Source organism: Colius striatus, chromosome 5 (genome assembly GCF_028858725.1).
Source record: "Colius striatus isolate bColStr4 chromosome 5, bColStr4.1.hap1, whole genome shotgun sequence".
Lineage (NCBI taxonomy): Eukaryota > Metazoa > Chordata > Aves > Coliiformes > Coliidae > Colius > Colius striatus.
This window is the reverse complement of record NC_084763.1, coordinates 1435404-1557299: the sequence shown is the minus strand read 5'-3', so window position 1 is coordinate 1557299 and position 121896 is coordinate 1435404. Positions and strand designations below refer to the sequence as shown.

At 47.3% G+C, this 121896-nt stretch overlaps 2 protein-coding genes across 6 annotated transcripts; one reads left to right on the top strand and one right to left on the bottom strand.

The window, feature by feature from the left end:
• Nucleotides 1-396: 396 nt before the first annotated feature.
• CUL1 (cullin 1) lies at nt 397-51539 on the top strand. 3 transcript variants are annotated; one of them, XM_061996816.1, is made up of 22 exons: nt 398-481; nt 15315-15608; nt 25913-26087; nt 27288-27455; nt 28486-28536; nt 29532-29622; nt 30294-30457; nt 34324-34486; nt 38136-38266; nt 41670-41777; nt 41867-41973; nt 43089-43137; nt 43714-43845; nt 44332-44449; nt 45312-45388; nt 46438-46569; nt 48039-48131; nt 49211-49258; nt 49351-49433; nt 49968-50073; nt 50680-50793; nt 50973-51539. In XM_061996816.1, the coding sequence occupies exons 2-22, from the start codon at nt 15469-15471 to the stop codon at nt 51051-51053; spliced, it is 2331 nt and encodes a 776-aa protein (XP_061852800.1). In that variant the 5' UTR covers nt 398-481; nt 15315-15468; the 3' UTR covers nt 51054-51539. The 3 variants fall into 3 exon arrangements, with proteins under 3 accessions (XP_061852802.1, XP_061852800.1, XP_061852801.1); XM_061996817.1 differs by lacking the exon at nt 398-481 and adding an exon at nt 708-789; XM_061996818.1 differs by lacking the exons at nt 48039-48131; nt 49211-49258; nt 49351-49433; ... (1 more) ...; nt 50680-50793; nt 50973-51539 and adding an exon at nt 47630-47878 and having other exon boundaries at nt 397-481.
• An 840-nt stretch (nt 51540-52379) lies between these two features.
• EZH2 (enhancer of zeste 2 polycomb repressive complex 2 subunit) lies at nt 52380-99199 on the bottom strand. Of its 3 annotated transcripts, none has more exons than XM_061996380.1 (20): nt 99125-99199; nt 78769-78892; nt 78177-78305; nt 75358-75474; nt 74026-74146; nt 71765-71908; nt 71136-71238; nt 70456-70619; nt 64181-64272; nt 63177-63417; nt 61960-62129; nt 61498-61592; nt 56592-56632; nt 55424-55549; nt 54976-55154; nt 54360-54455; nt 53840-53921; nt 53172-53252; nt 53010-53094; nt 52380-52657 (listed from the first exon to the last, which is right to left on the bottom strand). In XM_061996380.1, exons 2-20 carry the CDS (start codon nt 78883-78885, stop codon nt 52597-52599), a joined length of 2244 nt encoding a protein of 747 aa, XP_061852364.1. In that variant the 5' UTR covers nt 78886-78892; nt 99125-99199; the 3' UTR covers nt 52380-52596. The 3 variants fall into 3 exon arrangements, with proteins under 3 accessions (XP_061852364.1, XP_061852365.1, XP_061852366.1); XM_061996381.1 differs by having other exon boundaries at nt 78204-78305; XM_061996382.1 differs by lacking the exons at nt 70456-70619; nt 71136-71238; nt 71765-71908.
• Between the last annotated feature and the right edge of the window lie 22697 nt (nt 99200-121896).

Genomic DNA, 121896 nt, shown 5'->3' with positions numbered 1-121896 from the left:
CCGTCCCTTCACATCGATACAGAAGCAGCTGAGTTAGGGACGGAGGAAAGTTGTATCGCGTCTGATGCTGTCACCCTGAAATGCGCCTGCACTGGCTTTCGGAGCAGTTTGCGGGGCTGATCCGGGGCCTGGCGGTCGGGCGGCCACGGGGCTCACGCAGCGGGGAGAACCAAACGGACGGGGCGGCCGAGCTCAGGTCACCCCGCGCTCCCCCGGCCGTGCGGGCTGACGGAGGCCTCGCGGCGCTGCCGCTCCTCATCCGCTTTCAGGCCGGGCGGGACGGAGCGGGCGCTGCCGTGAGCGCCGGCGGCCGCAGGCCCGGGCCCGCCTGGCCCAGCGCGCCGGGGCGGGGCGGTGCCGGGGGCGGCGCCTCGGCGCGCTCTAGGCCGCGGCGGGGGGAGGCGGCGGCGGCAGATCCGGGCCTGGCGGAGGCGGAAGGGGCGGGCGGACGCGGCCTGACTCTGCGGGACGCGCGATGCTGGTGAGTGCGGGGAGGCCGCGGCGTTGTGTCGCAGCGAGGCCCGGCCCGGCCGGGGGACAGCCGGCGGCTCCGGCGGGCCGAGGCCGCGCGGGCTCGGCGGAGCGGGGCCCGGCACCGAGTCACGCCGCGGGGAGCGGGAGCGGAGCAAGGGGAGGCCGGGCCCGGCCCGCCCGCCTTTCTTCTCGCTGGCGCGCACCTGGCTGCGGAGCGAGGCGGGCGGCGGCGGGAGCCGTGCCCCGGCCCGCCCCGGAGCTCTGGCCTCGGCGGGCGCGGGCCGGAGCGGGGAGGCCGCGGACTGCGCAGGCGAGGTGCGTCGCCCCCGTTGTAGCGAGGGAGCCCGCCCCGGCCAAGCCGGCTGCCCGCTGCCTCCTTGCCTCCCTCCTTCCCCTCCGCTCGCCCTCCCCGTGCCGCCGGCCCTCCCTTCCGCCCGCCGTGACCGCAGCCGCCGCGGGCCCGGGGCCGCCTCGGGGGCTGCTCCAGCTCTTCGCGCCGCCCCTCGGGCCTGTCCCCCCGCGCTGCCCGCCGCGGCCGTGCAGGGCCCTGCTCGTCCCAGGTCGCTGCTTGCTTCTCCGCGGAAGCTGTTGGCTGTAACCTCACCTCTCGCCCGCCTTCTGCTCCCCTTGTCCTGTTCTGTGCCGCCTCCTTTCACCTTCTTGTATCTCAGCCATTCCCAGAGCCCTGGCGACACCTGGGTCTGCCTAGGAGCTACCTGCTTGCGTCTAGGGATGTTACCCTGTGTCCCCGATGCCGTGCTGGCTGCTGGGGGATATTTCCCGGCGCTATTGCTTATCACCGTCTCCAGGCTTCTCTCCCTCTCAAGAACTGTGCACCACTACAGTTGCCACCTACTGTTTTGGCCTCACCAGAGAAGGTGCCCCCTGTAACCTTTGTCTGTGCATTTAATGCCTCCATCCACATGACCAGTCCTGCAGTTTTCCATCGTTGCACATCATCACCTCATCTGTTTCCCAGTAACTTTGCTGTTGAAAGCTAACCGTGTCCCTACTGGGATCCTTTTCCTATCCTTCTTGTTTCCTCTTCAGGTTATATTCCATAACCATTATTATCCCCTTGTTACCTCACCTCTTTCAGTTTTCTTCCAATAACTATTTCCCTCACCTTTTTACCCTTCTGATCTTATATTCCTGTCATTAAAACCTTACTTCTCATCCTACATAATACTTTTCCCTTTCCACTTACTCCTTTCCTTTGTAGACTCACATGCTGTCTCCTGCACTTTGTATTTAAATGCCCCAGCTGTGCCTCTGAGGAGAAAGGAATTTAACCCTAGGTTATCTGTGTACTTGTCAGTCAGCCCTGGGAGGACACAGATTACCTGTTTGGTTTACCTTAGTTTATTTCTCATTTGTTTTGTTTATTGACTTCCTCAACAACCCTTCCCCAGTGTATATGTTCACGTGTAATTGTGTATCTCCCCACTAATACACACATATACCCTGATGCTAGCCTGGGAAAAGGAAAAGTCTGTCTTGCAAATCCTTTCTTCAGAGATGCTCCCAGTGAACTGCTGTAATGTTGATTAGGTGTCTGCCTTGCACTGGCACTGTGTGTGACTCTGCTGGAAACAAGTCTTTTCCCTCTGCTCTGGCACTTGATGTTTCTCAGTACTTGCTGCCCAATGTGAAATATGTCTGTCTCAGTTGCCTTGCCTGCTAAGTTTGGTCCCATTTCAGCATGCATTTGAGGTGCAGTCAGCGTGCTGGCCGTGTCCTGTGGAGGCGTGGGGAACGCATTTGATCTCAGCAGTGCTGCGTACACGTGACTCTTGAATCCAGGTTCAGTGCCTGGTGTTAGCAGCTTCTGACTTTCTCAGCTGAGTACATGCAGATCCTAGCAACCCCACAACAGCTCAGAGCAATTGAACTGGGATTCCCTTCTGAATTACTTCTCTGGAGGAAACTTTCCATTGCCTATCCAGGATTCAGGCAGAGAACAATTTCTTAGTTTAGGCACCTAAGTCAGGCATGTGTTCTCCGCTCCTTGGCTAACAAAAGAGTTGTGCTGGTTTAACTAAAACGATTCTTCTGCTACCTCAGTCCTTTTTACACTGGTTTGAACTTGCCTTGTAACTTGGACCTGTTACTTGGGCTGTCAGCAGGAGAAAATCGCGTGGCTTGAATTTAAATAATGGAAATTTAGCTCAGTTTGATGTGAATCCTTATTTGGATACTGATTTTTGGGAGTGGCTTTTTGAATGTAGCTTGTTTTCAGTCTTGGTGCATGGTCTTAAATCTTTGTTGTATTGTTATGAAAACAGTACTGAGCCCTTTGAGAAAGCTATCTCGGCTTAAGATGTGCTTCCTTACCACTTACGTGTGGAGCTCTGCGAGCGCTGCTTTGCAGCTGTTGCACTTCTCTAGTGCCCAGTCTTGTGTAGTCACAAATGTTTCAGTGGGGTCCAGCTGAACGGCAAGTCGCGTTCTGGATGCCAGTGGTTGCATGAATTGGGTATACACCTGGAGCCTTATCCCTTGGCACTGAAGTTTGGGTTGGGTTTGGTGTGTTTGTTTTAAATTCCCAACGGCTGAAACAGCTTTGAGGATGTCCCACTTGCACTTCAGATTTGCGATGGTGAGAGCGGCCTATCATGAATGTGGAGTGAGGGGCTTGTCAGGGTGTCACAGGTGGATACCAATGGCACGTGTACTACACTTTTTCAGCCAGAATTCTCTGCCTTGCAGAGGGCAGAATCAGATGCTGCTGTTGAGCTGCATGGCTATGCTGCTGCGCTTCATGTTCTGGCCAGCGAGGTCTGTCAGTCTGTGTGCATCAGGAATAAACCAGGAGAGGTGTCCCACGTGGATGGACATGCAGGAGGATGTGCACAGACAGTCCCAGCAGCCTGCACATTGACACAATTTTCTTGCCTTGGAGCTGTAAGAAGGAAGAGTGTGGAAAACTTGGCCTGGCAAGTTCTGCGTGTGCTTTAGGAATGCATGCTTTAAATGGACAGCTTGGGTGCTAGCATTGGTTTGGTGGGTTTTTTTGGCAAGGGTAAACTCATAAATACTTTCTATTTGCTGTATTTTTCAAGGTAATCTGCATGCAAAGAGGTGATTGTTGGAACCAACGTTTAGAGGCCTATGTAGAAGCTGTGACTTACTCATTGTGCAAAGTACTTTAACTTGTCATGGACACCATTGAGTTTTCCTTGTTCACTAAAGGGGACTCTTTAGTAAGGAAAATGTGAGAAAATGTAATGATTGGAAATGGGGCCAAGAAGGCCAATGGTATCCTGGGGTGTATTAGCAGGGCTGTGGGCAGTAGGTGGAGGGAGGTTCTGCTCCCCCTCTTCTCTGCCCTCATGAGAATGCATCTGGAATATTGTGTCCAGTTCTGGGCCTCTCAGTTTTTCCAGAAGGACAGGGAGCTGCTGGAGAGACTTCAACATAGGGCCACAAAGATGATGGAGTGGAGCATCCCCCTTGTGATCAAAGGCTGAGGGAGCTAGGGCTCTGTAGCTTGGAGAAGAGGAGCCTGAGGGGTGACCTCATTCATGTTACAAATCCATAAAGGGTGGGTGTCAGGAGGATGGAGCCAGGCTGTGCTCATTGGTAGCCAATGACAGGACAAGGGGCAATGGGGACAAGCTGGAACAGAAGAGGTTCCAAAGAAACACAAGGAAAAACTTATTCAGGGTGAGGGAGCACTGGCAGGGGCTGCCCAGATGGGCTGTGGAGTCTCCTTCTCTGGAGACATTCCAACCCAGCTGGATGGGCTCCTGTGTGCCCTACTCTAGGTGGTGCTGCTCTGGCAGGGGGTTGCACTGGATGAGCTTTCCAGGTCCCTTCCAAGCCTTAAGAGTCTGTGAAAATCCGAGAAATCTGTTGAGCTTGTCTACACAAGGAAGTTCTTGTTTGTAGGTTTTTCATTGGAAGAATGACTACAGATTGACTGTTGGAGTTTTTACAGTGGTGCAGTTCAGATCTGTTACAGAGATGACCTGGTAATGAAATTCTCCAGAGCTGATGTGCCCTGCTGTAGTGCTCTGTGTAGCCTTTAACATAACTGCAGAGACAATTGCACTGGATGAGCTCTTGAGGTCCCTTCCAGCCCTTGAGATTGTGTGAAACTTGCCATCACTGTGAAGGAGAAATGGCAACTCTTTTTATTTGTGCATAGGATGGTGAGGATCATGATGATCAAAAGTCTTTGCAGCGTGGGCAGCTTCTCTCTGCTCTGGTAACATACTGATCTTTTGAAGGCATGCATCTGCTTCTCTTCTCTCATGGAGATACCACTGGTTTTGCTGTTGAGACCCAGATATATTCAATTCATTAACATACAGTTGCAGTTCAGAAGTAAGGCTGCTGGTGTGACCTTGGTTCACCCTGTTTTGCTCTGTGATTTAAACTTCATTCCATATGTAAATTTGCAAGCTGCTCTGGTCTCATGGCAGTGGAAACTGTCATCTGGAAGTTCTATCTAAAGGTTGGAGGGCTGACTTGAGGTGGGGTAAAAAGAAGATAATAGGAAATAGTTCTTGTTTTGTTAGCTGCTAGTCTTTCCATCTTGCTTTTCATGGTAGTAGTGTCATGGGCAAATGTTCTGCTTGCTTCTGGGCAGCCAAAGGAGAAACTTCACCGATTGAAAATGCTTTTCAAAAGCTTCTGCATTTTCTGATGAAAACAGAGTGCTCTCTGCTGCACTGTTCTCAGGGAGGGCTTTGGAAGAGCTTTCTTTATCTCTGAGAGTGTGCCTTTGCTAGGATGCACTTACTAGTAGGACTAGTGTAAAACCAAAATATATATGCTTAAGTACTGAAATTGGTTTTGTTAGGCTGTAGTGCAGGCTTAGCTTTAAAACTAACTGGTGCAAACCAAACAACAAGAAGCCAGAGTTAAGCGTGGCTCGTGGGGATGTGTGTCAGTTTTAACTTCTACAAAGTGAAGTTAAACTGTTTCACTTCTGTACCAGACGTGCCTGTTGCAGTCATTGGAGGTCAAAACTGATGAAAAATGTGATGAAAATGATACTGAATTTATGCAGAACTCACTTCTCGTGAGACAGAAACCCTTTGCTCTAAGATAGAGCTGTTACAGTTCATATTTCAGAGATGAGCCAGAAAATCCTGTATGAATCCCCTCTGGCCTTTAATGAGAAAATCCTCACTCTTTTTCCTACTGTCTGTGCAAGTGTGTGTGTCTTGTCTATGTTTAGGGATCTGGAATTAAACACATAGGAGCTGTACTGTTGGTTGCTGACAGTGTTTGCAGCATTATACCACAATGGGCATCCAGATTGTGAGCAGATAAGTTTGTGTAGACCTGATTTTAAGAAAGAACTAGAGAGAGGGGGCAGCTTTCACAGGGTACTGATTTTGTCACACACGGGAGATGAATGTGACTAACTGCAAGAGTCCTTGATTTGTAGACTGTTTTTACTATGTGGTAGTTGCAGTCCTCGTAGCTTTTGAATGAAACATTAACATGAAGGTGAATATAGGAAGAAGCTCTTCAGTATTTAAGCTGTGCTCTTGGAGTATATTTGAACATCTGAAATGTCAGGCAGTTTGCAAGACGGATCGGTGTGACTGCAATCTTTATTTATAAATTGAAGTGGCAAACTCTGTTGCCTTGATCAGTTGAGCTCTTGCAAAAATAGCAAGATGGGAGATGCTGTAAAATTAGTGAGCTGTTGGGAAGACATTCCAGTCAAGACTTGTTTTATGCTCACTAACTCGAGTACTTTTTAAAGTCACTGATAAGTCCAAGAGCATGGGAAAACTTTGTATGGAAACATTACAAGTGCAGTTCCTGTTTGTCTAAGAGGTCAGTGTGACAGTCTGTTGGGGGCCATCAAGTGCTGTTATGTGTTGGGGTTCAGAGACTTGCCCTGTGGGTTCTGGCAGAGGTGGTGCTGTGTCTGTAGTGGAATGTAAGATCATACCATGATTGTCTTGATGGTCATCAGTAGGATCACGATGTTTTAGCTTATAAAGTTGGATTTAAGTGAAGTTTTGGTTGCTGGTAAAAGCTTGTAGGGAAGCAGTTACGTGTAAGAATTGTCCTTGCAGGATCATTAAGGTCTCTAAACTGGCCTAAGGAATCTCATGGTTTTGAGGGTCTTCTGTGTTTGTTCTTGCTAATTGTATTTTATACAATTCCCCACTCTTTTCTAAGTAAACAAGATGCATTGTTCTGTCTTCTGCTCGGCATGTTGGGTATCTAGCATTGTGTTTTCATGGCATGTTCTGCCTCATTTTCCTTCTCTGTCAGGAATGCATCTTCACGTGTGTTGTCCTTCAGAGCTTATGTGTATTTGATTTTTGTTAGTTTGGGGTTTTTGTTTTGTCTTCCTTTTAATGCAGGTTATATCTGTGTATGATTTAAGCCAGAGAGAGAGAGAGTGGGAATATTCAAGGCTCATTATCTTTTGTAAGCCTTTCTTCCTTTGATTTGGTGCTCTCAGATCCTGAGTTGATTCCATTTGCATGCAGTGTTACTCTTTTCCTGGTCTGCAGCCTTCCTTTCTCCAGGTGGAGGAGCTGAGCATAACCAGTATTTTAAGAAGCTATGAAGTTTATTGCTGCAGTTAAAAAGCACTGGGGTCTGCATTCTGTTTGTAGCACAGGGAAACCTGAGACCTCAGGTTAAAAAGGACATTTCAGTTTAGGAGTGGTCTGTAAACTTTGTATGTAGTGATTACTTGGACAGCATAAACATGAATTCTCTTAAAGGTGACCAAACCAAACCTGAAAAGTTTTAACTGCACAGTAATGTAAAGGATGTGATCCTTTAGATGATTTGTGACGTCAGTGTGGATACAGGAAGCCTACCATGAAACTTTTCTTGTTGTCAGAATTGTTAACACTGCCCAAAGTTTGCCTCAGCTGCAAGTGCAGAAGGGAGAGTTTGCTTTCAAAAGTCCATCAGCAAACCTTGTCTAGGCAGCACCTGTATGGTTTGGGTTTTTTTGGTTTGTGTTAGGTATTGCATTCCTGTAGTGGGAGCTCTGTCAAAAGCTGCAGGAGCTGTTGGTTGGAGGAGAAACGGGTAAAGCTGATGAAGTCAAGACGTAAAGGAAGAATGTTAAAGAACTAAGAATAGGCAGAGAAGCAGAAAAGCCACACACTCAAGCTCACTTGGTTCTCTTCTGAGTAATAGTTGTGTGTGTTTTGGAAAAATCCTTGCAGTCAGACATCCACATTAAAACCGTGTCGGTTAGAAAGGCTTTCAGTGAACACAGTCGTGCATAAATTCATAAGAAGGGTGTAAAAACTGCAGTTCCAGGTTCCTTCCATAGATTCTGTTTAAACTTGAAAAAGGTGAAGGGGAGTGTCTTTTTAGCACTGAGGAACATATCCAGGCTCTTAATGTTTTGCATCTGGCAGTTCTATGGTTGGCACATGAAGTTGTGTAGGGGTATTCTCCTTGAAGTAGTTTAGGTACCATTGGCCAGAGCCTGTAGCACCTCAAGGAGGGAGTGTGGGGAGAACACTGAAGCCCAAAGGCAGGCATGCTCACTGTAGTGACTGCTCCAGCTTTGCACCAACTTGACATTACACCTCTGACAAATGAAGCATTCTTGCTTCTGCTCTAAATTACTTCTTAAAAATCAAAATGCTGCACAGAGTGCTTTTACTACCCAAAGACAAGTTTTGGAAGGGAGGAGTGTATGCATGTATGCATCTGCTACCTCTCGGAGTGGCATGAATGGAACTCGGTATTTTATAACAACACAGAAGAACTGAACATTGTAATTTGCATAATTTGTCTCTTAAATATCTTAGCTATTGAAAAGGGATAAAAGCTTCTAATGTTTCTCTTCTGGTACTGATATGATTTGTGCAACAACTGCTTTTTTTGACAGAGGCTGTGGCTTGGTTTTGCTTGGGCAGGGTGGAAGTGGCTGCTGTAGACAGGGCTGTCCGGCTGTTGATTAATGACATGTTTGTAGCATGTGAAGCGCTAAGGATGTGGCGCCTGCTCTTAGTCTTGCTTTAAGGATTGGGTCACTTTACATGCATCAACTGTCTGCCTGGTATATAATCTGTATATTTAGTGACCTAAACCACTTCTGGACAGAAATATCAGTGCTATAAAATGTTGTATGCAGGACTGTGGCTCAACTAAGCTGTGTTACATTATAGCTTTGAGCTCAGAATGAAGTCAAGTAAACCCAAAATAATCACTTTGCAGGTACATGGATTAAAAAAAGTGTCTTTGAAATCATGAATTATCAGTGCAAATGCTTACAGGGACAAAGCAGAGTTATTTCTGTTGGCTCTTTCCACTCCCTCAAACATCAGTGTGTGCTAGAAGGAAGCTTGATGTCCTTTAGGATTCAAGAGACATTGCTTAACCTGGAAAAACCTTTCCAAGAGCTAGCTTGTAAAGGCTGGAAGTAAAAAGGGAAAGCAAAGAGTGTTTAAATGTCTTCCCACCCCGATGCTTATATCTGATTAGTCATGTAGATTGTATCTCACAGGCTAGAGAGCAGAGGTATATTGTTCTCAGCTTTGTCCTTTGCATTTACATGCCTTTTTAGAAGGGATATGTTTGCATGACTTCAGGAGGGATCTTCAGCCTGGTTTGTAGGATGGCTCATTCACAGTGTTCTAGCTGTGAAACTGACTATGTTTTGTCAGAGAGGATATGTGAGTAACAAATGGACTGTTTTGTTTAGGAGATGGTTTTGTTTGGTTTTCCTATGTTTGTTACCAAGCCTAACACTGAAAACAATAGGATGTGCCTTAGGATGTTTATTGGAAGGCAAAAACTGATCTGGGGTAGTACTTGGGGGTCACTTCAACTATATCAGCTTTGAATTTTATGTCAGCTGGAGTATAAACCAGTGTCCAATATCTAAAGCTGGTTTTAAAATAGCATAAGAACAATCAAAGAGCTTGTGTTAGAACACAGGTAGTGCCTGTGTCTTGTGATGTTGATTGAATCTGTCTTGCAGATCTTGGGTACACGACCTTAATAGTTCCCTTGGCTTGATGTGGAGGTAGCAGAGAGTAAAACTTGCTGGGAACCTTGTTAAGTGGTGCTATTAAGTGAATACAAAAGCATCTATAGAACTTCTGGGTCAGACTTGCTTAAATACAGCAACAGGAGAGCAGGACAAAGGAAGTTAGAGAAGCCCATCTGGAAAAGTGGGGAGGGAAGGGTTTGGCCAAAGGAGTTTCATCTTGCATTTTTAAGTACGTAGCTGTATTAAACGTCTTGTCTTTTGAAGCCAAAGTTTAGACATTTATTACGCTTTGTCCTTTCAGCACAGAGGGCTGGTGTTGTGCTTGCTGTGGCCTTTTCAGTAAACATGGTCACTGCACCAGTTCTTACAAAAGATGTCAAACTGCAGCCAATGTCCAAATGAATTCATACTGTATCTTTGTCACTGGGAAACTTGTGTTCCATTTTAGAGAATGGATTTGAGGCAGTGTGCAGAGGTGAATTCTGACTTCTAATGCACACCTGTAAACTCTGGAAACCTCATAACGCCGAAAGTCTTTGAACTTAATTTTGATGACATTCGTTCCACCACAGCTTATTAGTGAAACTTGCTTCTCTTCCCTAATGCCTTTGCTTTTAGTGTGATTAAATCTGGTCACCTTAGATGACACTGCTAGGTGTGACAAGAATGTTCTCCTCATGTTTGAAATGAGACGAGGGACAAAATGCTTGGAAATGACCAAGTCCTGGTGCTGTGCCTCTCTACTCCACCTTTTAAAAGGTGCTCTCTGAGCTCTTGGGTCAGCAGAAACCTTACTCTGGACTTGTAAGTTCTTACTGGGCCAAGAAGCTGACAATTTCAGATCCCGTCTGTAATTACTGAAGTAAGTTGCCTTGAAATCTGTAGCTTAGAAATCTGTGGTGATAGAACACCAGGTGATGCATGGGCCTGGGAGCTGTGGAGCTGAAAGCCAAGTTGTATTAGGATGTAAAAAAGAGGTAGTCACTCAAGCAAATGGCTTAAGTTACTGTAAATCCAATGGGGTTTATTGTGGTTTTGGGGTAAAAGTAGGGTTTACTTTCAGATTTTCTGATGAGTCTTACTTGAGAGACATGTAATTTTTCTCAGATGGGATATCTAAAAGAAATAGTTTGTTGTTAGACAATCAGTAACACCAAAACCACTGTTTTCCAGTGCAATGCATTTCCTTTCACGTGATGTGTGTCATGTTGTGTCCCCCATGGCATTGGAAACAGCACTTCCCTCTGTCTTGCAAGGCTGTTCTGAAGTTTAGGCACAAATGTTCTGTCCCTTTGACAGTGGGCTCGAGCAGAAATGAATTTTGACAGTGCTTTAATGGCAGTGTTTGGATGCATGGTTGAAAGATAGGATGTACATTGTGTATCAATGCTGCATCATGTAAGTGTAGCTGGCACCGAAGATGCAGCAAAGTCTGGGTTCTCTGGTCCAGAGCAACAGAGCCAATGTCCCGGCTCAGGCAGGCAGTCGTGTCCACAAGGGAGGTCAGCAGCAAGTTTGATCTGTTTGGGCAGGAAAGCGTGCTGATGGCACTTGGGAAGGTGAGATCTATCTCACTGATGTAAAGGTTTTGACTGAGTGGTGAGGTTTTAATTCACCTCTAGCACTTCGTGGTTCTTGAGGGAGGAGCACCTTGCTCTTGGCAGTTGTGGACTGAGAAACAGACTCGTAAGCTCTCTTCTTCCTCTTTAGAAGTTTAGTTGCTTTATAAAGAGAGACAAAGTAAACTTAAAGTTGAGAAAAGAGTTGAAGTAGAACTGCTGTGAACCAGGTGTAACCTTCCACAATTGTTTGTCTGGGAGAGGTTTTTTGTGTGTAAATCTCAAGAAAGTTTGCAAGCTATGCTTACACTTCTCCCCTGAAATAGCATTTTGTGTTTTTACTGGATGGTTATGTACATCACAACTGTGCTGAGTAACAAAGCCTTGTTTTACTCTTCTGTCTGTATGTGTAACACCCTAGTTTAGTTTAGCCACTACGTACAGCTGATTGCTGTCATAAACATCGTTTTGTAGTTAAGGTATTCTTATCTAACGAAACTTTACACCTATTAAGGTAACATTAACAATTACCTGTCTATTTTTCTGCACGTGAACAAATCTACAAAAAAGTATTAGTAGGTTGTAGCATTATCCATCTGTTGCTTTATTTCCCATCTGAGTTAACTGGTAACTAACTGGAAGAAGTAAATTATTTGAGACTGGGAAATTAGTGACATGATGCCATCATTCTGTATTTTTGTCTTTAATTGCAGAATTCAATCGGAAGCCAGCCAAGGGACAGTGAGTTGATGTGTTGTGCAGTGAAATTTGTTACTTGGAGTATTTCTATGCAGTGAACCACATGAGAAAATGAAAATCAAGTTCTCTTGTCATGGCATTGTTTGTAATGGTTCTGTGCTGACTTAGAGGGTTACTTTAGGGCAGGGGAGGTAAAATTTGTGCAGTGTGAATAAGGAACACCTTGAATTTGAAATACTTGGGGGAAAGGTGGTATTTGTAAATGCACCAGGGTATGTAAAAACTACATACCCTGAATTAGAGAAGGTTAAATATTTCCATTGTCATAGAGAGAGAAACCAGGTGCACTGGGCAGGCAGTGACCGCAGGCTTTGCCACTGCAGAGTGGCTGCATCCTACTGGTGCCTGGAGAGGTGGCTGAGGTAGGGCCTGGCTGCCCTCTTGTCAGCTGTTGTAATGGTTATGCTTTGTGCTAACTAGCAAGGGCTTGGCCTTCTGTTAGGAACTTTTGTATGGCAGTGAAGTATTTCGTATTGGTTCTGCCAGCAGTGAGTAACCAATGAGTAAAACAGTGAGGAGTGGCTGAGGGACCTGCAGATGTTCAGCCTGAAGAAGAGAAAGCTGAGAGGAGACGTAGAATCATAGAATGGTAGGGGTCAGAAGGGACCTTTAGAGGTCATCTAGTCCAACCCCTCTACCAAAGCAGCTCCACTGCTCTTCACAGCTCCCTGACAGGAGGTTGTAGTGAGGTGGTGGTCATTATCTGTTCCTGAGTAACAAGTGACAAGAGGAAATGGCCTCAAGTTGCTCCAGAGGAGGTTGAGGTTGGAACTGAGGCAGAGCTTTTTCCCTGAGAAGGTTGTCAGCCCCTGTGCCAGGCTGCCCAGGGAGCTAGGGGAGTGCCCAGCCCCAGAGAGATCCCAAAGCCACGGAGCTGAGGTGCTTTGGACCATGGAGTAGTGGTGGGTTGGGCAGGGTGAGGGGAGAGCTGGGACTGCAGCAGCTCAGAGGGCTTTTCCAACCAAAGTGATTCTGATTCTGTGGCTCTTATTTATTTATTTATTTTACTACAAGGCACTGGTTGTAGGCTGCTGCCTTTCTGTGGATTGATAAGAGATGAATGGTCAGTTACTTTTTACACATGCTGCTGTCGTAGTGGACTTGTAGATTTTTTTCCTGTGTGTTCTCTTGCGTCTGTGGAGAGTTCCGTAGCACCTGATTTAAAGAAGCAACGAGTTTCTTCTCTCCTGAGTTGTAGATATCAGACTAAATTTCTTGCTCTGTATTGCAATGCTGACTTAAGATCATGGTCCAGGATCATGGGTGTGTAAGGTGCTCAGACTGTTTCCTGCAGCAGAGGCTACCAGCAGCCTGTGGACCTTTGTTCTTTCTGTCTTTCTTTGCTCAGCCGTGACAATCCATCATTAGTGCTGCAGCAGGTCACATTTCTAGGCATTAAAGAAATTGAATACAACAAGGTATGACCTGTGTTACACTTCAGCATGGTGATGCTTTATTCCCATGTGTATTGAACAACTGCCTTGCTGTCATTAGAGAAACACAATGGCAAGGTTGGATTCCAAGTGTATTTTTTCTAAGCTGTATCTTGATGGCATTCTTGTTTTTCCACCTAATCTATTAAGTAATTGCTCATGTAAAAAGGAGAAATTAGCAGAAGCAGTTTATGTCTTGATTGAGATGTGGCAGAACTTGTTGCTCAGATAGTGAAATTACTTCTCTATGCCTTTTTACTTAGAGCTTGAGATATAAGGACTTGTGGGTGATGGATAGTGAAGGACTCTGAGCAGTGTTACTGTTCTGTGTTACTGCAGTAAGACAGTCATTGGCTCAAAAAACTGAAGGAAGGTCTCAGTCTGAGCTGGTCTTCTTAGGGTCAAGGAGAAAAGGTTATATAGGAGAAAAGGAATAATTGAACAGAGGTCAGGGAGGATATAACAGAATACTTCATCTTCAAAACAGTTTGAAACCTGGAGCAGAACATACAAGAGCCCAGAAGTGGCCGTGACAAAGCACCTATGAGATGCTGTGGATCCTGAAAGTGCTCAAAGCTCAGAACCAAGTAACGGGATTTACCAGGTCTTGGCCAATGCTATCCTTGACATGATGGAGGGGTTCATACGAGCCTTGGTCAGCCACCTCTGTTACAGGGCAGGCTGATAAAGCTGTATTCTGCTCTATAATAAAGTACACCCAAAAGTCATTCTGTTTCACTGTGTCCTGCATATTTCAGTGAATGGGCTCTAGGGTACAGACTCACAGAATGGTTTGGGGTGGAAGAGACCTTTACAGGTCATCTGGTCCAGCCCCTCGGACCTAGGCAGGGACATCTTCCACGACAGCAGCTTACTCCAAGTCCCATCCAGCCTGACTTGGAACACTTCCAGGGATGGGGCAGCCACAGCTGTGCCAGGGCTTCACCACCCTCATTGTAAAAAATTTCCTCTTATATCCAGTCTAAATCTACCCTCTCTCAATGTAAAACCGTTGCTCCTTATCCTGTCACTACAGGCCCTGGTCAAAAGTCTTTCCTCATCTTTCTCAGAAGCCGCCTTTATGTAATGAAAGGCTACAGTAAGAGTACCTTGGTCTTGACTTACTACCACTCTGTTATTTGTGGGTTAGTTTTAAATAAAGTGTTATCTCCTTTGTCATTTTTGAGTAGCTTCTTAATTTTGTTGCTGTGGTGGATGAGACATGTTACACTTACACAATGTTTTCAATGACTTGTGTAAAAATGGATCTCCTCTGCTTGGTATTCTCAGAAATCCTTCCTAGGAGACTGTTTCCCTACTCTGTCATTTCCTAAGACAGATGAGTTGATAACTGTTCTTTCACTACCTCCCAAACTCTATCCACTTAGGCACTCATGGGAGTAGTGCGTTTTCTTAGTGGTGTATTTTATTCTTTCATTCCCAGCTCATGCACTCTTGAGTTTGCTGCACTCCATTGTTTGCTCTTTCTTCCCACCATTATTGGCTGTATATTCTCTTGCTGGTAAGATGACATTGACAGAGGTGATGTTTGTTTACTTAGCAAAGAAATCAATGCAAGCATCTGTTTACTGGATAGAAGATAATCTGTGTTCCTCAGATCCATTGAACTTGCAGGTTACCTGTAATAGACTCTGAAGTCTGGAAGAGTTACTGACAACTCAAGAAGAAAAATAGTGAGTTTTTTCATATCTTCCAGTTAAGCATGCTGATGGATATCCAAAGTTACTAAACAGTGAGTTACCACAGAGCCCTGCATTGTTTGGAAACACTGGAGCTGTATAGATGTATCTGGAGGAAAGACCTCCTGGTAGCATAGTGCCTTCTGCTTGGAAAGATTTTTACAGTTACATTCTGTTATTAACATAAGGGTTTTGTTGTCAGCAGCATGGATCTGAGTACCTACAGGCTTTGGACAGGTCTGGGCACTAACAGTCACATTTTGTAGTGGGTTGTTGAATTGCAGAATTGCATTCCTTGGTTCCAGCGTTTCAGACCTCATCATGGGTCTCCCATCTGTGTAAATGAGTACGCTTCACTGAAACCATGACCTTTGTATCTCTTTCTCTTAGTGTGAACGGATTGGGACTGTCATGTAACGTGTGTTTTCTTTTCCTTGCACAGATTATCTTCTTGGGAAACGTCACTCTTCGTAGGTAAAGAAGATCTCAGTGAGCTGCAGCAACTTGAGTGTAGAATGTTACTTGACTTGTGATTCTGATGGAGGAATAACCAGATCTCAGGCTGCTGCGCTGGAAGACTTTACAGGAAATACAAGATGTCATCGAATAGGAGTCAGAACCCACATGGACTTAAACAGATTGGTCTTGACCAGATATGGGATGACCTAAGAGCTGGCATTCAACAGGTTTACACCAGACAAAGTATGGCAAAATCCAGATACATGGAACTCTACACGTATCCTATTGCCTGAGCCAGTTAGTGCTTTCACTGCTAGTAGGTTACATGTAGCTTTTTACTTTTCTAAACTCAAAATTGCTCCGTAACAATTTGACTTAGTGGCTTTTAAGAATGTGGGTTTATTGTGAAGATTAGCCTTTTTTGTTTAATCTTACTGGCAAGTAAGCAAGAACATTCTGTTTTCCAAACTCTCCTCATAATTATGGCTAGCTCTGAATTTCAGGTTAGATTACTGTTATCTTTGACAGGGCAGATATTGGAAGTGATTTTTATTGATAGGTCTAATTTTGAGCCCACGGTACTCCAAGAGAAATTCTTTTCCCTTTTTCTGTTAGTCTCTGGCATTAGGTTGCAGGTCTGATTGGTAATAAAGTCTGTTTACCTGGAAAATGCCTAGTCAGCCTCACAACGGTACTTTACTCTGGAGGTGGTTTTAGAACTTGATGTTCTACCTGTAAAGTGAATTTTGGTGAGGAATCCCTTCTTCTGCACATGCTGTTCTGTGTTTACTCTGGTAACCTTATATTGCTTAAGAAGATAGTGGTACAACTAAGTGTGTCTACATGACAGAAGTGATGCCTGATGACATTTTCTATCTTACTTGAACTAATTCTGCTATTTTTCGTTACCAAGTTTTAGTCAGTTTTTTAGTGAAGGTTGTTGTTCTGATACATAAATTAATGTCTGAAGCTGTTGTTGGCACTGACTTAGAAGTGCAGCTCGGATTTTGGTCTGTGGAAATATTTTTGGAAAGACAGAGCTTTTATTAGAAGAAAGAGGAGTTTGAAGACTCTAAAGTGAGTAATTCTGTAGTTCTCTGGGCTTTCTGCTGAAATGGAAATGTTTGGCTTCTATACATGTCATCTCAGAGACAATGTGTAGTCTTATCTGTGCTTCTGGTAGGGCTGAGAAAAACTCTGAGCAGTCTTGGTAGGAGACTTCTTTAATAACAATGAGAAAGTGAAATAACTTTTGGGTTAGGGTCAGAACTTCTCCTGAGGCTTTAAATGACGGATTTCTTGCAGTGTACAGTTCAGTGTTGCTCTTGACTGAATGAAACGAGTCTGCAGATGATAACTGTGCAATAGAAATCTGACATGTAGTAGAACTTCTGATAGAGTGTTGTCTTCTGAGTGGCTCAAATATATTCCTGTTGGTGAAGTTAGTCAAGCCAGGGCAGCTGAAGGCTAAGCACTTATTGTAATGATAGTGTTAAAACACTTGGGTTTTTTGTCATCCCCTAATGTTCTCACATATTCTTTTATAGCTTCATTCTGAGGAATGTGTTGTATATCAACCACACATTTGTTGTTGCTGCTTCAAGGAGTTGTTGGGTCAGAAACTAAGGATGGTTTTTGTTACTTCCATAAGTGAATTAATTTAGTGGATAATTTTGGTGGTTGACTTTCAAGTGTGGATTAATTGAACAGTCTGATAACTCAGAATATTTGACACTGGTTAGGATCAGAGTTTTTAGCCTACTATGAAGATAAGAATGAACTTTGCATCCAATATCAACTGCACATGTTCCAAAGTTGTGCTTATAAGACCTCTCCCCTTTCAGATGCAGTATCTATAACACGTTTTTGCTCAGTCTTTGCATACAGCAAGTCTAGCAGATTGATGGACTTGGATTTTGGGCAGCTCAGCCTATCAAACACCATTTATCCCTCTCATTTGTAAGAGGAGAACCATGCATGTGAGCAAACCTGCCCCTAGTCATCTATCTGGCATTGAACTTCCAGTCAAAATTGATTGGAAGATTGTGGAAGTCTTTCTTGTGCGTTGGTCAGGTGAATGAGGGAAAGAGTTGGAAGAGTTTTTCAATTCTTACTGTTCAGACCTCCACCCTGCCTCCACTTGTTTTCTTTCTTCAGAAGAGCTCTTTTTATGAGACAGTAGATTAGGTCTCTGAGTATGTGCCCGAGCTTGTGCTTAAGATGGGGGAGATTTTCCTTCATTCCAGTGGGGGTTTTGAGAACGATGTTAAATATTGCAGAGCTTTTCTAGATCCAAGTTATTAAGATCCTCATTCCTGCTTTTGCCTAATTTAGCTGAATTTGGGCTTCTGATTGCAGGGTGTGGTTTTTTTGTCCAGATCAGATGATCACCAAATGTTTTTCAGTACTGCTCATATTTTGATTCCTCTTGCCCTACCAGCTGTGCCAAAGCACCAGAAAAGCAGTCCTTTATGGTAGCTGTGGTATTTTACTGATCTATCCTTACATGACAGTTGACGTGCTGATTCCATTGCTTTGAGCTGTGTTCTTTGCATTTCCTATTGAGGAGTTACAGATTGGGTAAGCACAGATCCTTTGGATTGGTGCTTCATGTTGAAGGTTATTTTTGTTGAGGGGCTTTTTCTGCTGTGTGATTTCTTGTTTGTGTTTTGGTTGTGGTTTTTTCCCCCATGTGTGACATTCTTGAAAAATGCTGGCCGCTTGTCTGTCCCTTACCCAGATATTGAGTAATGTCTATTACTGAAGAGCCTAGGAACTCCTGCAATAGTAACTAACATCTTGTGACAGGCTGTACTGCATGCTAGTGTAGAATTACATCCCAAGCACTGACTTCATGCTGAAAAGAGAAATAGTCAACTCGATTTCTAGGAACTTGAAGACCAAACAGCATTACTAATGTTGAGGGAAGGGCCTTTTTGCCCTGGTTTTCCTTTAGTGGCAGTTGGTTTGGAGGCTGTTAGCCACTTGGTCTGCTGTATGCAAAGGGATAAAAATTCCAAGTGCTGTTCTGCAACAACAAAGAAGGAACCCCATTTGTTGCAGTTAGTCAAGGAGTAATGAAGTTGTGGTGTCAGTGTCAACAGAACATGTCTCCCTGGCATTTAGTCTGTTGGGAGGAAACTATTGGTTTGTCTGTCTGAGAGAGCTCTGCTTGCATATTGCAAACTGCAGGCTTCTGGTTTGAATTGTTGGTGGGATACCTACTACTTTGTTTACTAGAATTATTCTTACCTCAGCTTACTCAAAATGCTTTAAGTGCCTGGTCTTTATAGCCACTTCTTAAACTATTTGGCAATAATGACATATTCAGGCATCTTGTGCTAGTTTGAGGGATTTTTTTGGCCAAAGCTACTGTTCATTTTTTCAAATTGATCTTATGGTGAGTCTGCAATTTATTTCTCTCATGGTGTCAGAGGATGAATTGGGATTTTACATACATTTGGTTTTCAGCTCTGTAACGGAGAGAATGAAAGGATGTGACTCTTCTCACTTTGTGTCTTAAGCTGTTTCTCTGACCATGTATTAGACTGTAAGAACTCCACTGTGCTGTATTAAATGTGCATCATTTTTCATAGTGGCTTACACAAAGAGCTGAATAACTTTCTGAACTTCTTACTTGGCTCCTTCAGGCATACGTCAACCTCTCAATTTCCAGCTACGACTGGTGAATGGAAAGTTTAGTGGTGTGCTTTTTATTTCATGTGTGTGTACTTTTAACTTGAAATGTCAGAGTTACTTTTTTGGCATAAATTCATGCTTTCACTGTCTTCATTTACAAGCCATAATCTGAGAAACACTTTACAGGCTTTTTTGGGCAGTGTAGTTAATTTATGCCCATACAGAGGAACCTTTTTGTCCAGTTTTAATGTTTAAACTGGGGAAGTTAAGGTTATTTAAAGACTCCAAGTGGCATTAGTTTCCAGCAAATGAGGGTTTCTGTCTGCATGAAGATATCTTAAAATCTTTTAATTGCTAAGAGAATATACAGTACTGTGGAAGGTGGTGTTTTACTGAGAAGTGCAGCTGCAATGTCCAAGTTGGCTTGCAAAGTCTTTCTAATGGATATAAAAATCATGTTGTTGATTTCAGCAGTTGCTATAATGCATTTGAGCAGTTGTTTGGCATAATTATTGTATGTATGTATATAGCTGTTACGTGACATTTTGAGGTAAAATGGCTGAATTTACTATGATTTAAAATTAACTCGGGTCTTACACCTGTAGATTGGATTTTACAGATGTGTTTCTTACCTTATTGTTCCTTTATTAGCCACAGTAATTCTTTCCAAAAGTAATTGCCTTAAGTATTTTACAGTAAGCCTAGATAAAGGTTAGGTTGTTCTTTCACGTGTCGTTATTTTATGATAGACCTTTTCCTTGTTTCTGGAGCCCTGGCACAGGCTGCCCAGAGGGGTTGTGGGGGCTCCTTCCTTGGAGGCCTTCAAGACCCGCCTGGACATGTTCCTATGTGACCTGATCTAGGTGACCCTGCTTCTGCAGGGGGGGTTGGACTGGATGATCTCTCAAGGTCCTTTCCAACCCCTACCATTCTATGATTTGCTTATTGTGATTCAATTTTGACTTACTTTAATGAGTGGTAGCCACCAATTATCTGCCAGGCCAAATGGAAGGCATTGTACATCACAAAAGACTATTGTAATCTCCACTATCAGACCTTAGCAAGTGATAAAGGAAAAGATTGTGTTAAACATTAAGTAATTAACTGTAATGTGCTCACATTTTAGAAATACCACATGACTTGGCATAATCATTTTATGAAGCAGAACGTGTAAATGAGTTTAACGTGTATTTTTTGCCTGTGGGTAGATGTGGCTCCAGCAGGACATGTTGCCCATGCCAAGCCATGAAGCCCTCTTCCTGGCCTCCATTGCCAAGGTATTTTATAGTTGCTTGTTCTGGTGGCTTCCACTGGAATTCCTGTATTTCAGTAGGATTTTAGAGCAGCAGATGTATACTGAAACCTTGAGAATCTTTTGTTTCCTGGTCACATGAATGTGTTGTTACCAGGCAGTATAATATGTTGGGTTTGGGGTTTTTTCCCTGAATGGATTATTTTACTTTCTCTGTACAGAAAAGATACCAGGGTGTTAGAGCATGCACTCTGTAAGCCTCAGAAGCTGTTGCACTGTCTCTTGAGGATCTCTCACTCTAAGCCATCCTTTCTCTTTAATGACAAATTGTTTGAGGTCTCTCTGGCTACATCGAAGCAGCCTCTCCTGTCTGACAGTGTTAATCCCGTTTCTAGTATATTTCATAGCATTTCTCACCTGTCAGTTTGTCCTGGTGTGGAACAGGAAGGTAGAAGTGAATGTGTTTGTTTCCATGTTAAAGGGATACGCTTTCTCTTGTGTGGAAAGGTAGGTGTGATTGTATGGCTTTGTGTGTATTTATAAGAACTGCCTCTTCAGTTTGAAAGAAGTGCAAGGATATGTTTATATTAGTTTGTCAGTTCCCTTTTCTTGTGTTCTTCTCCACAATGATCACTTGCTGTTCTGCTTGCTTTTTATAGTACCCAAGAATATTCTGTGCAAAACCAACTTCTGTCAATGCAAAGAACTTTAAACTTTGAGCAGCCTCGGTGATGGTGGATCTTACACTTCGTGTATGCTTTTGGCTTTGAAAACTTGTGTTTTTCTTGTAACTCGTTGCTTCTCTTTGATTCTTTTGAGTTTGTGCCATGAAAAGGGAAACAAGAAGTTGTCTGTTAGTTTTCAGATGGCTTTTGCTGGAAGTTTCTCTGGTCTCAAACTTGCAGAAACATGCCTGAGCTCAGTTATGCCTGGATTTTCATAGCAGCTGCGTGGCTGATGCTGTAATAGCTCTTTCGGTCTCTGCCTCAGCCCTTCCCGAACTAAAATGGGGGTGGTTTAACAGTGCAACTGTATTCGATCTAAAGATTTAAATATGTAAGTGAACTTAGGATAAAGCATTTTGATAAAGAAATGGAAAACACTAGGGGCAGAGTCAGAATGGGTTTTTGGTTGGTTTGTTTTCCTTGATGTGTGGCTGACCCTTCCTTGCTGGATGGTCAAGTGAACGTACTGAAAAGAAGCTCTTGGCTGATACCTCCCTGAAAAGAATAGAGGTTCTTGGTTGGGGTGTTTCTGTTTCGCTGCTGCTCCTTGCAACGCTGTTCTGGAAAGTGATTGCTTTTTGGCAGTCCTAGAGGGGTATAGAATCCCATACCTTGTGCAGAATTCCTTCGTGTGGTTGGCTTTTGGAACGTTGAAGTCGTGTGGGCACGTCCGCTTCTCCTGGCAGCTTTGCTTACGCAGGAGGTGGTTTTGAGGGCTTGCACGGCCCTACCTTCTGGACACGCAGGAGCTGAGATGGCTGGAGTCGTTCTGAATAAACCACGTAACGCTGTGCTCTAGTAAATACAGCAGGCTGTGGTGTTTGTGTTAGAGGGGGGCTTAAGAGCATACAAGACTTGAGTAATCCTACTCAGCAGTTTTGCTATTGGTGTTTTCAGTCACGTTGTGTGTGTTGTTCCTGCATGCATCTGGTGTGATCTAGGAAAGCACAAATTTGTTACAGAAGTAGAACTAATGTCACCTCGTAGGCTGGCTGTTGAGGTGACAGAGCACTCAGCATAGAGTTAACTACTGGTTAAAATCTGTGAAACAGCAAATTCATGACCAAACACGATCTTTTTATCATAGTCTAGAAGTAATGAGAGAGAAACTCTGGTTAGAGAGCTGTTTGGCTTTAGTTGGTGGTGATGTGTGCTTCCTCCTTTTCAGAAGCTTTGTTGTTATTTTTCTCTGCCCTATGGTGTTGTGCTACATGGCATTAATTCTGCTTCCCTTTCAGTTCCTTTTAATTTCTGTTCCTCAAGCAAATACTTTGGGTTATGTGAATTTTTCATAGCAGCCTGGATCAACTGTGGGGACGCAGCTGTGCTGCTGAGGAGAATCAGTTATTACCTCAGCAGAACTGTTTTCTTTATGAAAAATTGAAGATTAGAGACTGGTGCAAAACTGAGTAATTGGAACCCATCAGTGTAAAATCTGAGTGGTTTCCTCTTGTGTGCTCAATTACAGAACTGACATTTTTCCTGTTTGCCATTGCTCCTGGAGGGGAAGAACATTGTATGGAGTATGTTGGTGCTTTTTGGGGGCAGAAGGTAGCGTAGAGGTGACCGTGGCATGCTCAGGCTTGTGTTTTGATGACGTACTTGCTCAAAACATCTGTTCACTACTACCAAAAGAGACTGTTTCACTTCCCCTGTGTGGACAAGAAGCTCAGATCTCCCCAGCCTCTAGAGGGTCGGACAACAACTATCTGTAGCAGCAGTTGTTTCCCCAGTCCAAATCACTGCTTGCTTGCTTTTGAACTACCATGCTACTGGAAGAGCAGGTGGCCAGTAATCCCCCAGGTGGGTTGTGTGGCAGGGTCTGCTGCTTCGGTCAAAACGACCTTCAGGGCCATAAATTCATTATGGTGTGGCAGCATGGGGATTTCTTTTTTTCCCCTTTACCCCCAGCTTCAGAAACTGAGTCAAAGCTGCCAAAAGTAGTGTAAGCTACACTGAAGACAAAAGTGTTAATTGTCTTTGGCTGCTTCCTTTATCCCATTTGAAGCGTTTAAAGAGCATTTTAAGGAGTTTTCGGAGATTCTGAGAAGATTTTTCACCTTAAATGGCACACTGGTGAATCAATTTATAAACTTCTTTACAGTCTTCCGCCTCCAGTTTTGGTTCAGATAAGTAAATGTGATTTCTCCTCTTTATGGATGGTGTAGAAGTTAGAGGAGATAGATCTTGGTTGGTTCTTCCCTCAGCCAGAAGCTTGGGGAGCAGCATAGCTTCACTGTGGTCCGAGCTGTTCTGCTGATGAATTCACTTCTCTGCTTGTTGTGGTCTGTGAATTCCTGTGCAGAATTGTGCAAACACCTGCAGAAACGTTTCCCAAGAGCTGTCTGGCTATGTATGTGGTTTCCAGCATACGAAGCAGTTAAGGGGGATTAGTTTGCCTTCTGCAACCAAGAATTCCTTCCATAGCGTTCCCCTGTGCTTCTGGGATGGACTGTCATGTACTTTGTCGTAAGCAACACAAGTCTGATTTTGTTTTGGATATGTCAGTCTTTCTGTCAGTGGGTTGGCTCTAGCAGATGGGGACACAGATTGTAAACAAAGTGTGAGAGCATTAATTTATGTAGAGTATGTCGAAGAGTTATTTACACTTGCAAACTACCTTCTGCACAGGCACTTGAACCTCGCTTTGACTTGGCATAGAACAACTCAACTAGAGCATTTCAAAAGTGCTGTCTTCAACACTTTGGATGGCAAGAATCAAGCCAGGAAAATGAGTAAAGATGGGCATTGCTGGTGTATCTTTTTTACTCCAGCTTTGAGTTGATTACTGTCAAACATGGATGAAAGGTCTCAGTCTCTCTCTCTGCTTTATAAGGAATCCTGGTTTTGGTAGTAAATTGGATGATGTTATAAAGAGGCTTGTGTCCTGTAACCTTGGCCCACCAGTTTTTTGAAGGCTGTTGTGATTATTGTTGGAGAAGAACAGAAAGAACACTTTCATCAGGCAGTATTCACAAACTTAAGAATTACGTGTCAGCATGGGTTACCTGACAGTCCTCGTGTTCTAAGGCTTTCTCAAAGCTGCTAAGGACAGGAGGGTAAGGGGAAGAAGGAGGCAAGACTGCCAACTAAATATTTATGAATCAACCCTAAATTCCTGGTATCATGATGGAGAGACTTTCCGTACGCAGTTCAGAGGAGCTTAAATTAGTAGTTTTAAAATGTAAAGTGTGAGGTAAGCCCTAATTCTCCTCTTTGTGAAAAGAAAGCAAGTTGCATGAGCAGAGAAGGGTTGTTAAGCATTCCTCATTTGAGCAAGGAGTTCTGGAATCGAAGCCTGGATAGTAAAAGTAGCAGCAGTGCCTGGCAAGTTGAACAAACAAAGGACTAACCAATAATGTCCAGGATAAGAGGCCGATAAAAGTTCAGTTTCTAAGCATAAATGAAGGGTTTGTATTATTGGTTGGTGTCGTGGGAAATCTAATTATTTTAGCAGCTGGATGAGGTGACAGGTAAGCAAGAAAGAGAGTTCTTAGGCAAAGAGCAGGACTCCTGGACAGCAGGCGATGACTTTCTGAACGCCTCTGTTGATGAGTGTAGGCTGGAAGCAGACCTTCCTTCCAGTCTGCCACAGCATGAGCCTTGTTCCTGGTGGCATACAGGATACTCTGAGCCTTAAACTCAGTTTGAAGGTCTTTGTGAAGCTTTTTAAAAAGTAACTTCAAGTGAGTCAACTGGACATTTTCAAGAGGTTTTTTTTCTGGAGCTTTACTGTTTAAATACTAGAAACAAGTGTGTTGATAATGAGTGCAATGCATCATACTGGGGTTTATAATTCCCTTGGTATTTAATTGTGGTGTCTTCCATTATGTTGTGCTAGTCTTTACGAAAGGAAAGAGAAAATGCAAGTCTCAGCAAAGTATTAATTTCCTAATACGTGGCATACTGTGGAAGAAGCCTGTCCAGTGGTTGAAGCTTGGCCCATGGGTTAAAGCATAAGTTCAAAGCAAATTAGTCCTTCTGGATTGTTTAATTTGATGTTCTCTAACAAGGGATGTGACTTACTAGGCTGTCCTCAGACTGTCAGCAGAAGCAGGAGTGCTCAAAGCTTGATTCCTGTTGGCTGCTCTTTTGCCAGGTGAGTCATTAGGGTAGTTTTTGTTGTGAGATGTGAGCCCTCATCTGGTAGGGTCTGAGTGCTGCCGAGCTACTTGGTTTTCCTGGTTTGTGGAGTTCACTTTCTTTCAGGGTAATTTCATGTTTGAAGTGGAAGTCACGTTGCTCAGAACACGTTACTTTGGAAAGATTCTGACTAAGGAATAGTCAGAAAACCATGTTTTCTTTAAATGTTACATGAGCAGATACAATCAGTCTTCCAGGCTGTGTTAGTATGAGAGCAAAAAGTATTGCTGCCACATACTGAAAACGTTGGGATTACATTTGTAGCCTAAAACTGGGTTTCAGTGAGTCTCATCCCATGGTGTGTGTTTGAGTGTGTGTGTGCCTCACCATTACTGGTTTGTTCCCTGTCTGCCAATGTTCAATGGCCAAATCTTTTCTAAAGGATTGTATCTGAAAGAGTGGAAAAAATACCATCCTCTGTGTTTTCAGCTAGTGAATGTTGCTTGAGGCTACTGCTGAAATTTCTTCCTCTTCAAATGAAAGCTCATATATTACTAGAAGGCCAATGTAATACGTCAGATTCCATTTAAACACTGCAACTACCAGCAGATTCCCCTGCTTTGTGTTCTTGCTGGTGTCATTAAGTAAGTGTTAGGTAACTTCAGTGTTATTGGTGGTGTTTGCAGTGCTCTGGGCAGTCTGACATATCTGCAGCAAAGTGCTCCATTTTCTTAGGTTTGATTGTATGTGTGTTCATGTATCTTGTGGTGCATTATGGTTGAGTCAGTCATGTAAAATAGATTGTTGAAATCCGTATCTTGTTCTTATTGTGTTTCTATTGCATGGTGCTGGCACATCTGTATTCCTTAACTTTGCTGTCAGTCATGTTTATAACTACTGTACTAGTGTGCACCAGTCTAATCAGGCACGGGGAGCCGGAGTGCCTCCTTCCAAATCGAAGAAGGGCCAGACGCCTGGGGGTGCTCAGTTTGTGGGCCTGGAGTTGTACAAACGGCTAAAAGAATTTCTGAAGAACTACTTGACAAATCTCCTGAAGGTAAGGTGGGACATTAGTTCGATCTGTGGTGGTTGTAGTGGTAGTAGTATGAGCTGGGTTGAGAAACACTTGTATTCACCAAGCTTGGAGGTGTACACAGCCACTGGAGGTAAATTAAATACACTTTGAGATTTGCTTCTGTCTCCATTAGCCATCCCAGAGTTCTCTTCAGACATACATCAATGACTGAGGGTACCTGTGAGCTACTGGTCCTCTTCGGGCCAAAACAGCTTCTCTGTAGCTTAGGATGATGATGTATGCAATCTTAAGCCATCCTGTATCTTGAACAAGAGCAGCTAGACTTTCTAACCAATCAGCCACCGTATTGGTACTGCTGAAAAAAAGGATTGCCTCTAATGCTGAAAATGCCTGATGGCAGCTGTTAATTGACTGTAATAGAACTACTACTAGAGCTGGATGGTGGGCTGCTTTGTAAGAGAATGGTCCCTAGTTACTTTTGGAAAGGAAATGTGCCTTTAATGTCCTGTCAAGTCTGCCGTATGGTTTTATATTTACAAAACTGCACAGAGGTGCCTGAGGTCTTCTCCAGAATGCATTCCTGGTGTTCATCCCTTGTCCATTCAGACTGTAGCAGCTCAGTTTGGAATGATTCTGGAACTTGCCTATGTCACAACTTTATCTTTTCTGTAACAAGAACAGACATGATGTGATATTCATTTCCAAGAGCATGGGGTTCTATTTACTGCCTGACAAGGGTCCTAGAGAAGACACTGTCCACTACCACGTCCACAGCATTGTTTAAGGTGCAAGAAGCATTTTGAGCTCATGTGGTGCAACCACTGACCCATCACTGTCGTGGCCACCACTAAACTGTGTCCCTTAGTCCATACAGCAGCTCCTCAAGTAGCAGCAGTGAGAGTGGGTGGGACGTTCTACAGAAACTGTTGTGTTGGCTGCATCGCCATTGCACTGACATCTTTTACCTGGCACAGCCGTCGGTGTCATGGTGTTTCTAATGCAGATGTCTTCTGGCTCTTTCCCATAAGGAGGGGCAGCAGTGTCTTCTGGAGCTTTTCATACTGGCTTTATGCCTAACTAATGCAGAAAGAAATGTATTTGCACAATGTTTCTTGTATATGGGTGTACAAATTGACGTAATAAATCTACACCATGCAACCTACTTATATCTTGGTTATACCTTAAAATCACTCAGCAGTGCTGGCAAACTTATTGTTTCAGGATGGTGAAGATTTGATGGATGAGAGTGTGCTGAAATTCTACACTCAACAGTGGGAAGATTATAGGTTTTCAAGCAAAGTGTTGAACGGGATCTGTGCCTACCTCAACCGACACTGGGTTCGTCGTGAGTGTGATGAAGGACGTAAAGGAATATATGAAATCTATTCAGTAAGTAGCTCCTTTTGGAGGGAGTGATTTAACCTTCCATCTGTCACGTCTGTGTCCTCATCCTGCACCTTGATCCGTGGAACTTGTTCAGAAAAGCTTTGGAGAAGTGAGCAAAGGGAAGGTTTCCTCCCTTGCCATGCTCCCACCCCAGTACATTTGTGAAACATCCGTGGGTCTGGACCTCTGAGACGTTCAGGCTGCCTTGTACATAGCAGCACTACCACTATAGACTCTGAGGACTGGCTGTTTCTGCATATGTGCTGCTTATACTGGTAGCTATGTGCATCAGCATGGCCTTGTCCTTCCCTGTGGAGTTCAGGCAAGTGTTTCAAACATAGAATGGAGAAAGAGATGGCTTTTTTCCCTGTTGACTCCAATCCATCTCTACATTTTCTTTTCATAGCCAAGCTGCTAAGATTCAGTCAGCATTTGGTTTGTAATGTAAGTTATTTTGGTACAGTTCTGAGATGAATGTGGTCTTGATCACTTTTTTTTTGTCATAGAAAGTAATATAATGAAGGGAAGAACATAGCAGAAGTTCTGTACCTCAGATAACCACAAGGACATTGGGGTTTTTCTGTAAAGGATGATTGTTGTCCTTGCTGGTGGAGTATTAGCAAAGTGATGTGTTCTTTTACCACTTCACTAAAATAACTGCGTATGGTAGAAAAACAGTTGGTGCCTCCTCCCTCTTCACTTCACCAGGGTAATGCTGAGGGGCTGTGTCAGCCTGAAAGTCACCAACAGAAAAAGCTCTGTGTTGTCAGAGCAACTTGCATAGTTTGCTAGTTGCAAAGTTGGCAGTGGGTGACTGTCAGAAGAGGGGACGTCTGAGGCAGAGTTAGCAGCAAAGCAAACGGTGATTTTGGTGTGAAAGTCTTGTTGCATGAGAAATGTTTGCCAAAAGATAATAGCTTTACAGATTCTGACTGTGTCGTGTGTTCTATCAGCTTTCCTTAAGGAGTTATCCTGGATGCCTGTATAGTAATATCTTATTTATTCCATTTTTTTCCTCTCTCTTTGCTTCTAGCTTGCCTTGGTGACTTGGAGAGACTGCTTATTCAGGCCACTAAATAAGCAGGTATATATAAATGCTGTAACTGTAGTGTTGTTATATATATTGTTAGCAGTTGTTCCAAGGGGGAATTTGGAGGATGACATAGAGAGCAAATCCAGAAAATACAAGGGAGCTTTCTGCTTCTTCAGGCTGTTCAGAGGATAACTGCTGGGGAGAATGAGCTGCTCTCTGTGTGTGTGGTTGAATGTGGATACCAAGACTGTTCTGTTACCACCATGCTGAGAGGACCCTTGGCTTTTTTGGTTAAAAAAAGCTAATGGGGCTTATCATAAATGAAGAAACAACTTCGTCTGTTTCCAAGCCAGGCAGGAGTACTGGCTGACCGTCATATCTTGAGGTTTCAGAGTCAAGGTTGTGTGAGAACAGAGTACCAGGGATTTTGGTCTCTTGAATTGTTTCTGTGAATGTTTGAAGTTACACAGCTGCCTGGGACACTCAGGTCAGGCAAATCCTTTAAAGTAGTGAATCAGCACCGTACAAAACAGGATACTTCATCACAACCAAATATTCCTTTTGGCTATGTTGATCTCACTTTTATTTACCACTACTTTGCATCACTATTATATTATGAAAATATTATTTGGATTTGAGTTTAGAGAACAGTAGTTGCAACAGGTTATTTATCAGCATGAGCTGATAGCTTTTGGTATAAAGTAGAGGGGATTAGTTCAGCTCTTCCTGCAAAGATTTCTTGTATTTTAGGTACGAATCAAACAGAAGTTTGCTTTAGAAAGTGCTTTTAAAAATGGATAAAAAATAAGAGATCAAGCACTTTTGTATCCTTTTACACCACTAATTGGACTGCAGTTACCTTGTGAGACTTCATGGTGAAGTCTGTGTTGTCTACAGTTTTTTTGTGTGTTCAGGTGTCCTTAAACTTTGTTCTCAGAGGGCTTGACTTGTCTTGAATATAGGACTAGACTTCTGATTAAATACCGTGCTTGACCTACCAACTGCTTTTTCTGTGCTTGACTCACTTTCAATCCCTGTTTTCTAAGGTAACAAATGCTGTGTTGAAATTGATTGAAAAGGAAAGAAATGGTGAAACTATCAATACCAGGCTGATCAGTGGAGTTGTACAATCTTATGGTAAATGCGATTTCTTTAAAGCTTTATTCTTACCTTAAAAATCAATAAATGCCTCTCCCCTGTCAGAGCCCAGAAGTAGCATCCCACCTCCTTGGATGTCCAGTTAAGGTTTTTACAGTAAAATAAATGCAGTGATGTGTTTAACTTCACGTTTGTAGAGACACTTGACACAACTGCAGTTGATTATACTGTACTTGTAAAGCTTGAAAGCACAACTGATAAGCCAAGAGGGTTCATTGTTTGTAAATCAGTTATTTAAGAGATGCATCTGGAAGTGGGGGAGCACAACAGTTTATAAAGCAGACTGGGATTGTTTTTTTCCATTTGCATGAAATGGAGAGCTTTGCTATGCAGATTCTTAACCAGTTTCATTAATAAAACACCAAATATACCTCTAATCTGGAACTCTAAGAGCAAAAAGAATGGAGGTGGAATTCGAGCTAGCATGTGATTAATGTAGTGTATCAGAAAGTGCAGTTTACATGAGCAGTGCCTTGTGCTGCTTATTTTCTAAATGCAAAATAAATGCATGCTTTTAGAAGTGGTGCTGACAGTGTCCCAATCAATTACCGTCCTGCAAGTGAAAAGGAGGGTCCCCATCTGTTTGCAAGAGACCACTTGGTAAAAGACAATTTTGGCATTCCTCACATTTTTATGTGTGTTTTCTGTAGTGGAGCTGGGTCTGAACGAAGATGATGCATTTGCAAAAGGACCTACACTAACTGTCTATAAAGAATCCTTTGAATCTCAGTTTCTTGCTGACACAGAAAGATTTTATACACGAGAAAGTACTGAATTCTTGCAACAGAACCCAGTCACGGAGTACATGAAGAAGGTAAGTTGCTTAATAAGCTTTGTGATCACTTTCTGGATACTGATATCTTGAGAGGTAAAATAAGTTCATGGCTTTTATTATCAGTTCTTAGAATGATGATTATTTTTCAGAAACAATTAGCTCTCTTTCCCTGTGGTGATTTGCTTCTGTGTTTGCCTGGTCTGAAGTTTGTCTCTGTAGTGTATCTCAGTAAGTACAACTTAAGTTTGAAACTTTCTTAATGGGTAAAATGGAAGAGAATGTTAAAGTGCCATCAGGTTTGATTAGACTTCAGGACACCAAAGCAGTCATTCTGCTTTAGACCTGGAAGTTTACTGTTCCTAGACAAGGAACTAACTGTGTGTTGGCACATTGACTGAAATCTCTTCCTGAGCAAGCTGACCAAGGAAAACAGATCATCAATTAGCTGTAGTTCTCTCAGAGTATTTTAGTGTAGTGAGCCCTACACAGTGCTTCTGACCAACAGAGACCAGAATTAAATTCTTAGATTGTCTCTGGTTTGTGGGATCCCAGAAAGGGTAATTAAGAGCAAGCTGGATAAACATTGACTATTTCTAGCCTGGTTATTGGGTCAGCCTTACTGACTGAATGTGAAATAGACAGGTCAGCCTCCACCTCGGAGAAGCACTGCTTTGTATATTCTTCTCAGCATGTTTCCTCACTTTCTGAACCACTGCTTGTTTTTAGCCTTTCAGGTTAATTAAAAAAAAAAGAGAAGGCTTTTGGGGTGTGTAATATGCACACACACACATCCCTCTCTGCAGTATCTTTGTTTCCTTTGTGTCACTCTTCCAGCCACAGAGCAGGTCCTGGCTGAGTGTTGGCGTTGAAGTGATTTACCTCCCAAGAAAGGGGAGGAAGTCCTAGAAATAACAGAGTACAATGAATCTTGCTTGAAGTGCTTTGGGATTGTTGCCCAGTAGTTCCCACACTTACCTGTGTTTACTTTTCTGTTATTGAATTCATGATTTTTGCTGCTTCCCTTTCAATTTCTTTACTTCCATTCTAGAGTGTATATAAAGCTAGAGTAAGGGAATTACAGTCATAACCTGAATGACTGGCTCAGCCAGGCTTCCTCGATACGGGACAGCAAAAAGCTGTCTGAAGGTCATTGCTATTTCAAGAACTAGAGATTAGTGGCAAGTAGAGAGAACTTATTAGCACCCCAAACGATCCTTAAGACTTCGGAAACCCACAAAAAGAGCCATTTGCTTTGCTTGAAGCTGAGAACACCGATAAAGCTGGCAGAGGAAATCTTCAGCAAGAAAGTGTGTAGCCTTGAGTCTCTGCTCAAATAAATATACTAGAGATGTATATTTGTGCTGTCTTGGTATCTTCTTAGAGATAGTGTGCATACAGTGAAAGCAAACTGAACAAGAACCTGTTTTCATTACCCACATTGTGGGATTGAACCGATGAGACTGAAAAAGATGTGTTTCAGACCCTACAGTAAATACGATCAGAGCGTGAAAAATGACAGACTAAGGGATGTGACCTAATAGAAAGGGGAAACGTGAACTGAAGCTAAAAGCTAGTTCACTGGAACAAACTGTCAGACCTCTGTGGTGTGTATGCTCTACTGGAGAGGTCATGCACGTTTTCAGAACTATTAACTTAAAATTGAGATAGGTTTGACCTTCAGTTTTATCTTGCTTTGCTGTGCATAAGGAATCTGTAACGTTTTTTGTTTAAAGGTGACAAGGCAGCTTTGTAACCTGCTTAATGATTTGGTAGGGGTTGGATATTGTACTCCTGCATGATGCTTAAATGGCCAGTAACAGTTTCCATGATTGTTATTCAGACATTGCTAGAATTAGGGTTCATTTCTGTTACAAAATGAGATTGATGTGACAAGCGGCGAGTTGGCCAAGAGCCACACAGCAGCTCTTAAAATCATCTGTTGGAGGTATGATCTCTGCTATTCATACCATTCCTTGCCTTTCTCACTGAAGCACTATGCAGAGAGTTCTAAGTGGGGACAAACAGCATTGCAAGAGAAAACCAAAAAGAAGCCTGTTGGGAGGACCTTGGTGCACACCAGCAGAACATCAGTGTTACTGTAACGTAGTAGAATTCTAGTTGTCTCTTCTAGAATACTTAGTGAAATCTTAGTTAGAGTTAGGATATGTGTATGTAGTTATACGAGCAGACTTCCCGAGTTTAGGAGGATTCTGGCTTTTTCTTCTCAGGCCAGAACTCATGAGTAAAGCTGGCATGGCCTGATGTGCTGTAGGGGAAAAGGTCAGTATTTCTTAAGAATGTCCCTTCTAATGAAGTCTCAGACTTGAACTTCAGAGTTCAAACAGAGATGCTGTTGTGTGAGCTAGTTATTTTTCCCTTGTTTCTGAAATATGACTTTAAAAGGAAAATGAAGTTATGAGAATGTAGAAAGATAGTAAAGGCAAATTTGAAGTCAGAGTGAATACTGACTGTTAACATTAAAAGCAAAGCACTAAGGACATTTTAAGAAGCAGCATTAGAAGTGCCAGAATTTCCTGAACTGCAGAAATACAGAATTGGTGAAATGTAAGGTAAGTAGCCCTACTAGTATGATTCCAGTTCCTAGCATTCCTCAGAAACGCTTGTTGTTCTTTGCTGTGATTAGGGAAGTGGATTGTTGTGCCTTACTGGTGAGAAACTAAGTACTCTGAAGCACCAGTTTATATCCATTCCCAAACTGTTGTGTTTGTTCCCTGTGCTTTGATGTGTAGTGTTTTAACTCTGAGACAGTAATCCAGGACCATTTCACCAGAGCTAAGTGCCAAGTTCTTACAGAAGTGAGTGAAGCTGACAGTGGCAGAGATTACTTAAAGCCATCTGTGGATGCTGCAGGGTACTTGCAGGGAAATTGTTCTTTTTCTGTTGTTGTGTACAATAAGAACTTCCATGCTTAGTGGAGACCGTAAAATACTGGGGAAATGCATTAACTTCCTTCTCGTGGTGACATTTTTAACTGAAATAATTGGGACTGCAATTACAGGTGGTGTGTGCAGCCAGTCTTTAACACTTTTGCAACCAAAATAGAGGAAATTGTTAACTGAACGACTTCAGGTCTAAATTTCGGCGTAAGTGCTGTTCCTTGAGCAGCATTTAGAGTTTTGGTTTGCTGGGAAGATAGATATGAGTAGCATTTCATATGCCAAATTAAGTTCTGGTATAATGTAAGAGATTCTGGATGATCTGGAAGCTTCTCTGTGTAAGGATATACACAGGAACATTAAAATAAATTTGACGTGGGCATACTGTGAAATTGTAGTTATCTGCCCCTTTTTAAAGGGATGAAATATGTACATGTTTGTCTTAAGACTACCTCTGTAGCTGGAGAGCTGGCTACTGCTGAAACTGCCAGCAGTTTCTGCTCTCTCTTACTGACAGCAGGCTTGCATCCGTAAACTTCTTATTCAGAAGCAATGGGAAAGCAATCTAGGTGTCATTCTTCCCCCCATTTAAACACTATGTCATATCATCAACATAAACATGGAGTGATGGGATGAGGCCAAGTGCTGGGTCCTGCATTTGGGCCACAGCAACCTCAGGCATTGCTCCAGGCTGAGGCAGAGGGGCTGGAAACTGCCCAGAGGGAAAGGGACAGGGGTGAGAAGAGGAGGCTGAGGGGAGACAGGAGCACTCTCTGACACTCCCTGACAGGAGGCTCCCAAATAATGAGTGACAGGACAAGGGGAAATGGCCTCGAGCTGCCCCAGAGAAGGTTTAGATTGGAGCTGTGGCAGAGCTGTTTCCCTGAGTGAGAGGTTTAGTTCAGTGGTTGTTTCCTAGATGAGTGCAGCAGGCAGTCGCTGTGCTCTGCTGTGGGGCCTGCGTTGTGCCTCCCCTCCAGGGCTGACGCTGGTGTGTGTGTTCCGTAGGCTGAAGCTCGCCTTCTGGAGGAGCAGCGCAGAGTCCAGGTGTACCTGCACGAGAGCACGCAGGATGAGTTGGCACGCAAGTGTGAGCAAGTACTGATTGAGAAGCACCTGGAGATATTTCATACAGAGTTCCAGAACTTGCTGGATGCTGACAAAAATGAAGGTAAGGAGATTCACACGTTGGGTTTAGGCTTAGAGCTTCCCCCTGGTGATGTGGGAGCTCTGTAAATTCTGGTGGCAGCTAAATGTGCTTTAAGGGAGAAGACAGACAAGTGGTTGACTAGCAGCTTTTGATCAGACTGGGATGGCTGAGGATGTTGCCTCAAGATGCCCGTTCCAATCCCAAATATTAAGGCGAAACAGCACTAGTTTTGACTTCTCAGGATAACCGGAGGATCTTAAAGAGTACTTGAAGCATCCTTCCAGCAGGATGTGTGAGAGATGCAAGGTGAAAACCAGACCACTAGTGTTACCCAGCTGTTCTGCTTTAATGCATGGGTCTGTCTGAGGCAGCAGTGAGGACTTTAAAATCCAAGTAGTCTTGAGGTCTGCATAAGCAATGTTGAAAGACGAGTAGAAGCAAATAATAAGCATCTTAAATACAGGATATAAAACTGCATATAAAGGACAAAGAAAAGGTGGAAATTAACAGACAATTCTAGCTGTGAAAATGAGGCCCAAGTGCCAGTAATGGATCAGATTTATAGCTTCAGAGAGAGCACAGTGACTTCTTCAGTGGTTCCTCTAAAATAAGTAATGATTATCAAAAAGTTCAGGTTTTCTGTAAGGACTTTTCAGTTCTTTTGGTTTTTATGGGTTTCTTCAGGCTTAGCACAAAGTTAACAGCCAAAACTAGGGCCACTTAACTCCTGTGCATCGCACAGACAGTAAGGACAATGGTGCTTCCAATTTTTCCAGTTGGGGGGATTGGTTAAATCTGCATTTAGGTCAAGGTAAATGAAATACTGCTTTTAAGTGACACAATTTGAGATACTGTGATTAAGTTAATATTGGCACTGTTGGTGTGACTTATGATTGCTGCTGTGGCTGTGTCTCTTGGTGTATCAACCTTAGAAGAGCAACTCTGAGTAGTTCCTGTAATCATCATGCTGCTAACTGAGAGATGCATCTGAACAGGAAAGGGCAATGCAGAAGGATTAGTAGGTCAGAAGTTACCTGTTTCAAATGTAAATAAGGAGAGCTTTATCCCTTACTAGTATTTAAGTCAAGTGTTGTTTGTGTTTGTAAGTAAATGTGTTGACTCTGTAATTGGAAGAAATTTTGATACAGATGGGTGTTGACTAGTAAAATGACTTTATAAATGTCTTCTGGCAACAGAAGTAGTAGTGAACAATGACACTTTTCTGGACTGGGGAAGCCTTGCCAGGCTTTTTTCCCATTTCATTCTCAAGGCTGTAGGTTACATGAGCCTTCAGTAGGGTTGCTCACCGTAGTGATGCAGCTCTTTTCTTAATGGGCTTTGCTTGTGCAAATTGCAGTAGTTCCCTGGCCCTTGCTTAGTTCCACGAAGGTTAGGAAGCATTGGGTTGAAGCATTCCCTGAGAATCCATTCTTTAATCACTATAACCAGTTCACTCTCAAATCTCTAATCTACTAAAATAGCCTGTTGTAGACCATCCCAAACTTACACTAAAATCTTGCTCTTGGTTTGAAGTCTTTATCGCTTTGCTCCTGGAGGTGCCCTGCTTCTGAGGTTCTGCGTGTGAAGTGTGTTAAGCGTATCGTACTACGGGCCACTCCTGTGGGCGTTTGGTAACTTTTTAATCCCATTGTGCAACTAGTTCTAAAGGTTGTGGGGCACACTTGTCATCTGTGACCTATTCACATCAGTGTGATACCTACAGGACATAGTTATGTTTATTGGGAGCAGGCTGTAATGGTTTAGATGGAGTTACCATGTAAATCCTCCGTGAGGCTTTGTAGCGTCTCTTCCGTACTTCACTGAACAGAGCTGTCCTCACAGAGCAGCCTGTGCACCCTTATTTCTGGGTAGGTCTAGCTACAGCTTAGTCATCTATGCATGGCATTATGTTTCTGAAATTCCCTAGGTCAAAAACGCCAGCATTGCTGTGAAAGTCTTCACACCAGGCCGCAAATGCGGTTTGGAGAGACAAAAGAAGTTTGCTTTTCAAATCTAAAAGTTTAAGCTTACTGAAGTTATAAGGAAAGGAAAACATGGGCAAAGGGGTCTGAGCAGAGGAGTCATCGCTTCAGAATTCAAGGCATTGAGGTCTGGGTGTTGTGTTTCAGAGCTGGGTAGCGATACAGCTGCTGGGTTGCTCTGTGTCGAGGTCTAACCCCAGCCAGGAACTGAGCAGCTGCTCGCTCGCTCATTCCCCTCCCCGTGGGATGGGGAGGAGAACCAGGAAAAGAGGTTAAGCTTGTAAGCTGAGACAGAGCAGTTTAATAAATGCAACTAAAATACAACATACTAGCAGCAGTGAAATGTACCTGTTTGTTACCACTGTTATTACCAAACAAAAAGAGAAACAAAACCCAAGAAAGACAAGTAGTGCCCAAAGCAAAAGCTGCTCAGCCCCTGAGCGATGCCCGAGCAGCGATCCGCGGCTCCTGTGGTATGGAATGGCCCTTTGGCTAGTTGAGATCAGCTCTCCTGGCCATGAATCCCAGCTTCTTGTGCCCCCTCCTCCCTGGCAGACCATGGGAAACTGAAAAGCCCTTCACTTAGGGTAAGCACTAATTAGCAACAACCAAAAACATCAGAGTGTCACCAACATTGTTCTCCAACTGAACCTGAAACACAACTCTTTACCAGTTGCTAGGGAGAAAATCAGCTCCATCCCAGCCCAACCAGGACACTCTGCTTTAATGAATCTGATAATCTTTGGGTGGTAATGAATTGCTCGTGAGCCCTTCAGAAGTCATTAAGCTTGGGAAGAGATAGCTGCAGCTGACAAGCTTAGAGAGGGATTCAACAAGGTGAAATATTGACTTTTTACTGCTTCACGTGAGTTCAATGAGGGCAAGAATATCAGGTAGCCAGTGCATTTCTGAAACTGGTTTATTGGCCACATTACAGTTTGCCTTTTTTAAACAATAAAGAAGAATTCTGCATTCATAAAGTGTAAAGCCTCTGCTTTGTTGAAATTAAGCCCAAACTCTTCAGTATTACATGTTTCCTAGGAGGAAGTCTGGGTGATTACATTTCACTTTATCTGCTAAGGTCACCTCCATCTTCACATTTCACCTAAAACATCCAACGGTTGCCACTGATATTGCCCTGGGGAGAAGCATTCATACAGAAAAGGCTACAAGTGGTCTTGGGTCTGAGAACTCTCCTGTTCAGAAGATGATTTCAAGGGCAGTGGTCAGCTGGGGAACACTGTATTAGCATGGCCAGCAGTGTCAATCCTCAAGTCATGGTAGCACTTCCAAGCTTTGTCTAAGAGGGGTTGAGCCCCATTCTGAAATCCTTGCACCACTTGACATTTAGGAAAACTAGAAACCAGAAGTAAATCTATCTCTGTAGTGTAAGTAGAGCTTTTTTCTACTTGATATTTACATAGCACTGTGAAGGTAAAACAGATGTTAGTATTAAACAGGTGGCTGTCTCTAAGCAGCCTTAGCTCTCCAGCTCGGAGCAAAGATTTGCTATACTGGATGCTTTCTTTGCTGTAGGTTCTTCTGGCGTTTTATAGGAACAATTGCATGTGTGTGTTTTGTTGATGGGGGATGTTGAATTGTTACTGGCAACTTGTAAATGAGAGAATGGAGCCATAGCTAGTACAAATGGGAGGTGTTGGCTTTCCTTTGTTTGTTTCTCCCTGCAGACCTGGGCCGCATGTATAACCTTGTATCTCGGATCCAGGATGGCCTCGGAGAGCTGAAGAAGCTTTTGGAAACCCACATTCACAATCAGGGTCTAGCTGCAATTGAGAAATGTGGAGAAGCTGCTCTAAATGCAAGTATCTCATCGTGTGTGTGTGTGTGTGCTTCCTGCCAGTGGTACATTAGAGGGACGTGAATGCTTCCTGATAGAATTTCCAGTTTGCTTATTCCGTTTCCCCTCTGATTTAATTTGTGAGGACTGGGCCATTGTCAGATGTTGACAGTAGACTTAAAACAGTCACATCACTGTGTGGCTGCTCTGTGAGCTTTGGGTCTGGCTTGTTTGGGGTGTTTTTCCCTCTGAGTGTTTTGCTCTCTGTCAGGATGCCACACTGGCTGTGCAGACACAACATCCTACACGTGCAGATAACACCTGGAGGCCCACTGGTTTCAAGCAGCATTATCTCATTTAATCTCTAGACTTGATGGGACTGTGTGGAGGAGGTTGCTGTTGGATTTAGGATTCTGGTGAAGGGCTTTTTTCTTTTAGGAAAAGCACAAGAAAGGTAGGGGGAAGAGAACTAAACTGGTTGGAAAGGTCACAGTATAAGGAGCAGCAAGTCTTGTCTTGTGTCACACTGTGGTTGTTGTAGCCATATGAATGACTTGATATCACATAATTGTCATTTCAGGCTTAATTTTGGATTGATTTGTTTTGACTCAGTGTGAATCTGTTAAAACCCTTTGCTAACCTCTGTGCTTGTAGGCAAGATGACACTTGCTAGCAAAACAAACAAAAGAAACTACTCAAAGCAAAATTAGGATAGAATATAGAATCTGGTAAATGTGATTTTAAGTGAGGTTTCACCTTGATTTTTGACAGTTCACTTTTACCTGTTACTGGTCTCTTGAAATAGCTTCACCTAGTAGTGCCTGAAGCAGTAATGTGTAATGACTGTATGGAGAGCAGCAACAACTTTGGGGTTTAGCCCAGATTAAAACATCTTTAGTGTGGTGTCTACTGCTCACTTGTGTAGCTTTAAGCACGTAGCTTTCCAGCAGTGTCCATCTCTTAGCAGTCATGAACTAAGGTCAGGAATCTTGCTTAGGGATGTGGTTCAGTGGTGGGCTTGGCACTGTGAGGTTAGTGGTTGGACTCTATGAGCAACCAAAACAGTTCTGTGATTCTCTGATCTTCAGCTCAATTTGCAGGTGTCACCTGCACGTTTGAAATGGGCTGTGCTCTGTGGTTGACACATCCCCCAGTGGCCATCACTCTGAGTTTCTTTGTCCTTAGACCCTGAAGAATTTCCCAGAAAGAAGGAGAGCTCCTTCTCCAGGACTTGGCTTGTGTGTGAGAGAGGGGAAGCCTGACGTGTCTGTGTTAGTTCTTTTGACTCCAGCCGTTCACACAACTCAGCCTGGCGATGACACTTTGCTGCTTCATCTTTCTCTCTTGTTCCTTTTCTTTTTGCACACACTTGTTCTTCATTTTCATAACAGTATCTGTGACTGTCTCTCCTGGGAACCATCTTGCCTCTTCCTCCAGTGCCCCTCACACTGTGATATGGCTGTTAGTCGTTCCCTGTTAGCCCTCTGCCACTCTTAGGTAGGACTGATTCTGCCTAACTTCTTTTCTCTCTATCTGAAGAGATAATCAGCTGAGCAACTGCCTCTCAGTTGCTCTGTAGCCAGTGGAGAGAAGCAGTCATACCAGCTTGACTCATCTGACCTAGTTTGGATTTGTACTGCAGAAGGAGTTGTGCATTAGCTGTATTAATGAAACTGCTCTTCAGTCAGGAGATCTTTGTGCTTTTTGTGCCTTGGTTTTTGTTTTTGGAAGTCCTTGCAATCAGTGGTTGCTTTTATGAATGTCCACTTGCATCTCTTGTCTGGGAGGTTCTGAATAACCTCAGTTTTCCCCCTCAAGTGTGGCATTAGATCAGCAGCCCCCTGTTGTGGTTCTGCCTGGGCCAGGTTTTGGTAGCGAGGGGGCTACAGGGGTGGCTTCTTTAAACAAAGATCTGCCAGAAACTTCCCCTGCAGCTGGCAGGGCTCATGCCAGTCAGTTCTGAGATGGACCCACAGCTGACCCAGGCCTGGCCACTTGGTGACTGAGGTAATACCTCTGTGAATAGCGTATTTGAGAAGGGGAAGAAGTTACTGGGCAGTCGCTAAACTGCAGCAGCAACAGGGAGTGAGAATGAAAACATCTCTGCAGACACCAAGGTCAGTGGAGAGAGAAGGAGGGGGAGGAGGATGCTTAGGCCCTGGAAGAAAGACTCCCCTGTGCCCTGTGGTGAGGACCATGGTGAGGCAGCTGTGCCCCTGCAGCCCATGGATCCAGTGTGGGCTCCTTTCCCCACGGGTTCCCAGCCCCTGCAGGAACTTGCTCCAGCGTGGGCTTCCCACGGGGTCACAGCCTCCCTTGGGCACCCACCCACTCCTGCCTGGGCTCAGGGGGATCTCTGCTGCCCCGGGGCCTCCATGGCTGCAGGTGCAGAGCTGCCTCACCGTGGGCTGCAGGGGAATCTGTGCTCTGGTGCCCAGGCACCTCCTCCCCCTCCTCCTCCACTGACCTTGGTGTCTGCAGAGACACATCCTCACTCCCTTCTGCCACTGCAGTTTAGCACTTGTGCAGCAACTTCTTCCCCTTTTCCAGTGTGTCAGTGCCAGAGGTGTTCCCTCCATCATCACTGGGCTCAGACTGGACAGTGGAGGATCTGTCTCAGAGCTGACTGGCACAGGCCTGGTCAGATACAGGAGAAGCTTCCAGCAGCTTCTCACAGAAACCACCCCTGTAGCCCCTCTGCTACCAAAAGCTGCCCTCACAAACCCAGTTGCCAGCATTCAGAACTCTTAGGACAGGAATGTCACAAGAGTCTCTTTTGGGCTTGGTTCGTGGACCTGTTGTCTGTGAGTTTGCCTACTCCATTCTTGAGCCTACTGATCCTGTCTGCTTCCAGCAACCTCCTGCAGCAGCAAGTTTGAGAAGCCCTCCACCTTAGATGTAAAGATGTCTTGTGCTTCACTTCTCTTAAACTTGTTTCCTCTCCCTTTCATTGAATGCCCTGTAGTTATAAAATGTGGCTGTTGGTGATCATTCATCTATTCAGTCATCCCCTGATTTTGTAAGCCTTGCTGTTTGATGCCTCTTCAAACTCCTCATCTCCACAGTGAAGAGTTCTGCCATTTTTAGTTGGTTATGTAGTAGCTGCCCTCTTTGCCTGGTGTTCCAGTTGCCTGTCTGTGTTCAGGCTCTGACTCCAGTCCATCTTTATTGAGGTGCAGAGATGAGTAGTTGCATGTAGGGCTCAGTCTGTGAGGGCCATGAACTTGATGTGGATTGGCAGTTGGCTGCCGCTGTTGAACAGGTAAAGAACTGTGAAGAGTGCCTGAGGTGTCTGTACCAAGTTGTACCTGTTGGGGATACACCCCGTGTTCTTAGTGCAGGGATTTATTTTGAGGGTTTCTTCCAGAGGAAGTGGAAAGCAGAAGGTCATCGAGTTGTAAAACCCTATTTCCCTTTCTTGCAGGATCCCAAAATGTATGTACAGACAGTGCTGGATGTCCACAAGAAATACAATGCATTAGTCATGTCTGCCTTCAATAATGATGCTGGCTTTGTGGCTGCCCTGGACAAAGTAAGTACACGTAGCATACGGTGAATGTGGCTTCTTTTGCTGTTCCCTGTCTTGTCTCCCCAAATTTCACTGTCTTCTGTGATTTGTAGGCTTGTGGTCGATTCATAAATAATAATGCAGTGACAAAAATGGCTCAGTCATCCAGTAAATCCCCAGAGCTCCTGGCACGATACTGTGACTCCTTACTAAAGAAAAGGTACGTCTTCGGAGGCAAAGCCACTCCTTCAGGTTGGCTTGGGCTTGGAAAGGTGTTAGCATGTCAAGTTGTACGTTGTGTCTTTGGGAACAGGACTTGATGTCTCCAGGAAAAGTAATCACTCCAAATTTTGACTCCAAAAATGACAATAGGGCAGTTCCTGAAGGGTTTATGGGGCTGGCTTTTTATATTTAAAGGGGAGAAATCATAACAGATCTAAACCCTTTGTTATAGCAAACTAAGGTCTAAGACTTATAGCTGAAGGGGTTTGTTTGGTTTTGGTGTGTTTTTCCCCTCAAAGTTGTGTTATATGTTGTAAGGAAGAGACAATCCTTCCCTTTTTCCATTACAACTCTGCTATTTTCTCTGTGTCATCTTCCACCTGGGCAGGAGGACAAACACTGCCTTCTGACCTCTCATGGTTCATAACTGAATGAAGGTGTTTGGCTTCAGATGGCTCAGCAGCTCATGCCCTGAGCGGGTGTCAGCTCAGTTCATACTGGATCCATGTCAGTTTAGTCACTGGCAATTTTCCTCACTCTTTTGGAGGAGGAAAAAAACCCCACCCACAGTCCAAAAGCAGAACAACTTGCTCACTGTTTAGTTCCAAATCCCCCTCTTCCTTCAGTGAAGGGTTTCCTTTCTCTTCTCTAAACACCAGCTTTCTGCAGGGTAGGATGGGGGATACACAGTAGGGAGGAAAACAGCGTAGTGCCACCTGAGTTGTCACCCAGCTAAGCCCCAGCTCTCTCCGCTGCTTTCTTTTCACTGTACTAAGACACAAAGATGGCATTTAGCAGCAGAGAAAGGGCAGGAAGAGAAGGATCTGTGTGTAGGGCTGTAAATCCTGAGAAGTATCAGGCTGCTGGGAAGCCTTTGGAGCAACTTCATGGCCCAAAACCTTCAACCAGTGGTTTAAAACTCTTGTACTTCAGAGTTGCTGAGTGATGGAGCAGCACAGTGTTCATTCTACTAGACTGTTTCCTCTCTAAAGAGGCTTTGGTACCAGCACCACTCAATCTGCGCTCCTTCGTTTACCAGATTTCCATAGGCACCTCTATGTTGTTTTAACTTCAGCAGTTGGGAGACTCATTAAAAATGCCCTTTAATTGCAGCTCAAAGAATCCAGAAGAAGCAGAATTGGAAGATACACTCAATCAAGTGGTAAGACATCCATAAATACAGTTATTGTCCCCTCTGTAAGCTTTGGCAGGTTCAGAATGTTCAGTTGTCACCCAAATCAGATGAGATAAGAGCTTTTACTTTGTGTGTTTGGTGTTACTATGTCACATCTTGTCTTTTTCAGTAGTAACCTTGATATCTGGGTGGTTGTTGGGGTAGGTTTGACTCAGAAAGGCAGCCTTGTACAGATTTCTTTTTAACATGAAAAACCAAGCAGCCCTTCACAGCAGATTTCAGGTGGCGACATGGAACTTAAGCTTTTGCTTTGTTTTCACACACAGAGTAGATAGAATTTGTACAGTGTGTTGGTGTATAATTACATCTGCACACTTACTCATGTGTGAGCCTGTGTGTGGCACATACAGGTAATGTGTTTAACATAATATCCACACTGAAAACAACCAATCACCCCCAAGAAACAAAACCAAAGCCTGTGCCCTTCGGGGTGTCGCTGCAATGAAGCAGCTCCCGCTGCAGCTTTCTCATGGCGACCACTCGACATTTCTCTCCTGGTATGTTTTGGTTGTGGCTCTTACACATTCCCTTTGCCTTTTCCAGATGGTTGTCTTCAAGTACATTGAGGATAAAGATGTGTTTCAAAAGTTCTATGCTAAAATGCTGGCCAAAAGACTGGTGCATCAGAACAGTGCCAGCGACGACGCCGAGGCCAGCATGATCTCCAAGCTCAAAGTGAGTATGCACAGCTGCCCCTGCAGTGGGAAACGGGGCCAGTGGAGAGCCCTGATGTGTGTCCCTTCATGTCATTACTTGCTGCACAATAGAAAAATGCACAGGCTGGGTGTTTTCCCTTCTTTTTACATCCTGAGAGCGTGGAGTGTGTGTGTGTGCCCCGTGGAGTGAGGCTTAACCCTCCTACTGCAGCCGAGGGCCGCGGGTGCACTCATCCCCAGCAACGACTGCTCATACATGTCAGTAAGCCTCGTTGATTCAGGGTCAAGCAAAACACCATCTCACACTCTGTGTCGTCTGTTTAGTTTCGTTTCTCCAGGTTTTTTGTCAGTTAGAGAGCCTGTGTGCTTGGGATGGGCCTTTAGAGTAAGGGAATGCTGAACTTGGCACGTCCCCTTTTAAGAAAATAGGCTCGGATTCTTTGCTGTCCTCGTTCTGCAATGTCAAAGCCGTGCCTTGCTGATGGCCCTGTGCTTTCCAACGCAGCAAGCCTGTGGGTTTGAGTACACCTCCAAGCTGCAGCGGATGTTCCAGGATATTGGCGTGAGCAAGGACCTCAACGAGCAATTCAAAAAGCACCTGACCAATTCAGAGCCCCTGGATCGTGAGTAACACCTTCCCCTGCCTTACTGCTGAGTAGTTGGGTTGCCTCTGACTTCTACAGGGAAGCACTTGGCTGAGACATGAGTCTTCAGTTTCATTTTGACCGAGACCAGGAGGCTTTTTTGAACGAGTCTTTTAGATCTGTGCTTGGTCTTCTAACAGCACTTTAGATCTTGTGCTACGAGCAGCCTCTTGCTTTTGCAGCTCTTGCTTAGGTATGTCTTTAGCTTTGCTTGGAAAGGTGTTTTTCTTCAAACAGGTTTGGTTTTGGAGCACAACGTGGCTCAAACTCATGCTGGTGTAAAAGCATTGAGGAAGACAAGGGTGGAGTTGTCACCCCATCACTCTCCCATCAAGAAATGCTTTTTCACTGGAGCACTGTCAAACACATTCTTTACAGAACTGTTAATTGTTTGTTACTGCTCAGGGTTGTGTGTTGTCAGGCTTCAGTTTCATGTAGCTTCTGTATTCTTCTTCCTGACTTGCTCCAGATGCCCTGCAGGTGTAAAGGTGAAATGTTTCTCCTTGCAGTTGGGCTGCAGAGTGACATGTTTTAGTTATGTGTGAAAATGAACAGTTGTTACACTCACATGTGGAGAGAAATCTGTTGTGGGGATGGGAACAGGGTAACAGCCTCTGTAATGGAGAGAAGCCTGAGTGACTGACACTCAGAAGGCCTCCAACTGCAGACAGGTCTCACCTGAATGCCTTTGGTTTACAGGCTGGGTGAAAAACAGGTGTCTGGTTTAATGATTTCTCCCCACGTTAGTGTGAGCCAAAGGCAGAGCCAGCTCTCGTGTGTGTGGCGAGGGGTGGGAGGTGGGGCTGGGTCCTGCAGCTCAGCTTCTTCACCTCTCTTGCAGTGGATTTCAGCATCCAGGTGCTGAGTTCGGGATCCTGGCCCTTCCAGCAGTCCTGCACGTTTGCTCTGCCTTCTGAGGTGAGGCCCTGGTGGGGTGAGAAGCTTTTCAGAGGACCAGTGCCTCCTTCCCTGCTGAGGGGACTGGAAGGGTCTCTGGTGTTTGCCTCTGGCTGGAGGCTGTTAGGAACAAGATCAGTGAGTAAGGTGGCAGAGGGAACTGTGTGGAACAAACCTCCAGCACTTCAGCAGTACTGAAGGCAAATCTCTGTCAGTGTGTTCTCTGTGTACTTTTATTTAAGGAACTTTTGCCACAGCTCTGTCCACTGAGTTCTTTAACCCTTACAGTGTTTTCTGCTGAGTTCATGTCCAGAATAGATGAACCCTGAATACTTTGTGAGAGATAAGTTTAGCTGCCCTTACCTATAGAGGACAAGAGTAGTTATAAAGTCACCTTTCCAGACTTGCTTAGTGTATCCTAAGAGGGGGAATAGAACTGAAACGAGGGTTGGATTTGTTTTGCTAATGACTCTCTAAGGGGGACACTGATAACAAAGTAGAATGTTTACCCACAGATCCCAGCCCCTGCTACAGCAGGTTCCCCTGGCTCAGGGAGCACAGGAACGTGTCCAGGTGGGTTTGGAAACCTCCTGAGAAGGAGCCTCCACACCCTCCCTGGGCAGCCTGGGCCAGGGCTCCCTCACCTCAGCACCAAAGGACTTGCTCCTCCTGTGCCAGAGGCACTGCCTGTGCTCCAGCCTCTGCCTGGTACCCCTTGACCTGCCACTGCCCACCACACAACAAATACTGGCCCTGTCTTCTCAACACTGATTCTTTAGGTACTTGTGAGTGTTGCTGAGGTGCCCCTGAGCCCAGGCTTCTCCTGTCCAGGCTGAGCAGCCCCAGTTCCCGCAGCCTTTCCTCCTCTCACACACGTTCCATCCCCTCAGCGCCTTGGCAGCCCCAAAGCCATTCTGAAGGATTCCAGTCCTTTGTATTTCTGTTTGTCCTCCTCACATACCCCAGCAGCCGAGGGTGCTCAGATTTGATTCCTGCTGCAGAGAGTCTCCTGGTACTGGTAACTGAAAGGCAGTAACGTTGCTTTGTGCGTGGTGGTTGTTTTGCTGCAGCTAGAGCGGAGCTACCAGCGCTTCACGGCGTTCTACGCCAGCCGGCACAGCGGGCGCAAGCTGACGTGGCTGTACCAGCTGTCCAAGGGCGAGCTCGTCACCAACTGCTTCAAGAACCGCTACACGCTGCAGGTGGGGCTGGGCATGGCGTGGCCTGGGCACCTGTGGGGCACCCAGGGGTGGGGGCGGTTGTGGAGGCCGTGTGGCAGGGAGCTGTGCTACCCAGGGGCTCCTCACTCGGGCATGAGGGCTCTGCAGAGAATCACAGACCCCCTCCCCTCACCCTGCCCAGCCCAGCACTGACCCACGGCCCTCAGCACCTCAGCCCCACGGCTTTGGGATCCCTCCAGGGCTGGGCACTGCCCCAGCTCCCTGGGCAGCCTGGCACAGGGGCTGACACCCCTCTCAGGGAAACAGTTCTGCCTCAGCTCCAACCTCACCCTCCCCTGGGGCAACTTGAGCCCATTTCCTTGACCTCCTTCATTACTGAGGAGAAGAGACTGACCTCCCTCCAGCCACAGCCTCTTGTCAGGGAGTTAGTTGCAAAGAGGGATCATGTCTCCCCTCAACCTCCTCCAGACTGGACACATCCATCTCTGTTCCTTGCTGGGAAGGAGCATTTCACAGATAAATGTGTTGCAAAAGGTGGATTATGTGGATGTTGAGGTGATGGGTTGTGTAGATGTTGAAGTAATGGAGCTGGTGTGCCTACACACACTGATCTCGTGGGTGGTGCAGTGTATGGAGCTGTGTTTTATTTGCATGTCCAAATACTCATTCCCAGTCATTTGGGATGTATCAGAGCCATTCATTTCCTCCCTGGGGGGTGGTGGTGGGTGTGCATGTCCCTCTGTGTGCTCTCACACACGGGTGTGGAGCTGCTCCTTAGGATGCTCATTAGCTTGGTCCCTGTGAATCATGCTGCTGCCTCAGATGAAGCGAGGCACAGATGCTGTGTGCTGCTGAAGTGAGCATCAGTGTTGGCCCTCCCCAGCTGGTGGGTGGTGGTATGGCTCAGAGAACCTTTGTCAGAGGTTGCATTTATTTCCTGCACTGGTTCTGAAGATCTGTGTTTAGATGAAAATAGACTTAGAAAAGAGAGCAGAGTTCTTGTGGGTTGTATGAGACCCCTGCAGCCTCTCTGCATCAGCTCTCGTGCTCCTTACCCTTCCCTGTCTGCTTTCTCTCACAGAGGGGAGCAAGCAAACAACAGAGAAACGAGACCATGTCAGTCAGAAGTGCCCCCACACGTTACCCTGTGGTGGGAGTGCTGGGGCAGCTGCTGCTCTGCTGCTGAACACGGGCTGGTGGCGTGGGCTGAGGGTGACCTCGGTGCTCTGCTGGTGTTAATGGAGATGGGAAGAGACAGGGAGTGGAAGATAATGGAATGTTTCATTAGCAAGTAGATCAGGCTTTGACACCATAACAAGATTTGGTGTGGGGTCTGCAGGTGGGTAAGTGCTCCTGCTCTGGGTCTGTGTTGCCTCATGCTTAGCACCCGCTGGCTATAGTGCATATACTCCAGAAGATGTGTTCAGTTCAGGCCCAGAGTGTTTGTCCATTCCCTTTCTGATCTGCCCTCTCTCTGTGTTTGCCTCCAGGCCTCCACCTTCCAGATGGCCATTCTGCTGCAGTACAACACAGAGGATGCCTACACCGTGCAGCAGCTGACTGACAGCACCCAGATCAAAATGGTAAGCACTGGGCACCTTTCACAACACTGCTCACAAGTCTTTTGGTCTTCAAGGCTCCTCCTGCTGTGGGAAGAAATTGGAATTAGAAGTGCTGGAAGCCAGGGCTGGTGTGTGTCCCAAAGGAGGCAGACACACTCTGTCCTCGGGCAGCTCATGCTCCTCTAACAGCAGCTGCCCAGCTCCTGAGGGCTCTCAGTGTCTGTATGGCCCTGCCAGTGGCCAGAGCCCCTGGGCCTGCTTCCTGCTGAGCTCTGGTAGGAAGCTTTCAGTCCTTCACTACACCCATTGTAACGTCTTTTAGGAGCAAACAGCGTGTTCCCTGAATGGTCAGCCTGCACATCCATTGTTTACATCTCAAGGCTGATGCAGATAGTGAGCACAGTAGAACTGCCCTGCCACATGCTGCCCCTGTGTTATGGAGAAGGTTCTCCCCTGTCTCTTTCCAAGCAGTTGATGGCCCACAGTTTATTTGGCACGTGTCATGCAGCCATGGAATTGCTGAGGTTGGACACGACCTTTAAGCTCCTTGAACCCAACTGTTCCCCTGGCACTGCGCCAGCCCTCACTAACCCATGGCCCACAGCTACACAGCTTGGGGATCCCTGCAGCTCTTCTGGGCCTTCTGGAAAGTGGGGCAGTTCTACAGCAGCAGCAGCACTTGGGGAAGTGCACACCCACAGAGCTGTTGCTGGCTTACAGCAAACCCAGAGGTCAGACACCATTGCCATTTATTTTAGGTGCTTGTTTGCAGATGTAGATCTGTGTTTATGTAAAAGATATGGCCCAGAATAATGCTCTTGGGAGAGCTGGAAACAAGCTGCCTGACACCCAGAAGATTTCCACTGCTGGTTGGAGTTAGGCTTTCTAAAGAAGTGGCTGCAAAGGGCGGTGTGTCCTAACACCCAGGGAGGGCCTTAGAGCATTTTGTTTCTCTGAACTACCTTTTCACTACCTTTTTCTCCCCTACCTTCTCTCATTTGGCACTTGCTAGTGTGTCATCTGAACCTGTGTGTTCTTGTTGAGTTTGAAGTTAGAGGAAGGTGTTGTCTGTGCTGCTGACCCCATCTTTCCTTTTGTAGGACATCCTGGCACAAGTTCTACAGATCCTGTTGAAATCAAAATTGCTTGTAAGTACTCCTGCTGCGTTAGGAACTGCTTAAGGTGCAGCAAAAGGTAAGAAAGAGTATTTATTTCCCTGCTTGTCCTCAATTTCTTGCAGGTTTTGGAAGATGAAAATGCCAATGTTGATGAAGTGGAGTTAAAACCAGACACCTTAATAAAACTGTATCTTGGCTACAAAAAGTAAGGAAACACTGCAGCAGCATCCATCACTGGTGCAGAAGGGGCAGCAGCATCCTCTGCTCTCCACGCTGGGGTAAAACCTCCTCTGGCTGGGGAGCAGCTGAGGGCATGGGGTGTTCAGCCTGGAGAAGAGGAGGCTGAGGGGAGCCAGGAGCACTCTCTGACACTCCCTGACAGGAGGCTGTTGTGAGGTGGGGATTGGTCTCTGCTCCCAAGTGATGAGTGACAGGACAAGAGGAAATGTTTCAAAGCTGGTGTAACTGTGCAGCACTGATTTGAGCTAACTGGTGCCCATTCTGTAACTGTATGACTCAGTAAGTCATGAAGTGCATCAGCAACCACCAGAAAGGTATTTCGTGGGTTTTTTTGGTTGGTTCTTGGCTTCCATTTCGGTAAAGTTGAATGAAGATAGTCTCCACCTTCCAGGGGTGCTGAAGTTGCCTGTGAAGTCAGTGGGGGTGGTTTTCCTTTGGAGTTGGGGGTGTGTTTGGGAGTTGATTGGTTTGTTTTCTTAAAGTCTGCTTCTCTTCACAGCAAAAAATTAAGGGTCAACATCAATGTGCCAATGAAGACAGAACAGAAGCAGGAGCAAGAAACTACACACAAAAACATAGAGGAAGACAGGAAGCTCCTGATCCAGGTGCCTGGGGTGGGAGGAGGCTGTGTGCTGTGCATGTAACACGACAGCTGTGTGAGCCTTGGGTGCAGCTCAGGGAGGGAGCATGGACTTGTTCATTGTTCTTGCAAGTGGTATATGTGTCTGTGGTGTGCTGGGCTGCAGCTGAAGGGAGTTTACAATGGCAAAGGGGCTCCTGCCTGGGGGGAAGTACCTGAGTCTTTGCTAACATTGTGTGGATGAGGATTTGGATTCTGTGGCCACAAACACTTGATGGCTCAGTGAAAACCAGAGCTGCTGCTGCAGTGTGCTTCATGATGGTTTTCTCACTGCTTTGAAACCCCTGGTGGAGCAAAGGGGCAGGTAAAGGAAAGAGAGAAGGTGTGCTGAGTGTCAGTGACTGAAATGCAGACAGGTACAACTCTGGGCTCCAGACTGGGGCTGTGCAGGGCTCTTCTCCCCAGGATCAGAGCGGCGCTGGGTGCTTGTGTCTCAGCCCCCTTGTTTTACAGCTGTGTTTTAGCTGCTGTCAGGGGGCTGTGGCTGCAGTCACAGAGAGGGGCTGGTTGCACTGGGAAGGGCTCACCTAGTGCTGGCCCCTCATTGCTTGTCCCTTATTGCTCATTGCAGGCAGCTATTGTGAGAATCATGAAGATGAGGAAGGTCCTAAAACACCAGCAACTGCTCGGCGAGGTGCTGACACAGCTCTCCTCCAGGTTCAAGCCACGAGTTCCTGTCATTAAGGTACTGGAGCTGCAGAGCTGTGGGGGGCAGGGGCCGTGGGGTGTTCTGTGGCCGTGTGTGGAGCCGAGGGCAGCAGTCGCTGTGGTTGGTGCTGCGGCTCGCAGGCAGCAGCCACACTCCTTCGCCTGGGGGCGCTGGTTGTGGGCCCGTCCCAGCGCCTCCCCGTGTCTCCCCCGCAGAAGTGCATCGACATTCTGATCGAGAAGGAGTACCTGGAGCGAGTGGACGGCGAGAAGGACACCTACAGTTACCTGGCCTAAGGCCGCGCTCGCCCGCCAGCCCCGCGTGGGGGCCGTAGGACAAGGGCACAGCACCCTGCTGCCACGTGGCGCTCCCTGTTGAAGAGCTGAGACCAGGACCCCCGTCAGCCCGGCTCAGGTTTCCATCAGAACTGCTCAGGATTGACACATTTCAAGTATGTAAATACGGCCCCACGGGCGGGAGGGGCGCCCAGGCCTGTCCTGGCAGGGTTGCATGCTACTGCATCTCCATCCAACACATCGGCTTAGCAGCACGGGGAGAGCCGGGCTCCACGGACCCATTGTAACCTGCTAGGAGACCCCATTTGTATAGTGTGTTTCATTTTTTAATGTGTGAGAAGGAAACCAGGACACAAAAAAAAAACCCCACAAAAGAGGAATTAAAAGATTTCTGTACAAGTTGCATTTTGGTTTTATTGGTTTAAGTTTCACGACTTCTCTTTCTAAATGTAAATAAAAGGTATAATGGTTATGAAAGCTACAGGGCATGGTTGTGCTTTTCCTCCTTTCTGCTGCTTTAAGCCCACTCTTGCTGTCTGAGGAGAGATGGTCAGCTTCCTTTACTCTAGGAGGAAATGTGTGCAGCTCGCAAAGGAAGCTGTGATGATGGCAGCAGCCGGGAGCCGAGCCCTGGAGCTGCTGTGGGGACACTCAGGCAGCTGAAAGTGGAGCTGCTGTGAAATCAAGCTTGAAGTAGTGAAAATGTGCTATTGATAACAGCTGGTTTTTGGGAGGCTGAAACTTGGCACGCTGGCCTAAACTTGGGTGCTCTGAAGGAAGGAAGTTTAGGCTGCCCCCTCTCTTAGAGTATAACATGAAGCTGTTCTCAAAGGTGAGTTGGTGTTAAATGCAGCCTGGGAGGGCAGGCAGTGAGCAGGGGCACTGCACAGCCACCCGTGGACTGCAGCTCCTGGCCCTTCTGCTACCAACCTTACAACATGTAAACAATCTCAGTGAGAGAAGCTGGAGCTTTTAGACTCAGCAAAAGTCAAGAAATACTTTATAAAGCCCCACGTGCTGTTGCTCCTGTGCCCTGGGTCGGGCTGGAGGAGCAGCTGCACAAGTTCCTCCCCTGCAGCATGGCTCTGGAGGAGGTGGAAGGAAGTGCTGCACTTCCTCCCCTTGCTCCTGCAGCTCTGTGACTGTCTTAGAGGGTCCTATCCCACAGCCTCAGCCAAGGAGGAGGAGCCTGTGCCCGGGAGCTGGAGGCGCCCTGCCCGCGCTTTCCCCCCACAGCCCACTCACTTCCAGCACCAAGGAACAAGTTCAAGTATCCTTTATTCAAGGTTGAAAAATGTACCACACCACGTTATTGCAAAAGTTCATTGGTACAAAACCCTTTGCAGCTGGTGAGAAGGCAATAATAAAAAGTTGCTTGTCTTTTTGTGTGTTTTCACCTGTGTTACTATAAATTACCGGTACAGTACTTTGCAAAGACGGGAGTTCAACCCGCAGCGCTCGCGCTCCGTCTGAAATTGCCCACAGTACTAGGAATTCCTGAAGGTAAGGCAGCTGTTTGTTTAAAAGGAGGAGGTAGCTGGTGTCAAGGGATTTCCATTTCTCTTTCAATGCCCACGTACTTAAGGGCATCAGCTTGGCTGTATCTGAAAGGCAAGAACAAACACACCGGTGAAGCCCGCCGAGGAGGGTGGCCTTGGGCTGGGTGGTGCTGACAGCCCCTGGCCCCGAATGCAGCTCCCACCACATCCTCTGCAGCTGCAGCCTGAGGCTGACCACTCAGGACGCTGCTTGGGGAGGAGATGGACCAAGAGGAAAGGCTAAAATCCTCCCTTTTTGGTTTAGCCAGAGGAAAGCAACTGCGCTTTGAGGCCGACTCGCTCAGTACCACCCCTGGACACCTTTGTTTTCTTCCTGCCCGGAGTCAAGCCCAGGGCTGGAGGTGCTGAGAGCTCCTGCAGGCTCCCAGAGGCAAAAGGAGAAGCTGCCTGTACTCACCTGTAGTCAAAGAACAGTTCTTCACCAGTCTGAATGGCTCTTTTGGCAAATATTCCTATTCGGTGATCGCCGTTCACCATCATCACTGTTGGGAGAGAGCAGCAGCGTCAGCATGTGCAGCAGCAGCACCGGGCCCAGGCAGCCAGCAACGGCCTCACTCACCTTTTGCATAGCAGTTGGGGTTTACTGAATGGTTTGCAAAGCGGATTTTGTTGCCCTTTCGTGTTGCATCAACCACAAAATCTAGTGGGGGAAGAGAAAACAAAACCCAACTGACAAGTGCTGGCCAGATCCCCCCCTCCCTGCTGGGGCTGCTGGAGAAGGGAGCTGCTCTGCTGCCCTGCAAGGCTCCCCCAGCTCCTGCTGTGCTTCCCCTTCCTCTCCTGCCACAGCAGCAGCCCCTGAGTGCCTTGGATGAAGTTTCTCTGTGTTCATTCCCCAAGGGCACACACATTGCTCAAAGCAACCTTTTCCCTCCTTTCCCTTATTTCCCAGTTGACACAGTGCAGTCTATTTTGCCCCCCAACACTGCCCTTATACGTCAGTGCTAAGTGCAGTCAGTGATGGCAGCCCAGCCCCAGGCAGCCTTTCCACTCCTTCAGGCTGCTTTACTCAGGACTCCTGGGAATTCTGCTCAACTCGGCTTCTGTCCTGGGCTCCATCACTGGTATCTAGTTGCCTAACAGCTAAGGAGGGAAAAAGAAGCCCTGTTTCTGTCTGTATGAGGAACCTACACGTGGCCAGGAAGAGATGTGAAGACAAAGGTGTCTGTTCTGTCTGCAAGAGGGGCAGCAGGGCTGAGGGAGTGACGCTGCCAGGGCTGCACATACCGTTGTTGAGGTTGAACAGAAAGCTGCACATGTACTTGTCATAGACCTTTCCTCTTCTGTCTGCCTCATCCTGAGAAATGATCTGAAACAGACAACAGTGGTTGTCACACACCAGCTCTCGCCCTCCACCAAGCAAAGGGCGAGGCAAGGCGGGGGGGTCTCTGGGGCTGAGAAGACCCCAGCTGCAGAGCTCTGGTCTCAGCAGGGATTCTGCACCCATCACACAGCCAGGCAGAGCAGGAATCGCCTCTCATCTCAAAATCAAGACCATGGACCCGCCTCAGGGGTTCGGAACTACAGAAGAGGATTTACTGAAAGCACCAACTGAATTCTTCTGTACGAAATTCCAGGTATGACATGAAGAGGAAACTGACAATCCAGGCTCATTCTCACATCCCTGTCAGAGGTGACATGGCAACCAGGTAGCTCCTGGGCTCGTCCCTCTGCCTACCCGGGACACTGTGTTGGGGATGATCTCCTCCCTTTCAGCTCCCCCCTACCCCGTGCTCCCCATCCTCACCTCACCACAGTATTCAGAGATGAATTCATTCTTCTGTACAGGATCTTTGATGAAGATTCCCCAGCCTGCCACATCTGAAGGTGCCAGTAGCAAGTGCTGGGAGAGAGAAAAACCAACAAGTTTAGACGTGCCTTGCTTGGACCTGTGGTTTTATCACTTAATGACATGTATGCTGGGACTCCAGGAGACAAACAGATTGTACCAACACACACTGACAGTGCAGCTGTGGATGTGAAGGGAAACCACAGCATGTGCTTGAAAAGCAACAGAAATGTTAGTTTGGCCGTGAAATGAGGGTGTTGGCTAAAAACATCCACAGGGGACTTCAGAGTGGAAAGGGCTGCAGAGAGGAGCCCACTCCTGCCACTTGACTAGTTGGTGAGCAGACAGGTGTTCCAGAGCAGAAGTAAACCCTGGTTTAGGCCAGTGGTTGGACTCAAAGATTATCTTCAAGGTCTCTTCCAACCATAATGACTGTATTGCTCCAGGAAGGGGCTTTCGAGGTGTCTTTGGTAGGTGTGTTAGAATCAACGGCTCCCGTTCCCTTCCCTCCCCATGCCACAGGAGCTGTGGCGCAGCATTGCCCGCTGGTGGCCCTGGGTGCCAGTGGCTGTACCTTTTTGGAGCCTCTCTGGATGCTGCAGTTCTTGCAGGAGACATTTTTGCTGTCCCAGTGGTCGGCGGCGCCGCAGGTGAGGCAGAGGTCGGGGTCGCACTCGCGCACGGCCAGGTAACACGGGCACTGCTTGGTGTTGCACTGCGCCTTGCAGCGACAGCCAGGGAAGCGGTTCTGGCCTAGGGAGGGCAAGAGTGACAAGGAGAGCAGGGGCAGGTGAACATCACAGCTCGTCAGAGTGCTGAAGTCAAACCATCGCCACCCCTGTGCGCGCAGGACGTGCAGGAGCGCTGCGCATCCTTCCCTTCCCTCACCCCACTTTGCTCTTGCTCGAGTTTTAAGGCTGAGGCCTGTTGCTGAGTTGAGCCAGAGCCCCGGTGAAAGGGAAGCTGGGCTCCCCGCTCAGCCCCTGCGTGCTGCCCTGGCCAGGGGCAGGGGCCGGACTCACATTCGGAGCTGCACTGACAGAACTTCTCGCAGAAGTTCTGGGCGATCACACAGGGGCAGGAGCTGTCGCAGGGCTGCCGCGGGTGGTCGCACGGCTGGTAGTTGTAAACGTGGTTCGAGGATCCGTCTGAACAAAAACAGCAACGTGGTGAGAGGTGAAAGGTGCCAACAAACAACGTGCAGCTCAGGCTCCGAGGCAGAGATGCCCTTCTAGTCATTGAGCTAAGAACTAAACCACCCAAAAACCCCGAAACACCCCCAAACCTACAACCCCAAAGGCACCAAAGCCGACCTGCCCCATCAGTCAGGAGTTTGGCAGCATTTGGGCCCGCTCCCTCCTGCCCTTCGCTCTCCCCACGGCTCAGCTGCTGCCAGCACTCACTGCAAACCTCGCTGGGGAAAGCTTTAGAATGAGACTACAAGGGTATCGTTTCCTGGGTGAGCAAGTTCTAGAGTAACACTGCTTTTACCCAGCTAATTAAGTCTGCTCAGGTGCCCAAAGTAACTTTCAGTCTGAAGCAACTTTCATCTTCCAAAAGGGAGACACTGCCACAGTAACGCCTGGTCGTTAATCCCACCGTGCTTGCCCAGGGCAAGTTTCCAGCCCAGACAAGGCTACAGTCTTACAGGCACAGAGGGACCATGGGGACAAGGCAGAGCTTCACCTAGAGAGCAGCCAGGAGAACCTGGAGCTCTGGAAACGAGACATGTGCTGCTCACGCTGCTGAGCTTGGGCTGGGTCTGCAGGGATTTGTAAGGATGGGCAGTCAGCAATCCAAAAGGAGAGACACAAACCCAGTAGCTACAACAAGTGCCAGCCACTCAGCTAATTTCCAGATCATTTGTAAAGCTGTTTCTTTTAAAGCAACCCACAGAGGCAGGTTTTCCCAGTAGCTCCCAGTTAATGCCAGTTCTAGCCGTACTTTGTGCATTCAGCTTCCTTCCCCTTTTATTGAGTGACACAGCCCTCCTCCAGCTGCAGAACCTCTTGCCCCTACAGCAGCTGTCATGAGAGCTTACTCTTCCCCCCTTTCCATTCCCCCTCTGATCTCCAGCTCCCCACAGAATGTATGTGATGGCCTGACATTAGAAATACAGACCCACAGACCCCAAAGCCCCAAAACCAAACCAAAGAGCAAGAGTGGGACCGTCAGAGTGGAGGTGCTAACCCTTTTTCAGCTGTATCTTCCTGCAGTGAGCAGCCCACAACCTGCAGAAACACAAAACACACACAGGAAGGTTGAGAGGAGCTCGTCCTGCAGGGGGCTGGGGAAGGCAGCCCCTTTGGTTCACTTAGGCTTGGTTATCATTACGTAACTGACGTTCTGCAAGCCACAAACCCCCTTTTGCTTTGTTTCACACGGTGCTGCTGCAGCAGCCGCCTCCCAGACAGCCCAACACACCTGCCTGAGCCTTAGATACCGAAAGGAAAGCCAGGCTTCAGTGCCAGCAGCCCTGAGGTTACGGCTGGAGTCAGCAGGTTGAGCTTCTCTCCAGTTCTGGGCATTTTAGTTGCCACTTGAGTTTCAGTCCACGAACATAAAATTTAGATTAAGGGTTTCCTAAGCTCCTAATTCTTGATTCTCTCAGTATGTCACACAATGAGAGGATGTGAGAAGCCTCATTCCCTGGCCCAGCAGCACACACAGCAGCTCAAAGCCCTTGTACTCCAGCACAGGACACTGACAAAAGCTGTTCTGCCTTTCAGCCACTGCAATGCTCAGGAGTTTGCCCTCTGAAAAAGTATCTCCTGCTGCAGCCACTCAGTAAGGCTTCCCAGCTGCTGCTTCTTTCACAAGAGCATGAGGTCCATTCCTGCTTTAAGGGAATGCTGTGCAGGCCCCCAGCCACAGCTTCAGGTGCACAAGATTGTTTTCTCCTGCCCTTGCAAAGCTTTACTGTCAGGCTTCATGGGAAGTGCTCGACAGGCTGAGGAGGTTTGGAGGAACCCATGCAAGTCAGACACCCACAGAGGCAGACTTGGCCAAGTCACTGGGGCTGAGGGGAGGGGGCAAACCCAAAGACCATCGGTGTTGAATGCTGTAATAAGCAGATGACATTCCCAGTAAGACTGACTCCCTCTAGAACCTACCAACGTCTATTTATGGATCACGAGATGCTGACTCTTTGGAAGAGCACAGTTCCCATATAGCTGAAAGGGGAGGTGCAATCTGGACTTAATTTGGACCCTAATGCACATCAAACTCCTCCTTTGTCTGGCTGGTCTTTGGCAAACATCACACACCCTGTATCTTTAGCAATTCTGTCACAGAAGCTCGTGTCTCAGCCCAAAGTAATGAGCCTGCTAGCACACCAAACCCTTAGAAGTTCTGTGAATAGACTCCACACATCATTTCACTAGCCATTAGTACAAACTTTCCAATATACTACTACATTAAAAGCACAATGGCACTTGCTGACTGGTTGCCACATGGAATCACAGAATCATTTGGTTGTTAAAGCCCTTGAAGCTGCTGCAGTCCCAGCCCTGCCCTCACCCTGCCCAGCCCAGCACTGACCCACAGCCCTCAGCACCTCAGCTTTGGGATCCCTCCAGGGCTGGGCACTGCCCCAGCTCCCTGGGCAGCCTGGCACAGGGCTGACACCCCTCTCAGGGAAACAGTTCTGCCTCAGCTCCAGCCTCAACCTCCCTTGATACTTCAGCCCATTTCCTTTTGTCCTACCACTTGTTTCTCAGAACAAGAGAAAGCCTCCTCTCAGGTAGTTGCAGAGTGTGCTGCTGTCTCCCCTCAGCCTCCTCTTCTCCAGGCTCAACACCCCCATTCCCTCAGCCCCTCCTCACAACACTTGTTCTCTAGACACAGCTTCAGTGTCACCTGAGACTGTGGTTTCTACAGGAAAGTACAGACTGTGCAGTCACCCAAATACAACAGCCACTGCCACCAAAACCAAAGCATGACCAACAGCTCAAAATGGGTACAGGAGGCAGGCTGGCTGCCACAAGTGCAGCACAAAGTGTGGGGAATAGCAGGATGGGCTGAAGCACACGGCCAACACTGACCAGTCTGACAGGAGGTTTGATTAGGACAATCAAACAGCACATTCCAAAGCTGCCAGCAAGCACTGCAAGTTCCCCTGACTGGTGCCCAAAGCTGAAGGAGCACCCTGCTCTCTGAACCAGAAACAAAAGGCAAGCTCTGAGCCCGTGTGCCAGGAGCAGGGGCAAGGAAGGCAGAGAGAGAGAGAACAGAGAGGGCTTGCCACTCAAATCCTCATTCACAAAAAGCCACTTGCAAAGTTGGTGGCATGTTCCCAACAAGCAGGTGGGTTTGTACATCTGGCTGCTGGCAGCTGTGAGACAGCCAGCTTCACAAACAAGGGTTCCCTGAGTGGGACGACAGAAGCCATCAGAAATGCTCCTGTTCTGTGCTCAGAGCCTACGAGGTTTTGCCCCTGTTCTCATGCTGCCAGCAGCTGCTCAGCCACCTCAAACACGTTCTTTGGAAGAAGCTGCATTTCTTTCTCTGCTGCCAGGAGCAGCACCCACAGTTCAGAACAGGTGCCAATACACGTAGCCATGTCTTAGCAGCGTGGCACTTTTCAGTCCCCTAAATCTCACCTCATCCACGGCCTCCCTGCGACTCTAAGACTCAGCTTTCCAACCAGGTGGCACACAAGAGCCTGGTAACACTGAGACCATACATCCCCTGAACTCTAGGCAGAGCCACGCCAGCCATCCAGACACATGCAGGGAACAGCAGAAGGTAGGGACAGGGGGAAAGGGAATGAGAAAATGCTTTCCAATAAAGTTTACTAAGTAAACTTACACTGAATAGGGGATGAGGGACAAGAGGAGAAAAGCAGCATTACACGGCCCTACAAGCACTAACAGATCCTTCCCAATCAGAGGGAGGAACGCTGACTCAGCCAAAGCAAATACAACTCTGCTCCCAGCACTGGAAGGAAAACACCACCCTGAGAGGGGCCGCAGCACTGAAGCACCCTCCCTCTAGCCCATGTTCGTGCTTTCCTTCTTGGTTCAGATTTCCCCACGGGCTTCTGCACAAAGGACTTCCCCTTCCAGCAAAGCAGAGCTTTCACAGGCTGCCAGGCTCGTCTCCCACCCGTGGGACAGGCTCTGACACCTACTGGCTCTCCAAGAAGCAGCCATGTAAAAGCCTCCTCTCATTGACTGGCCTCACTCTGGCTGGCTACCAAAAACAAAGCTGGAAGAAGATCTTTAACTATCCAAGAAGGGGTAAGTCTTGCCAGGTGGCTTCCTCTGGGAAAGAGGTGAAACCTGCTATCGAATCAGTCACAAGAGGCCACTCAAATCCTGCTGCTGCTGCTCCAAGCTGCCTGCCACACGTCCACCTGGGAAAGCTGCTCACCACTAAATCCCTCCCAGTGGGAAAGTGCAAACACGACCCTTCCTGGCTCAAGGGCTGCATTCACTCTAGGATTGAGTGAGCTCAAACTCAAAGAAATGCATGAAACAGAGAAAAGAGTTCCAGATGGTTTTCCCAGCTGCAGGTTGTGCAGCTCAGGGAGTGCTGGGCTGACAGCAGCATGAGGCAGGCTGAAAGCTTTCCTTCTTGAAAGCCAATGCATGCAGGAGAATGGGGACAGCTCGATTGCCACACACTCTGGGAAACCAAACTTGAACAAATCATCTCCTTCCTTCAATGGGAGGTAAAAGGCACTTCAAAACTAAGTTGACAGTGTAAAAGTTTATCTTGGCGAGTAATAAAAACAAAGCAACACCCAGAAGGCCACAGCACTGTGCCTGTGGTTAGTTGATTGCCAAAACCCCCTCTCAAGTCTCTAAACTCCCCAAGAGCAATGCAACCTGGTGGCCACACAACACACTTCAGCTTCAAACTACACCCAAGCTCGTGAGTTGCTCTTCTCAAATGGATGTACCCTTTGGACCATGGCTTGCCTATTCCAAACTGGCCCCACAGCTAATAATTTAAACAGCCGAGCTCACCAAGCGCCCAAAACCATGACAACTGTGCCAAGAGCGTTAAAGAAATGGCTGCTGCCAGCAACAGAATCTCTTCCAGGTGCAGCACCTTCCTTTCCCTACCCCCCATGGGCTGTCTGTAACCTAACAAAGCAGAAACATTCTACTCCACGTCAACAGCATCTCTGAGCAAGCATCAGCAACCCCACCAAGCCTGGAAATAACAAATAGGCAGGCTAAGGCAGAAGAACTGATGGGAGAACAACTGGAGGAACAGACATGGGGGAAACAAGGAAAGTTACAAGGGAGAAAGGAAGCTTCCTGCAAGCACCAAGTACACTTTCTTCCACAAGGAAACGTTCCTGCTCATTTTCAGTCTGCTTTTCATCTTCTGTGCTCTTATCCCTGGGAATATGAATAATCAGCACAGAGTCATGTTCTTCAGACCGCAGGACTCTGAGAGCAACGCCTGTTTCCCTGACAGACAGCACTCACCAGGGTGCAATGCACAGGGATTGCTTCACATGGTCTTTGTGGCTCCAGCAAAAGCCTCCTCACAGCTTCACCTCAAATAACTGTTTGTTAACCTGGTTCTTCGGTTGAAAAGGACACCGGGGTGCTCCAAAGGAACAGCCTCTCAGAGAAGGAGAAAGGAACCCTACTGGTTTGCTACACCCCTTTTGCTTACTGAGCATCTGAATCTTAATGGGACACACTTCCCCATAAAAACCCCACGAGTCCCACTCACAAAACGCCACACACTCGTCCCTGGATCCCACGACAACAAATCCGACCCTTACTGCTGCAAGCGTTATACCCCAGTACCTTCCATCTTGTACAAGCTCTGGGGAGCACTCCCAGTCTACACTTAGCTCAGCCTACAGCAACACACCTACAAGAACCTGCTAGTGAGACTCTGGCTGTTAGGAGATGAAAAAGGAAGGAGGAGGGAAGAGAAGGGGAAGGTCACACTTGCCAAAACGAGCGATCTGCTTTGTGGCTGCACACCTGGGGTTTGTTTGGAAGCAGAAGGAACAGAGTTGCATCACTTTCCCTCCCAAGCACCTTCTGCTCTGATCCCCTGCGTCTGCAGTTGACCAGGAGGCTGAGGTTAGGCTATTTGGTAACGGATTTGGTAACAGATTTACCTGTGTTTCCTTTTCTTCTTTCTGGGGGGAGTATCAACATCTTCAGCAGGGACTGGAGCAATGATACTAGACTCCTTTACTCTAAACTCATACACCTAACAAGAGACACCACAACATCCACGATAAATCTCTCACCAGTAGAAAGTTGCTTATGTTTTGGTTAGTACGAGTCCCTGCAGCCAACAGCTTACAGATAACACCCAGCCATGGCCTCGTTCCAATACATTTGAAGCTGATGGTTTGCACCATTTAAGAACAGTCTAATTTCAGCTAAATTTACAGGAGCTTTATAAACAGCTTTAAAACTAGTCTGTGTACGTTTCTGTGGCACGAATTCTGGCTCACAGCATTCTTGGGAAAAGCAGGAAAACAAATCCATTTTCCCTTCTAGTAACCAGCAGCTGTACTTCACTGTTACGAGCAAAAAGCCATCAAGCCTCAGTAAGCAGCTTCCCTCCTTACCTGCCGGCACGTCTTGGTCCCAATCAGCCTGGCAATTGCACAGAAGTTGTCATAGTAGGTGCCAATGAGGACTCTGAACATGGAGGCTTCTGCACCACTCCATTCCACGTTCTCCGGAGGCTCAATATTTGGCTTCATCTTTATGGGTGTTTGACACCTGGAGTTTGCCTCTGGAAGGAGTGATGGAGAGTCTGGGTCAATGCAAGGCTGCCTAGCACAGCTCCCATGCAGCCCTGAGGAACTATCACCTCTACTTACAAATACCCCAGGTTTTTGGTCATCGAATCACAGGATGGTGGGGTTGGAAGGGACCTTTAGAGCTCATCCAGTCCAACCCCCTGCAGAAGCAGGGTCACCTAGATCAGGTCACATAGGAACATGTCCAGGGGGGTCTTGAAGCCCTCCAAGGAAGGAGCCTCCACAACTCCTCTGGGCAGCCTGTGCCAGGGCTCCCTCACCCTCTCTTTTCTCTTATGTTTAAGTGGAACTTTTTGTGTTCCAGCTTCATCCCATCACCCCTTGTCCTGTTGCTGGCTACTATAGAAAAGAGGGATGTCCCAACCTCCTGACACCCACCAGTGAGATATTTGTCAGTATTAATGAGATCCCCCCTCAGTCTCCTCTCCTCCAGACTAAACAGCCCCAGTTCCTGCAGCCTTTCCTCGTATGAAAGATGTTCCAGTCCCCTGATCATCTTGGTGTCCCTGCACTGGCCTCTCTCCAGCAGTTCCCTGTCCCTCTTGAGCTGAGGAGCCCAGAACTGGACACAGGACTCCAGATGAGGCCTCACCAGGGCAGAGCAGAGGGCAGAACCGCCCTTGACCTGCTGCCCACACTCTTCTTGATGCATCTCAGGATGCCATTGGCTTCTTGGCCATGAGGGCACATTGCTGCTCATGGGCAGTTTATAATCAACCAGCACTCCCAGGTGTGTGTCTGTCATCCAGACCTTGTCATCCTTGTTCTCTAAACTGCCACAACAAACCCTCACTTCTCACCCCCTCGCTGGGAACTTACACACGAGCAGCGATTGCAATTAGAGCATCTTCACCTGCAGCCAGGAACTGACACAACCTGATGTTTCAGCCCCGTGAGGGGTCCTAGCTGATCGCTCTGCTGATCTAGCTGACCTAGCTGATCTAGCTGATGGCTGTGCTAAGCCCCCGTGGCCCTGCCTCCGCTCCGAAGCCGGGCAGCTGCTCAGGGCATCTCCTTACCGGAGGAACTGGACGTCTCGTCTTTCTTCTCCTCCTCCTCCTTGTCGTTGCTCTCGCCGCCGGTCTCGGTCCCCGCCTCCCTGTCGCTGTCGGTGTCCTTGCACTCCAGGACGTTGATGGTGGGCGTGCTGGGCCTGCTGGTGTTGTTGGGCAGCCTCCCTCGCCGGCGCCCGCCCGGCCGCTTCGGGGGGGTTTTGATGCGCTCCGCCGTCAGGGCGGCCGCAAACTCCTTTGCGCCCTCCTAAAGGCAAGAGGGGAGAGCTGCCGGGAGCGAGGCCCCACGCGCTGCCAGCCCTGCTCGGGGCCGTGGCCCGGGCGCCCGAGCTCCAGCCCCGCGTGCGCCGGCCGCCCGCACGGACCCCGCGGCGCTGTCGGGGAATACACCCCCCGTGGACACTGCTGGCGGCGTCTCAGTGCCACTGTCACCGTCTGCCCAGTCAAAAGCCAGTCAGCAGTAAATTGATGGGGGTGGGGAAAGAAAGAACTTCCCACAGAGAACACCCTTCAAAGCACACGTGGCACTGGAACCACACGTGGCACTGGAACCACGCGTGCCTTGCAGTTCAGGACGGGCAGTCACCCGTGACCTGCTGGGAAGGGCCATGACCAGCTGGGGCAGCTCTCTTTTTAATAGTGAAATTACACAGTTTCTCACATTAAAACAAATGGGGAGGGAGATATGAGAGAAATTTGCAGCTGGAGGGACCCCAAAGCCGTGGAGCCGTGGGGCTGAGGGACAGGGGTTAGGGGTGGCCGTGGCAGTGCTGGGGGAATGAGCGCACTCAAAGGGCTGCCCCAACCTCAACAACTCACTCATTCTGTAACTGAGCTAAAAACTATTCCCACTTGGACTTTCACTTGATGATTGGAAGCTGACTCTTTTCTTCTGCACAAACTGGAGGCAACAGCCTTGTCTGCAGGAGGCCCACAAGTACACACGCTGCCACCGACCCAGCCCGTCCTCGCACTGCACTAGCTGAGCTCCAAGGTGTGAAATCCCTTACCAGGTGTTGATAGCAGTGAGGTCCACAGGGCTTATTATCTAATGCTGTTTCTGTGTTCTTCCGTTTGTAAGTGTTGGGAGTTGCATGGAATGCTGTTGGATCAAAACATCACATCTGTGAGTTTTAACAGAGAAGCTACATTAAAAGTCTAACCTCAGACAGTATCCAAAACATGAGGTTTACCTTTATAATAGCACAGTAAGTGATAACCCTGGCCCAGGCTGCCCAGGGAGGGTGTGGAGGCTCCTTCTCAGGAGGTTTCCAACCCCACCTGGACACGTTCCTGTGCCCCCTGAGCCAGGGGAACCTGCTGGAGCAGGGGCTGGGGCTGCAGCAGCTCTGCAGGGCCCTTGCAGCCCTCACCATACTCTGGTTCTATGATGAAAGCCACACAATAAACCCCACCTAGTGTCACTTGACTTACCACTTGACTACACAGAGACAGCACATGGCCAAGTTGTGCAGATGCCCACTTACACCATGTTTGTTTCATGTCCTGAGGAAGCCTTGCTCTATCTCCCTTCCCAGCAAACAGAAGGGACTGCTTCCATTACCACATTAAACAGAATTGCTCAGGGATTTTCCTACTAGTGCCTGACTCTCTATCCCTAAGATTCAGGTGTTCAGCTTCCACCTTTTCAGAAAGCCCACCCCCCAAATGCTGCAAAGGTAATGGTCACACTGCTCACTCCTGTTAGTGAGGAGGACACTGGAGCGTTTTTAGCCTACCAACACTCTAGCTAAGCTGGCAGGGGAGTTCGGTTCCTGTCTCACAGCTGCAGGGGAAAAGTAAGTTAGCATCACACAGATGTTGTGGGTCAGAGCAAGCCCAGCTGAAGTGTCTGCTCATGTACCCCAAAGGCTCCACACAGCTCCACGGGAGCTGCAGGACACTGACCTGGGTGTGTTACAGATGCAACATGAGCACCTTGGTAAGGGGATGGCTGAGTTTCCTGCCCTTTCATTTTGCCAGAGCTCTCCCCAGTGCAGTCCCTGCCTCCCAGCAGGATGTTTGCAGAGAGACTGCTTCTCTTCCCAGTTTTGCTGGAAGTCTGGGGAACCCTTCCATATCACAGAAGCCAGACTCTCAAGGGCTGGAAGGGACCTGGAAAGCTCATCCAGTGCAACCCCCCTGCCAGAGCAGCACCACCTAGAGCAGGGCACACAGGAGCCCATCCAGCTGGGTTGGGATGGCTCCAGAGAAGGAGCCTCCACAGCTCATCTGGGCAGCCCCTGCCAGTGCTCCCTCACCTCAACAGGGAACAAGCTTGTCCTTGTGTTTCTTCTGCAAGGAGCAGAACACGGAGAATGCACCCAAGACTTGCAGAAAAGCCTCCTCAGTGCTGGCTGGCTGTTTCCTGACACTCCTCCAAGGCCTGTCTGAAAAGGCACCATTCCCAAGCACTGCAGAAGCACTCATGCTGCAGTTACACTCGGGCAACTCTAACCTACACTCCAGTTTTTCAACCTCCAGTGAATAAAAGTGCTTATATTCAAAACAAAAGGAGAAATCCCTCCCATCTTACCCATACCAATCCATAAAGGCTGCTCCAATCCCACACCACACACATCCTTCTCCAACAAGCCACAGGCTTTCCTGCTCAACCTATCCCTAGACTGTGCACGAGGCTTTTCTCTGCAACACTCCACTCCAGGACTGAGCTTTTGAAGTGGGGTTCCTTCCCTTTTAAAGGCTGTGGGCAGAGTTCACATATGTCTTCCCAAAGTGTTTGATCACTTCAGTGATCTGGTTTGCAGCACAGCTCCACAAGCACTTGCTAAGTGACCAGGGGGGTGAGCTCTAAAGAGAGCTTCTCTGCTGAAACCATTCCATCTTGGAACCATGAGGTGTGCTGGGAATCAAGAGCAACTCTATCCTGCCATGCCCATATTAATGGCAGCACCACGTGAGAACCTCAGGGGAGCAATGTATTCTCCCAAGGCTTTCTTAAAAGGGTACAAACAGCATAAGAGTGTCACTAATTAAACATTGCATCACTTCCTCCAGAGAAATATACAATGTGTAAGCCTGGAAATGCACAAAAGCTTCAGTTTCCCACATATGGATGTAAAGATGTGTAAATGATTTACAAGCCAGTAAGGAATGTAACTGATGCATACTGCTGCTCCCAGCACTCCTTCCCCCACCTTCCAGTTAAAAGCTTCTATGTGGTATGGCCCCTCTCATGTGTCACACACCCTCAGAGTGTTCATACAACCTGCAGGTAAAATACATCAGGTAACAAAGAGAGCTCACAACTTCATGCCATTTAGTCCATCCTTTAAGAAACAATGCTGAGGTGGGAGCCTCTCGCCCAAAGGCAGAGGGGAAACCCCCCCCATGTTTCAACAGTGCCTCTTTACCCCTGCACTATTTAGGGTTTGGGGTCTTTTCACCTGTTTCACCTTCCTTCATGCTACAAGGAAGGTAACTGCATCAATGCCAAAGCACAGGACAAGCTTTGCCAGCCGTGATTCCCCGTCAGCCTGCTGCAACACACTCCAAACTGACCCTTTTTCTCTTCACTTGCAAACCCTTCTCTGGTAAGTTCTTCTGTGGCACATCCTAAAAGCAGCATTTATTCTGTTCTAGATTGTTCCTTCCTTGACTGGAGGAAAGCACTGAGTTTGTGATGAAGTGAAACAAACCAACCTTTGACTTCTGAAAGCAGCGAGACCTCCAGAACACACCCTATCTGACATCCCATATTTGAATCCTTCCTGTGTCCTACCAGCTCAAACCCACCCAACGTGGCACAGCGCCAACAGCAGCCAGGATCTACCCCTGCTGCAGCCAGGGGCTTTTATGGGGAAGGCTTGTTACAAAGAAAGGAACCAGGACAAGGATAAACCAGATTGCACAGCTGTGCCATGAACCTTGCAAACATCAGGAGCAATTGTGTCAAAAATCAAGGTGTGCTTTGCACATTTACCTAACTGAACCCCATGGTTCTTCAACAAGTTCCTCAAGCAAGTCTGAAAGTGCTTCACTGACATGACTTCTGCCTTTGAGATCTGCTTTATGACCTGTCTCATCCCCAACGGGCTGGAGCCTCCTCATTTTTACAGCACGTGAAAGTACACAGGCAACACTTGAGCCTCAAATGTACATTTGCTTCCCAGTCAAGCTATTTGGGAAATTCTCCCTACCTGATGTTTTTCCTTCAGGCACAATCCCTTGCTGTCAGCAAATGAAGGCGGAACACAAGTGTTTTCAGTACTGTCACCACCTGCACATAAAGGGATGGCCAGGTCGGCACGGGGCCTTGACACATGCAAAGCCTAACCATAACTTTTCCGATATTTAACCCAAAAAGCTGTGAGACTCCACGAAATACAGCTCAGAAATGGAATCTAAGAGGGGGAATTACCAAATCAAAACTGGATCTAAGAGGATTGCTGGGTTCGGTTTGGTTTTTGCCACTCTCTGTGTCATCTCCAGAGATTCGTGCCTCTCCAAGGACCAATGTGATCGCTGCAGCCCACCATGGCACCACAGTAATCCATCAAAAACGCCCTGTGCAGAAGCCAGGGCATTGCCCTCTAGTGCCTGGCAACTGCATGAAGTGGAACACCGAGGCAACTGATAGCAGAGGTGTTAATCATCTGGTTTTAAAGCTCAGTTGTTGCAGAGACACTGGCAATGGCTAGTGCAGCTTCCCAATAACCAGCCAGGTCTTTTTTTTGATGAGTTACTCATTCCCAGCAATGAATCTGATGGATTTTGACCAACAGTCTTGAAATCTCCCAGAAAGCAAAGCAGTCATACAGCTCATACAGCTGACCCTCTTGGTTCTGAGCGGACAGACAGGCAGGCAGACGGACACACGGAGCACAGGCCTCTTCTGTGGTGGTACTACAGACAAAAGCAGCAGGAAGCAATGCATCCAAAGCAGTGACCAGTCGTTGCAGAGGTGGGATCTGGGTATGTCTTCAGGGAACAGTGACTGAAGGAAGCATCAGCTGCCACAGCCAGTGTCCAGCCTGGAGGTTTCACAGTGAATGTGTCCATCGAGCTTCAGGAGAGCTTGTTGCAACCATCAGGTATCAAATATTTAACCCCTGACAGTGCTGCATAAGCTGCCATGAAAAGCATTGTCATAACCAGCAGCTTCAGGCTTCATCTTGACACAGAGGTACATCTTGAATGGCTCCACAGCACAAGGGTTATTCTTCCTTCTTTCTGCCACGGCCCCAAACACCTGAAGAGATGACTGAAACATTTGTGCCTCTCTAAGTACAGGGCATGGTTTAAAATGAAGCCTTGGACACACACCCCTTTGGAAAGAGGGCAGACTTGTAATCAAAACTCACCAGCCACCAGAACATGGCCAGTCTTTTAGCACAAACACCTCATCTTCCCTCTGCAGGTTGTGAGGGCAGAGAAAGGGGGCACGACTCTGGGCTTAAAGGACACTGCTAACGTGAGCACCGAGGTCCTTCAGCTCATCAGCACCTTCACTCCGGACTGTCACTGCCTGAACCTGGCACTTGGCACATCAGAACGAAGCTCACTCTGACCCATCCCTCACAGCACTGAGAGCAGGCTCAGAGCTGGTGCCTCAGGACAGGGGGCCCGTGACACCAGGCTCCCCAGAGCAGTGGGTACCGGGATGTGCTCTGTGGGTGCTTTCAGTAGCAACAGCCTGCAAGCATTTCTCTATAAACTACGTCAGTAATCACACAGATGTGTGTTTCAGAGGAGCCTGTATCTTCACTGGAGAACTCCCACAAGTCTACTCAAATTAGGGAGAAAAACGGCCCAAAACTGGAGCTACAATCTCCCAGGGTGCTACTGTTTGTTCTCACTATGTCTGGACAGTGCCTTGTTGACTTTAAACCCAAAATCCTTTTGAGGAAGAAAAGCCAGACTGGCAGCTGATCTCCCTGCTACACCACTGAGTGTGGAGAGCCCACAAACCCACTGGCAGAGGAACGGCTTTGCCAAGGGGGCACGTACAGCTTCCCTGCCCTGTGCTCCAGCCTCCGGCTGCACGCAGCGCTCCCTGGCACGAGGCTGCCAGGCAACTGAGATACTCACACACAGAACCTGCAGCTTCACAGAAGACACCGTGTTGAAGCTGCTGAACACAGCAGCAGCTCTGCCTGCAGGATCTCACCCCCCTTAACCATTATTCACAAGTAAGGACTCCTCTCTGTGTACCTTTGGGCAAAGCCTGCCAACAGAATGCGAGGAGAAAGCAAAACCAACAGACCCAGCTCCAGGAGCCACAAATACTAACGAAGCACAGGGCAGAAGCTTCCTTCCCCCCTCCCACCACCGCCTGACAACAACTCCAGCTCCCCCTCACACCGAAAGGCAATCCAGGGGTGCCAAGGAGCAGCAGCGCCGTGTTCAGCCTCGAGTGTGAAGCGCAAACACGGGCGGATGGCGGGTGCTGGATGAGGAGCTGCTGGCAAGCACGGAGAGCTCCAGATGAACGTGTGTGCAACACTCACAGTGCAACATGCAAATGAACAGCACGTTCAAGAGAGAAAATTCATTCAAAAGAGGGCATCAGAGCATTCGGCTACAAGCCAAACCCACTTTGTATCTCACTGTTAGGTTCCCCTTTGCATTTGACTCTGTTCTCGCAGACAGAACTGTCTCAAGTAGCACTTCAGAATCTCTCTCAGTCTTCACACTTTGCAAATGGAAACTAACATAATTGCTAATGCTTGTTAAATAAATCCTTACCCAAAAGCATGAGGACACATGAAAGCAATTCAGTGCAAAGGACATCACAATTCCTAACACTCAGCTGTCTGAGACAATTACTCAAATCACCAGGTACAAGTCACGTGGCGAGAAAGTAACCTGACAGAATAAAAGACAAAACTGCTCATGGACATTCGCTCTCCCTGCTGGAAAGTGAGGTCAGTCTGATGAACAACCAGCTATTTGGCTGGAGAAATATATTCATCTCCATGCCCAAACCAAGCCAGAGTAACACAGAAGCAGCAGCAGGAAACTGTGTCGTTCTCTTAAAGACTATAAAAACAGCAGTAGCGTTGTCCCAAGACAGGAATGCTTTATGAACTCCTGCATGCAAAAGGACAACAAACTCCCCCAAACAGGTGCACGTGGTTCTTTCAGGTACAGGATTCACTGCAAACAGATAGCAACGTGGACAAGCTGTTCTCCTAAGCTTCAGCGATATTCCTGGTCTCCCTTTCTCCCCCTCATTCCTTCCTTCCTTATCACCTCTTATGGTGCTTTCAAGTTTCTCAACTTGCTAAAAAGATGCAGCCAGGTGCAGAGCAGCTGTACTTACGATGCAAGAAGCAATCGTATTTGAAGCAGCGCCTGCAGAAGAGCGTGTGGAACGAGTGCAGGCTCTGCTCCCTCTGAACCGACTTGGCGTTTGGTCCGTCGATGTTTGGGGTGCACTCGGGAGGAAGAGCTCCAGGAAGCTGCTGTTCAGTGAGCTCTTTGTACCTTAAGAAAGAAACATGAGTAACTTCTTCAGTATATGGGTCATATTTGCTGTTTGCAGTGTCATTCTACACTTGGGGTGACACGTGTACAACACTAAGATGTGCCAGCTAGAAAGGTCAGTCTGTCAGTGAGGCAGCAAGCTATTCACTCCATAACTCATTAACACACACAGAAAAGTGGCTAGGAAAGAATGCATTTCTCTTCTGGACCATTGTCTTCTCATACATATTACTCACTAACTCCAAAAAGACTGGATTGTTTTTTAAACAGAAGCTTTTCTTTTGCCACCTCAAATAAACCCCAGCACAGGCTATTAAATATATGCCAGCAGCCACTTTCCAATAGCTGGAAGGAAGGCTAAGCCTGGCTCAGTTGGTGGGAACTGCCACTGCCCTGCACCTCTCACTTGCAGAGGTTGCCACAGAATGAAGCTGTGAGGGGAACCACTCCCAAGCAACAAACCGGGTCAAGGGATCTTTGCTTCATAAAGCAACACAGCAACGTGTCCTTTCTTACTTCTCTTTCAACTCTTCTGCTGTACCCTTGTCTGGAAACATGGAGGAAATGGCTTCAAAGATCTTGTCAGAAGGGAATCTCCGAGGTGGGTGACTTTCCTTCTCTGTCAAAGAAGCAGAACGTTTGGAAAACAGCAACAACAACAACTTGTATTTCTGCTCCTTTGCTACTTCAAGGTGTTCAGAGAAAGGGCAACTTCACCAAAACCCTAATGGAAGAGAGAAGCCAAGGGGTTTATTTCTAAATCACAGACAAACTGCACTGAGTGATCTTTCCTCTGCTAGCAAAATTGGGAGGAACCACTGTTTCACCAGCAGATGGAGATGGCAATTCAGAGCTCTGCCTGCATTTCGTTGGTCTGAGGAGCACCAAGGCATTTATTAGAGACACCCAACTGGGGTTTGGTGCATTTGATTGTCTCAGTGCGCAGACAAACAAAAACTGGCAAAAGCACCCGTTGTAGTGTCCTCTGTACAGCTCTTCAACTAAATGGCAAAGGAAATGATGAAGAAAATGATGCTACTTTAGACCTGAAAACTACCAGGCAGAAGGGTTGGAACAAATTTATCGAGTGATTAAAGACAAAGGCTTTTTGGCGTTGACTTTGTAAAGCCTGCAGGCAGACATACCCATCCTGGCACCTTCCCGATCTTTCTGCTTGTCATCTCTCTCATCAGGATTGTCATCTCCATCATCATCATCTTCATCATCACTATATTGACCAAGTGCATTGACCAGCTCAACAAATATCTCATCATTGATAAATCCACATTCTGAAATTCAGCAAAATTGGGAGTGAACAGAAAAGCACAAGGTGCACACGAAGCTTTTTTCCATCCTCCCCATACTTGAATTCAATCATGGCGAGTGCTGTAGTTTTTCAAAGCCAGTTTGGTATTTTTCCCCTCTTAGTTCCAATGTACACACTGAGAGGAGTTAAAAATATCCAGTATCAGCTCCTTGGGGCTGACAACAGGGAAAGGGACGAGGCAACGTGTGGAAATGCGGACGTAAATCAGTTCCCCTTCCTTGGAAGACACAGGAATTACTTACTAGCTAGATTAATTTAAGGGATTTTATGCCAGAATCCCAGTTTCAACACAGTGGGGTTAAGCCAGCCCAGGATTGCATGCAAATGGTTTCTGAAGCTATCCCTGCAGCTAGGCAATCTCCAGAGGCTTTTGGTTGGGAGCTGCACAGCATCCACCTCCCTGCCACAGACCCCACTGATGAAAGACAAAAGAATACAGGTGATACAAAAAGGTCCCAGAGAAAGCTGAAGGACAGGGTGGTGCATATATCTGCTTATTAGCTCATATCCTGCTGTGCAATTCAGAGGGCAGCACAGACAGGCAATAAGGCATTTCTGCAGAGAGGAAAACTGGAGTTAGTGTTAACAGAGACTGCTGCTGTCTTCCAAAACATAACCATGGACTGTGTGGGTACTGAAAGTGCTTATCACCATCCTTTAAACCCGGGCTGGATCTCAAACCATACCTTGAAGGAAACTACTATTCTTACGCAGACAATCACACAGACAGGTACCTGGTTTGGATGTTTTAAACAGAACTCCTCATACACACACAGGTAGCTGGAATTTCCCTCCCAAATTGCAATTACAGAGCCAGGTGTCAATGCTGGCTCCTGCACGGGAATGCCTCTGGGTTGCAGATTCCCACGGCATTTGCATTTAATTACAGTCACACGAGAACACGAGTTAGTTATTGGGAGACTAAGAAACCATCTTTCTACCTCCAGTGCAGGCTCTAGAAGGCCCTGTAGTGACAGTAATTGCCATCATAAGCTTGGAGCTCAAGATGGCAAAACGGGATTAATTTTACAGCAAGACTCATTCAATAATAAACTCAATCAATAAGAGAAGACATTTACTGGTCATGTCACCATTTTGACATAAGCAGCTCCCTGACAAGGATGTCAGCAACCAGTACATCTGTACAAATACCCAAAGGCAAAACCCAGTGAAACATTTCATGTCCCTCATGAAATATACAGGCAGTAGCTATCCTGAGGACATTAAAAACATCCCTGGCAAGGACCGAGCAGCACTTCTCATGGAAGGGCGGGCTTCACCCTCCCCAGTGGCACACAACACACTCAGAAATGCAGTTCTCTCCCAGCCACTCCAGCACTAACAGCAACACAACCAACTTAAAGAAATGATTCCCCATCATTTAGGTGGAGGGGGAGAGCAGAGTAGGCAGAGGAACCTTCACAGCTGCCAAGGTCAGCTGTGTAAACCAGCTTCCAGTGGGCACACAGGGCAAGGGAAAGGTCGCTACACCTCACTGAGACTTCAGCAACCTAAGGGCCAGGTGCCATCACAGGCAGTCCAGCTCCCACACAACATCAGAGGTAAATAATGCAAATGTACAGGGTACCAACAGCAGACAACTTTGCTTCATAGGTCAGCTTATGGAGAAGATGTTGTAAAACAGCTAAGGATTGCCTTAAAGAGAAAAAACCCCAACCCCAGGCACTGCCATTGTTAGCTTTGCACACTTGTGCTGCCGCTTTCAGCTGGGCAGGACACACACAGAGACATTACACTGCGTATTCCAAAGCTCTAAGCATAAAATCGAAGACCAAGAACTTGTCCAGGTTGCCCCTAGGCATTATGGTGAATCACTACAAGGCCAAGGGAAAAGTTCACCTTCCATTTCTTGGTACCACCACTTGAGCACTTTGCAGCCTTGGCAAAACGCAAAGCAATTTCCTTCAATAAGGACGTCTGTGAGGCTCAATGTTTACACAAGGCAGGGGTTCTAGAGATAGCACTGTAACACTCACACATTGGGCCTTAACAAGCAACACTGACACCAATTATTTAGGTAGGAAGAAGTGATTAGTGTACCTGAGTGCTTGGGCTCACCTCTGTCTCCATGCACCTTCCCATCATAGTTCTTGATCAGCTCTTCAATAAAGGTACCATCCTGGTCAAGCACTTCATCTCCCATATATGGAATGTTATGTAACACAGTTTCATCCTCTACCTGGTAACGACAGTTTGAATCAACCAGTTCTCAGCTGTGCTCTCCTGCATTGCTACTGTCCCCATCTGCAAGAGTGTGGCTGTCACACCCAGCTAGCTGCCCTCACTGCCTCAGCACACTCACAGCTAACAGCTACAACAAGCCCCTCATCCTCCTTCAACCGTGCAAACACACTAAGCTCCCCAGCTTGGGAAGTTTGCCTTGGCCAAGTTCATCCTCCCTTCCCTGCTCCTCTTCCTCACTCATGTGCACTGGAGACCACCCCTTGGTTGCTTTGCCAGAGATAAGGAAATGCGATGCAAAGAGACTCTAAACTGAAGCTGTCTGAACATCGAGCCCTGAGACAGGCCTCCTGACTTCAGCTCAGCTTCACCGTCACTAGTTTCTGTCTGCATGTGGACTAAAAGGATTAACACTGCCATGTTCCATCAGTAGAACCTGGGGAGATGGACTCTCAGCTCTATCTCCCAGTACCACAGAAGAATCTTCAGTTAAGGAAACACGTAAACTCGTCTGCTGAACACGATTCTGCAGCAGTGCAAAGTATCCAAACCCTGAGGAACCGAGAGCAAGGAGAAAGAGCTGTGCAACAGCTTTGTAGGTATCCTGCTACACTGGTTGTTCAAATCACCTTGCTACGACTGTTACTATAACAGCCAGTCAGCAAAGGTGATCACATGCACAGCCATGTCACAAGGGCTTGTGAGAAGCTAAGATGTGAAACACCCACATCAGAAATCTGAGGTTTAGGCTTCTGCATGCAGTGAAGCTGATGAGAAGGCAAAGCTACACTCCACTGCTAGGTAAGAATGACCATGGTGTGGAGGGACCACTCCAGGATTAAGCTCTCTTTAACTGCCAGAATCACTGTGCTGCTGCAGGCCCGCTGGTCAATTGCCTGACAGATATTCAGAACCCTCAGAAAACACTTCTCCTTGCACTAATTATAAGCTTCCAAATTTAGATGCCCTACGTGACAACTGGTCACCCGAGTTAATTACACTTCGGGTCGCTTTGCAGCAAGGCTTGAGAGATGCTTGGGTTCACTCAGGACAGAGGTTTAGTTTGCCATCACTTACTCCTAGTTTTCCAAACCATTATTGCTGCCTTATTGCTAATACCAAAAAAACCCCTTTTTGCTTGTTTGTTTCCCAGATTATCCCCTCACTTTTCTCAAGACATTTCTCCTCCCAGCACTTTTGTAAACTCACCATAAAATTTTGTTGAAGGGGAGACCAAGAATACATTATAGGAACAGAAGCAACGGCGTTGAGAGTCTTCAGAGGGATGACTTGCTTTGGGAAATCTATGTCGCTGGTAACGGAGCACTGAAACAAGAGGAGGACGTTACACTTGCACCCCAACAGCAGAAACAAGAAGTAAAGCAGTAAGTCATACAACACTCTAACGTGCAAAATTCAAAGTGTTTCTCAAAATTAGCTACATCAGCCTTCAAAACCACGTCAGATCTTTAGGGCATAACAGTAAGAACAGGTTTAGCAGGAAAAGAGACACAAGAATTACTGTAAGTCAATACATCTGTTAAGGGATCACAATAGTGTTTCCTCACTCATTACTAAGTAGCTGTGAGACTATTTTACTGAGACTATTCAACCTACCATATAAATCGTGTTTGGTACCTCAAAACAGACTTAGTACCTGTTGCTGCTGCTGCACTGATGTTAAGAGTATTTACCCAAGGCAGAGGCACAACTGAATTCCCCTGGCTTCAGATCAGTAGGTTACAGAAATCATATATTATTTATGTTAAAAACAAAACAAACCAACTCTAATGACAGCAAGATACAGACACAGATCTTGTCGATTCCTGCCCTGTTCCCCATTATTGTCTGTTTTCCCTTATCCTGTCCTCAAGCCTTTCATTATGCTCACTGCTTACAACAGACAAACGAAAGTTAACTCTTAAGATGCAGCTCTGGGCATGTCCAGGAGTTTTTCAGCTACAGGACTATTTATTCTGAGCTTCAGAGGTTGATGTAGCCTCCAAAAGATAAACATGCCACGGAAATACAGACAGCTTCTAAGTTACTGTTCAACAGTTTACAGATACAGAATCAACTTCTCTCAAATATTTGGAGCAGTATGAAGAGCTCTGGGAAAAAAAAAGGTTACAAACAGAAGCAGAGAGGAATATACAAAGCCAGGGAGAGTATGACAAACTGCAGGGAGGTAACACAAAGTTTAGAACGGCTGTCATAGCTACCTGAAAGGAAAAAGGGAAGTGGAGACAAAAGATCTTTCTCCTTTCCAGAAGGGAAAGATGAACAGAGCTTCACATTTCTAAAGAAATACACAAAGTAATGTAACAAACAGTATACAGAGGCAGCATCCAGCAGTGACACAAGCCAGAGTGATGGACTGACTACATCTGCAGCAGATGAAGTTAGATGAACGCTGTGTACACCCCCTGTCCTGTGGCAGCGCTTTCTGCCCGTGTCAGGTTCATGGGACACTTTCTAGCTAGCTGCCCTCTGCCATCGTTGGCCACTTTCTTAAAGAAAAAACCCACAAAGGTAGGAAAACAATTACTTTTCTCTTTGGAATTAGAAGTCTCAGGCTGACAAGTGAGCTATGTCCAAAGTACTCCAAGTGTTTGGTACCACATCTGAGGCACGCTGGCCCACTGCTTTGGCACGGAACACAGGTCAATGTTTACGAGGCCAGCACAGGGTGCAGGAGCATCTCTGGCTGGTGCTGACTGGACTAGCTGTTGGGGAACACCTACATCACCAGAGGTGCCCTGCAGTCTTCCCCAAACACATAAGGCTCTCAAAATCCTTACATCAGGTCACTAAACTTTAGCCAGTGTCCCATGCAACCCTGAATAAATCCAGTCTATTAGGAGAAAAGGATTTTAAAGCCGTGTTTTGAAGCCCCCACCAATTGTTTGGCTCGCTCCTCTCACTATAAATGATGGCAATCTTAAATCAAGCTTTAGAGTTCTGATTCATGAGGCAGACTGGCTTTGAATGCAGTAATTAGTGTGCTCTATCAACTCGGGCAGGAAATCAATGCAGGCAGGAAATTAACATAAAAGAGTAGTGAATCAAGCTAAAAAAAAGGAGAAAGAGGAACGGTGAGGAATGATCTTTAACTAAGAAAAAAGTGACAATTGGCTGTGTACCTGTGTCAGTTATGATCAGAAGTTCTGATCCTACAGTGCCATAATAGGGCTGTACATGAGTAATTGCATATTCACTCCTGTTGGCTGCTTGCAGCTGAACACGCATGCACACTGATGCACCCCTGACACAAACACCCCCAGCTCTCCAGGAACGTTTGAGGAAAAGGAAAATCCAACAAGTTTCCTTGAAGATAAAGTGTTTTCTTTGTTTTAACCTCTTCACAGCAAAGTCTTTTCATTTTCACCCTGCTGAGAAGGGTCAGCTTTTCAGATTGCTACACACGAAACAGCTACCAACGTGAGCAGCCAGTTGGGTGCTCGAGTTGCATCACACTCCTGGAAGCGTTTTTTTCCCCTAATTCAGTCTGCTTGTGCAACACAAGGCTGCATCAGCTCAACTCCCTTTAGAGCCTCTGTGGTTAAACGACTTATTAATTAAAGAAGACTCTGTCAAGTGGGTAAGTTCACAGTTGTCATGTGCTTTACCTCAGGAGGAGCCAAAGCAACCGCTCGCTTCTATCATCGGGGATCAGCTCCAGTAGGAGCAAGAGTGAACTCCCAGTGTCAGTGAGACAAAACGGCTCAATTAAAGGATGTTGAGAGACGATCCAAGCATTAGCAGAAGCAAAGAAGTTTCACTTTTGCATGTCCTTCAAAGCCAGGTAGGCAGCTATGCATTTGGTGCTTTCCAGAAGCCACACGATCAAAGTAATTAATAAACACATTCACTACAGAGACTCCTACAACAACGAGAGATATTTAGCTGCCAAGTCATGCCATGCTGGAAAAACAACAGAAAATGAACAACAGCCAACTTTCCAGTAATAAAACAAAGACGTGCTAACAACCTTGTAAGTGGAATTACCACAACACATGTTAACCAACCTCCCTGGTCCCGCGCAATGAGCTCACAGAAGTCATGATGTGAACAGGCTGGATCCTACGTTGTTTCCATTCTTGATTTAAGATTTCAGTTCTTTCCAGTATCTTCTGGCGATTGGAATTAAACATGCTCTAAAAATGAATCACAATTGCAAACGTCACAAGTCAATCCAAAGACCTCAAAGCCACTTGCTGGCATCTCAAAGCACTGCGACATCTGCCACAAAAATAAACAGAGCCAGGCAGGATTTTAAGAAGTCCTTGAAACCTTACACATGAGGTGTGTGTAAGTGAGGCTCAATATATAGTTGGCTATCCCTTTCTTTGACCCAAATTTGACCACAGTATCACATGCTAAATGGGAAGAGCAGGAGGCTAAAGAAGTTGCCCTACTTGCTGTCCACATTCTCTTCTGATAGTTAGCATGCCAAACCTATCACACCCGCTTCTAAAACCACAGAGTTCAGTTTCCAGCATGTTAACAAAGCGTTGAATGGAACTGTGATGGCAAGTGTGAACTGTAGGACACCTCGGCCATCAGCAGAGTGTGGATCTTGCACCACCCTCTAGGCAACAGGAGCAAAGGGTGACGTACCTTTACTTCATCCGCACGCCGGAACCTCTTGAGCTGCCTCAGTCTCATATATTCTGACTTCACACGTTTCCGCCAGCAAATTGGTCCCTTGTCAGATTTCTTCCCGGTTTGACCCATGATGATCCTGCAAGAGACAACAGCATGTTAGTATCCCCAAATGGGACACTGCTGCTTACACAGGTACCTAGGGGACAGACTTTCCTTTAATACCTTTCCCATCCAACTCCTTTAATTCCTTTCAGTCAATCACACAGCTGCAATAGCATCACAATCTGACAAAAACAACCCACTAAAAACCCCAACTGTACTTAAGAGACACGCTGGAAAATGGCCATTTTAATTACAAAGCAGTGGGACCATTCACATCTGCTTGAAGCACTTCTAGTGTCTCCCTGCAGAAAGGTACTGAATGCACCTAAAGGAGCGAAGCAGAACAAATCACCATTCCCGCTGCAAAGACACACACTGGCATCCTTGCAAGCAGCCTTCTAAGTTAACTTTGGGACAGCTATGTCTGTGGTAGACAAACCTTTCCCTCCTAGCAGGAGCCATCCTCTTCAGTAAGATACCAAGCCCTGGAATAGACTCCTGGAGTTGATTGCAAGTGCAGAGGTACAGTCCTCCTACTCAGCCACCCAAGTGCCAAAAGTTCTAGCAAGCCAGGCACAGAGAGCTCTGAAATAGCCAGAGACTTGGCTCTTTTCTCAAGTCTTCTACAACAACCCAGCCTGTCCAGCTGCCTGCAAACGGGAAGGAGATCCCACGTTTACTCGTCACTCTCCTGGCACCCAGTGCTTCACTTTCACGTTACAGGACCGCTGGCAATGAAGATGGTATTTTTGTGTTATAGTCCAAATGTGTTGCTGGAATCTGCCAATGTGCTCAGCATTTGTCAGAGTCACAGACTGTATGCTGTCACTGTGCTGGCAACGACTATTTTGACAGCACCCTGAAACAAAACCACTACATGGAAGGTTGGTTTCCTCTCAGGAGTTGCACCGTGACAACCTCCACCATTCGACCAAACAGCTCGAAATAGCATTCACAGTAGCTGTGGCAGACTGAAAGGCTGAAACATCCAGCTGCCCATGGTTAAGACATTCTCAAACAAGCATAATCAATTGGAGTGGAAACAGTTTCAGTCCTCTGTTCATCACGAGCAAATGCAAACAGAGGTGTCTTCTTCAGGCTGGAGCTGAACGCCCAGTGCTAGCTCCCCGTGCCCTGACAACCCTGGGTAAAGCTTTGTCCAAGTTATTGAAAGCTTTTTGCACCACCTTCAACAAGTTCTGAGTTTTATCAGGCTTTATGATGACTAGGAAGGGAATGAATACGGAGCCTGTTTATCCTCAACACTACACTTTCACTGACACTGAACACGTTTACCTTGAACAAGGAGGCTGCAGAGCCTGTCATCTACTTCATGCAAGACATTATATTTCATAAGGAAAAAAATGTTGTGTTTCAGAATGAAAATACATGAGCAGACAAATGGCAGGACTGCCAACTCAAATCATGGGAAGGATCCTTTGAGGAAAAAAGGCAAAGTGTGTGAGTTTCACATCACACCCAAAGCACCCGAGCAGACACAGAGGGAGGATGGAGAACAAGCAGGGAGAGGTGAAAGCGAAGCATCAGACAGTTGCTCTGCTCCCATGCCTCAAGGCAGGAGTAGAATCCACCTGTATCTCCTTTGCCACACCACCAGTGGTTATAAGAGACAGAGGAAAAAACACATTGATTTTGAAAAGCCCTGGCCCATTCTGGCTAGAGCACAGCCAAGACAATCAGTGAGCCAAAGTGCACTACAATATTGATTAGAGAGCAGCATCAAAGCATAACCCTACAGAAACTGCATCCTACTATATGCTGAACTCAGCAAAGCAAAACCAGGGAAAACCATTCCACTGAATGGGAATAAATTAGCCATGGAACCAGTGTCGCTGAATAACAGACAGTCAGACTCTCCAACTGTAAGTAATACAGAACAGTAAACTCACTTCAGTTATGGTTCAGCCAAAGCACATGGAAAAAGTACCAAGGAATGCAAGAGAGAAATGGAAGCTCAGCTGACAGTACTGAAGTAGCAGTTCCCATAAAAACAAAACACAGCTTATGTTTACTTACTCCAATATTGCATCAACCACAGCCCTCCGTATTCCAGCTTCCTGGAGAAAAATAGCTCAGGCTTGAAAAAAAGCTTCCTAAACCAGCATTAAGTTGCCAGATAAGCCCTGCTCATCAAAAGCAGATCTATATGGACACCACACATCATTAAAAACAACAACACAACAAAAAAGCCCCAAGGGATTTCGCACTTTTCTCTCCTGCAACTGAAAAACACCCCCAGAAGACCCCACAAACAAGCATTTAAGACCTGGGATAAACACATCCCCATTAAATAAACACATCCAATCTACTCAGTTTCTCAGTAACTGACCATCTTTGCTGCCTCACCATTAAAACTGGGAAGAACGCTCGTGTTCTTCATCTGAAAACAAATGGGACTCACAAGATCCTCCTCGAGCTGCTGTCTGGGGCACAACAGACAACAATTTAATGTTCAAGGCATCAAGTAACAGACCACAGAAAAGGGAAAGAAAAGGCACCACTGCTTGTGTCAAGTTGTAGCAAGAAAAAATGCTTCCAGGTAAAATGATAACGTCAGTTTGCAAGAGTCAGGGGCACACACAGAGTGCATCACATCAAACACACACATCACAAACGGCCTCGTAAAGGGCAATCAAGAGAAAAAGCATTGAGTGGGAAGGAAGCACATGGGTGTCCAGGCTATAGAGAAACTACAGCTGAGAACAAAGTGTCCTGGATGCATGTTTCTACAACATCAACTTTGAAAATCCCTGACAATGTACCAATCCATTCTGGTTCTCAGCAGCAGCTGTTCAAGCCAACTGAACCACGTTTGTGTGTTTCTGGGCAGCTGAACAGCACCAAAGCAGAATGGTGTGCTGTGGTAAAGAGGTACGTGGCTTTCTGTCCCTCATCTCAGAAGAAACTATGAAAAACCCACCTAAACAAGGCGGAGAGGAGGGAGAGCAGAGCATGCTCACAGCTGCCAGAGTTAACTCTCACTGGGCAATTGAACCAGCGCCTTCAGCCAAACGCCACTGGCAATTTCCAGTGGCAATTCCAAGGCTGCCCCCAAAACTGCTCATTTAGGAAACTGAACAGACCGTGCTTGGTCAGGACTGGGGGAGCAAAAAACAAGACAGAAAGATGAACTCCTACAGAATGGTGCTGGACACTACCTCTGTCCCTGAAGGGAAAGGCAATTCGGGGCACCAGGAGGCTCAGGGAAGCGTCTACAGAAATGCTGGGGTAAAGTCAGGCTTGCAGCTGCTGTTGGCTCGCTTGCATTAGTATCTATGTGTGAGAAAGACCTTTCCCCAGCCCCTTTCTTCCACCACCTCTGCTGTTCGTGTCCCTAACTACTAACAAGCTCCACGTGTTTCGCTGTGTTAAAGCAGAGACAAGCCCAAGCATTTCCACTCAGTTTTGTGGCACAGGATTTGCAGCCCGTGAACGTTAAGGTCAATTTGTCAGAAGCAGTAAACTTTTCACACAGAGCTTCAGAATGCCTCCCTGCAGTAGCACAAGCTAAATCCCATCTGTCCACCAACAGTTAAGCCCGTTTTAAGACAAGAGTGTAATGTTAAACAGCTTCCATTCAATAAGTAACAACATGATACTGGATTGTCTCAGAATCAGATCGTTGCACCGAGAGCCTCCGGGCCATGTCCCTCTGTTCCATTTCCCCCTTGTGCTTCTATTGTTTTACATGTCTGGCTTTCTCATACAAAGGGCATACAGAAACCATCCAACTGCTGAAGATCACAGTCCCCAAAACTTTCATCCAAAAGAAAGAAACGATGTAGCAGCCAACTTGGTTGTTGATGGGCAGATTCCCTCCTGGCCCGAACAGATACAAGAGCACAGGCAGCACTCCAAAGCAGTTACATTGCTTCTAGTGAAAGTCACACACCTCTTTGGGAGGGGTATAAGGAGCCTCAGCTGAATGAGACATACTGAGCCCACCTCAACACCGAGTTTAGAAGCAACCCACAGGAAGATAAACCCAAACCCACAGCTATTCTTTGCAGTTTCTACCCTTGCTTACATAGGTGGAAATGAGAAACGACCCCACAGGGCTCTAGTGAGCCACAGCATGTATGTCTGCATCTTACATGAGCTCTGCTGAGCACTTCATAATGAAGTTACGTCCAAGATTCGAATCCTTTACAATAAGCTTCAGTTTTCTCACGCCTGCAAACTTTAACCAGCCAGTGCTCACTTTCAGTGTGCACAACACTGTCAAGAATCCATAAGGAAGGACAAAGAAGTGTGGGAAAGTTTCATCTCAAATTGTTCCTGTTTTGTCTACGGAACATAGAAATTGCCTTATTTAAAAACAAGGTCCTTTTTTCCTCTCCCATCGCTCTGGCAATACCCATCAGTGACAGACAGCCACACAGATAATTCACTACATTAGGCAGCCTATTCAAAGCGCTCACACTGCTGTCAAAGACTATATTTAAGCTCCTCTGGCTACCACGCCAAATTTCAGGGAAGAAAAATAATGATGACAATTTTCAAACTGGAAAGAATGAGAGGACAAATGAGGGGGTCTGACCTTTTAAAGGAATGCCATTAGTTTGTAATTGTGCTTACTGTTGCACAACATTTCAAACTGCAACAATATCATGTTATATTCCCTCACCTCGGGATTTCTGATCCGAGACGCTTAAGAGGGAACTGAAAGCTCCCGTGTACAGCAAAGCTTCTCAGCTCTTTCTTGTGAATTCATCTACACTCCAAAGGTTATCCGTGTGCTTTAGCTATATGCATGCACTGATGGATGCTGCACTACAGAGCAAGAGTGGGCAGGGAGGGGGAAGCTCAGGGGAGAATACAAACACCCACCCCAACAGAGAAACGGCACGTGTGACCTGATGCAAACTGAGTAATAAAGTGAGTCGCCACGGTTTTTGTTGCCTAGGGTAAGGGAAGAGCAGTGAAGGAATAAAAGAATTCAGATGGGGTAGGTAGGGGGAAATGTTGCCTCCACCTCCCAGAAAGCCAGATGCAAACGCTTCCATAGTCACTCCTCAGAACCTCAGGCTCCAAAGGAATGTATTTAACAGCACAGTCCTGCTCAGAGCTGCACCACGCTGCTTCTCGACCTCCCCTACCTCACCCTTAGCACGTCTGCAGACTTGCAGGCACGGACTGACTTCCACTGGCTCTCAGGACAGTTAAACTCAAAGCACGTATCTGAGCTGGCTCCAGAGAACTTCAGGCACCACACACTTAATTAGATTCCATACTACAAATAATGAAGATACTCATCCAAGTCATTTCTCCAGCAGTGATGGCATCTTGCAACCATCCCACCCTTCCCAACTCTTTACTCTCAGCCCAGTACTGCCCACTGAGCAGCAGCCACTCCTCTCCAAAGGATGCATGGTAACTTTCACCAAACTGACCAATGATACACAAAGACTCACTTGAGTGATTGTTTTCTGAAGCACAGATCAGTTTGATGATCCCATCCCCATGGCTTGTTGTGCACAGCTACAAAGCAGGAAGGGGTTGGTAGCAACTCAGTCAGACACAAGGGAAGAACTAGTGCAGGCAACTGCATCACACACAGGTACTGGGTTCGTAGATCTCTGCAGAGGGCTGGCATCTTCAACTCTAAGCTGTTATCAGCACACAGGGCTCTCATCCTGAGCATACACAATCTCACCAAGGGAGAAAATACTGTACATTAAACCCTATCTGAAGTCATTGAACTTCCTCAAGCATCTGCAAAACCTGGGGTTTAGTTTGGAAAACAACCATCACCACCCCCCAATCCCACCACACCCTTCTGTGCTCTTCCTCTACCTAAAACAAAATGGTCACTCAGGTAGTAGAATTTGGGACAAATTCCTTGTTGACTCAAAAGGCAGAAACTGAGCAACAGAAGGGATTAGCAAGGCTTTGTCCAAAAGGCTGCAAAAAATTATCAATACTTGCTGGAAAGCAACAGCAAGACGATACATTTCAAGCACCAAAAATCAATGTATTAAGCCAGACCTAAAGCTGTTAGCTTTCCAAAACCAGCCCCTAAAAACCCAGCTGATCCTTTATGTTAGGGGATTTTACACAACAGAACACCACAAAATGACTGTTCAGCTGCAGCTGAGCATTTGGAGCTATGTTCAACTTCACCTTCACTTAAAAATTCATGGAAGTTTACTTTTTGCATTTTACTTTGTGCATCCTCAATGTAAAACATGACAATGCTCTCTGGGAACCTACCCTACACCTTTCCAGAGCCAGCAGTGTGCAGCAGGCTCTTACTGCAACTGGAAATAAATTATCCATGAATCACAGACTTTGCCAGGCTTCAGAAAAACTGGCTTCCAAGTTCCCTTACAATTAGTGCCGTGATCTGCTAGACCCATCCCCTTCCTTTACACCAAACTTCTGCTAACGGGGGACACAGATTCATGAAAAAAGCTGTGGCCAAGAAACAACACCGCTCTGAAAAACTGCTCCCTGCTGTGATGTCAGAGCTGCTGTGTCCACATTAAGCTCTGCAAGATGCAGGGCCAGGGGGCAGAACGCCACCTCAAAGGGCTTTCTACCTGTCCTATATCAACAAATGCCAAAAAGAAGAGCACCTATGATTTTCTGAAGCAAAGCAAACCACGGTTTTCCTTCAAACTTATCTATGTAGAACAGCACAGCCTCATTTCCGTGGGAAGAAAACTGCTCCCGAGGCCACTGTCAGCTTGGCTGTCTCAGATACCAAACCAGACTAACAGAACTCTCCAGCTCCGAAGCACAGCAACGCAGGAAAGAACCAAACAGAGTTTCCTAGTACTATTTCACTACAAAACCAAACAGAGTTTACTATTTCACCACAGAAACAATTACAGGACATTTACTCTTGCATAGAATTGGTCAGAGAGAAATAGTAGTTTGGGTTTTTTCCCTATTCTGCACTATAGAAGTGTGGTGTTTTACGTTTGCAGTGTAGTTAAACCTATTATTAATCAAGAAATACCTAAAATACTCTTCTATACTTGTAAATTTACATCATTCCATATGCTGAAGTTCTGCAGCATTAAAGGATGTTTAGAGGGAGAACATCAAATGCTACCATCAGTTCAACTGCCTTCCTCAAATGCTATTTGGTGTCAGTTTTACCTGGAAAAGACATCATCTGTCTGCTGTATCAGTGGGCTCTGGTCACTCATTTCCACCTCTACTCAGCCTTCTCTACCACAAGAGCTTAAGTGCTCATGAATCTGTTAATCAAACTAGGTCAGGAAAAAAACCACAACCTGAACAGCCCAGAAAACAAACACACTTAGGCTCTGAACACAGTTTTTCAACAAAATCAGCTCCACAGGCTGGTTTGTTCAGCAGCTATATGAATTATTGAATCAACACAAGTGGGGCAGGAGCAAGAGGTGAAGATTAGAGGGCAGCAGTCTAGGTTTGACACAAGACTTTGTCAAGCCATGCTGTGTCTCTGCCATTCAGTTTTACCAGTACACAATAATTATTCCTAACAACCAGAAACAGGAAACATTTATGAAGCCATCCATGCCACCTGTGCCACCCTTAGGGCAAATAAATGCCAACAGGCTTGTATCAGCCTACAAAGGCTTAACCTCTACTGGGCTCTGGCAGTATCTGGAAGCAATCAAAGCAGCTAACTGGTCCTTCCTCACTCTGACAGGCTGCAGTGGCTGTGGATGGTGGACGTTAATAAAACACTGTGCTGGCTTGGGCTGGGCTAGAGTTAATTGTCTTCATAGTAGCCAGCATGGGACTATGTTTTGGATTTGTGCTGGAAACAGTGTTGATCATACAGGGATGTTTTGGGCTTGCAGAGAGTCAAGGCCTTTTCTGCCTCTCACATCACCCACCAACAAGTAGTCTGGGGGTGCACAAGGAGTAGAGAGGGAACATGGCCAGGACAACTGGCCCCAACTCACCTGAAGGGTTTCCCATCACGTGGGTCGTGCTCAGCACATAAACTGGGGAAGAAAAAGGAAAGGAGGAACGTTTGGAGTGATGGTGTTTGTCTTCCCCAGTCAGTGTTCTGCGTGCTGGAGCCATGTGTTGCTGGGGCTGGCTGAGCACCTGCCTGCCCATGGGAAGTGGGCAATGAATGCCTTCATCTGCTTTGCTCGTGCACAGCTTTTGCTTCACCTATTAAACTGCCATTATCTCAGCCATGAGTGTTCCCACTTTTAGCTTCCACCTCTCCCATCCCTTCAGCGGGAGCTGAGTGAGCAGCTGTGTAGGGCTCAGTTACCAGCCAGGGTTAAACCATGGCACACACGATGACTCTGACATCACTGCATGTTCTACATGAATGTTCTTGATTACTCAAGAGATGGAAACTGTTATACAAGCTATTGTCAAGGACAAACTAGTTATTTTAATAAACTTGATGGAAGGAGGGGAACCATCAACAGCCTCCGACGTACCAACACCATAACCCCAGACAGGAGGAATGTCTGTGTGAAAGCCAATGTCCAAATCTCAGGATTCTTCCTCCACTTCAAGTTAACAGAAAAAAACCTCATCTTGCAGGCAGAATGAAAAGACATTTTGCATCAGCCCTAGCACCAACACAGAGTGATGACAGGCGCCCCAGAAGCGGGAGGGCTGCTGCAGGAAGCAGGAATGCTTTCATTATCATCACAATTAAGCTCCTATTATTGTGATACAGTTAGTTACTGGCAATTACTATTTGCAACACTAAAATGCAGTTCAGCCTGTGCAATCTTGCTGAAAGCAGTGTTCTGTCACTGTAATATTGCTGGGAGTTTTATGTACCAACAACCCAAAACTTCTGCCTCCGCCGGCACAGAGTCATCAGATTGAAGGCCAGTGCACTCTCCTCCCTGGCACAGCCCAGGGTGACTGGGCTATCAACAGCTACCTGAGAGAACTTGCCTTTGAAGAACAATGTTTAACCGTAACCAAAGATAAGCAGCACGTTCCCTTACCCATGTGCTTTTGGAAGCCCATGACAAACACACCTTAATGGACTTCTCAGCTGGGACTGGGAAAGGACAGGAGAGCTTCAAACAGCACGTGCTTCCTCTCTCTGTTGTCTGTCTGTGCTACTTCAGCATCTCAGAGAGAATCTACATGGCAAACAGGATGAATTTGGTGGAAGTGATCAGTTACACCAAATCAGGTCTTTTCTGCATTCAAAAGAAATAGTTTCCTAACTGGACCAAAATTGTTCATGTTGGTCCAAATCCAGCAGGGAAGAGGAACCATGCAACCAACACAGGCTCTCCCTGCCAATGCCAGCAAACCCTTGGAGCACGTCACCCTCAGCCTAGGACACCTGCCTGTGTAAAACATACTTGTGCCACAGTGTTTTTTTCTTTACAAGACTGCACAATCAGAGCAGTTAACGTGGCAAACTGCTGCACCAGGTGCTTACAACAAGTGTGTCTCCTGATATCTCCAGATCAATTAAAGAGTGCTCTGAAGAGACGGAGCGAGTGGCAAAACAGCAGCAGCAACCATTTGTAACTTGTCTGCATTAGTTGCCAGTGAGAGAAAAATACAGATGCCTGTACCAAACAACAGGCTCATGGAGGTTTGCTCAGCTCAGTTCTGCTATTCACAGCCACTGTGTATTTCCCCATCCATCCTTAACGATGGTTGCTTTCCAGTATTGGTACAAGTCAAAGGCTTCAAAGCACAATGCAATTTATTCTTAATAAAATTATCTAAGCATACCACATGTAGGCTCCTGAGCTCCTGAGCAGAGCCTTCAAACCACGTGCCATGCTCTCCCCTGCTTCTGAGCCTCATCAGAATCAGGTGAGTCATTTCAAGAACTTCACTCTATACAGATATTAATTCCCTCAACAGTGTGCTTTCTTACACAAATCAGAGCTAAACCCAGATCAGCACACAAGTTGAGCACTAATCTAGCCCTTCTACTGAGACATGCTAATCTATGCTAAATGAAAGCACAAGAGACAACAAGATTCAGCAAGGGATTTTATTTGTATATAGGGAGAAAGTTCTTGAGGATAGGAAAATGTTAACAGAGAGGTGCCAGAATCTCCATTCTTGAAAATATACTTGAAAAGTGGACTGGAAAAGCCAGTTTCAGCATTGACCTTGTCTGAGTGGGGTTTTGGATCAGCTGGTCTCTAGATGTACCTGCCAACCCAAACTATGCTACAAGACAGTTCCCCTCCGAGCTGGGCTTGCCATCTCTCAGCCAAGGAGCACACTTTCTCAAGCTGATGCTATGCAGTGTGCTTGCCTTTTAAACTCCAGGTCGACATTTCACAGGGTGGAAACAATAACCACTGCGCTGTAAAATACCTGCTACTTCAAACCAGGTGCAATGTGGAAAACAGCACTACTGTTAGGGGAACAGCAACTTGTGAAGTGTTGAAGGGCTCAATCAGGCTGAAATCAGGAGAAATGTTTGTTACAGACTCCTTTAGCAACTCCAGCTGGTTCACACACTCTTTCCCTTTACCAGCCCATGTGTTCATTTGAAGGAGGCCTCCTCTGCTTGATGCTACAGCACGAGCCTCCAGTCCTACCTCTAAGAAATCCTAATTCAAACCAGACAGACGAGAGAGTTCTTTGCTAATTAAGAATGGAGCCTAACTGGAGTGCTATGTACTCTCCAGAAACTTACCATTATGTTTAACATTAAAAGAACCCCACACAAAAGAGCTGGTTGTTCAAATCAGTCGTCATCTTATCCTCACAGGGCTCCGCTGCTCTTGGCACCCAACGCTTGTGCCTTTGAAGCCAGACTCTTCTCAGACCTTTTACCTTCTGTCACTTAAGTGACTACAGCCTTGCTCTGTACTTGCTGTACTTCAGACCAGGAGCCTGATCTCTGCCCTGCAGTATTCAGTGTTTGGTTGTCTTCTGTTGGGTGTTTTGTTTGTTTTTCCAGACTTCAATTTCACTCTGTTTGTTTCATTTTTAAATAAACATACTCTAGCAGACACCAATAAGCAAGGCAGGTGCCACACATGTTCACAACAAGCAACTGCTCAATGTCCTACCCTGCACCTTGGAAGATGTGCCTGCTCAGTGATCTCTTCCCAAGCACAATGGGCTTTGGGCCTTGCTACCATCCCAGCAGCTCCTTTAGTTACCAGCTGCCCCGTGATACTTCAGGAGATTCAACGTTTGAGATGCTTTTCTGTATTTGAGGACGAATTTTAGCTTCTTGCAAAAGAGGCTTAAGAAAACCCCATTAAGATCACCATTTTGTGGCAAATCCCACTTGGTCATCACGTGCTGCAGCGATCAAGATGTCCATCCTGAACAAAGTAACTGTGAGAGTGTTTTTCTCTTACAGCTTTATGTACAGCCACCAGCAAACTGAGAATACAGTCCCATGACACCCTTAATCCAACCAAACTACTTTGGTTTGGTAAAACTACCAAACCAGCTTACTAATTGCAATGACTAGAGCACGAGGGTGCTGAGGAGGGGCTGAGGGAATGGGAGTGTTCAGCCTGGAGAAGAGGAGGCTGAGGGGAGACAGCAGCCCTCTCTGACACTCACTGACAGAAGGGGCCGTCTCTGCTGCCACGTAGCAAGCAATAAGACCAGAGCAAATGGCCTCAAGTTGCCCCAGGGGAGGTTGAAGCTGAGGCAGAACTGTTTCCCCGAGAGTGGTGTCAGCCCCTTTGCCAGGCTGCCCAGGGAGCTGGGGGAGTGCCCAGCCCTGGAGCTGAGGTGCTCATGGGTTAGTGTTGGGCTGAGCAGGGTGAGGGCAGTGGTTGGACTCGATGAGCTTAAAGGTGTTTCCCAACCAAAATGATTCTGTAAGCAGATTTTCATTTGCAGTATTACTCCCCAAACTAAACCCAGTTGGAGTAGTTACTGAATCATTACAACCCAGGCAACACCTTATATCAGAGCTCATTGATGTAATCAGTTTCCTCTGAACGGCTGATGCTCAGCTTTGCTGTGATAACAAGGCTGATGCATCCCCCTGCTTACATCCCCAACAGCAACTTGTGATGCAAATGGCAACACATGTGACACGGGTTGCAGATCACCAAGTTGCATGTGTTTTCAGCCACAGATCCAGGAAGGACTGCAGGTGCTCTGGGCATCATGAAAAGCTGCAGCATCGACTCACATTTTATTTTGAATAATATTAATCAAGGAAGTAATTAAAAAGCAGGGATTCCTAAGGAGAGCCAGCCCTTAGGGCTGCAGATAGGGCTGTATCTCCAGAGAGCAGCAGATCCCCTCCCAAGCTAAGCACAGCTCCAGAGACTCCTGGCCATCCCCACTCTCTGCTCCAGTGTGTCACATCGTCACACTGCCCCACAGCAGCAGCAGCCCTGTGTTGCACACCTACCTGTTGCCAGGGAATGCTCTCATCTTCCATGGGAGGAGCTGGAACCTTCAGCCCCATTTCCAGATTTCACAGGAGACCCTATTTTCCTTACCCATGCCTAACTCCTGACTTCTGCCTTGATCACAGCAGCTACTTCCCTCATCGATTGTTCTTTCCAGCCTGGTTTTAACAGTTAAAGTACTCTCCTCCAACACAGTTTCTCATCACTGCCCAAATCTGACAAGAAGTGGCACAGAGGCCCAGACAGCTTTGACTTCCAGTCAAAAGGCAGCACTTCTACCTGCCACTTGTTGCCACACCTGTGCTGTCATTCCCCTCCCGACAGCACGAGCACTTATGCAGCCAGCCACTGACAGAAGCAAGGAAGTCCTCTGGCTGAAAACAGCTTCCTACTGAGGAAAGTGAGCATCCAGCCACTCTGTCTCTGCCTAAACACCGGGAACTATGAATGGCCTCAGACATTCCTTCTTCCAGCTCCTTGTGAGAGCAACTAAATGCCTCAAGCCTGCAGATCAATTTCTGGATGTACTCAACTCATACTGAAACTCACAGCACTCATGATTTTAACTGCTCACCTCACGTGGTGAATCAGAGCTGTTCTGCCACCAACACAGGCGGGAAGGGAACGGGTCGCTCTGGGACACACGTTTCTGCCAGTCACGGCTCCCAGCTGATGATTTATTGTAAGAAATGACATTAACTTGCCTCACATGGTACTTTATTTCTTGCTTTCTCCCCTGACAGTCCCCTTGCATAGATAGTTCAGCACCTCATTACCCAAATGTTCTTTTCAGGAGTTTCCACCACCACTGCAAACCGACCAGGCAGACAGCAGAAACTCCAACTCTCCACTAAGGGACAAGGAGGAAAGAAAGAATGAGGAGTTAAGAAGCTCTTGGATATTAAAGAGAAGGAAACGTTCCCTCATGGAAAAGCAGGGGGAACTCCTGGCACTATCTATAGGTCAGAATCATAGAATGGTAGGGGTTGTATGAAGCAAGATCCAGCAACAGAACTGTTCTGCAGCTCAGGCTTATTTCACATCCTCTGCCAGCCATAAAGAAGGGCATCAGCTTAATGCCTGGTTCTTTCCTAACTGTACACTGCCCTTGGATTGATTTCAACAGGGTCTCATTTTGGGGGGGGGTCATTCCTTTAGAATATTGACTCATCAGGAACCAGTGCTATGAGCACTTCCCAGACCTTCATTCTCTTCCGTAGAGTAAAACAAAATCACGTGTAAAATAAGTGTCTGTTACTAACAAACCCACATTTTGACACAAACACTTGGATTTCTAATACTTTGCTTTGTTCTGCCCCTGTATTTGTTTAAGGAAACGTATCATTTGTCTTCCCACAGCACTTCAGAGGCAGCGAAATCCCGAGCAGGACGTTCAGTCAGTCAGCACACACACGGCTGCAGCTTGCAAAGGGACTCTGCCCTTCCAAAGCCAGTGTTTGCTCTGGATCCCCACAGCTCCAGGATGAACAGAAACAAAACCAGACGTGAAACAACGACCGAGTAGCACGTCAGGAGCAAGAGCCACCATTTCAAAGGGAAGCTTTCTACATTCCCTGGACGACTGCTTTCTCCCAGAACAGCTCAACATGTGATACTTCCACAAAAACATCGGGTTTGGAAGTGAAAATGACGAGTCCCAGCACTCGCCCCCTTGGGCAGGGGGAGGGGGGGCGAGGAGATCCTAACCAAGAGGTTTGTACTAAAGATCGAACCAAAACTGGCAGTGCCTGAAAGCAACACCAGCAAAACACCGTGCAGCAGCTAATCCAACTCCACACTTCTCACTTGGATACCTGCACCTATACAGGCTTTTCACTAGATTTGCGTGAGCTGGAGCGCTTGGATCAGAACCCAAACAAAACACCTTAAAACTCCAAACACCGGGACGGCCACGAAAGGTTTCCAGCCCTATTTTGAGCGTGTTTTTTACAAGTCCCCATAAAGCCATCCCACGTTTCTCACACGAGACCAGGAGCAGTAAAGCTGTGTGCATAAAGCTGGAACTGGCTTTGGAGTCGCTCACACACGTACCCCTGAACTCCTCCCGTCACTCGTTCAGAGGAGTCAGAGGATGCCCACGCACATTCCAAACAACCTCTGTTGCTTAACACCTCCAACCTCTGAAAATTTCACTTTTTGATAGCCTGGATGAATCTGGCAGAAAATAAGACTGGCTGGGAACACTCGAGGCATGTCTCCACAGGCAAAATAATGTAGGGTGTGCGTTGGAAGTGCTCTGACTATTCCACTCCAACTTGTTTTTGTGGACACACCTTGTTTTACTCCAAAAATTCTAAAATAGCCACTTGTTCTTCAGCTCACTCCACACACACACAAAGGCGACCCACACTCCATCCTCAGAGCCCTGCCACACAACAGTGCAGCTTCCCTCCCTGCACAGGCCAACAGCCTGAACTCGGTGAGACGGTACACTTCCATGCATGCAGAGCTTATTGTACGTCATTCTGGCACATTTTGTGGAGCTGGCACTTACCAATTGCCTGAAAAAGAATGCAAAGTGAGCTTCAAATGATGAAAGCTTACACAACTCATTTTAAAGCCCTCAGAATAACTGGGTCTAACGTACAGCATCCCTGTTCTATAAGGTATGTGGGGTACAGCCACCAGCAAATTAGATTAATGTTGCTTGTGAAGGGAAAAATCTGAGAGGCTACTTTGCCACAAGCTTGCTTTAATGGAGAAAATTGATAAGAAGCAGTTTGTCTTAAAACCAAACCAAAACACAAGCCAAAACCAAACCAAAACACAAGCTGAAACACAACAAAACACACAAGCCCAGAAAACTCCAGTGGAAACAAAGAACTGCCCCCCGAAAAACCAACCCAAAACACCCCAGCTCCCTTAGGTTGGGGAAGAGAACTACAGTCCATAAGGCTTTGGGCCCGATGACGTCTCTCGGTTTCAAAGCAATGAGGGATGGAACACCAGTAATGGTTCAAACTATTTTAAGAACAAAACAACGTCTGTCAATCTCTTCTTCCAAGAGTTAAACAGCAGATTGAACTCGGCACTAAGCACATGGGTAATAAATAGTCAGCAGAAACACGGCACAAACTCGTGAACGATCTAGCTGGGAGAAGTTGTCACAAAGGACAGATCTGATGCCGTGCCTGGTTATAACTTGATGACTTTAACCCGTTTGCCACGGGATAGTTGTGCAGGTAAATCAAACCCATCTGCCTGGTTTCTGACAGGAGCAGCAAACCTAATTCCATCTCTACAGGGTTTTTTTTATCTTCCCAGCAAAAAATGAAGTCGGGCAACTACACACCAAAAATATAAAGCCTGCCAGATCCACTCGGGCTACGAAACACGGAAAGGAAAGCAGCTCACGCTAAAAAAAACCCATAAAAACTATACACGGGTTGTAAGGGCTGAGTTTCCTTCCCTACAAACACTTTGCCGCTTTAAATTACATCTGATAGCTTTGAGATTTAAACCAAACATGCAGGCTGTGAAAAAGGGAATGTATGGCAGGGAAAGCTGAACCAACCACATGAAAGGCAGAACGGGAAGGAGCCAGAGACAACAAAATCGGACCAGAGAAATGGGCCTGGTTCTAGATTGAATCATCATTTTAAAGCATAAAGAAACCATACTCCGCTGTAAAGATTTCATTTCCCAGCTTGGGCAGCCAGGGCGTGGAGTGCAGGACTCCACACACAACGTCAGTTAAGCAGGCACCATGTGCACGTATGAAACAAGGAAGGGCACGTTCTCAAGCACTCCTGCTTGCACCCTGGGAAGGAAGCGGGTCACACTCACTAGGCTTCTTCACAAACGGAGCACAGTCACTGACAACACTTCCATGCAGCCCTCAGGTAGCCCAAAGAGTCCTAAAGTAAGGACCCGACCCACATCAATCTGGGGGCAGGAGGGGGTTGTTGATTTACACTTGTTTTCTGGGACATCCTCTTGTTTTGGCCTATGTTTTTAAGAGACAATCCAATATTTTTTGTGACAACCAATTTCTGAGTCTGTGGCTAAATCATCAGTTACATGTTTAAAAATTCCTTTCTTTCTTTACAAACCTGTTTTTAAGAGTAGCTGAATTTGTCATATTATCTGTAAATGATGCTTTTCGTTCCTCTTAAGCCTCTAGCCAAGTTTACTAGCCTTACTTTATAACTCAGAACACACATTTGCTGAGGATTCAGACCTCCAGTGCACAGTCTGACACATCTTAGTGCAAGGTGAGGCGCACAACTAGAAAAAGCCTGTAACAACCAAACCACCTACTGTCAGCAGCCACGGAAAGCAGCACTGGCACTGCCCTGTTCTACACAACTTCACTTGTTTCTTGCTGGGAGCTCAACAGAGACGACTTTCTGCTCCCACAAAGTCCACTCTTTGGTTTCTCCTCACCCATAAACAGACACACACAGCATCATCCCAAAGTCTTCACCCGATCTCTGTGAGAACAGGTAAAATAGCTATGTGTTAATTCTGGACCTTGTTTTCCTTTGAATCTCGAGCTCGATGAAACTCTTGGGCACGTGCCGAGATAAACAGCAAACCCCAGCGCTCTGGTGACTTGGGAGCGCTGTCTTTATGGTTCCTCTGTGAAACACCTCTCCCTCTGTCACGGCCATTTCACACACGGATTTTGGTTGCCTCACCTTTCTTCTTCACAGGCACAGCTGCTTAGCTGAAGTTATCACTTCAGCTCTGCCGGTCCTGGACTGACTCATCTGATGAAAGACGGACTAGCAGAGCTGTACAAGTCACACACAGAGAGATGTTAAGTGTACAGGTATGTGTATAGACACCCATATAGATGCAGACAGCACAGATGCTGCTTCCATCAGACATCGTTTCAGTGATCTCCACATCGCTCTCCATGGACCCTGCCGGCGGGAGGAGCTGAAGGTTGATCACACTTCAAAATAAACCTCCCTCTCCTGTCCTACAGCTTCTGTTCACAGGAGTCTCGTTTCCTACAAACACCTCAAGGAATCATTAAGGATATTTACAGCACACAGTCTGTTTCCTCCACTTTCAAAAACAAGCTGGAAAACTGCATTTTGCTTTGGTAAAAATGACCTACTTCACTTGGTAAACTTCCTCTCTTAGCAGGAGGCCAGATCCTCAGACTTTCAGCATCTCTGCTGGGGAAAACTTTAAGTTGCACAGATGCTTCTCAAGTGAGATAACCTGCAGCTGGAAGTGGCAACTGTAGAATCACACAGCTTTCAGGTTACAGCCGACGCTGAAGTTCCGCACCGCACGTTTGCTCCAACACAAAGCCAAGCGAACGTTCGTTAATTATGGCTTCTGCCAGCATCGCAGCCCTTCTTAGGAACACCTCAGTCACACGGGGACTGCCACCTGAAGCTGCCGGGCTTATTCCCGTGGTGCACGCACAGCTAGCGAAGCGGGATCTCCGTGCGAAGCGGGACAAGCACAGATTGCCCATCGCTGGTTTTCAGAGCAGTTTTTACACCAACTTTTCTGGGCACGCCACACAGAGCTTACTCTGACACGGAAAGCAGCAGCCAGCTCACACACACGCTGGCTCCACAGAATGCAGCTAGCAAGGCACTATGAAAATGCCCCTCTCACAAAGGCAGCGTTTCTTTGCAGGTAAGCAGGAGCGTGTTTACACTTCACCTACAAATGTTGCAACAGTACAGAACAAACAAAAATCCATGTGAACACGTATCCCCAACGAAATCACCGTATTTTGGCTTGTTGGCAGCTCTAGCAAGAGAGGGAAACGTTGCAGCAAGGACGAGGGGAAAACTGAGCTTGAATTTAAGTTTCCGGTCGAAGTTTACACACTACTGCTTGAGCTCACTTTACACTGAGCAAAGACATTTCATGGCCTTTGGATGATGCAGACTCTCAGTGTCTGTCACTTTTCGGGGTGACATTACACATATAAAAACAATAAATCCATGTGAACAAATCCCCCTCAGTTTTTGTCCTGGATTAGAACCTTTAATTCTTCCAGACAAAAATAGCCAGGATGTTTCACCTTCAGGCATTTCTCCACAGGTTGTTTAACTTGGTTATTTTCATTGTATATTTCATGTAGGCAGAGGAAGGGAAACGAATGAACAAACAAACAAACATGGTTTTTCTCTTTCTTGTAAGGATCCTAAAGCCAGGGCTTGACAAAGCTCTCAAAGTTACAGCACACTCACCACGTCCCACAAAACTTTCCAGTCCCATCTGTTAAAATACGGGAAGCACTCTTGTTGAAAGACTGTAGATCTTAAACACTCACATTTTAACAGTGTAAAGGGAGATTAGTTACAGGGGGCTTCATACCAGTAACACTCTTCTGCAGATGCTTCATTGCTACCGCAACTAAACATCCCCTGGACTTTCAATTTGATACAGACACTGGGGACAAACAAAGAACGATATTTTAACTTGTACAAATCACACAAAGAATCTGAATATGCCAGTGCTCAGCAAAAAGATGAACCTATCGACAAGGAAATCCAAATTTAGAAGGGAAAACGACACTGAAAACACCGATAAAACTCCTCACCGAGATCGGTGTTAGTCGGAATTACTCGTAATAGCTGGAACTACAGTTGCTAGGCTTGAACAAAGAGCAATCTATCCTGCCACAATTAAACAACCCCCTTCAAACTGTTAGCTATCGATTATTAGAGAGTCTGAGCGTCCAGCTCCACAGTTAAAAAACCCAAACAACTTTTCTCTAGCTCCGGTAAAATGAGGATAGCGCTTTGTGAGCTCGGAATGAGGCTCTCGAGTGACGCCCGAGTTTAGGAGCCCGTTCCGGCTGCATCCACGCACAGCCTGCCTTTCTTTTGTCTGCTACTAACGCCTGAGTCGCCACCACTACCTGCGAACGGCAAACACACACCTGCCGGCACAACACACCGGTTTCTTCACCTTTCCTCGGTCATGCATTTGTTGCTCAGGGAGGGCTCTGCCCAGCACCTCCCTTCACACCTCCCCGGACTGCCACGGCTGCCGGCAGCGCTCCCTGTGCCCGTGCCTGGCCACGCTAGAGCCGGACCCGCAACACCCAGCTCCCCGGGAACTTTCCGCGGCGCCCCGGCCGATCCGGACCGCGGGCTGCCCCGCACCATTCCGAAGTTGGCTGGAGCCACGCCGGGCTGATTCACTCGCCTCGTCCTCTTCACCTCCTCCCCCCGCCCCGGGAGCAAGGGATCCTCTAAGGCCAAGGAGCGGGAGCCTCGAGAGCGGAGCCAGCCCCGCACCCGGGACTGGTTTCAGCCTCCCGCCCGGCAGCTTCCGGGAGGCTGCGGGCAGCCGAGCCCGGCGCGGAACTCCGCGGGGCTCCCGGGAGCCTGCCTCGGCGCCAGGCGGCGGGGGAGGGCGGGCGGGCGACGGGGGTCTCGGCGCTCCGAGACCTCACCCGGCGCGCGTTAGGCACCCGCACGCCTCCCCTCCGCCTCTTCAATCAAACGGCGCCTGAAGCCGCCGCATGCAGTCGGCAGGAGCGGGGAGGAGGGGGAAGGAAACCGCCGGGTCTTCCCCCTTCTCCCGCACAGCGCGGCCCCCACCCGCCCCCGAACCCCCGGCACAGGACGGGGGGGACGGACGGCGAGCTCGCCCGCAGCCCGGGGCCGCGCTGCGCCGGGCGGGGGTCGGGAGGGGAACCGCCGGGCGGGCTGGACGGAGCCAACTTAGACAAAGGGCACTTCAGACTCCATGTCTCTCCCCTCCACAGCTGTCACCGGCCGGCAGCGCGCGTGTCTGCCCGCCGCCGCCGCCCCGCCGGGCGCACGCCCACCCCGCGCCGCGCCCGCGGGAAGGCACCGGAGGCGGCTGCTCCCAGGGAGCCCCCCGAGCCCCCTCCCCTCCCCCCATTACAAAGAGCCCCGGTTATAAATAGCCCCTCCCGGCGCCAGCGCCTCAGGCCCGCGAGGCGTCCCTCCCTGCCTGCCTGCCTCACTCACCCGGCCCGGCTCGGCTCCGCCGCCGCCCGCTCGGCTCCGCTCGGCTCCGCGCCGCCCGCCCGCTCTGCCTCCGTCCGTCCCTCCCTCCGCTCAGCCTCGCGGCTGCCGGATTCACCCTCCCGGACCGAGCGCCAAACCCGGCAGCCCAATCGGCATCGCGCTCATTGGCGAGCGCCGAGCGCCGCCTCGATTGGACGGACGCGGCCCGGGGCCCCCGGCGCCAATCCGGCGCGGCCAGGGGCGGGGCGGGGGGCGGCCGCCGGCGCCGCACGTGCGGGGGGGTGGGGGGCCCGAGGGGAGGGGAGCCGGGCTCTTTGTTCTCGCGCTGCCCGCGGGGGGCTGGGGGCGTCGCGCCAGGCGCGCTCCGGCAGCCGCCCGTCGCAGCCCCCACGCCGGCCCGGCGGCGCGGGGCCGGGGCTCCCGGCCGGCGGCTCCCGGGAGCGGGGGAGGAGGCGGGAGGGAGGCGCAGAGGATTGGCGGGCGCCGGGAGGGAGCGCGGCGCGGCGCGGCGCGGCGCAGCCCGGGGCGGGGCCGGGGCCGGGCCGCCCTCTCCGGCGCTGCCGAGTTTGAATCAGTTCGAATGCGGGAGCCGTAACGGTCCTAACAGTCCCGCGGCCGCGCGCGGGAGGGAGCAGCCCCGGGGGCGGGGAGGGGGCGGGACGGCCGCCGGCAGCGCCCGCGCCTGTTGCTGCCCCCGGCGCGCCGGGCGCCCGTCCCGCCCCGCTCGCTCCCGCGCTCCCACGGAGCCTCGGCCGAAGGGTCGCGGGCGGCCTGTGCCACCCGGGCCGATGTCGCCGGGATGAGTCACTTTGCAGAGTTGCGTGCTGCACCCTCGTGCCGTGCCGGCCTGTTGGGTTTTGCTCGCTCAAACTTTACCGGCATCTGCCTTCATTTTCTCCCCCTGCAGCTCTGCCGCTCAGCATCCAGAGCCGCTCCTGCGCCGCCAGCCCCTGCCCCGCCGCGGGAGCGGTCGTCAGTCACGGCAGCAGCAGCCCGAGGCGTCCACGCCATGCCTGGATCCTCTTGCCTGTTCCGTGCTGTCTGCAGCCCCTGAGGTCGCTGCCGTTTTCCCTCGCTTCTAATCCGCGGTCGTCAGCCTCGTTGCCGAGGTTTGCGTTTAAACCTCGAGGATTCGTGCTTCTTTGGTCCTCTGGCATCCAGCCCTCCAGCGACTCCAACTTTCAGCCTCAGCGGTGGAAAAGAAAATGTCGTTTAAGGAGAAGTTGTCCGGCGGGTACCTGTGTGTCCTCCCGGGTGACCATGTCCCGTCCCCGCACCGAGTGCCACTGCCCAGCTGTGCTGAGCCACGGGCCGCATCCTTGCTCCCACAGCCCGTTCCCGCCGTCCTTCCTCACCACAAATCGGCTCCCAGCCAGTGCAATCCCAAGGGCAAAGCTCTGAACGTGAGAAGTGGCCACGGTGATGAGGTCCCGAACGACAGAAGTCTCTCGTGGGGGGGGGTGAATAAATCACAGGCACAACCTCACTCCCAAATCACTTGTGTCCGATGAGGCTCGCTCAGCCTCTCCAAGGGATGTGCTCCTGTGCCTTTACAGCCTCTGTCTTTGGATGTGCTGGTACTTACCACTTCCAGACCTCATGGCCTGTTAAACCCTCAATGAGATCCTCAGCGTGGGCATTGCCTACACTGGATGCTCTCAGTTTACCTCACGGCCTCGACAAGGGGTTTCTACAGGTTGCTTAGTTTTAGCTTTAAATCTCTGCTGTTTTGCAAGTCAAGAGAAAAATATGTGCATCAGAAGTTCTTTCCCCTTACAGTTACGTGCCATAGTGTGGTAGACGGCCACAGCCTCCCTCTGGTTCCAGTGGTGACTGACAACTGGAAGGATATTTGTCGTTTGCAGCAGTGGAGCTGTTTGAGTCTGCTGTGGCCCAAGATGGCTGCTGCCACCAAAATGGCTCCCCAGGCCCCTCACAGCGCTCACTCCACAACCGACTGCCGTCGTTGGAGCTGCGCTTGGTGGCGTCTGGTTTTAGTCAGCAAGGATAAACTATCCTCGCCAAATGAGTGTAGGGTAGCTTGGGGTAAGGGCTACAAGCAGCCACCGAGGGACGAGCCTGTGTTGTGGAGCGTGCCCCGTGAGCTGCGCCTCGGCACAGGCCGCTGCCTTCTCCTCCCTCACAGAAGATTATTCATCTCTTACACCTGAAACTGGCGCCGAGGAGAAAACTCAACACGTTTTGAATGCAGTGACTCTCCTTTACACCGCAGCAAAACAACCTTTGCCACCAAGGCCCTGTTCTGGCTGTTAAAGCCACGAGCTCCGCAGCGAGGAGCTCCATTAGGCACCGCTTCTGATCAGCCACAAGCAGCCAGCAGAGTTTTACCGGCTGGGGCTGGGGAGGTCGTTCCCCTGCACACAGCGCTTCAATGTTGCGACGAGCTCTGTACAGACTTTCTGTTTTCACAGAGCAAACCCCCGCGTGGTTTTCTGTTTGTGCCGCGCTTCTGTGCTTAAAGAACACCTATTTGAAGGAGGGTTTCGGACGAGAGCTTCAGGGGAAAACAGCGCTCGAATCTTCGGGGGAGTTACGAGATCTGAGGAGTCATTCTGAAAGGAGCAAATTCTGGTGGCAGCATCTAATAGGGCTTTTGAGAAAAGTAGCTAATGTTGAGGAAATGTATGTGTCATATGACAAGGACAATAAAATCAGACCCAGGGGAAAGAAAAAGTACCAGGTGTGGTTGAGGTCTTCGGGAATCATTGAAAGCTTTTGTCTTCTGTTTATAGCTCAAACACCGTAGAGGAGCTTTTTCCACGTGCCCGACACGTGAATGAAACACGTATGTTCAGACAGCACACAGCACTGAAACAGCAGAACCGGCTTTGTCAGCGCTAGGGCACTAACATCGATTAGCCATAAGAGTAATTACCTAAGAGCAGCGCAGGATCTGCCTACCTGCATTGCTCAGCTTGGGTGCACTGCTGTGCCCCGTTCCACCCGTTCCAAAGTGGTATTTGAACGCAGAAAAAAGAGGTACAGTGCTACGGAGCACAACCCACAGCGAGGGTGACACTTGCAAAGCACAGATCCTTTCTCATGCAGGATTACCCCCATGATTTCGTTTAGTTCCTTGAGGAATGGGGTTGTTAGTGTATTTCATTTCCTTCAGAAATGCATTCCAGGTGTGTTTTGGCTGTTGTGACTTCCACTTGCTGCTCATTCAGTTGCTAACACTGATCTGTACTGTTCTGCTGTGGCTTGTTGCATGGCTTAAATTCCTCGCTTTAGGCCTGGTGAATTCCACGTGATTTCACAGAATGTTTAGGTGCAGCCTACAACAGCAAACCTGTAACAGCAGTAAAGCTCTTACACACCACAGAGATCACACAGGAGGCCTCTTGGCATGTTATTACAAAAAGCACCCCGTCCTTTTGTGTTCACTTCCAAACCCCATTTGTAACCATTTCGAGATCTGCTGTGGGTTTTCTTCGTTAGTATCTTAACAGTATTTAGAGGCTGATTCCCTGAAAGCAATGCAGCCTTCTCTCCTGTTCCACAAACCCTTCCTGACCTCTTTTGTTGTAGTGGGGTTTTTTATCCCATTTGCTACATGCTTCTCAGTGGAACTGAATTTAATAACCAGATAATCATCCAACCTAACTTTGGACACAGCCCTCAGGCTAGATGAAGGGAACAAGGAGCCAAGTCACTCCAAGACGTAAAGCCTACACCTCGTGTTTGATGCTTGTGTTAGAGAGGACAGTTCTGCAAAAGCATTAGTCATCCATCCATTCATCCATCTGTCCATCCTCCAAGTAGCAGGAGGCTCCCTGACCTTTCCCTGGATGTTTGTCCCATGTTAAAGGTATGTAACAGATTTTACACCAAGTGCTTTCAGCACGCTGGGGCACTTCAGCCCTCTCATGCTGAGTTCAAGGGGATTTTGTTGAGCAGAGACAAATAAAGGTGGAAGGGAGAGTGGCACAAGCGATTAACTCAGACTCAGTGTCTGTATCAAGTCCAGGACTACCTTTTTGGCTAAGAGGAAATGTTGCTCCAGCGCTGGTTTTATACAGCAACAGGAGCAGTGTCAGTGCTTTTCCATTCACTTTTGTTCAACACGCAGAGCCAGGGCCCATCGCCTGTGACCACCCGGTTCGTTTTGTGAAAGGCACCGATTGACTTCCCCTGGCTTCAGCTAGAAATTCATTGTACTTCAAAAGCTCCCTACAGGTCAACGTTTCTCTTTCCAGAATCCACTTCTGTTTGGTTTGTGGTCACAGAAGCTGCTTAAGCTGTGTCAGAAAAACACTTTTCCATCCTTGTCTGCTGGTTTTCATCCTTTACCTGACCTGCATGTACTGCTACATCCAAACCACCCAAGGTCTAAATGGCCTCATGTGAGGTGTGGTTGAGAACTCACACCGCAGAGCCCCGTCCCTGCTTCCAGGTGTATTTGGCAGTGTAGCTGTACGGTACTGCCGGGGGCCCCGCTCGCTGGGCGGGATCTTCCTGCTAAATGTATGGGTTCAGTGAGCGTTGATAGCTGGTCTCCCATCAGGCCAGTTCCAAGACTAAAAGCTTAAGCTCTGAATATTTGTTTCTGAGGTGTCAGAATTCTTCAGTGGCAGTGGCCAAATTCCTCCAGCAGACAGACAGCGTTCAGTGGAATCAAATCCCCTGCTCTGGCTGCAGAAGGGACTTCTTGAGACAGCAAAGAGCAACACACGTGCACTGGCAAGTCAGACCTTGCAAAAGTAAGTGCAGTCGTGAAACCTCTTTCCTTCTGGCCGTCATTTCACTTCTCAGAAGTAGTACCCCCAAATGTAGCTGCCCTGCCATCTGTGTGTGAATTTGCCACTCCATTTTTAACTCACTTACCCCTCCTCGCTCTCTGGTGTTTATGGCACGCCTCCTTTCAGCTCTGCCCCTATAAAGGTGCAGTCCTGTCCTGTCCTGGAATCACCTCATCCCGACAGCTAAAACAGTAGGAGGCATTTGCAGCTGTGCTGCCCCTGCTTTGAAGCTGCCCTTTTAACGAGGCAGCAACGCGTGATGCACAGGCATGATCTGACATACTCCAGGTCGGTCACTTCAGACAAGTGACAATCCAAATCTTGTTTGGCAACATAAACTCAAACTGAGAACACTTCTGGCCTTTATGAGAGAAGAACAGGAACGCCCACACTTTGAAAGCACATTTGATAGTCTCTTCAGTCTTGCCAGGACTAGTAACTTGCGGTGTCAGAATAAAGCCAGCGTCAGAAGACGTAAGGTCAAGGCTTTGCAGTGAAGGTGAAAAGCTAATGACAGCCAGCCACACGTTAAGGGAACGCTGTCTAATGCAAGTCATAAAAACATCATGTTCTCCACAAAGGTTTATGGAGAGGTACAAAGTACAGAACGTGAATCCTGTCTGAAGAGGCCTCTGGGTTGTGTCAGTGTGTCTCACCGTTCAGGAGCCTTCACAGATGAGTGTTCTTCCCACACCTCATCCCTTGGCCACGGGCTGTGCAAAGCTTCTGTCCAGAGCCACATCGAGCTGCTGCTCCATTCCCCTCCCTTGTTTGCATGTTTGTGGAGAGCCTGTAGTGAGTTGTGATGCTGGTCCCTGAAACAGAAGGCAAAGCCTTTCAGCACCCTGGTGTCAATGAAACTGTTCACAAATACACACAAACGTTGAACAAGCAGTACTGTGACACTGTGCTGGTGAGCTCACTGCCTAGGGGGAAGGATTGCTATGGATTTGGCAGTGGGTCATTTGCCATATATGTGGTTCTTTGTCGTGTACGTATCTCTGAAGATCAAAATGGCACAAACAGATATCACCCCGCTGCTGCTCTGAGGAAGCTGTGACTGGGAACATAATGCTCTGTTCTGTGTTTGAGGGCTGGACTAGATCATCTATAAAGGTCCCTTCCAACCCCTACCATTCTATTTCTAAAACCAGAGGACATGAGAAGGGGGTTTTGTCCTTTGAGGCAGGAGGGCTCACCACTGCGGTGATTTACTGTGTATCACTCCAGACAGACCTGTGCATTGCAGTCTGTCATGTAGTGATGAGGTGGGCAGACAGCATCCCATTTGGGGTGCCAGCTGAATATGCCAGTCAGATACTCAGTGGCAGGGATCAGCACTTTGAATTGTATCAAACTTGCATCACAGAATGAGAAAAGTCAATGGTTTAACAGTTTCAGAGGTTGCATCTCCCTTTCCTCTCCGAAGCTTTGGTGCTGGGTGTGAAACACACAGTTACGGGAAATTAAGGCAACTGGACTTTGGCCAAGAAAATTGTGACATGGAAATGAGTTGTTGGTCAACAGCAGCTGAACAGGAGCCAGCAGCGTGCCCAGGTGGGCAAGGAGGCCGAGGCCAGTGGCATCCTGGCTGGGATCAGCAGTGGGGTGGCAGCAGGCCCAGGGCAGGGATTGTCCCCTGTGCTGGGCCCTGGGGAGGCTGCAGCTCCAGGGCTGTGTCAGTGCTGGGCCCCTCACTCACTGCCACAGGGACACTGAGGGGCTGCAGCGTGGCCAGAGCCGGGCACAGAGCTGGGGAAGGGGCTGGAGCACAAGGGGCTGGGGAGGGGCTGAGGGAATGGGGGTGTTGAGCCTGGAGAAGAGGAGGCTGAGGGGAGACAGGAGCACTCTCTGACACTCCCTGACAGGGGGCTGCAGCCAGGTGGAGGTTGGTCTCTTCTCACAAGTAACAAGACATAGGAAACTGGCCTCAAGTTGCCCCAGGGGAGGTTGAGGTTGGAGCTGAGGCACAACTGAGAGGGGTGTGAGCCCCTGTGCCAGGCTGCCCAGGGAGCTGGGGGAGTGCCCAGCCCTGCAGGGATCCCAAAGCCGTGGAGCTGAGGTGCTGAGGGCCAGGGTGTAGCGCTGGGCTGGGCAGGGTGAGGGGAGGGCTGGGACTCCAGCAGCTTTCAAGGGCTTTTCTAACCAAAACAGTTCTGTGACTCTATGATTCTATTACACGTCTGTCTGTGCAGGCTAGTGATGAGAAATGCTTTATGAAGGACACGTAGCTGACAGGTGCCTAAGTGTTAAAACTGTGTCCATAATTTACATGCAAAAGGCCACCTTTTGCTGTCAGTAATGCTTAAATAAATAATGCCAAGGGCAGAATCCCACCCTTTGCTTCCAAAGCAAGCGAGGTAGAAAGGAGGCAAACCAGAAGGCGAGCTGAGGCCCGTGCAGCACTACATTTCCACTGAAGACCTTACAATGCTCGCAAGTCACACCGAGGGACTGCTTCACAGAGTTTAGTACCCGTCAGGCTGAAGGTGTCATTCAGATTCTCTCCATCTGTGTGGGTCTTAAGTGAATTTTAATTGGCATTACTCACTGGGAAAGCGAGCCGAGGGCTCTGAGGCTGTAAGGATGAAGGACTGAGTCAAGCAAGGGAGCGCAACAGTGGCTGGGTAATTAAGCGCAGGGGCGAGCGCGGCATTGTTTGCCTTTGTGCTGGTTTGTGTGCAGGAGTGAATGGCACAGCTATTCCGTGAGTGTGCAGGAGCGGGGTCAGGGCTGCTCAGCAATCCAGACCTTTGTGTGGTCTTTCCATCCTTCCACCAGCCTCCCGAGCCAAGCGGTTGGAATATCAATACACAGGGAGCAGAGCTGCTCTCAGCCTGTGGCTTGGAGACCAACTGAAAGAGTCTGAAGACAACGTGCCAAAGGCTGTTTCGGGTTGCCCCCGTGGACTGGGTGGCGGGCAGGCTGCCTGCAGCCCACGGGCGGCGAGGGGCTCAGCCAGGTCACCGTCAGGAGTGACGGGAGCAGACCTGTCGGTAGTTTATCGCAGATCTAATTGTGTGATACAAACCCAAGCATTATCTGACAATGAAATGATTTTCTGTCTTGTTACACTTCCACAGAGGAACAGATTTGGCTATCCTTATGTCAACTACTTTGCTTCCAAAGTGGTTAACAAGGCTAGCAATCATTTTGGCTCCCGAAAAGCTTACTCCTTCAAATAGCACAAACAGAGGCAGAATGAAACCTTGTTCCATCCTGTCACACATCAATCACGTTCTCTTGCCACTTTTCATTCCGTGGCTGCGTGCAGAGGAGTCGGCACCACGCTGCTAAAACCCAGTCGGGTCAGAGGAGTGATGCGTACACGTAAAGAGCTGGGGAAAACATAGGGGGTTTGTCCTTGCTGTGGGTTGTGGTGGGGTTTCCTGAAGGCTCACTGTCTGCCTTTTTCTCACACAAAAACCCAACAAATAAAAGCTTAAAAAACGGGCAACTTCCAGTAGCGGGAAAGGTCAAAGAAAATCCACCAAGCATTGGTAGTTACCAGCATTTCAGCAGCGTTGATGTCTTGACCTGAGCTGGGGAATGCTTTTAATTATTGTAAATTATTCTGAATCTGAAAATTGAGGTTCTGGGAAATATATGTACATGTCATAATTAATACACAGCTCTTCCTGCACAGCGGCTGATTGTTCCAGTACTAGATATTTCCTGATCCAAAGCCAAAGTCTGCCCTCTCATCTGCACCGTGCTCCCTCAGAATGTTTCTGTGCATTGAGCAGCTGGCAGGGGTTTTTTCATCTCTCTCATGAGCTGACAACGTTTTGCCACTCTTTAAAAAGCAGGAATCCTTTGCTCGTTGCGTGCTCCAGGTTTGGGGTGGCAGTGCTCCAGAGCAGGGCATGATTTGGCAAACAAGCTGTGATTTAGCAAAATGCTGATGTTCTGCACATGCTGCCATCTCTCCGAGTGTGGCTGCTCTTGATTTGGATGCCAAAGGTAAAAAAGTGTGACCTGTGCTCCGATGGACATCACGTCGGTGTGTTCTAGTTATCCATGCGGTGCTAAAGCCAGGGTGGGATTCCAGTCGGGTCTCGTGACAAAGAAAATGATCAAAACCAGAGACAAACAAAGGCAGAAATTACTGAAGGAGTTCTAGATGACAAAGTTGTTTTATAGAAGATTGAGAATTATTGGTCTGTGTTTTAAAAGAGCTGAGGACTGGCCCATGTTCTTCTGACACACCGAGGCTCCGACTACCCATTCCACAGGGGGCTACTGCATAGAGACGGCTGAACAACACCTCTATGAGATGGGCTGCCTTTCAAAGAAAAGGGTTGAAGGGTTATTCCAGCCTAGTTCTTCAGTTTAGGATTAACTGAGGTGTGAGGAGTGGCTGGTCCAGGATGAGAGAACAAATGTGATTTGCTCTGTCTTTGATTTGCTTTGTGTGCTTTGCACCGCGCCTCCACGTGCCAAATTCTCACCGTTTTGGAGGATCAGATTAACAAATGTTTGTTCATGGAGCGCTTTTGATGCCTAGAGAAAAGGAGGCTTTAGCATCTCAGGGTGTCATTACTAGAGTAGAAACTTACTGTGGTAAGTTGTCTCTGACATTCATAGGTGAGAACTTTAAAGACTACTTCCAAAGTACATTCTGTACTGGAAGATCTGAACGCAGTGCTGAAACACAGTATCATACTGGAATACAGTGTCAGAAGATAAGTAGGAGTTAAATCACGTCATATTTGTTTTGGATGGCCAAACATGCAGAGAGAGGAACCTTGCCCACAGCTGCAGCAACTCAGATAAGAGCAATGTGCCAGGTTAGTTACACCACGCAGCCAGCAAGCACCAGTCTGCAGGCCATTCCTGCAGCAAGTCACAGCCTGGCTGTGGCGTCACATCCACCATGGGTCATGGAGCTTAACTGTGGAGCATGCACCACGTGCAGCTGTCAGACTGCACTCTCTTCCTCCAACTCAGCTAAGAGACAAAACCAAATAAAACCTGAAGGGTCTATGCTGCGTTTGAGCTTCGGCCTCACAGCGATGCCTTCACCAGACAGCACCTCCGTATGGCTTTTGTGTGCGGGGTCCTTAAGGATAACAGAGTGCTCTCTGGAAGCTTCTCTGTGGAAGCACTTTGGTGCTTTGCCACCCTCTGAGCCCGTCCCTCGTGCCACGGATGCAGGATTCCCCTCCTGCTCCCTCGGCAGCCCAGTGCCTGCGCTTCACACATCACCTGCTCCTCTGTCGTGATGCCTCCGCAGAGTGTCTGTCGCAGGTTGGGCAGAGCACCTCGCTGTGAAGGCAGTGAGAAGGAACTGCTGCCACCTGACAGCTGCTCGTTGACACACCTGACGAGGATCCAAATTCCTTTCACCAGCTTTTGCTGCCATTCTCTGTGCATGGACTAAAGGGAGAAGCTGCCTCTTTCAAGCCAGGCTGTACAACGCAGCGGGAGCGTCCAGCCTGAACACGCTTCCAGCACACCTTACACGTTCCCAGAGCTGCAGCTCTGTTATTTATCACATGGGCGGCGTTTTCCTGAGGCAGGTAAAGAGAAGCTTTATCAGTCCTGGGATTCAAACTCTTTTAGAAGGACAGGGGCAGTTCAGAGGCCTCAGTGCAGAAACACTTATCCCTTGTGCCTTACGCAGCAGATGAAGAGCACCACAGCAGAGGCACCGATTCAGCATCATTAGACTGCACAGTCAAAGGCTTTGTGTTCCTACTCACTGTCCCTTTTCAAAACCCCACACCAAACACAGGGAATGTAATGGAAAACCATGGAACCCTACATTCACACACACATGGAGTTACCCTGTTAAAATGTAAGAAGTCAGGACATGCAGAAGTTGTTGGTGGTGTGTCAGTGGAGACAGTCTGTCGTGTCCTCTTTTCCCTGGGACCTTCATTGAGGTTTATGGCCCCTCACCCAAGCTCCAGAAGCTTCACCATTTTTGAGAGTAAAGTACTACCATCTGGAACAAACCAACTAAGCTGCCCACGCTTGTTTGGAGACATACAACTGGCTGCTTGCAGGGTCACCAAATGCAACTCAGTAACAACACAACAGAAACACAGTGAAACTGTACTTTTGCTGTTCCAAGTGTGCTGTAAAATAAACCAGATGTACGTAGTGACCAAGCTAATGTTGCTGCAGAAGCTTAATGTTTGTGTTCTGTGGTTGCTAGCATCCTGCATTAGTGATTTAGAGAACAAGTCTTCTTTATTTTAATTACCTTCTACCCGTTAGCCCAAAGTGAACAGCACTCAGGAAGTTACTAACCCAGAGAGGGCTCCCAGCACCTTGCTGCTGAAGGAGCTTTGCAACGCCTACCCTTCGAAGGACTGCTGGGGGATCTGTGTTAACTGGCATGTTCTTCGTTAAATGACATGGGATATTTGGTGATTTATTAACCAAATGGTTGTTCACACACCGTAACACAGGAAGGAAAGTTCGGGACCTAAGTGGCTGGCAATCTTGCTGAAGCATTTGTGTCATATGATGGATTACTAATGTTGTGCACTGCTGAATCCATCAAGAATTTGACTTGAAGTGGTTTTGTCCAGTGTATATTCACAAAAGGATCTTTTGGTGGGGGGTTCCCTGGTTCTGCTGAACTGTTTTGAGGAGGAAATGTTGGAACCTTTACTACCATTATTCTGAATTTAATCCTGGATATTGCATTTGACTGCAAGGCCCAATAGAAATAGCATGTACAGAAAATGCCCTGTTACAGGAGAAGCATAAACACAGCACTGCTGCCCCCAGAGCCTATGTACAGTCAGGGCTTCTAGTTGGGGTCAAGTGTGCCAAGAAACACAGAGTTTTGATCTGTTTAGTAGAAACAGACGTTAGAGCTGGATTTGCAGCCCCACTTGCAAATAAGCCTGCCTTGAAAACGTAGCGTTCTGGATTAACAGCTCACCCCAAAATGGTGGTGTAAGTCTGCAGCAGGTCCTGAGTGAAGAAGACTGCAGTAGAGACCTTGAGTAGCTGTTCTTGGGCCATTTTGCTATTCCTTGTCCATGGCCAATGGCAGAGGAAACACTGCCAAAGCCAGTCCGCTTCCTGTGGGATTAGCAACGTGCTCATTGCCACAGCAGCACTGTATTTTACAGTTCTGCAGCATATTATAGTTCCTAAAGTCTTTGTCATCTCTGTGGTTCAAAATGTGATGTGTGTGTGTAAATCAGGCAGTTCTTTTGTATAATGCATGTAGGCTATGGAGTGCACCTATTTACCAACCTCCCCAACATTTATCGTGTTTCAGTTCAGAAAGCTCACCCTTCTTTAATCTGGGCTCTCTAAGGAAAACAGAAGGGAAGGGAAGGGAAGGGAAGGGAAGGGAAGGGAAGGGAAGGGAAGGGAAGGGAAGGGAAGGGAAGGGAAGGGAAGGGAAGGAAAGGAAAGGAAAGGAAAGGAAAGGAAAGGAAAGGAAAGGAAAGGAAAGGAAAGGAAAGGAAAGGAAAGGAAAGGAAAGGAAAGGAAAGGAAAGGAAAGGAAAGGAAAGGAAAGGAAAGGAAAGGAAAGGAAAGGAAAGGAAAGGGAAGGGAAAAGCCTGTGTGTGTGCTATCCATAGGGGATCAGGGCTTGCAGAAGAAGAGGGGATCAGGAGCAGGCTTTGCACCAGCCACAGTAAAACAGAGGCTCCCTAAGGCATTGCAAGGTCAGAGTAGCTCCAAGAAAGTGAGTACCTGCTCTGCCACTGCAAACTCCTTCATCTGAGCCATGAACACACTGGAAACATCTGGGACAGTTTATATTTATATAGTGTTTCAAATGATGTGGCCATTGTGGTTTTTATCCACTGCTGGTATAAGTGTTAAATTCGAGTTGATGGGATCATGAAATACAGCCTGACTCTGAGCCCACGTGGCAGTGAGAGGTGATCGCATCTTGTAAGCTGCCAGTGTCCTAATTTAGGAAATAATGTCTGCCAGAGATCTCAAATGGATTAGACCAAAATGTTAACGCTGCAAAGAGCCAAAAGTAATGTACCTTTTGTTTCCTTAATGTCCACAACATTTTCTGTAAGCACACATCACATACATTTTGCTCTTTGTGGAAATCACTTCCAGTAACATTTTCCCCTTGACAACCTTGCTTTATCTACTAATAATTTCATGTGCCTTTGGACTGTTAGACCTGTTTCCTGACAGGCTTTTCATCCCTGTGCACCTCATACCTCACCCCCCACGCCACTGTTTTGTACCAGGGGAAGGGCAGAGAGGAACAGCACCCATTTATTGTTAAAAGGCTGTGATTGTGTGAGATTACACCCTCAGGGAGTACTTCATTCTATGACTGAATAAGGATGATAGAGGTTTACAATTACTGATATTTTATTGAGTTATAGTCCTTTCTAACCACTGTTTTGCAGCTACTTCTCTGTGATGGTGTTTTCTGTTGTGTTTTCTGTGGGTGAATCCACACAGTGGCCTTTCTGCCTTGCCTGAGCACCGCTCCAACCAGCGCTCGAGAACCGCGCTTCGGCCTGAGAAGCAAACGAGATGCTTCAAGACTACAATTATGTGATTACATTATGGCCTGCAAGAGCCAACAAGTAACCAACACCTATTATCTTGTTACCACACATTGTATACACATTAAAAATATGTGATGAAATGCTTAGCAGACTGGGAAGGCTTGGTGTTTGGAATAGAGCTGGTAAACCTTCCTGATACCTTACAAAGTGTGGCTGCTGTAAAGAGGAAATACAGCGAGACTTGCTGTGCAGCTGCTTGAAAGCCATTATAGCCCATCAGATTTAGCTGAAAGAGGCACTTACCATTTCAGTTTCCTTTTTCAGTTATGAAACCATGTTTGCTTGCCTTCACCTCTGTTACTGAACAAGTTGCTTACTCACACGGCCAGACTTTGGGCTCCAGGCACTGAGACCTCCTGTGAATCTCTGCTAGATCCAAATGGATCAGGAGAGGAGAGGAAAGATACAGATTTGCAGAAGATCAAAGAATAACATCAGAACTTGGGTCTTCATGTTACAGGGAGGTTGTTGTTAGCAGAAGTTGTGATTTTGTATCCCTGTATCTATGAATGACTACGGTGATACTGTGTTGTTTAACTGATGACTGAAACAGGTCACTCGTGGGTAAAAGTATTAGAACAGTGTCACAAACACACAGCTATGTCTTGTGCTGGCAGTTAATGGACACACTAGCAGCCCAGTTTCTCATTTAGTGTGAATGCAAAGAAAGTTTAAATAAAGTCTGTCTGTAACTGACAGAAACAGAATCCATCTACTTCCATTAGCAGCAAATGCATTCATTTAATAAACCAGAACACTCCTTTCTGAGGTATATGTGAAATTAGCCTGAGCCTAAAGAGCCCAGAGATAGTTTGGCTAGGGGGTGCCACCTGAAAGAAGTGTTGCCTAGTATAAAGAGACACTTAAGAGTTTATTAGGTAGCTGGGGGTTTCCAGGGTTTCGTTTGAGTTGGAGCATTTTTAAGTGACTCTGTTTTTCCTCAAACACATCAAAGGGTTAAAAGTTCTGCCTACAGCAGGGCTTTCCCTGAAATGGAGCTGCCCTGGTGCAATCAACAAGCACAAGGGGTGAAAGGGAGAGGAAAGCTGCCAGAGGAAGGGAGGGATTTCTCTGTCTCTGTTTCCCATCTGAGAAGTCAGAGTGGAAAAGAAGAAACGTGTGGAAAGCAGAGAAAGGGGTATGGGGGGACATAGAATGGGGAGGGGAAGGCATTGAGATCTTGAGAAGGTTGTAAAGAGGCAAAAGGAGGAAGAGTTATGGACCCAAGTAGGGTTAGAATGTAAACTACAGTATCTAGTGCTTGTGACCATCAGCATGTTAGACCTGATGAGCTTTGAGACTTCAGCTCCAAATCTAGCATCTTGGTAGCACCGAGTTCATCTCCTCTCTTTGCTTTTGGTCTCATTTTCCATAGTTGTCCATATGTCTGTGTGCACAAACATCTCCTGCAAGGTGCTGATGGGTTTTATGAGGACCACCAGCTCATCTACCAACCATAAAGAAAATAAGGAACTATTTCCTCCCATTTAATCCACCCGTGGAAGTGCAAGGCCTACCTTTCCTCTCCGTGTCCCACTGGTGCTGTGCCTCACTGCTGACACGCCAGAGGAGCGGGGCATGGGTCAGGGAGCTTTGTTCATCACTCTCCGGGCACATCACGCCATCTGGAGCATTTCATACTGTTCACACCTCTGTTTCTTGATCTGTTATCAGAGAATACTGATTGTAAAACACTTCATAAGCCTTGGCAGAGCATCAGAGACCGAGTCATTATTAGCTAACAATGGTTTTAATTTTCCAACAGGACTTTTTAATACCAAATATTCCCTGCAAACCCCAGGGGAGAAGAAAATAACAGTAATAAGAGTAGTAGTAGTAATAGCAGTGGCAGTAAAAATAGAGGTAGTAATAATAATGATTATGAAACCTCCCATCCCACTGCACCGCATTTTTTCCTGTTGTTTCATTTCAATCACTTTTTCCCATCAAAGTGCAATTTAATTAGATGTCAGGATGCAAATGCTCAGTTTGGTTTCATGCAAGTTCTGTTTCGCTGCTTCATGCAGGAAAATCAAATGGTGCATCACAATGTATTCCTTCAGGATTAAGGAGTGTTTTTTAACATGTACAATAAATTACTGCAAGCTATGCCATGGGAATAATGGCAATGGATTACATTACTAAGGGTGCCATTTCCCAGTTTGAGTTCTGTTAGTGCAGGCAGAAAGCCAGGGTGCAAACACTCATCTGGAAGCAGGTTTCCAGTCAGCAAATAAGAGTGCTTTCACAAAGAGCTGCAGTTGAAATGTTTGCCTTCAGAATTAAAGGATCGTTTTTAGAGTAGCATGTTGATATTGATATTTAGACACTCTAAACCATGTTGTGAAGTGTTGTTTTACTACATGATGTGTCTCTTCCCTCCCCGTTGCACGCGTGTGCTACTGACAGAACGACACCCTCAGCCATGGTTAGCGCTAGAGAGTTGCTCAGCTGCGCTTTGTGGCACCTCGTGGATCCCTAATGAAGTTATCATTCCCTTCCTACCAGCAGCAGTGTGTGAGGCAGAGTGAGGGCTCAGGTGGCTCTCAGGCCACAGGAAGCCATGGCACACGATGGCAGGGATGGACAGGACTCAACTCTCCTTGGGCTACGGTCTTCTTGGGGTGCAGTCAGCAGGATGCGATTTAAACAAGTTTCCTGAATCCCTCCTGGCACACCCACAGCTGCATTCAATGAAGGAAGGCCATCCAGCACCCTGGGGCCATGGAAACCCTCTGTTTAACTGAGGAAAAAACCCCCAAACAACCCAAACCATTGTTACCTTGGCAGACATTAAGGAAACCTGCTTGCTGTGGGTGCAGGGGACCCAGGAACCGAGGCAGTCTGTGTCCATGCAGACGTGTCGCATGACTAAAAGCAACCGTAGAAAATCCAACCCCTTTGGCACCCAAACCTAGAGATTTTTTTCACAGTTCTTTGGGTAGCTTGCAATGAATATCTGCTTATACATTCAGTTGCTAATTATAAATGTCCACTGAGACTACTCATTTAACATCTTGATTTACATTCAGGCTCCCGCGTCACTTGTAATTACCGTGCTGCTTGAGCCCGTGCCACTGGTGTACGCCAGGGTCTACAGCAAAACACCTACAACTCTCCCAAAAGGAGCAGATGACATTTCCATACGATGTGTCCCTTTGACACACACAAAACAACTGTAATCCACTGCACCTCCCTTCTCTTCTTGTCTTTCCCTGCTTCCTACAGAGCAGGGGTAGCTGCTTCTACATGGGAAGTATGTAACCCTGCACTCAGTATTTTACTTCATTCTTTTTGACACCTGTTGTTTTTCTCATTGTCCTTTTGGCATTTTGCTGTTTTTTTAAGAGAACATATTCTTGTAGTTATCTGTTGAGGATCTCTGGGTTCATCTGCAGAGGAAACTGGGCACTGCCTTGTTTCTTAGGCACAGAACAGCCTGAAGAAGGGACGCTGCAGGATGACACTGCCACATCATTTCTGCTTTACCGTATTCAAGGGAAAACCTACATTTAGAATTGGGATTTTTTAACAAACCTGAGAGTATTTAGATTCTCAATTTGATTCAGATATCTCAGTGTAAATGCTGTGGGATTTTGAGAAAGCATCGTGTAACATTCCTCATTAACTCCCCCAAAAACAGGCCATAAAAAGACACAGGCATAGCTTGAAACTAAAGTCTACCAACCACAGGAAGAGCATTTTCCTTTAACACAGGTGTGCCAAAGCACTGTGCTGGCAGCAGCACATCACACTCTGTATGCCTCGTTGGCTGGGAAAATGGGGAGATTAAATTTTATGGTAAGGACATATCCAAGATAATTGAGGTTACGCCTGTAATCTTCAGATCTTCTCTGTGTTTGTGTGATATAGTGGAGTGACACCTTCCTCCTAAAGGCTAAAGCGTTGCTGTGCTAGTTACTGCGAAGCCTGTAGATGCTTTTACATGAACGCTGAACACAGCTCAGCCATTCCCACAAACGCTGAACACAGGATGAGACTGAGCTTTGCAGCCTTTCAATTACATTACAGTGTACTCTTTAAGCAAATGACCCTCCGAGAATAAAAGATAGCAGCTGAAGGAATGAGATGGGAGGCCAGCAGGCTGCCCGTCAGGTTAGCCACGAAACAAGGCATTTTGTTTTCACTGACTACTTTGTTTTATCCTGAGGGGCAGCACCAAGTATACAGGTGTGTGAAAAGTAAGAAGCCTTTTAAGATCACCATCAAATACTTTAGCTTCGATTCGGTTGTGAGCGTTGCACCTGCTCGTGGTGCTGATCTAGTGACAATGGGCTCTGCACTGCCAAGTTTTACCTGCAGCAGATTCTGGCCATGGATCTCAGCTCTCAGGAGGTGAGTGTTTTCATTAGCATCTCCCAGTGGTCATTTATTAGGGGCTTTTTGCAATGGTGTGTGTTAATGTCACGAGTAGGTGTGTGTTAGTATCAGCAGCTATTTCTTTTCAGGTTGTTTCTTTATGCTGACAGCATCTCAGCAGTGTTCTTTTGAACGTGTAAAAGCACTCAGCTCCAAAGCTCCCTGCCTGATTCTCGACTCAAGGCACTTGCTGGCAAACACACTAAAGTGAGTCGGAATCCAGACAAGTAAAATGGAGCCAGTGAAGCAGCTGCGGGCCAGGCAGTGGGTGTGAGGAAGGGTGAAGTCTGAGTGCTCAGAGGGATCCTGAGATCAGCCAAGGCTCGTGTTTCCTTTGTACATTGCTGCCATCTGCTGCATTTCATCAACAGGCTTCTGGAGTGGGGTTTTATCCTTAATTATACACGGAAGAGCTCGGAAAGTAGGACAAGCCCCACAAAATCTCTCAGCACTAGTTTCAAAGCACCTGATAGTATTCTTAATTCAGGAGCTAAACACACCTCTCTCTGGACAGTGGCTCAACTCAAGCCATGTTTCCACAGCACACAGTTTACAACTCAGTCATTTGCTTAGATTTCCCATCATGCAAATTTGTGGCAAGCCAGCAACTGGTTCTGCCAGCTGAACTGCCACAGAACTGCAGCAAGGGGACAGGGAGACTGTTTTCTGGTGCTCGCAACACAATTTATATGCTCAACATTAATCACCTCCTTTGCTTGGATCAGTTCAATGAATCATCCTAATTAGAGTGGAAGGGGGATTTGAGAGCTTTAAATAAAAGCTGCAGCAGCTCCTAAGCTGGCTGGTCCGATAGCAGTGGGTTAACAGAAACTATTACTGTTAGTTAAACTAACCTTTCTATATTCCACCCCACTGCTAACCTTGACTGGTCTTTTTTCACAAGCCACTGAAGCACCTGGGCTCTTGCTAGCAGGTTGACAGCTGCTGGCCACATCTGCCAGTTTGTGGTTAAAGTGACCTAGTGTCTCTGCAGATAAACTCTGTGTGCCACAACTGGCAGCTCCCACTACGTGCTGGTAACCTTCCCAGGAGAGAGCTCCGTACTGCTGCATTCGCCTTGGGAACGAAAGCGGAGGGAAAAGAGGAGACAGACATGTGGAGTTATGAGAGGGATGGGAAATTACAGCACAGAGGACATCTGTTTGGGACCTTACTTAGACCCACTCAAGATAAGAGGTGTGTTATTAACAGTAATGAAAAGCAAATGAGATCTTGAAGCAAACCATGTTTTACCTCAGTATTGGGAAGCGGTACAGTCTCATGACAACACATCAGGGGTACGGTACTGATGTGGGTCATGATCTTCCACACAGGATCATTTTTTATGGCACAACAAAAAGCTCTTGAGGATCAGAAGAAATCCTTTCTTTGATTAGAAGTTCTTGCATGCTCCTCTAGAAACTGGTCTCTGATTATTTGCCTTGGTTATGAGGTATCAGGCCAGACAAAGGCTCCCTGCAGACCTCTGAGAAAAACTTTGCTTGTTTCTCAAAGCCTGTCATTCCTCAGACACATTTTCATTTTTCCAGTGATGTTTAGTTTGGGAATTCCCTCTGTAGGGCATTACGTTGCTCTCCAGAGGTCAGGATGATTCAGGGACTGCTATGTAGAAGAAAACCCCCAACTGAGTGGGGAAGACTTTCAGTGAAGTGGGCTGAGTGTATTTATCCCACTAGCCTGCGTGTCCTCACAGCAGTTGGGTGTCAGGCATTTGCAAGGTAAGGGGCAAATGGAATAGAAACACAGAAAGGAAAATTCTTCACAGTTACTGGTCTGAAACATAGCAAATACCTCTAAATGGGCTCTTTTTTATTCCTTGCAAGAGCACTGCAAGATGGGGAGATGACAACTCTGAAGCGCTGAGAAGGGCATATCCAACCAAGATACACTTCAGGAACCACATCTCACCACACACACGCTGCATTAAGGAGAATCCTGGGACTGCTTCCTATAGAAGCTTCATCCATACAAGAAAGCCCAAGTATTCTGACCAGCCTCAATCAAAAGCTCACGCTGTAAACCACCAGGAACAAACCCAGAAGACGGTTTATGCCTGTTACTGAGCTGAATCACACAAACACAGTCACAGCTCGACATGAGATGTTCTCCCCAGTTTCTACACGAACTTCAGCCCATGATGGAGACAGGAGAATGTTACTGTCATACCCCAGAATCCAGAAGCTGTTTCCAGGCATCCACTCAGCTTGAACAAAAGCAGTAAAATACCTTCTCACAGGCACTTTTAGTCATAAGGAATGCCATTTCTGAGGAGAGAAGATGACTGCAAACACATGGGAATTGCACTGAAACCTGCCCAAATGCTGTGGTTTGAACCCAAACTTTGTTTGAATGTAAATGACCTTTGAAAGGTTGCAGTGCAAGGAGAGAAAGCCTAGAAGGAAAACCTTTAGAATGAGAATCTCTGGCTGGAACTTGGATAACAGCCTACATTACTATAAATGTAAACTGAATCCAAAAGTAGCCCCCTTAGGTCATTCCTGACTGTTGTTGCAACATAAACATTACTTGTGCTTGAACAGCCTGTGTGTGTACGTGCTTGCCCAGTGCTGTTCTATGCCTTGTTAAAGTACATTCTCAAGGATCACATTGCTTGCCTTCATTTCTATCAGAGGACCTTCCACAGAGGGTAAAAGTCTTTGTTAGCCTCGACTGACACCGTAACAATTTAAACCAAAATGATTATCATTAGTTGCCCTGAGTATCCTTCCAAACTTCGAATCCTTCCTCGCCAGCACAGCGCAGTATTTGAGAGACCTGCTTTCATATTGCACAGTGCCCTTTTGAAGTGTAGAAGGTAGCTGTTATTTAGGCTTCCAGCACACTAAATGTCTTATTTTGGATGCTGACACCCAATCTAGGCTGCAGGGGAGAGAGAAGAGGAAATAAGAGTTAATTTGGGCTTGTTTGCTTTAAAGCCTCTTAGCAAATCACTGAGACCCGTTTCTGCTGAGGCATTTAAGCATACAAATTTAGGAGGCACTCCACAGCCGCTTGCCAGAGACAGAATTATCCTGATTTTCTCGTGTCTCAGACCTTGGCTCTTCCTAACACAAGCGTTTTGGGGGGGTTACTGAGAAAAGAGTAAGAGGAGGGCTGGTTTCCACTTGTAGTACAAATATGCAGTGTGCCAGAGCCTTTGCAGGAAAACATCTGTAGCAGAGCCTAGACAACCAGCAGAGATGGAACTGTCTACGCCCGACTCGGTGCTCACGCACAGTATTCTGAACCTCACACGGACTCACGGCCCGCTTGCCCCACTGGCAGTATTTCAGGGTTTGCCAGATGGGGGCTGTGCTTCACACGATTGCTGGGAGTTACTAAGCAGTGCTGTGCCCTAAACCACTGGCTCCCCAGCTCAAGAGAGACGGGGAACTGCTGGAGAGAGGCCAGCACATGGCTACCAAGATGCTGAGGGACTGGAGCATCTGTGTGAGGAGGAAAGGCTGTGGGACCTGGGGCTGTTCAGCCAGGGGGGAAGGCTGAGAGGGATCTCATCAATGCTGATAAATATAGAGGATTCTGTGATTTAACTGCTTGCATGTAGTCATAAACTGACTGCACTAAAAGGCTCTAATGTTAATAAAACCATATAATAGCATCTTAGGCAAAGAGGCATCCATGATTTCATTGTTTTTTGACTTGAAGGCCAGCTGAGTGCTGATGGTGAAGACCATTTGGAACACTAAGGTAAAAGGATGATGCACTGAAGCACTTCTCAGGGGCAACCCTAAATCTTTACTCATTGGAACAGAGGCAGTTTGGAACATGCTTTTATTGGCATCCATGGCAATCATCTGCATTTTCATATTTACATCCCTGCTCTTACCATGACAAAGTCTTGTTCCCTCACCAGCCCTACCACAAGCAAATCAGCCAGATGTTCCAAATGACACAGGTGATCAATATACCACTTTATACATTACTACTGCATTCAGATTTCAGCACCCATGGGTTCCTGAATAAGATGGCTTGTCGTGATACATTAGGAAGCTGCAATATCAACTGAGCTTTGGCAGAACGAGTGTGCTCAGAAAGATGAAGTACAGAGACTAGCAAGGGGCTTATTGGCAGGTGATTTAAACAGGAGTAAAAATTTCTGAGTGGAGATGATCAGGGCTGTCAGAAGAAAATAAACAGCAAGATAATTGTCCTGTTTGAAACGGAGAGAAATCGATTTTCAGGTGGCTTTTCCTAAAGTTGTCTGAACACGGGCAAAGAAAATTAGCTATAGCCTCTGAACAGATTGTTTTCAAGTAAGCTAATAACCACGAGCATGACAAGCCTTTAAAGATTTTGGTCATATCTCATCTCTGTAGAAGTGGGAGAGCTCCTTGCTCTGAAATAAATCCTAACATTTAGCTTATCCAGCACATTAACTCATGCTGCACCTGCAGACCAGAAGGACAGGAGCTAGACAAACATTTCCCCTTGTGTCTGGAAATGCTCAAATGATGGTATTGATGTTCAAATGTCTAAGTATATAAATGCCAATGTAAGGGCTTTCCCTTAGGTGAAACAACAAAGACCTGTGGCCCATCTCCATCATATCCCTGCCTGGTCCCTCCTTCAGTCTCTGAACTGCTCAGCCGAGCTGCCCTGCACTAACCAGGGCTCTCCACCTACCACGGGCCTTTTTAGCTTCTCCAGACCGGTGCCATTGTTTGGCAGGGTTCTGCTGCAGAAGCAGCTATCCCAGCACGGCTGCAAGGACGGCAGCACGGAGGCTTCTATTTCCTCTGCGAGCAGAGCGTTTCACCAGAGCTCTGCCTTTGGGATCAGCTCTTCCCTTGGCATTGTCAGGGGAAAAACTAACAAAAAGGAAAATAAGAAACGAAGAAGCCAACTTTTTAAAGGTAGCTGTTTTATCTCTAATGAAAAGTGGAGCTCTGCAAGAATAGTTACTTGGTGACCGCTGAGATGCAGATCCCGTCTGTGCCCCTTCCTTCTGCCTCTCCCTCTCCTGACACCGGCGTGCTGTGGAGCAGGGAGCTGAGGCTGTGCAGCCCCTTTCCAACAGAGAGCGGTGTTTGTGCTGTTCTGAGCCACAGTGGCTGGAACTGGAAGGA

Coding starts and splice junctions, on each gene's coding strand:
- CUL1 (XM_061996816.1), top strand. CDS start 15,469: ATGTCATCGAATAGGAGTCAGAACCCACATGGACTTAAACAGATTGGT. Junction 43,138..43,713: donor AAGATACACTCAATCAAGTG/GTAAGACATCCA, acceptor TGCCTTTTCCAG/ATGGTTGTCTTCAAGTACAT. Junction 44,450..45,311: donor CAATTCAGAGCCCCTGGATC/GTGAGTAACACC, acceptor CCTCTCTTGCAG/TGGATTTCAGCATCCAGGTG.
- EZH2 (XM_061996380.1), bottom strand. CDS start 78,885: ATGGGTCAAACCGGGAAGAAATCTGACAAGGGACCAATTTGCTGGCGG. Junction 63,418..64,180: donor CTCACTGCTATCAACACCTG/GTAAGGGATTTC, acceptor TCTTGCCTTTAG/GAGGGCGCAAAGGAGTTTGC. Junction 56,633..61,497: donor AAGAAGAAAAGGAAACACAG/GTAAATCTGTTA, acceptor GTGTTTCTGCAG/GTTGTGGGCTGCTCACTGCA.